The sequence below is a fragment of the Thermobia domestica genome, chromosome 3 (assembly GCF_964235325.1).
Source record: "Thermobia domestica chromosome 3, izTheDome1.hap1.1, whole genome shotgun sequence".
Taxonomy (NCBI): domain Eukaryota; kingdom Metazoa; phylum Arthropoda; class Insecta; order Zygentoma; family Lepismatidae; genus Thermobia; species Thermobia domestica.
Genome location: NC_137456.1, coordinates 272809788 through 272953966, shown reverse-complemented (window position 1 = coordinate 272953966; position 144179 = coordinate 272809788). Strand labels below are relative to the sequence as shown.

The 144179-nt window shown below is 35.7% G+C and overlaps 1 protein-coding gene and 1 long non-coding RNA gene across 13 annotated transcripts; one reads left to right on the top strand and one right to left on the bottom strand.

Moving 5' to 3' along the window:
* Positions 1 to 49076: 49076 nt before the first annotated feature.
* LOC145681047 (uncharacterized) lies at positions 49077 to 119755 on the bottom strand. Of its 11 annotated transcripts, none has more exons than XM_081752376.1 (4): positions 119616 to 119755; positions 84401 to 85292; positions 77358 to 77465; positions 49077 to 51636 (listed from the first exon to the last, which is right to left on the bottom strand). In XM_081752376.1, the coding sequence occupies exons 2-4, from the start codon at positions 85201 to 85203 to the stop codon at positions 50163 to 50165; spliced, it is 2385 nt and encodes a 794-aa protein (XP_081608502.1). In that variant the 5' UTR covers positions 85204 to 85292; positions 119616 to 119755; the 3' UTR covers positions 49077 to 50162. The 11 variants fall into 11 exon arrangements, with proteins under 11 accessions (XP_081608502.1, XP_081608500.1, XP_081608503.1 ...); XM_081752374.1 differs by lacking the exon at positions 119616 to 119755 and adding an exon at positions 119423 to 119598; XM_081752377.1 differs by lacking the exon at positions 119616 to 119755 and adding an exon at positions 108756 to 108991.
* Positions 119756 to 127173: 7418 nt separating this feature from the next.
* Positions 127174 to 141106, top strand: LOC145681049 (uncharacterized). 2 transcript variants are annotated; one of them, XR_014130714.1, is made up of 3 exons: positions 127174 to 127335; positions 136883 to 137025; positions 140474 to 141106. It is a non-coding gene; the product is annotated as an uncharacterized LOC145681049 (long non-coding RNA). The 2 variants fall into 2 exon arrangements; XR_014130715.1 differs by lacking the exon at positions 127174 to 127335 and adding an exon at positions 127352 to 127792.
* Positions 141107 to 144179: the final 3073 nt, after the last annotated feature.

The window sequence follows — 144179 nt, the reverse complement described above, 5'->3', positions numbered from 1 at the left end:
TGATAAAACAAATCGATCGATACCAAATTTGACTATTTCCGGTTAACCACTTCCGGTTTAATGAGCCTAATTTAGTTTCCGGGGTGGGGTATAATCAGCAACGAAACATATACAATCTATATATCAATCGATTCACCTTGATAAAACAAATTGATCGATACCAAATTTAACTACTTGCGGTTAACTACTTCCGGTTTAATGAGCCTAATTTAGTTTCCGGGGTGAGGTATAATCAGCAACGAAACATATACAATCTATATATCAATCGATTCACCTTGATAAAACAAGTCGATCGGTACCAAATTTAACTACTTCCGGTTAACCACTTCCGGTTTACTGAGCCTAATTTAGTTTCCGATGGTGGGGTATAATCAGCAACGAAACATATACAATCTATATATCAATCGATTCAGCTTTACAAAACAAATCGATCGATACCAAATTTAACTACTTCCGGTTAACCACTTCCGGTTTACTGAGCCTAATTTAGTTTCCGGGGGTGGGGTATAATCAGCAACGAAACATATACAATCTATATATCAATCGATTCAGCTCGACAAAACAAATCGATCGATACTAAATTTAACTACTTCCGGTTTACTGAGCCTAATTTAGTTTCCCGGAGTGGGGTATAATCAGCAACGAAACATATACAATCTATATATCAATCGATTCAGCTTGAGAAAACAAATCAATCGATACCAAATTTAACTACTTTTGGTTAACCACTTCCGGTTTACTGAGGGTAATTTAGTTTCCGGGGATGGGGTATAATGAGCAACGAAACATATACAATCTATATATTATTCAATTCAGCTTGACAAAACAAATCGATCGACACCAAATTTAACTACTTCGGGTTAACCACTTCCGGTTTAGTGAGCCTATTAGACTTTTCGGGGTCGGGTTATGGAAATGTCACAATTCAAAGAATTCTTTTAATAAAGTGGATACTTTCAAATATGTACCATAACAGCACAAGATATGCTAGGCATATGTCATTTAGGTGTCTCAGCTACTTTTTAGGTACTCGACAATTGGTAGATATGGTATTCATGTGTTAAGTATGTACTTTAGGTAGCTAAAGTTTTAGGTGCTTGTTACACCTAATTGATATTTGCGACTATGTACCACACATGTATCATTTATATACCTAGCTCAGTTTAGCACTGTGATAATCATTTGTTTTTATATCGTCACTTGGGACATATATCTTTCATGTTCGAGGTACTTACTTTACGTGCATACTTTTTCAGATACTTATGACATAATTGATATCTGCAGCGACACACGAATGACAGTCAGCTCTTTGCATTTGCTCATGCGCAGTAACATGCAATGGTTTCTCGCGCTTTTTGCTCCACTTTCTGTCCTAGTACACAATCGCTTAGAAAAAAGTAGCAACAAATGCATGAAATTTGGGAGATAAATGTAGAACAAAGAAATGACATAACTGATGAATAAAAATTAAGATGAATCTTTCATACCTATGTGAACAGTTAATTATTTACGTAGTTAGGGATAAAGAATTGTATTTTTTAGATGCCAACTGTCGCCGATCATTTGAAAGTGAAAATGGAAGAACCATGAAATAAAGTAAACAGAAGCGCGTCATTTTGTTATAAAATTACATGGCGAGCGGATTTTATCTGATCCCAAATGGTTATCGTCGAATATACAGGGTTACAACAGCACTCTGATTAGCCAAATTAAAAAGACCTGAAAGATTTATCCCTCTACAAGCAACATTTTCCCCATCGACTTCGTATCCATGTCGGAAGAGAACGCGCCTAGTAATCAAATGGTTGTTGGTTCACGCCCACTCTGAGGCACATTTTTTTACTTGGTTAAAGTGTTTTTTAGACTCACCTTAATGTAAACATATTACGCATATAGGCGATTTAACATATTTTGGGTGAATAATTATGTGGTTCATTGATACTTGGGGCATGAGGAACCTTCTTGGAACATACTAGGTAAGTTTCCCAGGCATGTGCTTAGGGGCGGACATAGACTGTGACTATCGCTTGCCATCCACGTGGTTTCTCTCTCACAGGTACATAAGGCACATACTGGGCACATTTCCATGTACCTGAGGGAACATGATAGGCAATGGTTGCTATATAAGTGTGCTGTTAGGATAGGATCAATATTAACAGACCAAAACGATATCTACGAAGAAATAAGATCTCGACTGAAAGAAGGGAATTTGTGTTATTATTCAGATCAGAATCTTTTATCTTCAAGAATTCTGTCGTAGATTTTGAAGCTTAACATCTACAAAACGATAATCATCCCTGTTGTACTGTATGGTTTTGAAACTGGTAGCTTACTCTGAGAGAAGAACACAGACTGAGAGTATTAGAGAATAATATCCCTAGGTGAATATTCGGTCCCAAGAACGACAGGAATGGGAAATGGCGGAAATTTGATAACGAGGAACTGCATAACTTATATTGTTTATCAAACATTATTAAGGTTATGAAATCTAGGTAGCTCAAGTGGGCAGGTCATGTAGCCAGAATGGAAGAAAGTAGGAGTGGTTTGAAAGTTTTAACTGGAAATCCAATTGGAGAAAGACCAATAGGAAGATCCTAGGTGAAGATAGGAGGACAATATTAAGACGGATCTCGCAAAATTGGAGTATAAAGTAGAAACTGGATCCTGTTGCCTAAGGAGAGAAGTGAATGGAGAATTTTTGTGAATGCAGCATTCAACCTTCAGACTCTATAGTCCATAGAGTTAGTTAGTTAGCAGGCCTTTTTGCTTAAGAACAAAACAAAAACATAAAAAAGCATTACATGAACAGAGAACATTAAGAATTTCGATGTTTTTATTTCGGTTATCTACGTGAAGTTAGCCCTTGCTTTCAAGTTTCGATTCGATACCAAAATCTTTTGTTATTGATTGTTTTACAGAAAAACTCGCTTGTTTCGAAAAAATAAAGAGATATTTACAAAATAAAGTTGTGGGGGAAGGATAACTTTACACTGGCCCTGTAGTTTCAAATATCGATTCGAAATCGAAGCCAATCATTTGTGTTTCGTTTGATATTGATTGTTTTGAAGAAAAAAAAGTTTCAAAAAAACAAAAAAACGTAAGGATTACAAAATACAGTTGGGGGAGCAACTTCACACTGGCCCCTCTTACTTTCAAATTTTGATTCGAAAACGAAGTCAAGAGTTTGTTTTTCGTTTGTTATTGATTATTATGAAGTAACAATCGTATGTTTCGAGAAACGTAATGAGATATTTATCCCGTAATCGAGGGGGTTCCGAGGCAACTTTACACTGGCCTCTCCAATACTTTCAAATTTTGCTTTAAAAGTAAAGCCAATCGTTTGTTTTCTGTTTCGTATTAATTGATTTGAAGAAAAAATATAGCTTGTTTCGAAAATAGTAGGAAGATATTTACAAAATAAAGTTGAGATATGGCCAAATTTAGCCAAGTCCCTATACTTACAAATTTCGATTGGAAACCAAAATCAATTGTTTGATGTTTGATTGTTGATTATATTGAAGAAAAAACAGTTTTCGAAAAACATAAAAAGTGTTTACGAAAGAAATGGGTCATGAAACTTCACACTGTAAAAAATCGTTGTGTTATTTCAACGACATGCCTATGTGTTAACACGATTGTGTTAAAATATAACACAAACAAATGGTTAGAACAACTCACTCTCCATTTGAAGTTGTGTGTCAAATGCCGGTAGTTGAAATGACACACAGCCTGTGTGTTAAATTAACACATGTGTAGAATCTTCGGTGTTGTTTTCTGCGTGATTGCCAAATATGTTGGGCATGTAATTATAAAGGCTTATGAATTGAAGCTACAGACAAACACAGTAGAAAGAAATACTTAAACAAATCCAGGTATACTCAAAATTTCAAAATGCAAACCGCGCGATGTGTTTTCAATTGTTTTACGTAATGTTTCTGAAAAACTCTTAACAGCACAAGATGTGCTAGACATGTGCCATTTAGGTATTCTAAATTCATCTCACACATTTGATGCATTATTGTTTCTTTTTCTAAGCGATTGTGTACTAGAAGCAACAAACGCATCGACTTTATTAGATGGCAACTGGCGCCGATCATTTGAAAGTGAATATGGAAGAACTATAAAATAAAGTAAATAGACAGTCATAATTTTGTTATAGAATTAGGTCTACATGGCGAGCAGATTTTATCTTATCCCGAACGGTTATCGTCGAATATACGGGGCTTAAGGGAGCAATCTGATTAGCCAAATTAAAAAGACCTCAACAATTTATCCCTCTACAAGCGACGATTTCTTCATCGTTTTCGTGGCTAAGTCGGAAGAGCACGCGGCTAGTAATTGAAAGGTAGGTGGTTTGTTCCCCCCCCCCCCCGCACTGGAGTACATTTTTTACTTGTTTAAAGTGTTTTTCTTAGACTCAGCATAATGCAAACACATTACGCATATAGGCGATTTAACATATTTTGGGTGAGTAATTTTGTGGTTCATTAACTCTTACGGCACGGCTCAACACCGGTTGTGTCAAAGACGTAACACACCTTGTAGTGTACCACTACAGTTGGTAATTTTTTTTTACAGGACTGTACCTAGTGTAATTTTTTATATTTCATTTTTCGGGAAATTCTTTTGCGTATATATTCTTTTGTGTCTAAATTAACGTGTCAACTCGAATTATCCCATCAGAAAGCTACTTTTGGGAAATAATCTTTTCATTTACACCTAAATTACTTTATATTACATAATTATATTTCGCTTCTCAATATACAACTTAAATCAGCAAAAGAATTGCGGCTCTGACTCGAATATAGTCCCTCATTGGGTATCATTTCTTTTTTTCGAATCTCAGACCAATATCAATTTTTACCAGGTATCTAAACTCCCTCCCCCCAACCTCCCTTCTATAGTCCATCTCTAATTTCAGATCTAGTTATAACTAGTTTTGTCCAAATTTCATTTGCTTTTATTCCACCCGCCCTGAATACCCTATTCTGATTGGAGGATACCTTCCACCTTGCCTGTTTTCGGCGGACTGATTCTGCTTTTTACATTCAACACCTACAGTGATCAGAAGTGCGTTTTTCCCTGCAGTAATTTGTAAGGAGATGGGAGTTTGCTGTTGAATATGTAAGGTAACATATAGATTAATTTAATTTCTAAAGCCACAAGGATCAGATAGACGCAAATATGGACTAGCATTTCAGCAGGAATAGTGCAGGAGTGAAATCTTCAAATTTAGCGACAGGACTCTTTTGGTAGATTCCGCCATATTGCTCTAGACAGGGGAGGATGATATGAACGAATAATTTGAGCCCCTTATTTCCGATAATTAGTAAACTTATTTGGAAGAAATATATACGGCCTGTCTAGATTAGTTTCAGTTTATATCGGTAGTGTAAATTTTTCCTTATTATTATTCAGTATAAGTGTAGTAGAGTAGGTTTTCGAAATGTCACATAAAGCCACGAATATGCAAGTGTAAAACAGTTTCGGGGGGACCTATTTTTCTTCCCAAATTTAAATTCCCTCCAGCGTCATGAATTATTAAGCAGTGGTAGTTAGGACCTTTTTCCCCCCTTCAGGGGGAAAAAGGGGCCCCTCCCATATTCTAAACTACCTGCCCTTCAGGCACTTAATATTTGTAAACATGTAATTTCAGATTTTGCTAGGTCAGTTTTGATCTGGATATACCCTTCCTCTCTTTCCCTACAGTACAATAGAGCCGTTACAGAGTAATCTCAAATGGTAAAAAATGTTGATAGTAAAAATTAGTATATGAAGTGTGCATGTCACTAATGTTTTGGTTAAGTTATGAATTGAGTAGTTGAATGTGTGTAATAATTAGTATTATGTATGATGAATAAGTGGCTATGAATGTGTGATGAGAAACTAAGGACAGTGTATTTTGGTTGTTACGATGAGTTCAATTTATTGAACTCAGTTAAAATATATAGTTCCGTATCATTAATCTAAACGAAAGGCCAATGTTTACATATTCAGTTGTTTGCTCATGTTTACAACGCCATAGCGGTAGAATACCGTAACTAATCATCTGGTTCGTGTGACGTCATCGCACAACTTACAAGTAAACCTTACGTTTGGGTGAATCGAGTTGCTGGCTGAGATACATATGAGAAAGTAGTACTAAATGTGGTCAGTATTTCAGTGAAGTTATAGGTGCGAAGCTCCAGGGGTTTAGAAGATACAGCTACCAGAACATCACATGGAAGTACAGAATAGTCTTCATACAGTTGGAGGTAAAAGCTCTGTAAGACCTCTTGTAAAGACAAAAGGTAAATAACAAATATATGGGTACATATTAGGACCAGGGGGAAGTCATATAGTAAGGGTATACCTGACGGCGGGCATCTTGAAATCCGCCATTTTGAATTAAGGTGAAGTTTTAAAAATAGGAATAGGGTCATGTGATACATGATTTAAGGCGCAAATTTAATCAGAAGAACAATGGTGACATTAATTTTGATTTACGCGCAATTGGTAAAAAGTTATAGGGAAATTAAATATTGTTGAAGCATATGTATTAGTCCTTTACCTCCTCGTTTTCGCAATATGATTCGATTCGCTTTCAATCAGGCTGGATATTTGAATGAAGAACCTGGACGTTGGATCGCTCCTTACGACTACTGCTTTGACAGAATTGTTAACGACAAATGTGTCAAGTGTAACGCGATTGCCTTTGTTAGGTGCTCACTGTGAGCAGAGCATTTGTGCAAGTCATGCACTCTTTTCTGAACTACATATTGATTGTAATAATTGAGGACTTTTCTGGAAGAAAGACCCAAGTTCAATTATGACTCAATTCCACTTTGGTCATTTTTCCTTAAATTAGCAACTTGTTTATGCGATAACATATGCTGGTTAATGATAAAACAACAATGGTTATACCGTTGGATTTATGGTAAAATTTGCTATAAATAAGGTGTCAATGTTATGCGTTTTGTTTAAACCTTTTGTCTGATTCAAAATGGCGGATTTGAACATGGCCGCCATCAAGGCAACTCTTACCATAGACCTGATATTTATCCACCTGCTTTTTATTTAATTATTATCATTAACACAAAATTTACAAGATGGGGTAAAGGACTAATACATATGCTGCAACAATATTTAATTTCCCTATAACTTTGTACCAATTGCGCGTAAATTGAAATTAACGTCACCATTGTTCTTCTGATTAAATTTGCGCCTTAAATCATGTATCACATGATCCTATTCCTATTGTAAAAACTTCACCTTAATTCAAAATGGCGGATTTTAAGATGGCCGCCGTCAGGTATACCCTTACTACATGACTTCCCCCTAGTCCTAATATGTACCCATATATTTGTTATTTACCTTTTGTCTTTACAAGAGGTCTTACAGCGCTTTTACCTCCAACTGTATGAAGACTATTCTGTTCTTCCATGTGATGTTCTGGTAGCTGTATCTCCTAAACCCCTGGAGCTTCGCACCTACAACCTCACTGAAATACTGACCACATTTAGTACTACTTTCTCATATGTGTCTCAGTCAGCAACTCGATTCACCCAAACGTAAGGTTTACTTGTTAGTGAATTAGAATGGTAGGTTTTGGCCCTTTAATTTGAAATTATAAGCATCGAATGTGGTTTCTATTCAAAATAAATACATATTCGTAGAGAACAGTCTTTCCCCCTTTCTGTCATAAAAATTGCAACGTTCGGTTCCAATTATCTGATGAAATATCCAAAAGAATAAAGAACACCTATTTTACTAAATAATATAAATTCACATGTTGTTGCTTTCTGTCAACTTTTCATTATAAAAATCGCTTTTCTTTTTTTTTTTTTTTTTTTTTTTTAGGTTCAGCCGGTCAAAGGGTTACGCCCTTTCTTCGGGAAGAGGATTATAAATATGGGGAATTTGCTTTATTGATAGGGGGGCATTGAGGGTTTGGAGCATTATTTTATTTTATTTCATTCTTATTTGTGGGCATCTTTTGCATTGATGGTTTGGAGCATTACTTTATTTTATTTTATTTCATTAATTATTATTATTATTTTTTTTTTTTTTTTTTTTATTTTTTTAATGAGAGATGAGGTGAAGTGCAGGTAGACGTCACAAACACGAGGGTAATGTTAGTATGGACGAGTGAATGGTTATCTTCTGCCCTGGGGCGTCACAGGGCTGATGAAGACAGATGAAGCCCGCTGCTAGCAACATTGATGAAACACTTGTGCAGAGATGGATAAATGCATGGACTAAGATGAGGTGGATGATAGATGGCAAAGTCGGCCTTTTGAGGGTCATCGTCGTCTAGAGAGTTATGGTATAAAGTGAGAAGATGTTGGAGAGGAGTGGCTTGGTGACATGGGGGCGTATCATGTATGATATCCTGTTGAAAGGTGTCAAGGAATATCGGATTTCCTTCTGCAATGACTTTTATGATATATTTAGTGCGAAGTGCTTCTAAGTGTGGAAGTATTGTTGGAAAGTTGATTCGGCGATAGAGGTCGGCAGTCGGTGCTGGTAGTTTGATACGATAAGCAAGTCGGAGAGCATGTCTTTCGGAGATGGCAAGTCTATTATATAGTTCATCAGGGGCAGAGATCCAGCAGATATGGCCATGTGTGAGAGCAGGACGGAGGAAAACTTTATAGGTCGTAATGACTGTGTCGGTGTGTAAGCCCCAGGTTGTGCCCACTAGCCGTCGGAGGAGGTTTAAGCGGTTCGTTGCCTGTGATCGAATCTTTTGTAGGTGAGGTTTCCAACTGAGTTTAGAATCAAAGATGATCCCAAGGTAGGTAACTTGCGATGATGGGCGGATGAAAGTGCCGTTTACATTAAGGTGAAGAAGTGAAGGATTGCGATGGATGCGTGAGCGACAACGAGGTGGGAGAAAAATAAGAGCTTGAGTTTTGAGAGAGTTGATGGTGAGGCGCCATTTAGAACACCAGGAGGTAAAGGCGTCAATTGCCTGCTGAAGTGTTTTATTTATGTTTTGAACAGTATTAGATGTGGCAAGAAAAGCGGTATCATCTGCATATTGGTATACTGAGACATTTGGTGGGAGAGGGGGCATGTCGGGGCTTTTCTATAACTAGAGAAGAGGCCATTGTTGACCTTGTCAAATCAGAAATAGAATAATCCTTAATATCTATACTCTCAGTAAACGTATTTACAATTTTGTTTAAAATAACGAAGTGAATATAAACTGGAACGAGTGAAGAGGTTCGTAGTTCGAAACAATGTCTCAGTTGGGAGTCTAAGAGTAGGAATTTTAGTAGTTTTATTGCATATTGTGTAATGTAATGTATGAGTGGCTTGGGTAAAAATAAAGAATAAGGTGTCCATAATATAGTGCGTCGGTTGATTAAATGAAATAAATATATGAATAAGTGTAGTAATATAATAATAATATATATGATTATAATGAAAAATGAATAAGTTGAGGAGACACCTAAGTGAAAATGCATTAGCCCAGTGTTCGTTACGTATGTATTAATAATATGAATACAGTTAATGATACCCTATCCTTCTACTATTAACCTCATACGTTTGTTCGATCTAATTGGTGGAATGATTATGTGGAAGTTGAAGTTATGTTTGCTTCGTGATCATGCTACTTTATAGTTTAGTCAATATCCTACTATCTGAGAGTGGAAAGCAACATCATATAAACATCAGTCCCAGATATTCGCGGAATTATTACAAACAAACCTAAAAGTTAGACCACCAAGATTTATAATTTGATCAGTGGCATTTTCCATACCCATTTACTGTTGATGATTTTTTCTTCGTCGCATTGGTTACATCGTTTCTGTACAATGTTCACAGAGTAAATAGACCTAACAGAAATCAAATTTTACTGAAATAACCTCAAAATTATTCACGTTCTCGTACCCAAAGTGTCGAATCCCTTTTCCCTTGGTGTCTATCTTTTCTTTTCTTAGTTTTGAAAACTAGAAAGTTATAGAAATTAATGACACCTTCAAGGCTTAGCGAACCTTGCGAACGGGTACGCCACTGGTGAGATTTTGGCGGGAAAATCGCCAGTACGAAATGAAGTTTATTTATTTATTTTTTATTTTGGCAACTTATAAGTTAGGGACTTCTTAGCTATCCCTCTTACTATAGTTTCACTACTGTTCTGACTTCTTAGTTTCTGAGAAGGTTGGATGAGTTTTTTTCTTAGAAATTTCCAAATTATGATCCATCCTAGCTTTCCGGGAGATCCCGGGGCTTCCCAGAATTCAACCGGATTACAGCGAGTAGTGAAATTCCCTTAAAGCCATTGTCTTTGTGGAAATTTCATTCAGGACACGGACTAGTTGTAGGCTGGGAAGTATATGTTGAGTCTATGTATTTAATTAGACCACCTTTTTCGGCGTACATGAAGATTTTGGGTATGAGTCGTTAAATATTGAAATCCGACCACTCATCTGTGTAGTGGGTAGTACTTTCGTTTTCTTCTACTTTTCTTGCTGTCATTACTTCATCTTGTCTCTCTCGCTTAGCCTTCGAGTTTTTTTATTTTTGAACCTCCCCTTCCCCCCGTTTCTGAAGCTCATAAATATATAATCAACTATACTACTGATTTTGACAAAATGTACTAACTGAGACTTCGAAAGGTATAATTCGTGGAGGTACTCCGTTTTCTAAAACAACATCGAACCGTTTATTGTAATTTTCAATCGATTACAGAAGTGACTGCTGGGAGGGTACATTATCGTTTCTGATTTTCAATAGTTTGATTATTTTCTGCTGATTAGCCAATACTCTAAGTGGTTGCCGATTATAATTTCGTTTCAATTGACTTTATTTTTGCATGTAGTGTACATTTTTGTAGTTTGGGCCCACTAATTTTAACAATCTTTGATTTTTTCTTCTTTGTACATGCATGTGTATATATGTCCATCTTGCCTGTTATGTTACGTGCCTGCATAATTTGTTCTGAATACATACATAATATCTATTAACATTGGAATATTAAATATCATTCTATACGCGGATACTAATGAAAATTTTATTTTGTCGGGATTTCTTGTAAAGTTTGCAACCTATTTGAAAAAAAATTTGTTTTGTCAGGGTCATGTGAGCCAAAGAGAGAAATGTGAATGTTTAGTGAATATTGACATGAATATGAATATGTGTGTATATGAAATATATTTATCGATGATAATATAATTATTGATTTTTAAGTAATAATGAATATAATAAGTAGTTATATGGAATATATTAATGAATATATTTAGTATGGGCTCGGTATCTACCCTTGACGTCTTAGGTTGCCATAGTTTTCGAACACCCGATATTAATGTAGTTTGCTGTGGATCGCCGCGTTATGTAGAATTGATAATCTGTGGTAAACATATTAATATGCATGTGTTTTGACTAATCTCACTGTAAATTGAATCTGCATGTAACTGAAATTCAAATGGCAGGTCGTAGCTAAAATTTTTAAACTTCGATTCGATGATATTATAGTTTTCTTTCCTGTGACTTACGAACTTCGAAATTCTGAAACAGTGTGCCCCAAATCCTCCCGGTACGTCTCAAAAGTGAAACTATTAAATGTTACCAGCGTGTGCGAATCTCCACGAACTTCACGGAATAAATTTGTTTTGGTGCTACAAAATGTTCACATGAATTACCTGATATGTTAAATTAGTATGATGGACCCAGGATTGGTCCGAGGACTTAGCTCATTAAAATAGTTTACCTTGAAAGATATGATCCCTATGTTTGGGGATGAGAAGTTGAACTTCGAAATTTAGTGATCTTAACATTTATATGATAAAAATAAAATTATGAAATGAAAGTTTCGTATAATAGACGTCGAGTGATGCAATAATATATATATATATATATATATATATATATATATATATATATATATATATATAGTTAGTTAGAGACCACGGAAGATAAATATAGACGCTTTGATTAGTGCAAGTGAGTCTCGTTACATAAATTAAAGTTAGTTATTTGAGACAGGACTCAAATGTTGAACCAATTTGGCTTAAAAAGAACCAAACTCATCGAAGATTATTTTTTTTGAACTTTTTTTTTAATTACACAACGTTGTAAAATGGTCAACGAAAGATTTTTTTAAATTTTTCATTCATTTCACGAAAATTTAAGTATGTTGACACCCTATTGTCAATACTTGTAGTATCATTATGTTTTCTTTATTCATTCTTCTTTTGCTTTCAATGTATTTAAATTCATTGATATGTGAGCATATAATGTAGTATTCCAGACTATCCTATCTATGTGAATATTGATGGCAATTTTTTTTCTCTAACCTATGTACTTATTACCCTCCTGTGTTCTGCTAAATTATTTTTTTATAGATGTAATAAACTGTTTTGTGAATCGTAGTTAGGTTAGTTTAATTTAAATATACAAATCCTATACGCTGTCCTGTATGAGTGTGTGTGTGGCTGGACATTAGATTTAGTTTGAATTGAAATATTTGTGTTTACCTATATGTAGACTTGCTGATTAATGGTAGTCAATGGCTGCAATTCATTACTAATACATACTGATGAAAACACTGATTCTATCCGAAATGGCTCTATGAGAGGAGCGAAGAGAACAAGAGAAGCCGGAACTAACCATTGTTCATTAATATTTTTGAACATTGAATCTCCAGAGACCAATTAAATATTTTTTTTCCTGAGACCAGTTTAACAGTACAATCGATCTCAGAATTTAAACCTCGAGTGTTGAATTAACATCGAACAGTTTTGAAATGATAATATAAACTTTCTCATTAATTTTCGGCGCTAGCCTGGGGTGACCCCCAAAAATGTGGTCATCTTGGTGCTAGGTCCGGTGTGTGTGAGATGACATGTGGCTATTTCGACCATCGAATACCAAATCATTACTGAATAATCCTTAAAACCGATTTCAGTTCGACAACTCTTAACTTCCTTTTACCATATCCCCTAAATTAACCAATAACAGATTTCCTCTTTCCTCCATCTTCTTACTCTCCCTCTTTTCCCTTCTTCCTGTCTTCATCGCCTCGTTCTTCTTCTTTTGTTTCTTCTTTTCAAAAATAAAAACTAAAAAAGGGGGTCGTGACTGGGAACTCAAGTTAAAATAAACACGGTCATATATTTATTACATTTTATTTCTCTTCGGAAGTCCGATAATAAGGATTCTTTTATTTAGATGAAATCTAGAATACTCTAAATTAATAAGATAATGATATATCATCTCCACAAGGGGTGAAAGGTTCCCACTCATGACTTGATCTTGGGTTTACATTCTATCCATATACACTACACAATACACATCTACGGCTACTTTTTTTTTCTTTTTCAACCTCCTGCGCCAATACTGCGGCGTATGTGTTGAACTAACACCGTATAGTGGTGATAACGCTGGAACCACTACCCTGTGTTAAAATTGAGTTGAATTAACACAACCATTTTTTACTGTGCACACTGGTAACATCTTCATATTTCGAATCAAAGCAAATGCTATTGGTTATTTGTTATTGGTTATTTTGAAAGGATTTTTTTAGTTTGTTTGGAAAAATAGAACGAGACTTATCTGTTGTTGATTGTTTTGAAGAAAAAAATATCTTTTTCAAAACACAAAAAATACGTTTGAAGATATATTTGGTGGTCAACTTCACACTGGTCTTCAAACTACTTTTCTGCTTTTATATTCTGATTCAAAATTCAACCAAATTGTTTACTTTTCCTTTCTTATTGAGTGGCTTCAAGAGAAAATATTTTATTTCGAAAAAATCTTAAAGGTTATATAAAAATAAAAGTTGGGTGAGCCAATTCACATGGATCTTTCATTTTTTTTTAAATTTCAATAAAAACAATAGGTAAAATAATTCTTAAATGTTGACGTTGTCAAGAACGTGCTCATATTAATGTTTAACAGTTGTACTAAAACATCTGTTTCTTTGAAGGCACACGAATTTCTTAGTTAAGTTTACGAGATCTATATTTATTTAAAAGCATTTCTGACAAAAAGTAAAAATGAGATAAAACACAAAAAGAAATGGCCGAAATAAAGCTAACCGGAAGAAGTTAAAATCTGTATCGATCGATTTGCTTGTTCAAGCTGTATCGATCGATTTGCTTCGTCAAAGTAAATCGATTCATATATAGAGATTGTATATGTTTCGTTGCTGATTATACCCCACCTACGGAAACTAAATTCGGCACAGTAAACCGGAAGTGGTTAACCGGAAGTAGTTAAATTTGGTATCGACCGATTTGTTTTGTGAAGCATCGATTGATATATAGATTGTATGTGTTTCGTTGCTGATTATACCCACCCACGGAAACTAAATTAAGCTCATTAAACCGGAAGTGGTTAACCGGAAGTAGTTAAATTTGGTATCGATAGATTTGTTTTGTCAAGCTGAGTCGATTAATATATAGATTGTATATGTTTCGTTTCTGATTATACCCCACCCCCGAAAACTAAATTAGGCTCAGTAAACCGGAAGTAGTAAAATTTATATCGATCGATTTGTTTTGTCAAGCTGAATCAATTGATATATAGATTGTATATGTTTCGTTGCTGATTATACCCCACCCCGGAAACTAAATTAGTCTCAGTAAACTGGAAGTGGTTAACCGGAGGTAGTTAAATTTGATATCGATCAATTTGTTTTGTCAAGCTGAATCGATTGATATATAGATTGTATATGTTTGGTTGCTGATTATACCCCACCCCCGGAAACTAAATTAGGCTCAGTAAACCGGAAGTTGTTAAATTTGGTATCGATCGATATGTTTTTTCAAGCTGAATCGATTGATATACAGATAGTATGTTTCGTTGCTGATTATACCCCACTCCGTGGAACTAAATTAGGCTCAGTAAACCGGAAGTGGTTAACCGGAAGTAGTTAAATTTGGTATCGATCGACTTGTTTTGTCAAGCTGAATCGATTGATATATAGATTGTATATGTTTCGTTGCTGATTATACCCCACCCCCGGAAACTAAATTAGGCTCAGTAAACCGGAAGTGGTTAACCGGAAGTTGTTAAATTTGGTATCGATCGATTTGTTTTTTCAAGCTGAATCGATTGATATATAGATAGTATGTTTCGTTGCTGATTATACCCCACTTCGGGAAACTAAATTAGGCTCAGTAAACCGGAAATGGTTAACCGGAAGTAGTTAAATTTGGTATCGATCGATTTGTTTTGTCAAGCTGAATCGATTGATATATAGATTGTATATGTTTCGTTGTTGATTATACCCCACTCCGTGGAACTAAATTAGGCTCAGTAAACCGGAAGTGGTTAACCGGAAGTAGTTAAATTTGGTATCGATCGACTTGTTTTGTCAAGCTGAATCGATTGATATATAGATTGTATATGTTTCGTTGCTGATTATACCCCACCCCCGGAAACTAAATTATTCCCACATTGCCTAGAATCCCCCTCTGCCCCAAATGTGAATTAACTGAAAGAGCGCATCACTGCTGCAGTGCAAACTGTTTCTACAAACATCAAACATATTGAAACAGGCCTGGGCGGAATTGGAATAACAAATAGTGTTATGCAGGGTAAGAAAGAGTTCCCACATAGAACATTTGTGGTGTACTATTTTCACTTTTTTATCGCGAACACTTGGAGAGTCTTTTGCATTTAACAGTAAGATTCGAAGCTATTTGGATGATTAATAAAAAAGTTATAAGGAGTTGTAATCGCTCACATCCGCTGTATATAGTGTGTTATTTAAAGAGTGATGTATCTTCAAAAATCCATGATGATGTTACACTGATAATCCACATCTAAGAGGGACTGAAATTTTCTGTTATACTGAACACTGGTCCTGGTAGGGAGTTCTCAAAATGAACTTGCAGATGAACACAGCACTGTCTAATGTGGTTCCATTGCTGCACAGCGCTGCCTTCTCCATTTTACGTAGTGTCGTAGACAAATGCAGTGTATTCTTGAGGAAAGTCAAGACTAGGAATGTTGTTAGCATGGTTGGAAAAATGAATGCCTAAACCACAGAATAAGGTGTGATATGAAGAAACACATAAATTGTTTTCAAAATTCGGTTGTAAGGGCTTTGAAGGTACAGGTTTTCCATCGATGTATAATGAGAAGAAATTTATGTCAAAATGTTTGAAATTAAACATATTTAAAGTTATCGTCTTTGTATAGGCATCATTTTGAATAAACACCGCAATCAGTCGAGTTCTTAATACACCCATTAATAAATTATCTATTGTTTTTTATTGAAGATTCTTTGGAATGACGAATGACTCCATTTGCACTCTTCTGAGAGGATATTTTGCGCATGTTCATTTTAGAAGCCACTTTTATTGTAGAACTTACATCGATGTTTTTAATATGTAAAGCAGCGTCTAAAATATTTATTTTAGCATCAACATAAGAATCACTATCGATGAGACAAAAGTTTGGCTAAGAAGGAACTAATTTGATGGGTAGTTCCACTCCTTGGATTAAAAATTGATCCTGATTAAAAATATCACAATGATGATGTTTAAGCATGTCGAATTTTGCACTGTTTTATGTTAATTCATAGCACTGTTGAAATCCCTTTTTAACCCTAGTTGTTGCATATGTCCACCAGTATTTTGAAACCATAACTCACATTGAAGATGGATATTTTTAGCGGAGTCATCATATTTTAACACTTTTTCGATGTATGATCGATATGATTATGTGATGCAACTGAAATCAATTTGTTATTTAAATGCACTTCACTGAATATAGTTTAAAAAATCATTAATAGGTGCCACAACCTTATCACTTTCTCCAAATGATGACCCCAGTAGCGTAGCTAGAATATTTTTCACGGGGGGCCAACGAAGGGCCCAAGAAAATTTTGAGGGGGCCATCTCCAAAGAATGAAAAACTTGATTCACATAAATTTTATATATATACAGTGAAACCTGTCTTTAGTGGAATTGAGCGGGACTAGCAAAAATTTCCGTTAAAGTCAGGTTTCCGCTTAATGGAGATAGACATTTTCTTAAAGGAATAAAATACAATTCAATTTCATGTCCTTTGATTATGGAAGGTAGTTTAGCAACTCATTCATCAAAAATGTTCCACTATTTACATCACACGATTCACCGCAAAATTCTTTAAAACTGTCTCATGTGTTTTGCGGATGCATTTCATTCAAAACGTCGCGCGGTATACTCCAGGACACAGAAAAAATTCTCTTGTATTCTGAAAGTCCTCTGAATCCTTCTTTGCTTGTCTTCACGACACATGATAGTGATTATGATTCCTGCTCAATTCCTTTTTTTTTTTTTCAGAAACTTGTTTTGTCAGTTTTCTAATTTTCGTCGGTTGTCGGTAGTCGTTACACAAGCGGAACACAAGTACGCCTACAAAGACTGACAGCTGACATGCTCCGTAGGACTAGCCGAAAATTGTGGCGGGTGATTATGATTAGTGGTTACGAAAGGTCAACACTGTCTAGAAAGATTTAACAAAAGAACGAAGAATTTATCTCAGACATTATAATGTATATGTTTGCCCTTTCACAGGATGTCTAAAAATTTTCTAAATGCTGTAGTCCGGAACTCAGAATTTTCCGTTAAAGGTTTATTTTGCTTTCCGTTGTCCGCATAACACAGTTTCCGCTTAATGAAGGGACTTTTACACGTTTTTTATTTCAAAATTCATGGGACCGTGAAATATTTCCGTTTAAGACAGTTTTCCGTTTAATAAGGGTTCCGTTGAAGGCAGGTTTTACTGTTATATATATATATATATATATATATATATATATATATATATATATATATATATAGGTGTGTGTATGTGTGTGTTCAAGATGAGTGTTTCCATCTTCGTTGTTCATGTTCATGATTGTTGTTCGAAAAAACGAAAATATAAGAACTTACTACCTCAAACAACAAGGGCACATTTATACAATTGATTTCCATTCTAATATAAGTAGTTAGAGGCGTTTAAAATATGTATGGCTGATTGATTTAGGGAACATAGTGCCTCGTTGAAATTTGCACTTATATCATGATGCTAGTTATTTTAGGAATTTGCTTAGGCAGAGCTACCAGAGCTTTAGCTGTACTTTCGAATCAAGCTGATATGCATACTGCTATGTTAGGTTTTCACAAACAGACTAGTGGAAACTCCATTAAAGTAAACTGAACTTACTCTATTTATTGTTATGATTTTCCTCACTCTCCAACAAAGAAAAACATTAAATATAACACTTCAAACACTTGTATAAACCATACACGTTCGTTACCTTTCTAAAATGTTTAATAAACATGTATTATTACGTGACAAAGCAAATTAATTTATGTTGTGTTAAACGGCAGAACGAACAGTATTATTTCAGAAAAGGTGGAAGATCATAAATTTAAAAAACAGCGCTTCGTCTATATTGTCTTGTTAAAATAGCTAATTTCACGTGTGTGCTTGACAGCTGTAACATACAGAAGCATTGATCAATACCAGTTTGTAACAGTTTACATTACAAAAAAAAAAAAAAAAAAACATGTAGTTTACTTAGGTAGTTAATAAAACTGCATATGTATACAAAAACAAAAGTACGATCAACCATGTGCATTTTAGCTTAGCGGTAGAACAATGACTTTAGATTCGGAAGATGATGCGATCGATTCTCGTGGGCAAATATTTCGACTCAGGAGTTTACCAAGATCCTTCCGTAGTTCACTAGCGAAATGTTTATGGCCCAATTGACTCATTTCCCTCATTTCTATTCTCTGAGCCTCGGATGTTTCAAAGCCTTAAAGTAAATTCAAATGTTGTTGAAGTAACTTAACGCTACTATCCTGTAGTCGATGCTAAATTAATATTGTTAGTTTTGAGATTGGATATGAATGCACAGCATTAACTAGTAGGCTTATATCCTGTTCAAAATGCACGTTACCACTGGTTTACTATTCTGCATAATTCCTACAATATAATTTTCTCGGAAATGGTTAAGAATATTTTGACGAAGAACATATATAAATCTGCGATAAAATTTGGTATTCAGTGACAACTCACTGAATGGAGTCTTTATAGACCAGTTCCATAAATTCCTGATATCTCTCTGATTACTAAATATCAGATAAGATAACGGGATGACACAACCTGGTCACGGGAGTAACCACCACTTTTACACAAAATAACATTACTGCCGCGACCAACTTGTATCATTTCGGTATCTTACCTGATGGTTAGTGATTGTAACACTGGTTCTGTGATAAACTTTGGAATTTCTCTATGAAATAGCACTTTAGGGATTAAACTAGAGTTGATTTTTTTAAAGGAAAATTTTTCTGAACGATTTATTTACAACTAATCACTGAGTTTTATTACATTTCTCGAGGCTTTAGTTAGTAGTATCGGTCCATCAAGCGCTGACTCCGTTTCCCTGGAGGCTGACTCCGTTTTCCGTATCGCTTGTTAACATTGTACCAGAAGGATTCTACAGAATTGCTAATGGCCAAGAGCATTAGGAATCTAGACGTACTAAAGTCAAGACCAGAAGATAATCGAGCGGGAGAACCAGTATCGGTATCAAATAGTACTTATTCGTAGTATTCAGCATCTAATTTTTCTCAAACGATCGGGATGCGAAGAACAGAGAGAATAATTATTTTACAAGTAATAAAAAACTTGTGCTCTCTTCTTTGATTGTTAATTAAACAAGACGGCTCGATATTAAGATGCTTTGAAAATATAATAATGCCAAATTATTTAATGGATGCTATGCATTTGTTCTATGTCGCCATAATCAATGGGAATTAATTACTTAGTGTACAAATTATAATAAGTAATGTACGAAAACTTCTTTCTTCCAACGCAAGTATAATGTTTTTCTGCAGTGTATGCTATTTGTAAGTAAGCATCTCATATTTTAGTATGACTTTCAACATTGAAGCGAATGAGAATGCCGACGGATTTGATTTTTCTTTCTGGTTCTTTGTCCAAAACAAAGGAGATAACTAGATAAGGGACAGAGGTTAAAGGAATGTTCAAGTGGTGAGGTCAATGCATATGCACCCCACACATTTCAGTGAATTAGATCTTGCTGAACTACAAGCAAAAACGAGTAAAGATATTTTATTCGGAGCGCAGATTATTGCAACATACGGTATTCGGCAACTGGTAATTCTGTTGTCGAGAGACGTTTTGATAGTAGTTTCACTTGTAGCAACGACCCACTCACCGTTTGTCGACCTATAGCAATATCACTGTGTAGGGGGCCCAAGAATTTGAGCAAGGGGGCCTGGCCCCCCTTGGCCCTCTCTAGTGATGGGCAGTGGGAATATTCCCGGTGGGAAGAAATATAAAAATGGGAATATTCCCGGGTTTTTTCCCCGGCCTATAAATTCCCGGGAAGGAATTTATTTTCATTTCTTTACTTTATCTTCCAAATTATAAGAACCATATGGCTAATTACTTTATTTTAATATAATATGATTTACTTCTAGGTTTTAAAGAATTAGGAGGTTAAAAAATTTAAAATTATTTGACTTTACTTTATAGAACTAATAATATGATTTTTTTAAAGTTCTATTTCCATTTGCACTAAAAAGTAAGGTAATTGTTTAGAACTGGGCAGCCGAAACTAGCAAAAAGTAGGATGATTTACGGAAGAAATGAGTTGATAGTGGTCTTCAAGTAGTCAAGAAAGTATCGAACAGATTTTTTTAACGCAGTAGCGGATTTATACAAAACGGAAAGGTAAGTGGAAGTGATTTATGTGAGAAAAGAACGTGAATTGTTGGCAACGAAGATAGAAAACAACGTGTCATGCGGGGCTCTAACCCGTCTTCATTCGCTAACGCTCGCTCTGCAACGCTGTCTGAATTTAATGTTGGTAACGTAATTTAACGTATGAAACTATAAAACAACCGCATCGGAATAGAATATCGCAAAAAAGTAGGTGCTAAAGCTGGACCCCAATGCTAAAGTACAGCCAAAATTAGCAAAGTACTAATTTACAAACGACGAAAAGAAACCATTTTGTAAAGTAATTTAGAATTATGTAGAAATAGAGATGAAGTACTATTAATAAACCCTGAACCACCATTAGTAATGGACGTCGGTCTGTCTCCTCTCTCTGACTCGAATTTCTGAAGAAGTAGTCGGACTTTTTTTTCTTTTTTTTTGCATGTTAATTAACGTATGGAATTTCGAGAAATAGGTAGAATGAAAGGTCGTGTATGGCAATGTTAGGTGCTAAAATATAAAGATAAGTATCTTGCAAATTTTGTGAACATAAATAAGTATGTGCAAATGTTGATAAATTGGTGAGACATGTATTTCTAGCATTTACCCAATCTAATTGGTTTATAACATGTATAAATTTAATGGGCCTTATGCAGAGTCGTTTTGACGCATGATTAATACCATACTAAAGACTTTGACTAACATAAGTTTCTTGCAGTAGTCAGGTCTTTAGTAGGGGGCCGCGGTGGCTCAGTGGTAGAGCGTTCACCTCTGGTGCTTGGGGTCCCGGGTTCGATCCCAGCCCCCGCCAAGTGAACTTTGTGGTGGACAAACACCGTGTGCGTGGGTTTTCTCGGGGTTCTCCCGTTTCCTCCCACTTTCTTCATTCCACCATTTCATTCATTACTCATCATCACCGTCTCCTTTAGCCTAACCGGCATAACCGTGGGACGTAAAACTCAAAGATTTCATTTCATTTCAGGTCTTTAGTAAGACGCTAATCATTCGTCAAAACGACTCTGCATAAGGCGGAATGTGTTTATAATATCAGTTATAGAGTCAAGATGAGCAAATCCACTTACATATAAATTTAAACTGTTACTATGTAATTTTTCACACATATTTAATTGATAGAACATATTGTAAATAAATATACATGTATACGTACTCTCTAAATATAATAAAGTGTTAGAAAAGTAACATAGTACCGTTCAGAATATACATTTTAAAGAATCCTGTGTGGACAACAGTAATAATATGCTGTGATATAAAAATTAATTCAACTTTGTAATCATAATATAGTCATAGTATGCACTTTTCTTTCTAATTTAACATAAATTCCCGGATAAATTCCCATTTTGGGAATCTTCCCGGGAATATTCCCGAAAAATATCTTCCCGGTAATTTATCCATCACTAGCCCTCTCTTAGCTTCGCCACTGGATGACCCATCAGGTTTAACGATTTAAACTTCAATATAAGGGAGAGGTGTTGAAGATCTATGTATTTATCACCTGTCCCTGGTATGAAAAATTCGACAGATTTATTATCACCTAGTGAACTGATTGGTTTATATGTAAGATGATTATCTAATATACTGGTTTGCGTTCGTTTCGAAGGAAATTATCTAGTTCGCTTTTTATACACTCGCAGGATTGATGATGTAAGAAAGCTATTATGATGATTCAATCGAAGATGACGCCTGATAATTTACTCTTCTTATAAGACTTATTTTTCTTTGTTTTCTGTTTACGTTTCCTCTTTTTACTCTTGCACTTCTTCCTCCTGATGATGGGTAATGATGAAGGGTTTAATATGGAATGATGTGTAATTCTTCTTTTCCTTCGTAGATATCCAGATCTGAACATGGATTTCCGTTTATGTTTAACTTTTTCTTGCAAGACGGATCTCGCTTCATTTATTCGTTGATGAAACTATTCGTTAAGGTGTTGATAATAAATGATGAATTTATTAATAACGTTTGTTCCAGGTTTTAGTAATTCCTTTCCTGTTGTTTTACCGCCTTCTTTTAATAATGGCATGAATGAACGAAATAGCCCTCCAAGGAAACTTCCAATTCCACGTCCAATTTTATAAGGTGAACAACATAAACGTTTCCGGTTCCAGAAAGAGCTTGTTTATGATAATATTGTAACTATGGATTATTCATAATTGTTGATGTCGCATAGGTCGAAAATGTAGCTTAACGCATTCAGTTGCAGAAGAAAATGCCAATAAAGAGCCTGAAATATGTTTTATATCTACATTTATGTCTTGAAAATGCATCTTTTCAACAGGTACATAATGTGGAGGATTAAAAATGTCTATACCATTACTTCCCAATGTATGATTCATAGGATTCATATTTATGGTACGTAATAATGGTGCTATTGTCTCCAGGAAATACGGATTAAATTATATCACACTATATATATCACACTATATATATTGTACATGGAAGTCCTAAACGTAAATTTGAAACTCTCTTTTTTTTAACCCTTTCCGGATCCTGGCATTTTGGGCTATTTTTTAGACTTTTAGTCAAGCAGCTACTGCATCGTCACTATTTATCCTAGGATCATGGTTCATACATCATTCTCTTCAGAATAAAGCAGGCCTTCAAATGGTATCACTTTCATGCCCATACCATATACAAAGAGAGGGAAAATTGATGTCAAAGGGAAAATTTTGATGGGAAATTTTTTTGTCCAAATTTGGGCCCCCCTGTGAACGTAGAGACCTCCAAAAAATCTGATGAACAGTACTTGGTAAACTAAATGTGTGTACCAAATTTCAAGTTTCTATCTTGAATAGTAAGGGCGGGAGAAATTTTATCAGGAATTCCCACCATGCCCAAAACGACCGCAAAACACCATGATCTCAGGGAAAAAATTTCCTGAGTCATCCCTAATTAACCTAGGGTCATGTTTCGCCCATCATTCTCTTCAGAACAGAACTGCCTTTCAGACGGTATGACTCACGTGTCTCTATCATGTATGTAAAGGGGGAAAATTCCCAAAAAATGGATTTTTGGGTCTAAAAATCCCTTTCTTCAACTTTTGCCCCTCTGGACCCCCCTGTTTTTACGCAGAAATCGGAAAAAACTTCTGGTAAATACTACTCGGTAGACTGAATGTTTGTGCAAAATTTCAATCTTCTACGTGAAAAAATAGGCCGGCCAGAAAAACTTTCCCCACCATGCCCCACTTTTACCCTATACAGAAGTATATTTGTATAAAAATTCACTGAGACGGCCTTAATTACCCTAGAATAATAATTCGACAGTCTTTCTCTTCAGAATGGAACTGCCTTTCAGACGGTATGACTCACGTGGTCCTATCATGTATGTGAGGCGGGAAAATGACGAAAAACGGGATTTTTGGGGTAAAAATATCCCTTTTTTAACCCTTTGCCCCTCTGGTTCCCCCTGTTTTAACACTGACATCGGAACAAAAAATCTGGTAAATACTACTCGGTGGACTGAATGTTTGTGCAAAATTTCAATCTTCTACGTTCAAAAATAAGCCCGCCAAAAAATATATATACCGACAATGCCCCATTTTTCCCTATATTGAAGTATATTTTTTAAAATTCCCTGAGACATCCCTAATTACCCTAGGATAATAATTCGACCGTCGTTCTCTTCAGAATGGAACTGCCTGGTCCTATCATGTATGTAAGGCGGGAAAATAACGAAAAACAGGATTTTTGGGGTAAAAAATCCCTTTTTTTACACCTTTGCCCCTCTGGTCCCCCCCCTGTTTTAGCACTGACATCGGAACAAAAAATCTGGTAAATACTACTCGGTGGACTGAATGTTTGTGCAAAATTTCAATCTTCTACGTAGAAAAATAAGCCCGCCAAAAAATATTGAACATAGGCTTAGAAAATGAGAAAAGAAATTTTTGACTTATGACGTCATCACCTCCTATGTCTGGACGCAGGACGGTCTGAAACCATACGTAATGTCTTCTACAAGGCCTCTGGACTTGGAAAACAAAAAAAAACCCGGACTTAGAAGTTCAAATAGAAGAGAAATAACGCAATGTACCATGAAAAACGCGTATGGTACAAAATTGTACCATAGGATCCCCAAAGGGTTAATCTGCTTTTGGTTGAAATTCCAACACCACACTAACACTTGATGATAATTCGACGTCCACACTTCTGTTTTTGTGAACACGTCTTATAAAACATGTATTACTTTAACTAATGTAGGAAACGTAAATTTGTGAATCTGTTGTGACTATTAATTAATTTTAACAACTTTGAAATATCAGTATAGTATTTCACAGGAATAGTTACAAACTTCCATTCATCACTGTTCTGCAGGTTTGTAAAAAAATATTATTTAGTTCATTATTTAATATTGAATGAGGATAATGAATCTCAACAATAGCCACTTATTATTTTTCACGTAATTCCATTCCTTGATAAAGTTTAGTTGTGTATGATAAGGTGTAATTAAGAAAGTATTCCATAGAATTAATACTGGAAAGCGCAACACAAAAAATATCTATTAGGTTCCATTGTACTTCTTGATGTTCTTTAGGGACGATGCAGGTACCCAGGAGCTGAAAGAAGGATTCTTTTCCAATAAACAAGGTATTTCTTTTTGTTATCTTTTCTTCTTGTACGTATTATTTTATCTATGTATAAAGTTTCTGATAACGTCACAGGTTGTAATTCCTCTCAATACAAAATAATCCATCAAGTGTTTCCTTATTTAAATCTTCTATTTCATAAACATGTGGATCTCTAGGTATTATTTTCTCCACTTTAAATATTTCCCAAGTCCAATTTTGCATGTATCATTTCTGAAATTTAGTTTAGTTTTACTAAATCGTACTGTATCACCATCATACTGATTATGCCATACTTGTAATAGGCTATTTTGAGAAACGTTTGCAGGTGACATCTTAATGCTTGAATGGTAACCTTGTTGTATGATTTAACAAGAGGTAACACATTTACATAATTATACGTTTCGTACTTTGTGAAATATTTCCACATTTTTCTTTTAAAGTCCTATGAATACTAGATTTACATCTGGATTTTTAATTGTAATATGTTTAATTTTGTTTAATGAAGTACTTTTGTATTCTTTTATTAGTAAACTCACTTCCTCTATTTATTCGGAATGTAATTGATGTTCTGTCTTTGAAAACAACTTTTAATGCTTTTAAGACATCATTTGTACTTTTAGATTTTATTGACAGAGCCCTAGAGTATCGACTGAACACATCTATCACTGTAATAATATAATGATACCCGTCATTAAATTTATGAAGAGACTGAAAATCATTAATATCACTTTCCCACTCATCATCAATATCCATTTCAACACGGCGACAGTAATTGCTTCGTTGAGAACACAGTTTTCTTTCTTCTTGTACGCGCCAAAAATGACTTATCACAAACCAAAACTTCTGTAAATCGTTGAAGGAAACTTACACAATCACTGCATGCCATTTTGAAGCACAAAACTAATAGGGGACATTTCTACATTTATTTTAATCAACCCGCACAATTATATTTCTCCGTGTTGAAAAGGATATTATTCTCTACATAGAAATCTCCTTTAGGACGACGACACAATGGTTTGTGTAATGTATATGTTGATTGTTTTAGTAACCACTTTTTTATACAGCGTATGGTAATTTTGTTCTTTGTAGTTATCCACAATTTCTTTGTAGTTGAAAACGAAGCACAATGTGAAAGGTTGTAATGAATTTCGTTTAACACTTTATGATTTCCATCTTGACCATACTGGACTTTTACACACGTCGTTTTCTTTTTCTTATAGGAGATAATACTTTTTCCTTTCTTTCTTCTACTCCGTCTTCTTTTACAATTGATGATTTCATAGGATTTTCGTTCACGATGATGCATTGTTTTGCTTGATTTCCAACAAGTTATTGTGGATTGTTATTGGAAGATAAATAAGTACAATATTTCTCCTATACAGGCGGATTTGTGTTTCCTTGATCGCGACACATCGCAAATTAAATCTACAATGTGAGATCCTTCTAGTTTATCATCTTCGATGTAAACGGTTCTTTTATTATCTCACGTAATATTATCATCTTGTTTTATTCCATGGTAAGAATTCTGCTTTTTAACGATAAATTTTGGGTACAGACAACAATATTTCTTCTTCTACTTCAGGCTTCTCAGATTTAGTTGACGTAACGAAAGTGTCACAGGTTTTCTTGTTTTCTCATTAAATGTAAATATTTTTGAAGAATATTATTATATTGATTCCAGTTATCTTCATCGCTAAGAGAGGATATATATTAAATGTTTTGCACTTCTTGATCCAAACTGATTCATATTTCTCCAAGGCTGAATTGTATACGATTAAAAACTTCAAGGGGGAACTAAAATCATTTTCTTTACGTGTTCCATTTCACTAACGGAATAGTAAACTTGATAGCGCACAACTTAGAATAGGAGCTTACAGTGCAAGTAGGAATACACGGTGTTGCACATGTGAATGCTTTCTCTTTTTTCGATGGAGTTTCCTTTGTTCACAAGATGTCGAAGCGTACTCTTGTATCTCCTTAATCCCCGAATAACATGTTGGTTTGCAGCAAGTCTTTCACTATATTTGATTTTAACTTGCCAGACTTTTCGTGCACTGTACACCTGCTGCAGGCTTTTTGAAAGAGTTATCCGAGAATGTTGTAATTTGATTTTCACCTGCTAGATTTTACTTGCCTCAGAGGCTTGCTGTAACTTTGTAACAAGTGTGTCAGTTCTAGTTTGTACAAACAGGTGGCACAAACATTTAGTCCTAGAAATCTCCCCGCCAGTCCACCATTTGTAGTAGGTGCGAAGTGTGTGAAGCATTAAAACAAGTGGGTAATTAAGATAATTACTTAAGTGTCCAGTATGTAGAGATAATTTATACTGTATTTTAAACGTGTACGCATTGTTTGACAAAGTTGTGGAGAAAAATATACTGTGTGTATGTTCGTATACAGTAACGTGCCTGCTGCAGGCTTGCTATACAAACTTCTACACACTTACAGTAGACTTGCAATGAAAGTATACACCTGAAGAAGACTTACTACAGTCACTTGCTGAATACCTGTTGTAGATTTGCTATGCAAATATATACTTGCAGAATACTTAATATAAACTTGCTGTAGACTTGCTGGGGACTTGCAGTGCAAGTGGTATCCTTGCAGAGACTTGCTTTCAACCTACACAAACTTGCTGCCAACATGTGCACTTGCAGTGCAAGTGATATTCTTGGAGACTTGCCTCAAATCTGCACTAAATTGCTGTCGACTTGCATCACAAGTCCGCTACAAGTTTGCCAGACTTGAATTGCAAGTCTGCTGCAAGTCATTTGTGCTATATTGGTCTTGGTTTTGTCTTTGTAAGAGGTACATTGCCTTATAATAAATTATAAACCCTCCCAAAGACTACGAATCACTGGGGAGTCTGCATTTACCACTATAGCTTTAAGTAATTTAGAATTTGCTTCGAACAGCGTACAAAGAAGATCCCCGTGTTTTATTACTGGAGACACGTTGATAGAATGAAGAAACACAGTTTAAAACTAGCATTATAAAAGCAGCTTGATCATCATCAACACCAACTTCTTCTACCTCGACGGAACATAAACGTAATTATAAACGTCCTCAGGAAATATATTCGCTTGTAAACGATTTTTATCTGGCGTATCCTGTTTTAAATCGATAAATAAATATCCATGTGGTAACTTTGTTTCGTCGTTAAAGCTGGTTAGAAGAAATTTTGGATTCTCAGGCGTTGATTACTTATATGTTTCATTTGTGATTTATTCTTTGAATTTTTAAATAATAGAAGATAAGAACAATTCAAACTCATATCTCTGCTTCCTTCTCCCTGAAATGTGTTTTGTGTCATAAATGTTAGAATAAAATTTCTATGGTGAAAACCCTTTGTAAAGAAGTAATCTATATTACTGTTGACTGCGCACATATTATCGTCAATAGTAATAAGACGAGGTCCAGTTTTAGGTAAAAAGTCTTTCATTCGAGGTAATCCTTCAATAAATTGCACCTTCATTGAAATATCTGTCCACATTTTGCCACTCACCATAGTAGTAGTAAATATTACGAATCGATGTATTAACCATGCGTGATAAATTAGTAAGTAATCGTATTACAAAGGAAGTTTTCCACATCCACTTGGTCCAGATCAATACTTGAAACTCGATGTTTCCACGTAGTACCCATGTTAAGGAGTATTATATTTCCTTCTCCAACCAAATATTTATTAATGTCCGAATTACATTCCTTTCTTCTTTTATTTAAAGGTGCGTATCGCACAGTATGACACGAATTTGGAATTCTACGTCGTTTTATGTAATTCACCTTATACACCTTTGTTTCAGGCATTCTAACGATAGTATTACCTCTCCTTTTGTATTTTTTTCTCATTTGTATATTGATTTCTACGGTTCGAAATTACTCTTGTTCCATTTATCTCAACATCACCATCTGTTAACTACAATGTATAATCACAACACTCACCTCTTGTGCGAGGCTTCCTTGTTCAATCCCCAGCCAGCAATGTTTGTGGTTGACATCATCGTGCCTGTGGGTCTCTCGGGGTACTCCCGTTTCTTCCCCATTTTCATTCCATCAATTCTTCCATCATTATTTACTTGCTTTATCATCGTTTCCATAAACCTAACGTAATTAATCATGGGACGTCAAATTGAAAATTTCATATCATTTTATTTCATAATCGTTGGATGTTAAACTAAAACATTGACATGTTGTCATGAGTCCAAGAAGAGTGTTTCATTTGCAACACGAGAACCATAGTCATTTATTTACAACCGAAAAACAGAAGTAAGTATATTTAGGATATATACTAATGCTATACTAGTACTATACTAGTAATATATCCTAAGAATATTTGGAATGTTTGAGAGTGACTTACATGATGTTGACACAATGTAAATGCCTCGATATATTTGGAGTGACTTTCGTTGTGTTTATCATGAATTGAAGGGATAATTTGCAAAGGGCGTATCGACCTATTTTCGACAAAAGGAGGGTGTATATTCTGCAAGTTTGAGTATGTCCGTATGTGTCTAGGTGGTTTTTAGGTAATATCTTTGCTCCGTAGCAAACGCCTGTCTCCAAAACTAGTGTGTGAATACGTTGGTTAATTGGATAATGGCGTTTGTTTTCCTGCTCTAATGAAAAATTGAGGAATTGCTAGTTACGCCCTTATCCCAAATTCACCCCTCAATTGAAATAATGCATTATTTCCACTCTTGTCCAATTCCTTTTTTGTTTGTAATTATTTCTGTTTGTGTTCGGTAAGGATCTGAAATGCATATTTCTCCTTTCCCATTTTGTGGCTGCGTATTGAGCCATTTGCCAAAGAAAACTGTCAAGCTATTTAAATTGATATCATTATGTGTGAGATCTGTTGCGTCCTCACGAGGTTGATAGCTTTCCTTACATTCGCTGGTAGCTTTATACATGTCACGGATAATCCTTACCATTATTGTGAATTTCAATACTTTTATTTTTTCTAAATGTCAGGTCTATTTCTTCTAAATTAAAAAAAAATCTGCCTCCAGTCAAGAACATTGTGTACAGTTATGTTGGAATTTGAAATCCCACGAATTTTTCCTGTTTTGTCTATTCAGCTAATTTTGTATGTTCCCAATGGATCCATTATTGTGTTGATCTATTACTGCGTGCCCAGCTTTCTTATTTTTCTTTTTCTGAAATTTTAATGCCACCCATAATTTTAATACCGATTTCCTTAATAATAGTGCACTTTGAATCTTCTAAAACAGTAAATCAAATCGACATTTCAATCTGGTATTTCCCTCTCATCTGATTACTTTTTCAAAACCAAGCCTCCCTGTTATCAGATTCCTATTATTTTCTGCGTTCAACGATAATCTATTTCTTAAAATTGCTACTAGTAAGCTGTCATGATTATCAATGTCAACTCTTCTAAGTGACTGGATAACAATTACTCCATATTGTCTTCTGTCTACTAAATCGTGATCAATTTGATTGGGTGTTTTCCTAGCTTGTATTACTCAAGTATATTTATGAATGTCGTGGTTTGGAAATTCTTTACTTTTCACGATATTATTTTATATATTACAAAGTTCATGAATGGATACGCCGTTGTCATTGTTTCTTTATGATGGATTTCCTGTAATCAGTTTGAAAATAATTTTCCGTGCTACTTTACGATTGAAACTAATAGAATTTTCATATGATATCGCTGGAGTTAGTTGAATACATATTCTACCTCTTTGTAAAATGCAACGAAACTGTCTTACCTGTTTGTCCTTTATTGTTGAGTTTAATTTACATACTTTAGTGCATGGAGTTAGTGTCAGAAACCACCAAAATATTTCACTTCCGGCTACCAGTCTGCAATTTTACACAGTTCTTATATGTATACCAAAGGAAAAGAATCCGCCGGGAGACACTTGATCTGACGTCCGGAACTCATGTAATGACATCATCAAAATAGCGGACAGCTTGATTCAAAAAATAAGCCATATCTCCGTTATTTATAGACCGATTTTCTTCAAACTTGGCTCATTTTAAAGGAAATTAAATTTGCAATAAAACATGTTACTAAAATATTTCCTCTAAAATTAACCGTTTCGGAGTTATTTAAGAATTTAATAAATTAATGAGTATTTATTGAAGAAAAATCCATAATAACTCCGAAACCCTTAGTTTTAGACGAAACACTTAGGTAACGTGTTATATTGTTAATTTCATTACCTTTAAAATGAGCTATTAATGAAGAAAATCGATCCATAAATAACTGAGATATCACATAGAACGTGTTAATTACATTATTAAAATGGCGGTCACGACTTCTTACACACAGCGACAAATTCAGCCAAAGTAATTCATTTCCATATACCAGTCCCAAATTTTATACAGTATTTATATACATAATAAATAATTTTAAAATACCTGGGAGACACTTGATTTAACACGCTGAACTCCTATGTTGACGTCATCAAAATGGCTGCCGGGATTAAAAACATAGGTTTGCTTAAATACAACTATCTCCGTTACCGATCATTTTTTTGAGTCTTCCAATTGTTCCATTTTAAAGAGCATGAAATAAACTACAAAAATGTTATTCGATTTAGTTTATAGGTAAATGGTTTATGAATTACCGTATATATGGCGATGACAACTTGGAAGTGGATGAAAGAACATCGTACATTTTCTTCTAGTATGGCAGAAGATTCTATTTGAAGAAAACGCAAAAATATTTCTTTTGTTTTTGCTAGTGGTGATTTCTGATACCGAATTTTTAGAAAAGAAACAAATATTCTATCACACAATTTACTGGAAGACCACCATGGTGCTAGAATGTTTCCTTTTAGATTAGGTCCGCAGCATTCGACAGGGCAGTTTGATAGACTTTATTTCTACTCTGGAAAAAAATTTGTACATGGATGTTTGCTCTCGATCGTACTTATGCGCGATGGCTGCCAGTGTTTTTGTACAACATAAAGCAACTGCCAGAGATGCATCCAACAATGTTCCGTGAGTTCCAAAACGGAAATATATCTGGCTGCAAAACTAAAAGAAAATTTTCCAGGATGGCACATGATCAGTTACATGAGCAGAACAACAAACTAATTAAAAATTCTTCAATTAACCTATCCCGTCTAAGTCAAGGGGAGGAGCTATTGTAATGGATGGTTGCAGGACCCGAAGTTGTCCGCATGATTGGAGAGTTCGAAAAGGATCGGAACCTGAAATCGTAACATCACTTCCGAGGAGCATCATGAAAATACTCCAAGTTTTCATAAGAAATTCGAAAACCGTGTTTCTGCTCTTGTTGAAGTGTTTGAATCACACGGCAACCCATTCGAAGATGACGAGTTAACTACAGTCAACAGCAGTAGAATCATTCTCCCAGAAGAAAATGCGATGAGCGTCATGTCGGCAAATGCTACAGGGAAATGCCAATTTGATATATTTGTCGAGGATCGGTTGATCCTTAGAAAAGTTTCCATCCATGAAATCATCAAAAGAAACAATGTTCCCTTGATGAGTGCTAAGAAAGTTACAGTTAAGTCTAAAAACAAGCAGAAAATAGTAGACCTGAGAAAAGACAGTACTCTTTTTGCCAAGTTGTACGTTGCTAGTCAATCAAGGGGAATTGACGTCAAAAAGTTCTTTACCCATGAAAATAGCTCATGTCCACCTTTTATATCCGACCGCGGTAAGCTCGGAAAACCAATAAAAAAATCCAACGTGGTGTACTGTATCGTCGAGTCAAGTGGAGTTCGGGTGACCACTGCTCATGAGCCCGAAGTTTCTTCGCTCATAATCGATGCAGTAGCCTTGATCCATATGCTTGTCCCTAAATCCAGCCCGACATTTCAAGAGTACTGCAACCAGATTGTTAAACCATACATTCTAATGAGATTAAGATCTGTGGAAAGAGTTGACCTAGTTTTTGACCGCTACCTAGAAGGAAGCCTAGAAAGTGACGTAAGACAGTCGAGAGGGTTTGGGCTCAGAATAAATGTAAAATCTAATGTTGTCCTCCCCAAATCTTTCAGTAAGTTCCTTGCTCACAGAACTCTTTGAATTTTTAGCTGAAAACCTGGTCAAAATGGATCTCCCCACCGGGAAAAAAAGTCATTTGCACCTACAGAGACACGATAATTGGATCGCAAATGGAGACGACATTTGAAGCTGTATCATCCGAATTCCATGAAGAAGCCGATGCCCGTCTCCTACTTCATGAATGGCATGCCATGGAATACTCGGGTTGTTCTAAGGTCATGGTGAAAACTGTTGATAGTGACGTGGTAGTAATTGCTATATATGCCTTTTCTAGACTCAATACACTGAAAGAATTTTGGATTGAATACGGGAGTGGAAAGCACCTCCAATACCTTCCGATCCACGAGTTGCACAACAAAGTTCCACGAGAAGTTCCAGATCTTTTGCCTTTCTTCCATGCATTTACGGGGGCTGACACTGTGTCAAGTTTTGTAAGTATTGGTAAAACCACTGCATGGAAAACGTGGATGACTTTCCGAGATGTAGACAAAGCTTTTTCGGCATATTCTCAAGTTCTGGACAACATCTCTGAAGATGACGACACGTTTTTACTCATTCAACGCTTTGTAGTTCTTATGTACCATTCATCAAGTTCTGCAGAGACCGTCAATGAGGCCAGGCGGATTCTCTTTACCCAGCAAAACAGACCCATTGAAAATGTTCCACCAACCAGCAACGCTCTGTTGCAACACTTGAAGAGGGCCATCCTATAATGTTCGTTGTGGACAAACTGTCTTCAACGGAACAATCAACGCTTGGATCCTTGTGAGTGGGGATGGAAGAAGACTGCAGATGACTACGAGCCCCTCTGGTCGACAAGCCCAAACTTCACCATGGAAAAACTAAAAGAGTTGATAGCATGCAAGTTCAAACAGATTTGCACGCGCTGTCGATGTGTAAAAATACACGAACTTTGCACTTTACTTTGTAGTTGTGAGGGTCAATGCAGAAATTAAGTTTAATCTTACAAACTTGTCACTTTGTTTAAAGTTTACATTGTTTTCAATAGTTGTGGCTTCCGCGTTAATAATCCATATGGACTGTACATGTTTTCATTGTGAGAAACTGTTGTAAATATCTGTTACTGTTCCTAAAAAAGAAAAAGTATTTTTTTTTTTTTTCATTTTTGCCAATCAGTAAAAAGAGGGCATTGGATCCACTAAAAGATGTAAATAACTATTTTTATTTTCATGTTCACTCTTTTGTGGTATAATTTATAATTCAAGATGAATCACTCTTTAAAAAATTATACAAGCATGCAACATTGCAATGGATGTAATGTATTTACTTGAGTTAACGCCTCTTATAATAACAGAAATGTCATTGCAAAATATATTAAGCCAACAGCAACCATTTTAAAACATTGTTTTTTACCCCCTTCCACGTTGCCATCGTCATAAACCATTTAAAATCGAATAAAAGTTTTGTAGCTTATTTCATGCTCTTTAAAATGGATCAATTGGAAGACTCAATAAAATGATTGGTAACGGAGTTAAGTGTATTTAAGGAAACCTATGATTCTAATCCCGGCGGCCATTTTGATGATGTCAACATAGGAGTTCAGCGTGTTAAATCAAGTGTCTCCCAGGTATTTTAAAATTATTTATTATGTATATAAACACTGTGTAAAATTTGGAACTGGTATATGGAAGTGAATTACTTTGGCTGAACTTGTCGCTATCTGTAAGAAGTCGTGACCGCCATTTTAATAATGTAATTAACACGTTCTATGTGATATCTCAGTTATTTATGGATCGATTTTCTTCATTAATAGCTCATTTTAAAGGTAATGAAATTAACAATATAACACGTTACCTAAGTGTTTCGTCTAAAACTAAGGGTTTCGGAGTTATTATGGATTTTTCTTCAATAAAGACTCATTAATTTATTAAATTCTTAAATAACTCCGAAACGGTTAATTTTAGAGGAAATATTTTAGTAACATGTTTTATTGCAAATTTGATTTCCTTTAAAATGAGCCGAGTTTGAAGAAAATCTCTCTATAAATAACGGAGATATGGCTTATTTTTTGAATCAAGCTGTTCGCCATTTTGATGACGTCATCACACAAGTTCTGGACATTGGATCGAGTGTCTCCCGGCGGTTTTATGTTCTTTGGTATACATATAAGAATTGTGTAAAATTGCAGACTGGTAGCCGGAAGTGAAATATTTTTACGCTAACTCCACGCACTACTTCAGAAGATATGAACGTTGAAGCGAAGTGTTTCTTTATATAATGAGATATTTTAATATGTCGCAAAAAGAAATGAAAACAAAAACTTCTAGTTGTACTCCATTAATGGCAGCTTCATAAACCGTACGTCAGAAGTCTTCTAATTAATGCACGCTTTCGAATGCACGACCAAATCCAAATGACATCTTTCGTAAATTTAGGAGAAATTTATCTAAGAAATATTTATTTATGTGGCTCGCCTATCTGTATTCTAGCTTCACGAACTTTTACAAGAACTATCCCTAGGAATTCTATTTTCCAGCATAACTTATTTACTAGAAAATTTCGTCTTGGGAAGTAACGTAACGGAAGTAACGAGTTACTTATAAGCCGTTATTTCTAAGTAACGTTTGTTAGTAAAACGTTACATTTTTTCAAAGTAACTGTGACGGTAACGCGTTACAAATTTTTAAGTAACGTATATAGTTTGCCTTACTTCCGTTATATTTCGGATGAATAACTACAATATGTGTATATATTTTTTGGGAAACAAATGTTTCTTTCCTATAAGTAAGTTTCTTCAGATTGGAGCAATGAAACATGAACTGTCAGTCACTGACAGTCACCAACACACAGAGAAACAGATCTTAGTGCCACTTGCTGTTTTAGAAAGATGAGTACAGCTTCAGCAAAATCACGTGTACCGACTGATTGCTAGCAGGTGGAAGATTTTGTCAAATTATAGCCTGAAGTAAAAACTGCGAGAATTTTTGAATTTTCTATTTTTTTTCTCCTGTAGCTTGCTCCGTTGTAGACAAATTTCCTTAAGACTTGTTAGATACATACCTTGAATGTTACCAAATTGTTGACATCAATTAGACCGGCCCGCGCGCAGTGTTGCCAACTGGGAAAATTTAAATTTCCCTAAATCTGGGCAAAAAATTCGAAATTTTTGTTTATAGATCCGTACCTTTGCGTCGAAGCGTAAGTCAACTTAAGCTAGGCGAACATTGGTCCTTACTGAACGAAAGCACGTACATATCGTTACAATAGAATAATTAAGGAGCGCACGAAAAATTCGTATTTCGGTTCTACCCCTTGATTTTTCTAGTTTTTTCGTACTTTTCTGTTTACCGAAATCCATTTTTTTTGTAAGTAGAAGCTTTATTTCTTAAATATCGCCTTGATACTTATAGGATATATTAGAGGTGTACCAGTGTTTATTTTAAGATAGCTTGCGTCTGTCTAGTAGAAGTGTCACCAGCCACAGAAAATTTTCATTCCCGATTTCAGGGGGATGTTTTGCAAAAAAAAAAAAAAAAAAAAGTTTGTCTCTATTATTTAGCTCTTGTTTACTACATTGGTATAAACGTACCAGTATCTGAAAGTCTCGTCGGTGCCCTACGCAACTCACCATAAAAAATTTCAATAGGATAATTACAGGAAGTACAGTTGAGATTTACTCTAGACCTTTGTTCTCTAAGTGGAAAGATAACTGGGATTTTCTTTTAGATAGAATGAGATATTTTTTAATGGCATGCTTACTTTATTAGATATCGTCACGATACTTCTAGGATATATTAAGGGGATGCTAAAGTTTATTTTTAGATAGTTTTTCTCTGTGTGTGTGGCTGCAGTATTGCCAACTACAGAAAATTTTAATTAACGATTTTAGGGGAAAATTTTGGAAAACTTCCAATTTTCGTTTCCATTATTTCCCTCTTGTTAGCAAAATCCAAACAAACGTACCACTGTCTGAAACTCCCGTCTTTATCCTACACAATGCACCATAAAGAGTTTCAGTAGGATAATTATGGGAAGTACAGTTGAGTTTTTTAATAAACCATGTTCTGTAAATAGTAAGAAAATGGAGAATTTGACGTAGAATGAGATTTTTTTTTTCTAAATTTCATGTTTACCTTGTTTAATATCGCCATGATACTTGTAGAATATACTAGTGATGCACAAACGTTTTTTTTATATAGTTTGCGTCTGTCTGGTGGCAGTGTTTGAGGCCAAAACAATAATTCCTGATTTTAGGTGAATTCGTAAAATTTCCTTTTTTCCATTATTATTTCAATCTTGCTGACTACTTTGGAACAAACATACAACTATCTGGAAGCCTAGGGAAACTGTAGCCAAGGCATATCTTGGTTTTTACTTCTGAGGGTAAGAAGTGTCAAAATTTGAAATGTATGATGACAGAGATTTTTTTCCTTCTCCCTTTGTATAATTTCCTTTTTACACAAGTGTGCATGCGGGACATAGAGCCCGGTTTCTCCGTGTACACCAAGCATCCTTTTCCTTTGCTCACTAGAGCTCGGTTTCTCCTCTTTACCAGCGTTCGTGCATACAGTGAAACCTCTCAATAACGGACACCAATGGGACATAAATTTTTGGCAGTTACTGAGAGATGTCCGTTACAGAGAGGTTACAGAAATTTACTTTCTCACAACTGTAATTGTATGTAGTAATATACAGAAAATACATTTTGTATGAGCGTAAATACGTACAACTACATTTGAAAATACTGTATTTAGTACATATTTGAGTTACTGGGAGGGATGAAGGAGAAATTCATTTTTGTTAAATAACATTATTGCTGCAGAATGTATTAATATATTCGTATACTGCAAAAGATAATGCGTGTATGGTAATTTTCTTAACTACATGTCATCACATTGTAAGCATTTTTCATTTATTTCAAATTCTCAGAACCTTCTCAAAAGATGCACTAGGAATAAACTAATGGGCTAAATTTTTGTTTGGCGAAAAATACATGTTTTTTTTTCTACAAGGGTAATAAAACTCTTTAGCAGTTGTCCGCTCAAAATCCTCAGTACGGTTGCAGAACGAACACGTATGTGTGTGTGTTTGTGATCGCAGAACCGGGAATAATTTCTGTCCGTTATGAAAGGTTTTATAAATGTTTGAAAAAAAAAGACTGTCCGCGTCCGTAAAAGGGAGGGTTTTGTTCCGTAAGAGTGCATGTTTTTGCCAGGACAAAAAATCTTTCAATATTATAGAGGTGTCCGTCAAGGGAGGTTTCACTGTATATATATGTGTGATGTATATAAAATCGAAAGGGGGCTTTAGTTTTCCCCTATATATTGTCCTTTTTGCTTTGTTTTTCTTTATTATTATTATTATTATTATTATTATTATTATTATTATTATTATTATTATTATTATTCGTTAACTCGTTTTGTTTATGTTGATGTGAACACACGCGTGGTTGTTTCACTATAAGTGTGGTTAATGTTTCTGTTCTTCCGTTATTTATTTGTTTTTCTTTCGTTTTCTTTATTATATTTCGTCTTTGGTGTCTCGGTATTTTTTCTTTTATTATTGTTGTTTCACTTGCTTTATAATTCTGTTTCGTTGATCTTTTGGTCTGCATTAAAGCCTTTTTTGTGGTTTGTTTTCGATCTGTCTTTTGTGGTTCCTGGTTGGGATGTTTGACTGTTCCGGTTGTCTTTTGTCTTTTCCCATCGGTTCTATTTTCGATTTTTTATTCATTCTGTGTTTCCGATTTTCTTGGCTGGATAGATTTCTGTTTATCCCTCGTTTGGTATTTTTCCTTTTTCTATTTACTTTTCTTAGTTTCTCGTTTTCTTTATTCTTTTCCTTTTTTCTTTTCGAGTCCACTCCTTTTGTTTTATTTGGGCTTTTGTTTGTTTGTTAGCTTGTAATGTATTTTTGTCTCTAGGAGACAGCATTGTCTTTTCTCTTGCTAAAATTCGGTAGTTTGTTCGTATTTGGTTTGTTTCCATGGTGAGTTCCCATGCACCTACGATATTTGGCAGGTTTTTATATGTTTCAAGTCTTTCTTATATGCATAGGATTGTTTTTCTGATGGATTTTAGTTATGTTTTCGTATAAAAGTTTCTTAGGTCCTGTTTCTGTCTGAGTTAGCTCTATGTGAGCGTAGCCGTTCGCATGAGCAAGCGAGAACCAGTCCCCCTGTGGCTGTATATTTGGGCCGGTGAAATGTTTTGTCACCAAGTCTAATGTAATAATACACATCAGACTATCCAGCCCTCTACTTTCTAGTGATGAGGCTTGTGGTAACAGAATTTCTCCCTTCTCCCAACATGTCTCGAGGTGTGATGATTTGGTGCGAGTGCTATTCTTTTTTGCTTTTCATGCTTGGTTGTAGAACTTTGATGTCTGCGGTAAATAGCAGGTCTGTGAGATATATTTTTCTAAGCTGTCTTATTCTTTTAGAAAGATTTGTTGTGTCTTTTAGTGCTATTTGGTAGAATTTTGTTTCAGTTTCAGTGTGAGTTTCTCAGGTTCCTCTTCAGGATGATCGTATTTGTTTCGTGTGTTGAGGAGTGGAAAGTCTTTTCTCAGTACTTTTCGTTGGTTGGGGTTTGGAATTTGTTTGGGACGTTGCATATTAATGATTCTTTTCATTTCCTGTTTTGTTTTCTGGTTCTGCTTCTTTTTTCTCTTCTATTTCTTTTTGTCGTTATTTTCGTTGGTGGTTGGTTATGTAAAATTTAATTCTGTTCTGAAGTTTTGGTGGTCCTGAGAAAGACCCTTGTTCTTTTGGTGGTGGTTTTCTTTTGTTCTATTCTTGGGAAGTTCTTCAGGAAGTCGTGAGGTTCTTCTACCGATTCCCTTGGTTTTTCTTGTGGGGTGCTTTTGTTTCCTTCTTTGCATGGTTTGGTTCTTTTCTGTTGTTGTTATTCTGGTTGGAATATTTCTCCTGAGCTACTTGTTTTTCTGTGGACTGCCTCTATTTTGCATCATGTGGGCTGAAGCGGAATTTGCTTTCTTCTAGGGTAAATTCAGCCTTTATTGTAGTGTTGGTTCTAGTTGTCTGTTCTGTACAATGACTCCTCTGTTTATTTCAATTTCAGTTCTTTTTAGTATATTTTGTGTTTGCTTTCGAAATTGATTGGTACTTTGGTGTATTCAACCTAGTCGATATTTGGTTTTTGAAGCCGTATTAGGGGTTTGCCAAGTTGGATCCCCTATTTTTTTTTTTTTTTTTTTTTTTTTTTTTTTTTGGCTTCGTGGTTTGCGCAAGTTGTAATAGACTGGCTTGCGTAGTTGGGCCAAAGGGTTCGGGTTGTTTGCTGGTTTTTGGAGTATTGCTCCTTTACTCTTCTCTTCTTCACTTATTTGGTCTTAGTTCACTTCCTCCGGTCTTTGACTTCTCCTTTGTGTTAAAGGGTATTCTTTGTTTTGGGTGTTCCGAAGTTATACAGTCCTGGAAGGTTCGTATTAAAAAGTACGTTTCCATACAGGTCTTTACGAGGTATAGGAGTTTTTGTGATGAGATTGTGCTTTTGTACTGACAAGTACACTTTTGATTTTTAATTTCTGTTCTTGATGACTGCTTGGTGTGCGTTGCCCCAGTACTCTGTATAAACAAGCGTGCAGGTGGAGCATCGACCCCGGTTCTAAATTGTTCACCTAGCGTTGTTTTCCTTTGGTCAGTGGAGCTTATTTTCTCCATTTTCCACCGTTCATGTGTGATATATGCAACTAGAACCAAACTCAGAGGGGGTTTGTTCCCCCTGAGTATCCTTCGCCTTTTTCTCTCATTTCTTTTATTGTTCTTGTCGTTTAAATGTATATAGTGGATATTATTGCTATTTTTATGGTATTTTTTATTCCTCATATTTTTGGTTGGGACCACAGTTGTTCTAGTTTCTCACAGGCTGTGCTTCCTTCTCTGTTTCTTTTTGGGTGTTTGTTTTTTGTTTTCCTTTGTCCTTGTTTTCGTCTTTTTCTTTCTGTTTTTGTTATCCCGTTTCCATTTTCCCTTTTTCCCCGTCCATATAGTATTTATTACTAGTTTCTTTTGGTTCTGGTTTACGTTCTTTTTTGGTGGTGTTCTTTTGGTTGGTTTGTGTTCTGTCTCAATTTGTGGTTTTCAGTTTGGTTTTAGGTTCTGTTTTCTCTGTTCTATTTTTCCTTTTGTTCTTTCCATATTTTTTTTAATATTTCGTTTCTCTGCTCACATTGGCTATTTGTTTCCAGGGGTCCTCTTTTTGTTTTTATTTCCCCTTTCTTTCTTTTTCTTGCTTCTCTTTTCCTTTTTATTTTCTTCTTTTTGTCTTTTCTTTTGAATTTCTTTCTATTTTCTCTTTCTCCGTTTTCTTGTTTTGGTGTGTTAGTCTCTCTATTCTCTTGTGTGTGTCTCTTCCCGTGTTGTTATTGGTTTTTTAGTGCTTTCTATTTTATTGGTTTGTCATATGTTGCTTTTCTGAAGTGTTGTTTTAGGTTTTTGAATCTCCTCTATAGTATCATTGGGGTTCCTTGGGGCATCTTTTGCCACCAGTCTTCTGTTTTATCTTCCATTTTCACTCTTTCCCAGAATTCTTTGATAATGATTTTTAGTCTTTTCTCATAGTTTGGGTAGTACTGTAGTGGAAATATTAGTCTGTCAGTCCCCCTTTTTATCTCTTTCTTGTTTTAGCAAGTTCTCTATCTTGGTTCTGACCAGTGATTTTTTGTAGCCTCTTGTTATAGAGGTTCTGCATGGTAGTTCTGATCTGTTTTTCAGTCTTTGTTTTCAATGATTCTTGTTAGTTGTAGTCCTTGGCTTGATATTAGTGAGTTTTCAGTGTCGTGGGTGTGCTGAGTTTGCTCTAAAGAATTTTTGTTTGTTTGTGGGTTTGTAGGCCTTGTAGATGTCTAGGTGTCCGCATGGTCTTTTGACTCTTGTTACATCTAGGAAGTTTATTCGAGTTTGGTCTATTTTCATGGTGAATTCTAGTCCTCCTTTGTTCCTTTGTAGATTTCAGTATGTTTTCAGTTGTTTTTTGTTGCCTGGGGAGATTCCCTGGGCCGCAGTGGCTCAGTGGTAGAGCGTTCATCTCTGGTGATTGGGGTCCCGGGTTCGATCCTAGCCCCCGCCAAGTGAGCTTTGGGGTGGACAAACACCGTGTGCGTGGGTTTTCTCGGGGTTCTCACGTTTCCTCCCACTTTCTTCATTCCACCATTTCATTCATCACTCATCATCACAGTCTCCTTTAGCCTAACCGGCATAACCGTGGGACGTTAAACTCAAAGATTTCATTTCATTTTGGTAAGATTTCCATGATGTCGTCTACAAATCTACATTCGTGTAGAGGTTTTATAGGAACCGTTTCTGTCTGGATTAACTCCATGTGAACATAGATTTTCGCATAGGCCACCGACACCGAGGCTCCTGTGCCTGTGCCCTTGAGTTGGAGAAATATTTTGTCACCAAATCTGATATAGTTGTTGTACATCAAAATTTCCAGACCTCTTTTTACTAGAGCAGGGGCTGGTGGCTCCAAGGTTTCTCCTTTGCATTCTTCTTTTAGCCAGTCATATCTTGAAGTGTAATAGTGTGATACGAGTTCTATGCCTCTTTTGCTTTCTATGCTTGGGTATAGGTTTTTTATGTCTGTGGTTTATAGGAGGTTCGTGGGATCCGTTTGTCTGATTCTCTGAAGGAAATCTGTGGTGTATTTTAGCCATTCCGGCAGTGTTGGTAGGAGTTTCATAAGAAAGCCTGTTACATATTTGTCTAGGCTTTTTTGGGGGGCCGTTGCAGGCTGATACAATTGTTCTCCCTGGGAGGAGATTCGTTTCTAGTCTTGTTTGTTTATGTATTTTTGGTGGTAGGTAGAAGCTCGGTAGGTTAGACCCTCTGTTTTTTTTCTTCTTGCATGAAAGTGTTTTAGTGCTCCTGTTTTAACAGTAGGTTCTTAAAGAAGGTTATCTTCTTTTCTATCATTTTGCTTATTGTTTTTTCTGAATGTGGTTTTATCTTCCAATTGGAGGAGTGCTCCTTTTTCATAGTCTCTTGTGTTCATTATTACTAGGCATCCTGATTTCTCAGTGGGTTTTATATCTTTTTGTGATCTGAGTTGTTATAGTGCGTGTCTGTGGCGTAGAGATAAGTTTGATTTCTTTTTTGTAAGTTTCAAAATTTTTTCTTGTAGCTGACCTGTGTGTTCCTGAATGCAGTGTATTGTCATGTCTGGTTCTTTGTGCTTTATCTTTATTAGCAGGGGGAGGGGTTTGGTTTGATTTCTGTTCTGGCTCTTTCTTTTCATATTGATGTCTGGTAGAGTTTCTTTAGTTCTGTGTGAATTTTTTCAGGTCCTTTCTCACAACACATTGTGTTTGTTTAATATGTTTGGCAGAAGGATAGTCCTTTTTCCAGCACTTCAAGTTGATCGGGGTTTAGAGTTTTATTTGAGAGGTTGTGTATGAGTGATTATTTCCTTTTCATATTTTTGTTTCTGGGTCAGCTTTCTACTATTTTTTATTTGGTCATTACTTTTGTTGGGCTCTTTTGTGGTTTCACAGGTGTGTTAGGGTTTCGTTTTTTTGGTTTGACTCTTTTCTGAGATTATTGTGGCTCTACGTAGGACCTTTCGTTTTGGTTGGGGTCTAGCATATTGAGTTCTTCTCTTTCCTGAGACTTTGGTGGTCCTAAGGATCAATGGTTTGTGTTTAGGGTGGCATATTCAATTTAACTCTTTTCTGAGGTTTTGGTGGTCCTGAAAGGGCCTTTTTTTTGCGGTTTTGAATTTTTCTACTTTTGGAAATTTTTCAAGAACTCCATCAGTTCCTCTATTGAGTTCCTTTCTTTGTGGGGTGTTCTGTCTTCCTCCTTGTGCATTTTGGGCCATCACCTTTTGATCGTTTGTCTACTCTTCGCTTTTTTGAGGTTGGATCTTCCTCTTGAGGAAGTCCAGAGCTACTAGTTTTGCTCTCTGTACTACATCGTTTGTTTCATATGGCCTAAAGCAGAATTTGCATTCTTCTAGGACAAACTCCCATTGTTCTACTTTTGCTCCTAGTTGCTTATAGTGTTCTATTACTTGGTTGTTTATTTCACTTTCTGCTTTTGTCAATTATAATAATAATACTGATAATAATAATAACGAAAAACAGAAAGAAAAAGGGGAAAGGAAAAGGAACGATACACAAGGAAAAACCAGAGTCCATTTTTGATATTATATAAACACACAAACGTTGTTAAAAAGGAGAAACTGAGCTCTAGTAAGCAAAGGAAAGGGATACTTGGTGTACACGGAGAAACCTGGCTTTATGTCCCGCATGCACACTTGTATATAAAGAATAGTATATTAAATACAGGATGAGTCGAAAGTCCTTGGACACCTGCATAAGTTTGAAAATCGGCGGGAAAAGTAAAAAAGTGATGATGGGAACAGAGGTTTGATGAGGGGCTGCAGCTTTTGGAGTGTACGTCATTCATGGCCACCATCTTGAAATCCGCCATTTTGGATTCAAGTCAATTGGTTTAAATGGGAAGGGGATGTATGACACATCAAATAACACTAGCTTGAGCTCAGGAATTTAGTGGTGTAATTTGTTTTTTTCTATCTTGTACAGTTTGGAAGTAATTAATGTTCAAAGGTGGGAAATTACTTTGATACTGAATGCTACAACACATGTTCTACGTGTTGTCCATCCCGTGCAATGCACAACTGTAGTCGCGGCAACCACTCTGACTGCAAACTGAGGAGAATGTCTCCTGAAATTTGGTCACATGCTTGGTGGATGCGTTCCTCCAGGTGTCTCAAATCACGGATAGTCTCAGCATACACTATCTGTTAAAGATGTCCCCATAGATAAAAATCAAGGGGCGTTAAGTCAGGGGATTTGGGTGGCCACTCCACGGGACCACGGCGACCAATCCGCTTCCCTGGCAGTTGTTATTCAATCTTCTCGGACACCAAGTCCATAGTGTGGAGGGGCTCCATTGTACAAAAAGTAAGATGGGAAAATGCCGTCAGCGTTGTGTGGCAGGAAACACAAGGTCCTGCAGCAGCATCAGATATTGTGGTGCAGTTAAGGTGTTGTAAATGAAAAATGGCTTAATGATGCGGGTCTCCCATATGCCACACCACACCGTCACCTTCGCTACACTATGTTCTCGACTCGGGTAAACCCAGTTCGGATTTGCGTCACACCAGTATCGACAATTATGTCGATTAACCTCCCCGTTCAAAGTCAAATACGCCTCGTCGCTGAACAGTATGCCCTTGGCAATCGCAGGATCCAGTTCGTGTTGTTCAGTAGCCCACATGCAGAACTCCAATCGGCGATCTGGGTCATCCTCGTTCAGTTTATGTTGCATGTGCAGCTTGTAAGGATGCCACTGATTGGCGTGCAATATCCGGACAACGGAGGATTGGCTTATTGCACATGCTAGGGACACACGACGGGTACTTCGTTTAGGACTTTTCACAAACGACGCAACAACCGTCGGTGCAGTTTCCTCATTGGTGGCAGTCTTTGGTCGCCCACTACGTGCCCTATCTTGAACAAAGCTCGTCTCCCGGAATTTGGTGATCACGTGAGCCACCGTCCTGTGCGATACCGGTTCTTTGTCTGGGTGCCGTCTGTTGTAGTCAGCTGCTATTGTTCGGTAGCTGCGTTCCTCTGATATAATGATGATTTTCATCTTCTGTTCATGTGTCAGACCCATATTAGATCACCTGGAACAAAGATAGAACTGGGTCAGTATCAAGGTAATTTCCCACCTTTGGACATTAATAACTTCCAAACTGTACAAGATAGAGAAAAAAATACACCACTAAATTCCTGAGCTCAAGCTAGTGTTACTTGATGTGTCATACATTCCCCTTCCCATTTAAAAAAATGACTTAAACCCAAATTGGCGCATTTCAAGATGGCGGCCATGAATGAGATACACTGCAAAAGCTGCGGCCTCTCATCAAACCTCTGTTCTCATCATCACTTTTTACTTTTCCCGTTGATTTTCAAACTTATGCAGGTGTCCAATGACTTTTGACTCACCCTATTCAAATCAGAATATAAAAGCTCTGGTAGTTATATTGGTTTAGATGTTTTGAAAGTATTTGTTAGAACGCTACAAAAAAAGGCTATTGAAATATAGGGGATTTATGGTAAAAAGTTGAAATGAATCTATTTACCGAAGAAGTAGAAATTTATAGAAGCTCGAATACTTGTAACATATAAGTGGAACTTCAATGATTTACCACCAGCAGTTGAGAAACAAAGAAAGTGAAAGATGAGATAAGAAAATGTTTGCAAGAGATGATTGATTCTATTCTTTTCACGTTTTTGTTTCTGGATCTGCTTTTTTTTTTCTTTCTTCTTATTTGGTCATTACTTTTGTTGGGCTCTTTTGTGGTTTCGCAGATGTGTTAGGGTTTGGCATGTTTGCTTTGAATCTTTTCTGAGATTTTTGTGGCCCTAAGGACCTTAGGTTTTGGTTGGGGTCTAGCATATTCAGTTCTTCTCTTTCCTGAGGTTTTGGTGGTCCTAAGGACTAATGGTTTGTGTTTAGGGTGGCATATTCAATTTAACTCTTTTCTAAGGTTTTGGTGGTCCTGAAAGGGCCTTTTTTTTTGCGGTTTTGAATTTTTCTACTTTTGGAAATTTTTCAAGAACTCCATCAGTTCCTCTATTGAGTTCCTTTCTTTGTGGGGTGTTCTGTCTTCCTCCTTGTGCATTTTGGGCCATCACCTTTTGATCGTTTGTCTACTCTTCGCTTTTTTGAGGTTGGATCTTCCTCTTGAGGAAGTCCAGAGCTACTAGTTTTGCTCTCTGTACTACATCGTTTGTTTCATATGGCCTAAAGCAGAATTTGCATTCTTCTAGGACAAACTCCCATTGTTCTACTTTTGCTCCTAGTTGCTTATAGTGTTCTATTACTTGGTTGTTTATTTCACTTTCTGCTTTTGTCAATTATAATAATACTAGTAATAATAATAACGAAAAACAAAAAAGGGAAAAGAACGATATACAAGGGAAAACTTAAGTCCATCTTTGATATTATATACATAACATATATACACACACACAAACGTTGTTAAAAAGGAGAAACCGAGCTCTAGTGAGCAAAGGAAAGGGATGCTTGGTGTACACGGTGAAACCTGGCTTTATGTCCCACATGCACACTTCAATATAAAGAATAATATATTCTATATTCAAATCGGAATATAATAGCTTTGGTAGTTATATTGGTTTAGATGCTGTGAAAGTATTTGTTAGAACGTTACAAAAAAGAGGCTATTGAAATATAGGGGATTTACGGTAAAAAGTTGAAATGAATCTATTTACCGAACAAGTAGAAATTTATAGAAGCTCGAATACTTGTAACATATGAATGGAACTTCAGTGATTTACAACCAGCAGTTGAGAAACAAAGAAACATACTGAAGTGAAATTTTCCAAAGATAAAGTTGATATGAAAGATAAACTAGAGGTGAAAGATAAGTTAAGAAAATGTTTGCAAGAGATATTAAAGGCTATTGCAAGATTTGCAAGAGATATATTTATACTACATGTTATGGAGTGTTGCAAAGTAAAGACGATGAAGTACCTCAATAATGGAAAGGCGTTCACAGCAAGTTAATGTCTTAGTCCATTCGGAAGAAGAGATAAAAAATTCCGAAAATTGCATTTAAAAAAAAGTGGCGTGTTTATAACACCTTTACAAATAATTTTTGATTTACTTTGTCTCTCTGATATTACTACATTGATAAGCGTAATTACATTAAGCTCCCGGAGGTACATAATTTTAATGTGTTGAAAATTGTAACAATATTCTCCAGAATGATATGAGATTTCAACTTGCTGGAAAGGGATTTGTTATATTCACGCTCATAGAAATGGGATGTCGTATTTATGTAAGATGTTTATTGGAATAAGGGTATTTTATCCCTTGTACCTTCCATCTTTATTCCAAATCCATCATATCATGATCGTAGTATTAGACAATAAATTACTTTGGAGGTTCTTTGTCTCGTCTGTCTAATTTGCGTTTACTGCTGTAAAGGCCATCAAAATTTCCATGCTTATGATTTCTTCGCTAGTTTGCAACACTGCATGACAAATGTATTGTTGAATCTTTTACATATAAATTTGTAATATGCAATATGTTACGTAGTAATATTTTATATAAGTTTGTGTTTGAAAGGCAACAATGTTGTGTTGTAGAGTATCTTAGAATAAAATGTCTGCTGGCTGATTTCTATGCTACAAAATTTCAGCGACCTTAAAAGTTCAAAATCTCATCAGTTTAAGAATTACAAATGCACACAAACTGTCTATCCTATACTGTATTGCATGTTATGCGAAAGTTTCAGTTCGCTACTTCCTATTTTTTTCGTTATTCGATAAGTCAAAAATTCGAGGTCCCATGTTAAATAGGATTTGAAGGTTACGAATTGAAAGAGGAAGATGTATGACAGAAGCTATACTGTCATACATTTACTTTTACGTAAAATTCGCTCTGAAATATGATTAAATGAAATGAAATGAAATCTTTAGTTTTACGTCCCACGGTTATGCCGGTTAGGCTAAAGGAGACGGTGATAATGAGAAATGAGTGAAATGGTGGAATGAAGAAAGTGGGAGGAAACGGGAGAACCCCGAGAAAACCCACGAGCACGGTGTTTGTCCACCACAAAGTTCACACGGCGCGAGCTGGGATCGAACCAGGGACCCCAAGCACCGGAGGTGAACGCTCTACCACTGAGCCACCGCGCCCCCCTGAAATATGATTAATGATTACGATTGGATATATATATGAATTTGTCCGTATGTTCAGCTGTTACCAATCTAATTCTACTCAAATTTTATAATTGGAAGAGAAAATATAAAACTTTAAAGGTTGAGATTTTCTTTCGGATCTATTCGTTGTTGCAAAATTTAAATTGAATATTCCGTAATCCAATGAGGCGTATTTCTTTTCTTTCAAACTTGATTTTCTCAAATATAGTACAGTGTTTCTTTCAGACATGTTTTTGGGAGCACTCCTATTCCTGAGGCCAAAATAATACGTTTATATTGTAATAATAAATACCAGCAGTGGGAGATGTGCCCCTGCGAATACAAAGTATGGCCCCTGGAACATTTTTTTCTGAAAGAAACGCTGGTACAGTATGGCCTAGTAAGTGCAACTATGGTAATTGAACTGCGGCAGTAAATAGAACACGAATATCAATACTAATAGGTAATACTGTAGGATTATCTACGTCTTTCTACATCCATATATATAACTTAACTTTGTTCAGTTGCATGCAAATGGTGATATTGAAATGTAGATCATAGCAACAGTAATATTTGCGTGACGTAGAAGTATCTTAACATAAATAACCATAAGAAAGGTAGATACAATTATCGTAATGTGTCCTGTAATGATTCGAGTATCAGATTTTTCATTTTCATTGCCATTACATTTTTAGTATTTTTCATTATTTACATTGTAAGAAGTGTGTAGCATCCTACAAAGAGATACACTAATACGTACTTTGTTTCTTCGAAGGAAGCTCAAGTCTTCTTAAGATGGATACACTTTATTAATGGTAAATTTTCTTAAAAAGTCTATATTTCCCGTTACATGAAAAATATTGGTTATTTATAACTACTTAGCATTCTAATTATCAACGATTTACACCTGGTAGAGATGATTAAGGTTTAATGCTAGATATATGACATTAAGAACGAAAAATAACCCTCAATCTACTGTTGTAATCCTCCAAATACATATTATCGTGTAAAATGTTGCCATGTAAATAAGTTAAGCCTACTAGCTTGGCACATTCGGGACGATAACCAAGTCACTGGTAATCGCCTATCATTCAACATTACACAATAAATTCTATTTCTCTCTCAAACTGCAGTGGTCTCTGCGCATTCGTGGTCTTATCAATGTTAAGTTTCAGGATAAAATTTGTAATATCTCAGTACTCTAGTTCTACATGCTTTAACAAAGGTTTCCATCCATGTGAGTGTTAATATGACGTTTTAAAATTGCTTTTTGACGGAACATTCCGCCACAAACCACACATTTGTAAGGTTTCTCACCTGTATGTATTAAAAAATGTAACTGTAGAGAACATTTTGAAGAGAACTGTTTACCACATTCTTGGCAGCGAAAGGATTTCTCATTTGTGTGGGTTAAACTATGGATCTTTATTTGTGACTTCTGTTTGAATCCCTTCCCACACACTTCGCAATAATGACACTTTTTCTCAGTGTGGGTAAGCAGATGCGCCTCTAGGTGATGTTTCCGAATGAATCCTTTTCCACATTTGTGACAAAAATGAGCCTTTGTCCCTGTATGTATTTGCATATGTATGTTCAAACTTGATTTTTGAGTGAAGCTCTTCCAACATATTTCGCACTTCTGAGACTTTTCACCTGAATGAGAAATCATGTGGAAATCCAAACTTATTTTTTGAGAATAACCTTTACCACAAATTTCACAACAAAATGGTTTCTCATCCATATGTAAGTACGAGTGATGTTTCAAGTAAGATTTGCGACTAAATCGCTTTCCACAATTTTCACAGTGATAAGACTTAACTTTCGTATGTGTTTGCATGTGAATTAGTAGTCCTGTTAATTGTTTATACTTTTTGCTACATTGTTCACATTTATGAGGCTTTTCTGCACTATGAGTAAAAACGTGTATTTTCAAACCTGATTTAGACGAGTATCCTTTCCCGCAATGATTGCAATAATAAAGATTTTGCATCTTCTCCGCTTCTAGGTTTGACTTATGACATAACTCTTTACCACAGTTAAGACAGTATTGATATTTGTCCCTAGAATGAATAAAGTTGCAAGTTGTCAAATTTGGGTTAGATCTGAAAGTCTCGCAGCAGCTCTGGCAGTAATATTTCTCATGCATTTGATTGGCAAGGTGATTATTCAAATATAATTTTTTACTGAAACTTCTGTTACACTTTTTGCATACGTAACGTTTCTGCTCTGTATGTGTAAAGGAGTGAGATATCATTTGTGCTTTTGAAGCGAATTTTTTTTCACACTTGGCGCAAGAATAAGGCTTTTCGCCGGTATGTCTAAAGATGTGCGCTCGCAAACTTGATCTTTGAGTGAAACCTTTTCCACACACTTTGCAATTATGAGGCCTTTCACCTGTATGCGTGTTCATATGATTTTCCAAATGTGTTTTGAATATGAAACCTTTTCCGCATTCATTGCAGTAACACGACTTTTCCTTAAAATGGATCCGTAAGTGGTTTCTCAAATTTGACATAGAAGTGAAGCCTTTACTGCAGATGTGACAACGAGGTTTCTTTTTCGTATGTGTAAATAAATGAGCTCTTAAGTCTGATTCGCGACTGAACCTTTGGCCACACTCTTCGCAGTAATGGAAAATCACATGCGAATTGACTGATATGTTACTTCCATCTGTGGATGAATTAGTTATTCTGAAAGAAGGGAAAAGACAATTCATATCATCTGGCTATATCTTACGTGATGCTCTCATCCATTTTTCATCATTTCTACACACATTTTTCTATAACGCAAAAAATTTATAATTCTATAACTGTAACATGTTATTCTATCGCGATTCGAAGTCTTTTAAAAGTTTTGTGTTAAGTAATCTCACAGTACATCTCAGCAGACCGTAATTTAAGGCAGTGGAACATTTTCAAGCACATTTCTATACAACGTATACTATTAGAACCAATAACAGAACCATGTCAGAAAACAAACTGTGGGAATCAAATTTAGTGCTGGTATACAGACCCGAAGCTAAACATGTTTATAGCTCAAGCATGAAATAAGGGACTGTTGAACTGTGAGTCATTGCTCGGACGATATTACAGGGAAGTAACATACAATTTAGGAATTAACACATAACATAAAGTCTGAGAATTAACAAAATCAAACCGAATCATAAGACAATACAACTTCCCACCTCAACATAAATCACATGTTCAGTACATGTTACACTTTCGTTTATATATTATAAGATATATCACTTGAATAACTAACAATAATCATCTTTATAGTTCTCTGAAGTTTAGTGTAGGTAACACTGTACGCAAATATGTTCTCAGAGCACAGAAGATATTTACTGCGAAATAAATTTTATTGAGAGGAATTTACATGAAAATTCTAACAGGACTAAGTGTCTTCTTCATAAATTATTATTGGATAAGTGGCTCTAACTGCAATTATTAGTTGATATTGGGAGAAGAAATGTTTTCGACTCTTGCCGAATATTTAGAGCAAAGCATAGGGTAGTACGCACTGCGGATTTTGTTCTTCACTTTCTCCCGTTCCACCTAATTTTCAATTATAGAATGACTATTGGAAAATGTGATATTCAAACTCGAAATTTCCGAATATGAACTCAGTGGAAAATCATCACTGAGTAGCAATGTTATTGACGTTTAGATAAATCTTCCCCGTCTCATATAGCCTCGATGCCGAGAAGGACCTTAAACTCAAAATCAACTGAAGATAATTTTTTCACTAAAGGAAAATAACGCACGTCGGAACGTCGGAAATTGTCATGACATATTCGGATTTCACAGTGCTATAAACAATCTCAAGAACGTCTGTTGAAATGCAACCACCTAAAATTAAAGATGATACTCTACAACAAAAGGAATAAGTTCCAAAATTTTTAAACTTATAAGACCTCATATATAAAAGAAAATAATGAACTTGTTACACATACTGAAGAATCAATGTGACTGTGTCTGCAAGTGTTCGTGTGTTTTCGGTTTTGACAACTCGAACTCGTTTGTGCAGAGATCAATAAGTAAATTGAAAAGAGGAGCCATTTTTTCAACAAGAACCGTACGCCTAATGTGGTCGTGTTTAAGATAAAACGTGGACTTAGAGCAGAAGAGGATGCATTGAGAGGAAGAAGTGTATGAAGAAATACAGAAGAAAACCTGTGCACAGGACTGTATCTGTAACAAATCACGAGTGAGAGATCGTTTTACAGATATCTATGCAGATAAAATTCAGTACGAACAAGGTAAGATTGTTTCTTTCACCATAACTAGAAAGTTAATGTTGGTATCGCTACACGTATGCTATAATACCGTGGATACTCTGCTAACATTGAACATTGATCAGCTATAAATGAACACATGCACTAACTGAAATATTTACAACATATTCTGGTTATGGGCCCAGTAAGCTTACTTTGGACGGCTTCAATAGAGTGCTGAGTTTATTCTTCACATATACAATGTTAAAAGTTATGTACTTAGCTAAATTTATATGCGAAGTACAAGTTTATATCCAGTACTCGAAGCAAAAGACGGGCTCTGTAAAAGTGATTTTTTCTTTTGTTTGTGGTAAAACTGTACCATACAGGAATACGTGTTGTAGGTAAGACAATCACTATATTTAGTAATTTGTATTGTTTAGTAGTAGGCGCAAAATGGATTTATGAAGAATATAAAGTAATTAACAGGTAAGAAAGACTGGCCCGTATGAAAACGGAAAATCCGGGATCTGTTAGAATATTATGAGGGAACTCTTGACGTAATTGATGGTATATTACGGAAACCAGAAGCGCTAGAAGATGGTGCTTCAGAAGCTCAAAAGAAGAATACAGGGTAAAGGCCAACATTTATCACAAAGCCAATAGTTGTTTTGCGAATTCATTTATGGCCTGATTTTCTTAATTTCATCCACAATTTATGAGATTCCCTCCTCATCACGAGAGGTTTATGAAAAATGAAGTACAACAAAAGTTTAAACTATGAACACTAGAGGACAAAGTAAGTGAACTACAACAAAAACAATTAGATGAAACTATTGAAATAGTCGGAATTCCCGAGACAAAAGAACAAAACAATGAAATGGTAATGAAGGTAGCGAAGGCAGCTGGAATAATAAAAAGTGAAGATATACAAAAACCCTATAGACTGCCCACATCAAGAAGAGATAATCCCAAAATAATTATAGCTGAACGTTCTTCAAAAGTAATTAGGGACAACTGGATTCAGAAGTTTCGAGAAAAAAAGAGTTTATTAGCGTCAGAAGAAAAGTGTTATATATGATTCGGTTCCTGATCAAGGTACAGTAAATCAGCACAACTAATTTGAAAATTTGACAAGACTTAAGGAAAAATATGAAGAAAAAATGCTTCAATCGTGGTAAAATGAATGGATTTCTCACCAACACATTGCAGAAATTCGAAGTTATGTCTCTCAGGCAATTTTTCATGCGTGAACCATCACCCACATGGAAGTTCCCCTCTCCAGCAGCTTTTGCATTATCTCATTTTCTGCTTCTCCAGAGACAAAAGAACTCTAGGTGATCCGATTTGGCTCAGTTAAATATTTCAGGGCATAAAGAGTAGATTCTGTATCTCAACTCCCACAAGGAGTGCTCTTACTAACAGTAGAAACAACAAATATAGAAATGTGTGAATGACAATGAGGACTCTTTGGGACCAGATGATCAGTCAAGATGGAAATGCAAAAAGAAATATAAATTATGAATCATCCCTTTTCTTGGGAGGGGGAATTTGCAACTTCTCTAATTTCAGTGGTATTAAAATAACAAGGATGGTAGTTTTCTTTCCAAATAACAATAACGAATATAAGACCGTAATAGAAAAAAGTAACGAATATAAGACTGTAATAGAAAAAAGTAATAAGTAAAACAGGACTTCTGTAATATACTTGGCCTGCTTTAGTCTAAGGAAACAGTCAATTAATTAGACCTCATTAGGAACAGGAATAATTTTTGAAATTTAAAAGTGTGTAACAAAAAGAACCAGGGAAATAACATTAAAAATATTTACAAATAAACTTTTCCACATACACATGCACGCATAACACGTACAGGTAAAAACACACTCAATGACATTATGCTATCTTGTTTCTCGAAGAACACTAGTTTAGACGAATATATTTGTTCAAAATCAATGAGTATGTTAATCCGTAACTGTGCTGGTGGGGTATAAAAATACCCCATTGCCTCTATTGTTACGCATGTATACTTCTCGCTAACAGATGGCGCCGTCCTCCGCAGTAATTTCACGTTGCAGTGCGCTTGTGCATATGATGTTTTTAAGACGAAGTTGCGACTTTACTGCTGCTAACTGCTGCTAACAATACGTTATTGGGGTGCAATAATACCCCAGGAGCACACTAACGTCAGTTTTTTTCATATAGATTATATTTTTACTTCTTTCTCACTGAAAGTATTTCTTGCTTTTATTTTAACATATCTATTTGTGTTGTTATACTGAAAACATGGCAGACGAATATCGCAACAGTAAATCGTTGGGTGAAGACGAAATCGCTGCTATTCTGCAGAAAGAATTAGTCTGATGTTAAATCAAATGCAGATAGTGAGTTCAATATCGAAAGCGGCCATTCATCTAGTTCAGAACAAAGTGAAGACAGTACGTAGTCGGAGGTTGATAACGACGATATTTTAGATTTCTTCTATGGAAAAAATAAATGTTTTAAATGGAATAAAAGTGCTCCTGTAAAGAAACGTACCAGGTCTTGCAATATCATTTTGCATTTACCTGGAACAAAAGGCTGTGCAAAAAATGTTCCTTCAGAAGATACTGTTGGTTGCTGGGAACTGTTTTGTTTACAAGATATGTTGCGGTGTATTTTGGAAAACCAATGTGAATATCCAAGAAAAACGTGGAAAATTTCGTGATACCAAACCTTCGTACACAAATGCCATTGACATGATAGAGCTTCGATCGTTCATAGGCCTTCTCTACTTATCAGGAATGATGAAATCAGGGCACGAAGATGTGACAGGTTTATTTGCTTCAGATGGAACTGGAAGGGATATTTTTCGTTCTATTATGAGTGTGTCGAGATTTCTTTTCATACTTTCGTCTTTACTCTTTGATTGTGCGGAAACAAGAGAACAACGTAAAGAAGATGATAAACTTGCTACAATAAGAGATGTGTGGAATTCTTTTGTGCGCAACTGTAGGACATATTTTGTTCCCAGTGAAAACGTCACTATTGATGAGATGCTTGTGCCTTTCCGTGGAAAATGCAGTTTCAAAATGTACATTTCCAAGAAACCCGCCAAATACGGAATAAAAATTACAGCACTTTGTGATTCAAAAACTGTTTATATGGTTAACGCATTCGTTTACGTGGGAAAGAATCCTGACAGAAATCAAGATATTAGTGTTCCAACAAAAGCTGTTCTGAACCTGATATCACCAGTCGATGGAATGAACAGAAATATAACTGTGGATAACTGGTTCACTTCGATTGAACTAGCAGATAAATTGAGGGAGAAAAAGCTAACCATGTTAGGAACAATGAAGCAAAATAAACCGCAGATTCCACAGGAGTTCAAACCAAACAACAAACGACCAGTTGAGACAACAATCTTTGGACACTCGAAAGATTATACACTTTGCTCTTACGTTCCTAAAAAAAGGGCAAAACTGTTGTTCTGCTTTCAAGTATGCATTTTGATCAAGCAATTGATGCAGAAACGGGGAAGACTGATATAATTCTCGATTATAATAGAACAAAAGAAGGTGTGGATACCTTGGACGAATTACGCGCAACCTGTTCAACGTCCCGTTGAACCAGAAGATGGCCAATGGTTATATTTCATGCTATTCTGAACATAGCCGCAGTAAACAGTGAAGTAGTTTCTAAAACCAATAGAACTTATTTCGGAAATGAGTTACCTCCCCCTGAAAGAACAAACTTCTTGAGGAAGCTATTTATGGCCCTAGAGAAACCTCAGATTTCCAGAAGAGAAACCAGATATTTACCTAAAGAATTGCAAGAACTTGTAAGAAGTATGAGCGGGGAGAAAGGTAAGAAACCCGAAGATACAACAGCAGAAGAAAATGCAAGTAAAAAGTAAGAAGATGCGCATTTTGTCCGCGTTCACTGCACAGAAAAAAGTGTTTTGTAACAAATGCCACAAAAGTATCTGCAAGGACCATTATCATTATGTTTGCCGCGTAATTGTGTGTAATATTTTCTGTATATATTATATACAATGAAAATGCTGTTATATTAATAAAGTTAATTCTCACTAGGGGTGTTTAGGTACCCCACCAACAGGTAAACGTGACTTTTTTACCAGCACAGTTAAGGGTTAAAAATTGATTATGCTCTAACCCACTGTATTACTATGGCGTGATTGGTACTTCTATATTCAAGCTTTAAAAAACAATTACTCTGTGCAAATTTCATTGAAATTAAAACCAATTATTTAAATTGATAACTGTTCGAATTACAGATTTGCGGTATAGGAAAAAGGCAATACAGAATCTGACACGAATATCTACACGGCATGCTGCAATCTTGCGACACTACAAACGATTTCAAGAAAATAAAACTAAAATTTCTTAATCAGGAATAGAAAGAGAAACTATGTAAGTACAGATGGTGATCAGAAAAATGGAAACACCTGTAGTTGGTAACACGTCAGATATATGGGTTGGCTGTGGTGTCGTGGCGCCCGCAGCGCCGGACCGCTGGTGGTGGTGTGTTAGGTCGGTCTAAATACAACGTCAGGCGCAGTGGAACAGCAGTGCCTAGTGGCTACAGCAGATGGAGGCAGTGTAAAATGGGAGACCTCTCAGATTTTCAAAGAGGGCAAATTGTTGGTGCGTGGTTATATGGAGAGAGTGTGACGGCTGTGGCTACTTTGTTAGATGTGTCGCGTGGGAGATTGTCGAAGGTGATGACGGCCTACACAACACACGGGAAAACCACATCGGGGAAGCGGAACAGTGGGCGGAAGAAAATCATGACTGATAGGTCACGCCGGATATTAAAACACATTGTCACGCAGAACCGTCGTGCCACTGCGGAGCAAGTGACGGAGGAACTCAATCAGCACCTCCCCCACCCTGTTTCGACAATCACAGTCCGCCGAGAATTACACGACACGATCTTACGGGGTCGTGTTGCACGGGCCAAACCGTTCATCAGGGACCATAACGCTTTCGCACGCCGCAAATGGTGCCGCGACCATGCAGCTTGGACCGTTGAGGACTGGAAACGTGTTATATGGTCGGATGAGTCATCCTTCACCCTATTACCAACCAGGGGCCGTGTTTATGTGTGGAGAACGCCCAAAGAAGCTTATGATCTGCAGTGCCTCCGCCCAACTGTGAAACATGGCGGCGGCTCGGTGATGCTGTGGGCCGCCATATCATGGTTTTCATTGGGTCCTGTGGTCACACTTAGCGGACGAATTACTGGCAACGATTATGTCGCTATTTTAGGAGACCACTTGCATCCTATGGTCCGGATGTTGTTCCCGGACAATGACGCCATCTTCCAAGATAATGCACACATCCACACAGCTGGCGTTGTTGCAGCGTGGTTTGAGGAACATCGGGATGAAGTTCAACACCTCCCCTGGCCCGACTAATCCCCAGATCTCAACATAATTGAACATCTGTGGTCCGTCTTGGAAACACGACTCGGGCGACAATTTCCACCTCCATTCTCTCTCACAGAGCTGGCCGATGCCCTGCACGAGGAATGGTGTAAAATTCCACTTGCTACCACTCACGACCTCTATGCCTCCATCCCACGTCGCATCAAGGCTGTTCTGAAGGCGAAAGGTGGCCCGACACCATATTAATTTGGTGAGTTCCAATTTCATTCAGGTGTTTCCGTTTTTCTGATCACCATCTGTAGCTCTCTCATACGAACAAGACAAATAACCTCAAGAATCGTGTGTGTGTATTTTTACAACGCACGAATAACAAATAAAATAAGTTGGAGTTTATAATAATTTTGGGAAACAATGATGTTTGTCTTTGGCACGAATATTATACCTCAATCCATGTAGTGGAAGTGCAAAGATTTAACAAGACCAAGAGAAACAACACTTGTCACGCTCAACGCTGAGGAAAAGCAGCTTTTGCTCCCCGATATAAAGGGAAACGTAATCCTTGTAAAGTTTTTTTTTCTAGAAGTACAATCAGTACAATTATATTCAAATATTGAAAATACTTCACAAAAATTTGGGAAAAAGATGTCTGAACGTTGAGAAAATTAACAGATTTTTTACTAGAATACTCTATAAGCACATAAAGGTCTGTCTGTCATGGAATTTGTGGCTCATAAACGAATGACAGCATTGCAATTCTGCTTTGTTGCTGGATCCAGCACCATATAACTCTTTTTTTTTGTTTCCTGACATTAAAGGCAGTAGAGATCAGGCACTCCAGCTGAAATTTGATCCCTCCCGTTCTTAGAATTCGATATCATTTCCTGGAATTCGGAGGCAAGTTTCGACAAGCCTTTAGTTGTTATGTTCATAGCCTTTTATGGCTACCACAGGATCCGTGGGAAAATGTTGGTTTGTGAGAACCGGCTGTTACTATGCTCATAGTCTTGAATGCTCATAATCTTGTGTGTGTGTATTGGATGCTCATAATCTTGGCCGGCTATCGGATCTTCATCAGAGTCCTTTCAGTTATCACGATCGAAGCTTCCCAATTGATTGATTGATTTTCGTCTTTTCGTTATGTATTGAATAGCTATTTTGCATAGCATAGGTTAGTTATTTTAGACTTTACCCCCAATCCTTTGATATTTAGTGATCGAAGCACTCCAATTTGATTGGTCTTCGTCTTTCCCCGACTCGTTCCTCCTGGGAAACCGAAGAGCATACTTAATGTCTTAAAATATTCAATGCTTTCTCATCGAGAATCGAACCTGATCACTAAATATGCTTTCATTTTGAAAACTCTCTCATCGGAATCGAACGCAAGACCAGTAATTCACGATTTAGCGTTGAATTAATCCTTGCATGAAAAAAAAAAGAACTTCAATTATTGATTTTAGCGTAGCATATGATATACATTGTTCAAAGCCCTTTATTTCGAAGCACCATAATGCTTTCAAGTGTTCAATGCTCCCTTTCTCTCTCTCTATCATCGAGAATCGAACCCGGATCAAAGTGGTATTAAAACATATATAACAAACATAAAAATAAATTAAAAAATACATCATCACATTATTATTATTATTATTATTATTATTATTATTATTATTATTATTATTATTATTATTATTATTATATTGGAGGAGTGAAAGTGAAGCAGAAAACTAACCTTGATTGTAGCTTCGCTAACTTACGATATAAAGACTCTGTACACAAAAATCCACTTTGGTAGGGAGCTGAGATCGAATTTGGTACTTCATGATTTTAGAGTTGAACTAGTCCTTGTATTAAAAAAAAATAAGAAGAATTTCACTTCGTTTCACGACAGAAAGGAACGAATTAAGTTAATGTCTTTAAATATTCAATGCATTCTCACCGAGAATCGAACCTGAATCTTATTATTATTATTATTATTATTATTATATTAAGAGTGAAAAGTGAAACAGATAACAAACCTTCATTGTAGCTTCGTTAACTTACGATATAGACTGTACACAAAAATCTACTTTGGTAGGGAGCTGGGATCGAATTTGGTACTTCATGATTTTAAAGTTGAACTAGTCCTTGCATGAAAAAAAAGAATTTCACGTATATAGCACTTCGTTTTCACGACAGAAAGGATAGAATTGACTTAATGTCTTAAAATATTTAATGTATTCTCACCAAGAATCGAACCCGGACCCCCAAGGGTCGCGGATCTTCGTAAATGTATGGGACGTGTATTAACATTTTCGACTGACTTGCACATCATCGGAACCGATTTCCCCAGAGGAACGAATTAACTTAATGTCTTAAAGTATTGAATCCAAATTGAGGTGAGCACTCTATCACTGAGCCTCAGTGCCCCGCATATAGATTAGATTTTATTTAAGAAAAGCTTTTTCTTCTTTTTTTTCTAGTCGTCTTGTATTGAATGGCTAGATTCCCCCTCAGCCCCCCCAGACCCATCTTGTAATGCTAAGAATAGAAGTTCCGAGATTTCCTGCGAAGAGCTTGAGGATTAAGACCTGGTCTTATTCTTACGGAACGCCTGAAAAATTTTGGTCTGAAACCTTCTCAGGGAATTGAGTTGATAAGACGATTATTGCAGTTCATGATCGTTTTAAAACGTGTTGGAACGTAGGATGAAAAACTTTGTATACTCAAATCAGCAGGGTCGATTGTATTGCATGTGAAAAGTGTTATATAAATATTCACATGATGATGTCTGTTATGACAAGTAATTAAAATCACTTATGTAGAGAAATCAAAGATCAAATTATGCCAAATGAATTTGCTGCGTATGTTGAAGCCGTGGTGAGATATTCCGTTATAACATATTCCCATAGCAGAAAAAACTACGCCCAGGAAATGCCTGTAGGTTATGAACTGAAGGCGTGAACTATTTGCTTTATCTAATTTGGTCTTGGGATTCTCACGAATTCACTTGTAAGTGTTCATGGGAATAAGATTTGTCTCCAGACTGTTCTTTGACCGAAGACCTTTGTTGCTAAGGTGAATATCGCATTGCATGATTCGTGAATATCGCATTTTCAAACCTATACAGCATTTGAGATTACATATATGTTTGTTGTCGTCTTCACATACGAACATACTCACGTGCGACTGAAGATAGTGTAATCTGAATGCGAAAATGCTGAGTTATGTGTAATGAAAAATAAGTTTGTTAATAGATAAGATTTACTAAAGATGCTATTTTAACACACCTATCAAATAATGTGTGTGAATAAGGAAATGAAACTTTGTTTCAGATGTGGAACTAAATAAGGATATTAAATGTAGCAGGGGAGAGGTGGGGAGATTTTATTCACTTGGAAAAGCTCATATGTTTCTTGAAAACAGTTATCATAAGCTTGCCTTATTTTTGACTTCCAATGCTCTCCCATCCGTAAATCGAAACCAGGACCACGTTCACCACATGTCCGTGTTAGCTATTAGATCAGCTGGGGTGCTGAAAAGATGAGCAGACGGTACAGAGGCAAAGCGCTTACATTTGGTATATGGGGTTCCCTAGTTCGACTACCGAATATATTAGCTCATGCTGCCTTAGCATAATTCAGTTGAGTTGATTTTAGTTTAGCGTCCCGTTCAGCAGCGAGGCTATATGAGACGTGGACCTACTGATTAACGTGGAATCCGAACCACATGAGCTCCCGCCGGGAATGCCTTAGCATAATGGGCATAATCGTAGGACATTAAATAAATTTGTTATGGACAATATCGTGTTCGTTGATTCTCATGTGGTGTTTCCGCTTCATCTCATAATATCATTTCATTTACCTTAATCATCCTTCCACCTTAGCCTAAAAGAGATATTCGTGGGGCGTTAAACTGAAAGATTTCATCTTTATCGTTGAACACCATTGTTTTCCCGATCAACATGTGTAACATTCTACATTTAGTCGTGTTTCTGTTCTTATGGCTAGGTTTGGAAATTTACATTTTAATAAAAAATAAACGAAAAATCGTCTTAGACGTTCCTTAAGTAGAATTACTTTGAACAAGAAATCTTAATTCTGTGGCGAGGGTACGTCCATCATGATATAAGTCATTCTCGAGACGAGATAGAATACATCGAGAAGCAAGATCAACGATACTTTTACAAAAATTTATGAGATCCAATGTCGGACAGAACTCTTATAAAAGTCATAGAAAAAGGATTCATTCTGTTTTCACTGTTGTAAATTAAGGCTTTAATCGGAAGATATCCGTTAAATCATGTAATATGGCAACTCGACTTGGAAGTACAAGACATCGCATACAAATTTTGCCTTCATGTATTACTAATCTAGATGCTCAGTATAATAATAAGGGCGTCAACGCATCTCTCTTTGTTTCAGACCAATCTCATAGTTCGTGAAGTAAAATTTATTACTTTTAGATTCATTTAAATATATGTTAATTAGATTAAATAAAATTTTTCGGTATTTCAAATTTTGTTTCCCACATAATCGAGTCGTAGGCCTTTCTCAAGTTAATAAATAATTGATATGCATGGATATAGCATTAGCACTTTTTTAGCTGTAAAATTAGTGTAATAAATTTTTTGTACCCATGATAAGCAAAGTCTCTCATTACACTATTCGTTAACTTACTTAGTTGCAAATTTCATTATTTATGCAATTCAGCTTATTTCGTTTACGATTTACTTTCTATGTGATCAAAGAAATGATCTTTGTTCGTGGGATTTCTTAAGACATCATGTTCTCACACAATGTTAAGGAAAATCGATGAGCTTGAAAATTTTCAATCCTGTGTGAATGTATTAAGTTTTGTCTCACGCAGGAGAGTCCTTTATTATTATTTCCTCGGAGAGATAAGAAAGGTATCCTGCGAATTCTTAAGACAATGAGGACAAGGTGATTTAATGGTCATACATATAGAATACGTCTTCGAGAGTGAACATATTATCCATTAGTTAAAGATGGCATCGTCAATGAGTTTATTAACCAAACTTAATGCAGCGTCGTTAGTATCTTTTACAAAATTACAAGACAGAAATTAATAAAACCTATCGTATTGTAGATTGCAAATTAATTACAACCGTATATGGAAAGAAGGTTTGTGTGACTTTTGAAGCACGACAAAAAGTGATTCTACCAGGACGATTTACTGAAAAAGTAGAAGCAGATAATGGCGCATTATTAATATATTTGCAAAGTGGAAACGTATGTTTAATATACAAAGGGAAAAAAGATTAATTTAACGGGACATAGCATGCACGATATTGAATTCACAGAGTTGAGCGCATCGTAAGTGTATGGACATGTACATGATTATCGACTTCTTCATTCTCTTCCTTTTTCCCTTTCACCTGTGCTCAGACAAACATGTGTGTATATAGTGACATTACTCTGTACTGTTCAGCTATTGGAGTAACATGTCCATGAGTATTTGTTCAACGACAATGGTAACTAAGAAAGAGTGTTTGCTGTTAAGTGTCCAATATGGACTTAGTTCAATGAAAACAAAATTAATTTGTATTGGTTTGGATAGTGATACATTTGAGCCAGTGATCCGTATTGGTAAAGGAATTATTTTTGGAGTGGAGTTAAATTTGTCGGAGTGGGAAAAATTTGTACATTTGATCCCATTTGTTTCGGATTATTTAAATTCGCAAGTTGAAATTACATCTATAAATTCTCTTGGACGAAATAATGAACTGCTGATGCGAAACTTGATGGGTGAGAAAAGTTATAATAGAGAAAAAAGGTACACTTCATGCTCCTCGAAACAGTGTATACTTAAATTCAAGCGAATGGTTTCATTTTTTGGAAATATTACCGTGTATTGAGCATGCTGTAAAAAAAGTAAACTTTGCATTGAGGCGGTACGTGAATATTTTCAATTGTGTACAGTGACTATGCGCAATCATGTAGAATCGCAATGTCTTGCATGTACTGGACTTGAGGTAATTCATACATGTGTGGATGAACAAAATATTATTAGTGAAATGAACAATAGTTTTCCAAATGTATCTCTTACTTTGAAGAAGGACGGCGATATAAACATTGATGTTGAAAGATTAAAATTGGAAATGAAAGTATTATGTAAAAAAAATTATAGAAGCAATCAGGGATGAATTATTTGACAGAATTCAAACATAGTCATGGTGGGGGGAAACTGATACTCAACCTTTGGATGATATCGATGAGATGGATATGTATTGATAAAAAAACAAGAAGAAAAATATTTTTCAGTGTAGTATTTTTAGTGAAAATGATATATATTTTTATGACGTAAATTGAGTGACAAGAGGATATCTAACTGTCTGAAAATAATATGCATTATCAAGTTTACTATACCAATAGTGAAATAAAACACGCAAAGAAAGAAAACATATGTTTCAGTCTAGTGATTTTATTAAAGTGATATATTTTATACATTTCTGATTATGTATCATTCATTAGTTCACTAATATTTTACGTTGTATTAAAAATCGTATTTGAATTCATTCACCCATAAAAAACTAATTGAAGAGAGAAAGAGAGAGAGAAAGCTATTAGGTTTAGATTTAATCTTGTACATTTGTTTGGAAGTTTTACATTTTAATAAAAGTAAAAGAAACGAAAAATCATCTCAGACGTTCCTTAGGTAGAATCACTTCGAGCAGGAAATCTTAATTTTGTGAAAAGTTATGTATCAAATTCATCGTTTGAATATTATTATTATTATTATTATTATTATTATTATTAATTTGGGAGAGTAGATTCGTTAACTTATGATATAAAGATTCTGTAGACAAAAATCTACTTTGGTTTGGGAGTTGAGACCGAATTTGGTACTTCACGAATTAGGGTTGAACTAATCCTTGCATGAAAAAAAAAAAAGAAGAATTTTACTTATATAGTACTAGGATGGCAACTAAGTCCCTGCCGTTTTGATAATAACATGTCTACATGTCTAAAGCACAACTATTTTTAAACTATCACTTACATAAGCGACATGCTTCATAATTCATAAAAATAATTGTACGAACACGATGAATAACATTTATGAAGGTGCTGAAACCTCAAAATACTATTACTTGGGCAAACTAGTATTGCCAACGAATCGATAAACTTTTCGGTACGAAAAGAGATAAGTCGCAAATCGACAAGTACATTTTTCAAATTCGAAATGAAACAGAAACATACGAGACTCATAGGCAATACTAGTTCACTCAAGTTTTAGTTCTCAGACACTGTTCTAATGTTACATGTGGCATATATAAAAACTTTAAATTGATATAGTAATTGCACGAACACGATGTATTTTCAAATTCAAGACAATACAGAAACATCCGAGATTTATGAGCAATACTAATTCACACACATCCGAGACTTATGAGCAATACTAGTTCGCCAAAGTTTTCGATGAGGAAGATGTCCATATTAGACAAAATTTACAGAAAAGTCGGAATATTAAGGAATGGTGTTGATCTGACCTAGAACACACCTTTTCATTACAGTAAACAAAGAACAGGAATGAACATGAAGTGTACCTCAAATGATGTGTACGGGTTCGGGTTCAATCACAGTCCCATGAAGTGAACTTTGTGGTGTACAAACATCGTGTGTGCGTGAGTAGCGTTTACGTTTCTATTCCATAGATTCTTTCTTAACTTCTTATTCAAAGATCCACAATATAGGTTATTTCTTATTTAAATGCTTCTTTCAACATTCCTACTCTATCTTTGTTTTTAAATCACGTTCACATTTTATGTTTTATCTAATAACTACAGAGATATAAAAGTAGAAACAAAATGTACAAATGAAGGGGGGATTGAAAGATTTATTATGAAGATCTAAAGCTGAAACCTCAATATACTATTACTAGGGTAACTAGTATTGCCAACAAAACGAGAGAAACTTCTGGATACAAAAAGAGGCAAGTCTCAAATCGATAAGTACATTTTCAAATTCGAGATGATACAAAAACATCCGAGAATCGTAAGTAACACTGGTTCAGTCAAGTTTAGATCCCAAACACTGTTTTAATGTTACATGATATATATATATAAACTTTAAATTGATAAAGTAGTTATACGAACACGACGAATAACATTTATTAAGGTTCTTTGAATTCTTTGAGTTTTACGTCCCAAAGCTATGCCTGCTTCAGAAACCAGACAAAATCTACGTACACGGTGTTTGTGCATCACAAAGTTCACTTGTCGTGAACAGGATTTTGAACCTAGGACCTTCCACGTACACGGGGTTTGTCCACCACAAAGGCTCTATCCATGGAGCATCGTTATCAGTCCAAACTTTTAATCCACCAGCACAATAGAAGCATATAGTTTGGTCTCTTTTGTTCGTGTAAAAAAATCCAACATCACTTATTTGATCAGGACATTAGTTTTCCGAATGTATCTCTTGCTACTTGCTGAAAGCAATACATATTCGCGTCCAATCACTTAGTGCACGTACTTTCTGTCTAGGAAACTTGAGTTCGACTCTTGACGGATTCCAAGTTAATCTGTAGATTCATGTTTCGTATAGCCTCGAGATATTCTGATTCTTATAGAATAGAATGAAGTTTAATTGTAATATTTACCTGAATATAGTGATTAGCATTGTATTATATATTCCGTAGCTAGTTATTTAGTTACTATTACTGCTAGTATATGTAGGGCTTTATTTCTTGCTCTTTAACATTACGGAAAGAAATCATTTTATAAGTATAGTATTTATATAGTTTAATAGTGGTGGTTTTGATTATTATTTCAGTGCTTATTTAATTGATATTTTCGTAACGTAGATAGTATTAGTATTGGAATTAATTATTTCATTGTTTTCGTGGATGTACGTACCTATATTAAAGGAAACCTGACTTCGACTCTCGATGATAGATAATGTAGTTCGAATTCCACGTTAGGCTGTAGACTTACGTCTTATATAATCAAACCTGGTCCTTCTAGACTGTTTTTCAAAGAATTGATAATGAATGGGGAATTTAATCACCTCTAATGTGGTACCTAATTGCTATAGATAGTGATTATTTAAATTCTTATACGTATTATCATTTGAATTACGCTTTTCTTGTTTGTTTTAAAATACAATTTGAAATAAAGTTCCTCTTACATAACTATTCAGTTCATTTTCCTAACATGTGCAGAGTTATATAAAAATGCATCATGTATTATATCGCAGAATATTACATTGCTACTTCTTTATATAGGATAGGTCAGTGTTTCTTTAGATATATGCTATCTTTTGTTGTTCAGCATTACGTCAGAACATCACGTTAACACTTCTCACTTGTGTTGATGAATGTCTTGGTTTAATATTTATCTTCACACGTATGTAGTTCATTCATTTTAAAAAAAAGTAAACTTGCGATGTTTAAAGATGATGATGATGATGAACGTGTACAATAGATTTCAATCTTTTAATGGAGTCATTCGATTCATTTTTAATGTTAGACTTTCGTTTTGAAAGTAATTAATTTTCTAAGAAACGATTACATATTAGTCTTGTGCAGATCACATTTATGCAAATACTATCTAATGTAACCCACTAACATTTTGAATCAGGTCCAGTTGGGACAAAATTTTCTAAAAGGGAGCATGGACATGCCAATTTTGGTTGCTAATCATGGGACCATGTTCCCCAAATATTAGTAATTTTAAGCATTACCTCATTAGAAATACTGTCTACTGTCTCCTTGGTATTATCACAATGGAAAGTTCGCTGACAGTATTCGTAACTTTTTTGTAAGAGTGATGAGTAATCACAATTTAATTTTTTTAACGGTCACGATGGATCAATGGTTGAGTCCCAATGGTAGATTGGCGGCAGCAGTCAGCCCCAAATGTAGGGAGATGGGCTGTAGAATTTAGGAGAGACCCAATTCAATCATATTACAGTTCATCACCATATTTTAGTTCATTTGTAAGCCTACCGTGATATTTTTTGGGGCGCTCGTCATCCCTGTGGATAAGGGTCTGGGTAGAGTGATCACTTCTGGTGCTTGGGGTTCCTGCCTCAATCCGAGTTCATGTTAATAGGGAATTGTGGTAAACAAAAAAAAAAAAAAACTGTGAGCATTGGTTCTCCTGTTTACTTCTACTTTGTTCATTCCACCATTTCATTTATTATTATCAGCGATCCCATAAGACGTTAAACTAAAAAACAATCTTTGTTCCGGAGGGGAAAGGGTACTTCAGAGAGCAAAGTTCCATTCTGAAAGAAACATTGACTCCATCCTCTTTTCTATTCTCGTTACCTCTCATAATGTTTTTCCTATTTTATTACTTATGAAAAAAGTATGATAGTCAATATTTGCAAAAAAAAAGTCAATATTATTATTTACAAAAATTATTTATTTCTCCGGAGGGTCTTTACATGATGTACAAACCTATTACATTTTAGGTTTGAGGAGTGTGGTGGCTCAGTGGTAGATCCTTTACAACCAGTACTTTGGGGGACCCTGATTCGATTACAGCTCGAGTCGTGTGGACTTTCTGATGGACAAACACTGTGCTTGTGGGGTTTTCTCGGAGTTCTTCCGTTTCCCGTTCATTTCATCATTTCATTCATTTTTCATCATTACCGTCTCCTTTAGCCTAACCGGAATAATCGTGGAACGTAAAACTAAAAATGGGACATGTATAAACATTTTCGAGAATAAAATTAGAACATAACAAATTTCTACAATCAACAACAGCCAAATATTCTCTCACAAAAGTGCAAATGAAGTCATTCGCCATTCCAAAGTATGTTAGTAATCATCCGTACACAAAGAAAACATCGTTAAATCCTCGTGACGCTTTTTATGGAGGACGTGTGAATGCCATACGTTTGTACCATAGAGCACAAGAGTCTGAAGGAGGACATTGTCATTTGGAAGCCGTGTCTCTTTTGGTAGGCTTGATCATTGTTTAATATAGGTACATAACATAGAGGTGATCAAAATTACATATGTTAGTATAAAATCTAGTGCGTAGTTTTCGAGAAAGTTAGAAGGAGATAATAAAGGATGTCCCGTAAAGAATGCAACTTTTGAAATTGCCATCCATTTTTGTTCTACTGTTAGCAGCACGTTCTTTTAAGTCGGGTTGCCATATTACATATCGATATCTTGATTGTGTTTGCACACTATCAAATAAATCAATCATAACTAAATCTATGAGTTTTTCTTTGCAAAACACGTTCATTTCCAATTTTGATCTTTCATCAGCAATGTTCACACAACCGATCTTATCAAAAAACACACTTGGAAAACTGATGTTCATTTCGTTAATAGTAATAATAACAATCATGTTTCATCTTATTTATACATGTCTTATACACTTACGATGAAGATATCAATTTAATAAATTCAAGATCGTACATGTTACGTCCAGATAAATTAATGTAAATTACTTTATATGTTAAACGTACGTTTCCACTTAGCAAATACGATACTAATGCATCAATATCAATAAAAACCAGCGGCCAGGAAAAATATGTATTTCACACTAATATCGTCCGTTTTACAGCATAACGAGCATATTTGTGGGACGTTAGACTGAAAGATTTCATCTCTCTCTCTCTCTCTCTTTCTCTTTTACGATGGGATATGATGTCTCAATGATTGCGAAAACTATCACTTAAGTCAGTATGATGTTCTTATTCCGTGGTAAATACGAAAATTCAAGAGTCCTTGATTCGAATCCACTTCGAACCGTATGGACTTTGTACTGGACAAACACTGTGATCGTGTGTTTTCTCGGGGGCTCTGCCGTTTTCTCCCAATTTCTTCTTCATTCTACCATGTTCAATGTTAAAATAATCATGTTTGATGATCCCAGAGCACATACATTAGACAGACAGATAAACAGTTTTATTTTATTTATGTTAAATAAGTAAAGGGATGACTGTTCGTACGTGAGGACACAGACAATCACTACATTTGTACTGTGGTTTGAACGTCTGAATGATAAAGTGTACTTATCTCTGGTGCTTAGGGTCCCTGGTTCGACCTCCAAGGAAGTAAATTTATTGTGGGCAATACCACACCCTCTTTTTTCGCGGCTCTCTCTTTTCACATTAATTCCAGTACTGTTCTTAAACATGTGTTCTTTTAGCGTAAGGAGCATATTTGTGGGACGTTAAACTGAAATATTTCATCTCTCAAAGATTACGAAAACTATCACTTAACACAGTATGATGTTCTTACTCCGTAGCAAATACGAAAACTCAATTTAGAGGTACGTCCAGAAAGTTTTTGATACCTTCATCCAAGATCCAATATATTTTGAATCAAAAATTTTTTTGTATGTCTTATATCTGGACAACTACATAAAGTGTGGTCAGATTCAGAATATCACTTAACTCACTATGATGACCTTATTCCCTTAAAAAATACGAAAAGTCGATTTAGAAGGGGGTCTTTCAAAAAAATTTTGTGATCCCTGATTCAAGATTCAATAATTATATTTCATTCAAAAATTATCTTGTACGCCTTATGTCTGGAGAACAACATGTAGTGTACGATGTTGTTCATTATAAGCTTACTTGTTCAGACATCGAACTAGGGACCGCATGCAGTGGGTTCCCGAACAATGCTCTACTATACTAAGTATCCATCTGAAAGAATAAGTCGTTGCTTTACCAGGTGATTAAGGCAAATGAATGATTGAATAATTGGTAGAAGGAGAATGTGTGAGTAACACATGAAAACTCACGGACACGATGTTGTTCATTATAAGCTTACTTGTTCGGATGTCGAACTAGGGACTGCATGCACTTTGCCACAGTGCATGACAATTAGTAATAAAGAAAAACTTCTTTTAGTCTTTTCCGCTGGCCTGCATAACATCGTCGTCCTCTGTGAACGAATACAGATTATTATAATCACACTTCTCAGAAACGAGATATCGCAGCCATAACATTGCATTCTTCTTCTTTCACACACACACACACACACACACATACATACATATATTTTCTCTCTCTCTCTCTCTTTCTTCGTGCAGTGTGATAAAACAAGGAAATAACATACAAATCTCTTCGTAGCCTTGCATTGTATGCTTGTCTTTTTTTTTCACACTACAATGCAATCTGAAGATTGACTTCCAGACTATGTAATGCAACGGGAAGCCACATGAAAGAGCTATGTCTATCCGTCTAATTGACTGATTGAAATTTTCATGCTTTAAGGATGCTGATAACTTCTAGATCATCATTTTGTACTTACATTTTCAAAACGAAACAAGACTACAAAAGATTTTTGAGAATACTTCGAGAATCAACACTCAAAACAGTAAGATCAAGAACTGGTTTCTTTGAAAATAATTCACTGTTCCAAAATAAAGTCTGTCATCTCTTTATCAAATTGAAATGATAGAAATTATTTCTGGTTTTAATACTGATTATCATAAATTCGATCCGATCTTTATTTTCCGTGGGGGTCTTTACATGATCTACAAACCTATTACATTTTAGGTTTGACGAGTATGGTGGCTCAGTGATAGAGGATTTACATCCAGTATTTTGGGGTCCCTGATTCGATCACGGTTCACACCGTGTGGACTTTCTGATAAATTCAAAAAATCTACAAACACAATGTTCTTCACCGTAAACGTACGTTGTACTGTGATCGAAAAAAAAGACGTCCGTACGGTTTCTTTTTAGATCAACCATTTTAAATGAAGTTTCTTAACTCCTAAAAGAGAAGCATCGGAATAACAACAACATTAGTATACTAATTTAAAAATCCTACCGTATTGATCGAGCACAAAATACAAATTTTATGTGAAAATAATAAAAGATTTCAATTTCACTATATTATTATTATTATTATTATTATTATTATTATTATTATTATTATTAAATGCACTAGAATTAGTACTACACTGCTCAGTATAAATGAAAAATATTTTCTGCTTCTTTATGAACAGAAGTCCACTTCATTGACACCCATCAACGGTAGAGTTTGTTTTCCGTCAAACTTGACTGTGTTTGTACACTATCAAATAAATCAGTCATAATTGAATCTATGAGTTGTTTTGTTTGTAGTCTGAAAATAAGTGGAATCAAATGTACAAGTTTTTCCCATTCTGTTAAACATTTCACTTAAAATCCAAATACAAGGCCTTTAGCAATACGATTCACTTGTTCAAATGTGCCACTTTTCAGTACAATACAAATTAATTTGGCTTTCATTGAATTAAGACCATATTCAACATTTAATATGACAAGGAGGAGAAACAACCATGTTTCGTCTTGTTTATATATGCCCTATACACTTACGATTATGATATCAGTTCAGTAAATTCAAAATCGTGCATGTTACGTCCACATAAATTAATCTTCATTTCTTTATATATTAAACATATATTTCCATTTTTACAAATATTATGCTAATGCATCATTATCAATAAAATCCCTGAAGGATATACATAATAGCACATATGCAAATTATTTGTATAAATACATATTGTTTTGATAACATTAGAATATGTACATGTATTTTTTTACAGTTTACAAAAAAAAGTATGTAGTGGAACTTTATTCAAATTTTCACTTCAAATTGTATTATATTGAAAGGTAAGTTCCTTGTTGCAACTTTTACTGGCATTTTTATGTATATCGTCATTCAGAGCACTAAGAAATACTTGCATATCACAGCACTTTTCCTGTATTCGTTTAATAAATGCATATCCCTTCTTAAGGTGAAGAAATGGACAATTAGGAAACCATTTCGCATGTTCTATCCATGGAACATCGTTATCAGTCCAATCTTTTAATCCACCAGCACAATAGAAGCATATAGTTTGGTCTCTTTTGTTCCTGTAAAAAAATCCAGCATGACTTAATTGATTCGGACATTGTTTTGATGAAATAGGCCAATGTTCGAATGTTCTTAAACGTAATTCCTTTGTACAATACTGATTATATTGAGGGGCAAAACATTTATATGCACCACTATATAGTAATTCTGGCATTTGTTGAAATGGTATCCTTTCAGATACAGAATTTGGTCGCAGTTCCATTCTTAACCTTCCACTATTCGTATTTTTCTAATCGTCTGCTTAAATGAAATCTTGCTTACGTTTCTATGTTCAATTATGTTCGAAATCTATGGAAGTCAATATTATAAAGTAACTTATGATTTACAAACTATTTTATTTCAGCAGATGATCAACAGAGACTAATGACACTATGCATACAGATATCTGTGCACACATGCATGATGGAGGAAGGGATGACGAAGAGAAAATCATGTCTCATCTTGTTTATACATGTACCATACACTTACGAAAGATCACGATCGTTTGGGATTCGGGTTCGATTCTCGGTGAGAAAGCATTCTTTTTTTTCATACAAGGATTAATTTAACTCTAAATCGTAAAGTACAGGTACTGTGTTCGATTCCTGTGAGAGAGACCTTTCAAAATGAAAGCATATTTAGTGTCCGAGTTCGATTCTCGATGACAAAGCATTCAATACTTTAAGACATTGAGTTAATTCGTTCCTCTGGGGAAATCGGTTCCGATGATGTGCAAGTCAGTCGAAAATGTTCATACATGTCCCATACACTTACGAAGAACCGCGACCCTTGGGGGTCCGGGTTCGATTCTTGGTGAGAATACATTAAATATTTTAAGACATTAAGTCAATTCTATCCTTTCTGTCGTGAAAACGAAGTGCTATATACGTGAAATTCTTTTTTTTTTCTCATGCAAGGACTAGTTCAACTTTAAAATCATGAGTACCAAATTCGATCCCAGCTCCCTACCAAAGTAGATTTTTGTGTACAGTCTTTATATCGTAAGTTAACGAAGCTACAATGAAGGTTAGTTATCTGTTTCACTTTTCACTCTTAAAATAATAATAATAATAATAATAAGATTCAGGTTCGATTCTCGGTGAGAAAGCATTGAATATTTTAAGACATTAAATTAATTCGTTCCTTTCTGTCGTGAAACGAAGTGAAATTCTTTTTTTTTTTATGCAAGGACTAGTTCAACTCTAAAATCATGAAGTACCAAATTCGATCCCAGCTCCCTACCAAAGTGGATTTTTGTGTACAGAACATTTATATCGTAAGTTAGCAAAGCTACAATCAAGGACAGTCGTGAAGTACAGGTCTTGCGTTTTGATTTCGGTAAGAGAGCTTTCAAAATGAAAGCATATTTAGGGGGGTTCAGGTTCGATTCTCGGCGAGAATGCATTGAATATTTTAAGACATTAAGTTAATTCGTTCCTTTGTCGTGAAACGAAGTGAAATTCTTATTATTTTTTTTTAATACAAGGACTAGTTCAACTCTAAAATCATGATGTACCAAATTCGATCTCAGCTCCCTACCAAAGTGGATTTTTGTGTACAGAGTCCTTATGTCGTAAGTTAGCGAAGCTACAATCAAGGTTAGTTTTCTGCTTCACTTTTACTCCTCCAATATAATAATAATAATAATAATAATAATAATAATAATAATAATAATGTGATGATGTATTTTTTAATTTATTTTTATGTTTGTTATTTATGTTTTAATACCACTTTGATCCGGGTTCGATTCTCGATGATAGAGAGAGAGAAAGGGAGCATTGAACACTTGAAAGCATTATGGTGCTTCGAAATGAAGGGCTTCGAACAATGTATATCATATGCTACGCTAAAATCAATACGTGAAGTTCTTTTTTTTTTTTCATGCAAGGATTAATTCAACTCTAAATCGTGAAGTACTGGTCTTGCGTTCGATTCCGATGAGAGAGCTTTCAAAATGAAAGCATATTTAGTGATCAGGTTCGATTCTCGATGAGAAAGCATTGAATATTTTAAGACATTAAGTATGCTCTTCGGTTTCCCAGGAGGAACGAGTCGGGGAAAGACGAAGACCAATCAAATTGGAGTGCTTCGATCACTAAATATCAAAGGATTGGGGGTAAAGGTCTAAAATAACTAACCTATGCTATGCAAAATAGCTATTCAATACATAACGAAAAGACGAAAATCAATCAATCAATTGGGAAGCTTCGATCGTGATAACTTATAGGACTCTCATCAAGATCCGATAGCCCTCCAAGATTATGAGCATCCAAGACTATGAGCATAGCAACACCCGGTTCCCACAACAAACATAACGAAAAGACGAAAATCAATCAATCAACTGGGAAGCTTCGATCGTGATAACTAAAAGGACTCTGATGAAGATCCGATAGCCGGCCAAGATTATGAGCATCCAAGACACACACACACACACACACAAGATTATGAGCATCCAAGACTATGAGCATAGCAACAGCCGGTTCTCACAAACCAACATTTTCCCACGGATCCTGTGGTAGCCGTAAAAGGCTATGAACATAACAACTAAAGGCTTGTCGAAACTTCCCTCCGAATTCCAGGAAATGATATCGAATTCTAAGAACGGGAGGGAGCAAATTTCAGCTGGAGTACCTGATCTCTACTAAGGCTGGCTTCAAAAGAACATCTCCTGTCTTAATTCAAGATGTCAAGTTGTGAACACGTGAATTCAAAAGAAACTACTATTTTTTTAATAATCCGTGCAGATATCGCAAGGAACAGTTTCGAAGTTGATATTACATCAGACAAGAATGCAGTAACTAACAAAAGTACTGAGTTCGGCACTGTATATTTGACTTTTATATAAGATTTGTGTATGTGTTACACCCCAACATTGAAGTAAGTATTAACTGATATGGTATTAAAAGCGGAAGGAAAGCAGGTGTACAAAAAAAAAAAAAAAAACCGCCGAATACAATTCAGCAAATAAAAGGATTTGTTTACATTATTATATGCTTCTTATTATAGAAACATAGACCGTTTGTAAGAGTAAATGCCACATAACTGAGCACAACTCTATCATTTTTTCCACAGATCTGCATTAAAAAAAATGAATTTTCACTAGATTTTCTCCAAATAATAATATGCACGGTATATAGGAAGACGATTATCTAGATGGTAATACCACGAAATGGATATATGATTGGCTCTTAAAGAATAGTAAGATATGGAATAACAAGAAACATGGTAAGTCAAGAACAAACAAGATTATTTACAGACTGTCGAATTCGATGTATCTCAAGTAATCAAGAAAGGAAGAAAAAGAAACCTAAGATGTATAGCGTAAGGTCATACGGGAGTAAATACTATATATTGACGTATTTCTTCGTATAGCTTCAAATGCAATCTATTCGAAATTATATAATTTTCTGTTAAGAATCTGTGTTTGACAAAGAGGACCATGTACAAATAATAATTAAACAGAGCACGACAAAATGTGTGCCAAATATATCTAATGTAATGTATTAGAACACAATATTAACTAAATTGAAACTTCTAGGTGGTACAGTAAACAATGAAATACACCAGGATCTTCGTCATCTAAAAAAAATTCTGGACTTTCATGCAACAGAGACGAAGCAACAAAAGAATTCACTATCTATCTTTATAATCATTCACCAACTTCTCAGTATGAATATGTTCAAAAGACCTTATATTTACTAATTTAATAAACGGTCCATTATAGGCAGGTATACCATGTTCTTACATATTTCAGGGTACAATTTACGAATTAGCATTTATAAAGTTTCTTTCTCGACCCTTGTCCCGTGTATCATTATTAAATATTGTATGCATAAAAGCACACGAAAACATAACATTAGATTGCATTCTATTATTTATTCAAATTGCTTGCAATTAAAATACTACATATTTACCTACAGAAAGAAAATGCAATTAACGTAATATTGGAAATAGATGAATGTCTAAAGATTTACATCACGATTAACCCTAAATATGATAAATGTAACCGTACCTGAATTCCTCAGAATTGTCCCCCAGTTCTCCAGAATTATCATCTTGAACGTCCTTTTCGGTCTTATCAGAACTACGGCTAGACCAGTGATCACTTACATCTTCATCCCTACGACAAAAATCTCAGAATATTAAAAAGTTGATTTTACTATGAGATGGTGAACACTTTACAATGAATTATCTATTTTAGTTGAGTTGATTTTGTTTTACGTTCCGTTCAGCACCGAAGGCTAATGAGACGAGGACCTACTGATTAACGTGGAATCCGAACCACATGAGCTCCCACCGGGAATCGAACCCGGAATTATCTATTTATATACGACTCATTAAACATACAGCTATTAAACTCTCTTTACAAACTGCTATTACAGCATTTTTATTATCTTTTAGACGATAGTCTAAATCACTTAACTCGGAAAATTTAACATTATTATATCCATCTTTTAATTTTTTGCTGATCGTTTATATTTCAAAATATCGATACACATATCTAAAAGCGATTATGTTCCAGGTCCTTAGTTATATATGAGATAATTTGGAATCGCAAAGTTACATAGTCTCGTTTATTAATTCCCTTTGCTGAATCTGGTGAAATGAAATGACATAGAGCTCTGAAATTTTGTAATGCTGTAAACGACTTTCCGAAATGAAAAATGAAACCTTTACATCGAGAAATAAACGAAATACCAGTAATCACATAGTTCAACACCAACATTTCGGATAGAAAAGTCCATGTAATTCAAGCTATACCTTTCAAAGTGTCAAGGACACAAATCACAACACATTGGAGCTAATTGCAGCAGAATAAATTAAGGAACAAAAAATTTCTATATTTCAAAATCATGTAAGCTCTTCTTAATATCAATAACTTGCACAGAGCTTTCGAAATAAGTAACATGGTCTTGAGCAGGATTTCTGCTCTGTGTAATTGCAGTTATCCAGTATTTTGAATTTGCGGCCGGCGATAGTATTAAGTGACTTTTTTCCGTTAGTGTGAATGTGTTCAATACCACACGGGCTTTCCGGAAATATTATATTACTTCAATAATTCCTATGTTTGGCGAATACAAAGATGAATTATGCATAGAGATGTCCAATCCAGATGTTTCTATGCCAAATAGTTGTATTAATACAGACCTTCAAATGTTTCCATATGAAACAATTGTGACAATCTTTAAAACAAGCTGTTTCGGCTGTAAATTTGGACTCATTCTTCTGCTTAATATTTTCTTATTATAAGAAATCGAACTCATAACCTATCACACAATAGTTAGCCAAGTAAATTATTAACTGTACTTTGGTTCATTTTCCTACTAGATATACTTAGAATTGCATTTTTCTAAAACAGATTTCTATAGCATAATACGAGACAGAAAGTAATAACATTATCTCTCTTTCGTAAAACATTATCAAAACAAACATCTTTACAAGCTACAGACTATTTTCTTTTTTTGGCTCGGTGTTCAGACTGACTACTTATTAATACATTCCCTCTTTCTTTTAACTTAACTATCTATTCAAGATTGATGAACAAATGTGTAGACATTAAAATAATACAGTGAATCGACTGTTTAGAGGTAAGTACGATCGAATTGATCTTACATAATCGGGCTATGGCGTACTCAGTATTTCGTTAAGATACATATATATATAACCATGATACGTTGAATGATTATTAGTGCATAATATATTGCATAAGGACAGAGGTAAAACAACAAGTCCCCTTATAATATGCGGCTGTATTCCGGCGGGAACATGTCCTCTTGCCTTTACTCGTACAACTCCAATTCTTTTTCAGTAAAAAAAAGTTCGAATTTGTGAGCTATATAAAATGTACTTAAAAAAGAATTTATCATAGGGCTTCAGAATTAATTTGATTTCTAACAAGCATTTGTGCTAAATGAAAGAAATCTTCAAGGAGGGAGCCTGTCATTGTTACAACTTTAAGCTAACCACGTAGTAAGAGCACAGTGTGTGATCCTTTGCAGGCGCGCGTGCAAGAAATTTCGAAAAGTTTCAAACCTCTGGGGGTTGAAAATTAAATATAATCTTTAATTACATTAAAATTTGTAATGTAAGCATAACTTTAAAGTTAAGACAAGAATTTTGGGGTAGGTACATCCTCAGGACCCACTCCTTCATATATCATTTATCATTTGCATACCATGTAGAAAAGTTACAAGAGAAGATTTTAAGTAAAAGTGAATAAAATCTATAACGTTATAATTAATTTAGGACAAGCTGAGGCAGAGACAAAATATAAAGTAGACGGTAGTCATAGAAGGATAAAACAAACGACCGGCCACACTTTTCTGGGTGGCTGAGATGAACAGTGACACTTCCGATGCCGTTTAAATCCAAATTCAGCCCCCATTATTACTCCTAAAGGGAGAAGATGACATGTAATAGTAAGTGAAAATGACTGATACTAGTGTCAAACTCATTGTTTTGGGGTCCCTAAGTTCACTGGTGACAGTTTTGATGCTCCTTATACCGAAAATGAAACTATTCTTCCCGTATGAAGAACGGGTATTTTGCTAGTCTTTAAGAATAACGAACGGAAGTTCCACATGTTAAATTCTTTAATATATTTGTCGCTGCTTAAATTTACGCACTTATGCGGTGTATGTGTGTATATGTAAAGAAAATCGTTTCTCTTTTTGAGTTCTTCGAAAAGTATACAAATAATAAAGAGGTATTTTTTATCAGAAAACAAAAAAAAAATTAAAAGATATTGCTTTAACTATTTTTCCTGCTAGCGAAATACGTTGTATGTATAGATGCTGCAGACATGTTACAGCAAATAAGATTAGCATCAGGCGAATAAATAGTTTTTAAATTACATTATCCGGGTTTTGCCAATATTTCCGAACAAAAGATTTTTTTCTAATGGGTTCAAAATTTACAAAAATTTACACAGCACAAGGAAGATACGTGTATCCATAAAATAGATATTTGATTTTAACATACTGGTATTAACTAAAATGATTCTGGCCCTGTTATTTTAACACTTCCCTGCCATGAAACGGTAACTTTATAAGATTACTTAAGATAATTTAAATGCGTCTATATTATTTAATCTAACTTCGATTATATTTCAGAATTTTTTGTAACCATAACTTCATTCTATCACGGTGCTAACTTTAAAGGAATGGTGTAAATATATTTATTGCCATTAAATTTCCCTATTCTAATACAAGATACATAACTACTCAATGATCTTAACTGTAAAGCAGAAAATATAAAATAGTGTAGTTTTCATTTTAAAAGCATAATGTGTGAAACATTCGAATATTTCAATTTTTCCCAATCTTTTCGTTTTTTTCAGGTTCGGGAAAAACGGTAAAAAACTGTTCTTTACCCAAAATTTCCTTTTTGTTTTTTCTAGACCTTTGCAACACTAGTCGCACATATTGTGAACATTCATCAGACACCAAGATATGATTCATTACTGAAACTCCTATTTTCCAATCATCAGCAGTCCAATGTTCTTTGCCACGTGCCCATTCGAGGCGCTTTCTTGTAATGATTGGAATAATTTTTGCTTTCTTTCTTGGCCTGAGTGCTTTAATTCCCTTAACACAAAGAACCCTTCGAACATTTTCAGGCGAAATGTCTACACCATACTCAGCCATTTTAATGTTTAAGTCTCTAGAAGTTGCGTTTCTGTTTCTCAGAGCCAATCTTTTTTAGTTTTTTGATACCTCTTAGCAATAGCTTTGGATCTCACCCACTGTTCCAAAGCCTATTTTCCTTTGGAAGAAAATATATATTATTTTAAACTCTGTTAAACTAACTTTTGTGACACACAGAGTTTGACCCTGGTTTAGCAGATACGCAGTAGTGACCAACAGATTCCCTTTTGTTGTATGTATATCTTATGTAAATAAACAATCATCATTATATACTTTCTCTCTTATTCCATTTTGCAATTGTTAAATAAGATTAACAAAAGTTTGTAAGAACTAATAGCGTTATATTAACAAAGGTTCACCAAGTAGTTTATAAAATAATTTCGTCCTTATTTGTAATGGAATTGCAGGGGCTTATCGCCCATCCTTGTTAGGAAGAAGCAGCATATACAGTTTATTGCATTGCAGATAGCATACCCTACAGGGAAATTAAATTATAGGTCACACTCTATCACTGTACTACCACACCAAACTAGTAATATTCCAAGACAAGAACCATTGTCTTGTTCTACAAATAACACTAGACTAGCAAGTGATAACACAATACGTGTACAGAAACCAATACATAGTCATTCAGGGAGTAGCCAGCAAGTTATTCTAGAGGGCCTTGATTTTTACAAACGAAAAACAAATCCAAAGTTTCTTTCAAGATTATGAAAGAATTAATAACGCATAGATATATACGTATTTCAGAGGTGCATATTATTATTATTAATAGTAGTAGTATAGTAATAGTAGTAGTAATGGTAGTAGTAGTAGTAGAAGTAGAAGTAGTAGTATATTTCATATATGCTACATTTCTGAGACTTGATTCTTGAGAGTACGTGAAGTTAAAATCAAAGGTTATGTTACGGACGGCAAATGATGGCTTAACACCAAAAACACATTCCTGGCCGGGACCGGGGGTTAGTCTGTTTTATGTTTACTAAACGTGTTTAATAATTACAGCAAATGAAGGATGTTTATAATAGAATGTGAGTGAATACAGTTTTAAAAGAATTAAACTACATCAACATGTTAAAATAATTAAAAGAACCTAATTAATTAGCCACTTTGTACTCTCGTTTGCTTAACTGGATGAACCGAGGCCTAAAGGAAAAGTTTTCTGCCCAAATCTTATAAGCAGTAGGATATTTTAATATTATAGAAATTGACCCTCCTTTATTTTAGAAGTGTAATTTTCAAGATGCTGAAACATATAGTATTTTATTACTTTTAGCTAAAAGTTCAAATACCGATACCGAGTTTCACGCATCTAGCTTAAACAAATCCTTCCTTAATTTATTTACATATTTTCTGAGTAAGTAATGGGGAATTCGAACATAAAAAAGTGCTCCCTTTGCTCTTTCCTTTTTATGTGTTCAATTTTCAGTTTTTTTTTTTTTTTTAGCAGGAAAGTTTATATGCTAAGTTTCATTTTACTAGCTTTAGAAACTTGCGAGATACACTACTCTTTAAAAAAATCTTGCCCCACCCTTTTTACGATACTTATTTCCAAAAATTCTTTCTTATGTCCTGCTTTCATAAGAAAATTATACTTATAATTAAAATTTAACGACTCTACTTGTAGTAGTATGCCCAAAAAATTACTCATCTTTACTCTTTTATATAAGAGTACAGAAGATAAATACAGTCAAACAAATGGATTTCCATGAACAGTTTCCGATTTCTTATAACTACCTGATTCGTACGTTTCCCACAAGCTGTGATTTTAAATTTACGCTCTGTCAAGGTCCAAGTTTCAAAAATTTATTGTCTTATTGAAGCTTTCGTAATCTGGAAATAAACTTTTTATTTGCTTTTATTATATAAAAATCATGCTCCCCTAAAAAAAATTTGCAGGCTACACCCCTAAATGACTATGTAGTAATTTCTGTAAAAATGGCACAGGACCTAAAATTTAGGTCTAGTGCCTATATTTTTAGGACTTGTGCCGTTTAAGACTTATGAATGTCACCCACTGTATTGCATAATAAATGTCCTTTGCTCAATTTTAAATTTACTGCGTTCTTTATGTATACAGTTGGTATTTAATGTTCACTCGTGAAATGTCTAGTGAGCTTTTGTCCTAATTAAGTAAACTTCGGTAGATTTTTGTCCTACTCTTAATAAAATACGCTCCGCACAGTATATATTGCAATTCTGAATGTTTGCTTGGTTTCAGAAGTCTGGTAAAATATGCTTTTTAAACATTTTTTATTATTTATTTATTTATTTTTGTTTTAGGAATTTGTCTTGGGATTCTCGTATCTCCATTCGAAACAAACGAATTTCTTAACTAATTATGTAATTAATTCTTAGAATGAAATAGGTTGTACTATGTACTTCGTGTATAAGTGCAGAACAGATAGTGATAATAATAATCTTAGTAGTACAAATATAGCTGTTACTGTTGGAATTAGATATGTTCGTAACATTATTGCCAACTAGTTGCTGCATCGTCCCAATTACGTGTGGTGGTGGCGAATTTCAGAACTAAAGCAAGTGAATGAAAAAGGCACAAGTCCTAAACGGCAGAAGTCCTAAAAGGCAGAAGTCCTAAAAGGCACAAGTCCTAAAAATCATATCGCGGCAGAAGTCCTAAACGGCAGAACTCTTAAAAATAATACCGAAGCAGAAGTCCTAAATTGCAGAAGTCCTAAAGTGCAGCAGTCCTAAAATTTAGGTCTAGTGCCCATATTTTTAGGACTTCTGCCTTTTAGGACTTCTGGATGTCACCCTGCGCCAAACTGCATTTGTGCCAAATGTGTTGATAAAGTGTTTTCTTCTATGACTTCCTTTCTGAGGTACTATCCTAGTATGTACCTGACATTTTTTAAGGAAAGTTAAAGCATTTTCAGCCACAACGAATGGTTGTTGAATCCTGGGTATAAAAGGGGATTTTAATTCTACTTAATACAGGGTTTTCATAAGGTCTGGATGGATTTAATTTGCTTATAATTTTCATAAAAATGCTCATAATGAAATCAAATAGAGTGCAAGCGGTAGCGGAAGGATTACATTTTTAGTTGGCAACACTGTTAGATAATATGGAAAACTACCCACTTCTTTGTTACTTTAAAAAATGGTCTAACTGCTCCTTTCTACAAGTCAAACTATAAGCGGATATAAATACACACCGAAACGCGATCAATCCTCACGGATTTATTTTGTTTGTGCGAGAAGGGAATTTCAAAATTTTACTTCAAATATGTAAAATAGAACAATGATGCTTAAAGATACTTTATGTAGAAACACGGTTTGAATGTAGTACACAATTTATTTAAACTCAATTGTCCAATAAAACTGACTGGGTTACCATAGAAAAAACTGAGTTTCTCACAACAATGGAATATTACAAATATAAACGTACCTTAATTCCAGATTATCATCCTCTGGTCTTCGATATTCACTTCCTTGAATGTCCTTTTCCTTCTTATTTCTGCGATGACTAGATCTAGGACTGCTTGATTCTCCAGCTCTGGGAGTACAGTGAACGAGTCCTTTATCTACAAATTTCAAGTTACTGCGAAGTGATTCGCTATTTCTAACCAAATTAGATATCGATAAAGGCTTTACTAAACATATGGCTCTTGAAGTTAGTTTAAAATCTGATTCCGCATATGTTTTATTACATTCTGAAGTAGCTTTAAATTTGGGCTCCAAAGAATCTCTGACCATGGAAAGTTTAGTGTTATTATATCCGGAACTTCTGTTTTCTCCTGAACCAGACGGTTGAACATTCTTTTCTTTCTTGTCCCTAATAAGTCTCGAAAAATGATTACTTGAATCTTCAGCCCTACCACAGGAACCACTCAATTCTGAATCCGCGAGCTTTATTATATTGAGAAATGGTTCGTATTTTGTAGACAAATTAGGTATTGATAAACGTTTGACTAAACATATGGCTCTCGAAGCTAGCTTCCAATCCCATGCTATATCATTTTTATTATGTTCTGAAGCGGTTTCGAATTTAGGTTCCGCAGAAACTAGAATATTATTAGATCCATCTGTTGCAATTTCGGTTGATTCTTTACATTTCAAAAAGCTCACAGAACATGTTGAAATATGATTATGTTTCAGCTGATAATCATTACTACGATATAACTCGAAATCACAATTTTCAGTCGTTTCATTCTCTATTTTCACTTTAACTGCAGTCGATGGAATGTTCATTCTACCAGAAGCCACTCATTTAACGCAAAAACTATTTTGTAGGTTGTTGATTTGTAAAAGCTCTCACCGTTGCAGCAAAGTGAAAAGTTCTGAAATGTGATTAAAAATATTATTACTACATAACACACATGTATCTATTAATATATAAAATGACACATCTATTAATATATATACAAAGACAGAGTGGGAAAGAGATAAAGCGAAACATTAAAATTTGCTTTGCAAATATGTCGGAACTAGAAGATATCTGTTGCAATGTTTTCACAGACGTGAAATCCATAGAAATGCTGATATTTCTAGTCTATTAAAGTAAACTACAAACTAGTCGAATGAGTTTAGTAAGCTACAACTTAATTCATTTAGATGGAATAATGTTTTGGAATGTCATGTTCAAATTTGCAACATTATATGTATTCCATTTTCTCATCATTGATCGACTGCAATTCCACGCAACGCAGGTATCTAGGAACGTTGCAGGATCTCTTTCTCTCTCTCTCTCTCTCTCTCTCTATATATATATATATATATATATATATATATATATATATATATATATATATATATATATATATATATATATATATATATATATATACAAAGTTAGCCTAAAAGAAATAGACAAGTTGTACTATGTATAAAATGTTATGTATTTTTGAACAAAAAGATTTTACGTGTGGTACATGAGTATATACTTGAAGTTTTCGGCTGGCAGTTTTTTTTTTTTTTTTTGTTTCAGTGATGAGTGTGTGGCATAAGCACCTTGGTTTGCCCTCGAACTTGACCTTGAAGTGGCTTGGAGGAAATGAAATGAAATGAAATCTTAGTTTTACGTCTCACGGTTATGCCGGTTAAGCTAAAGGAGACGGTGATGATCAGTAATGAATGAAATGCTGGAATGAAAAAAGTGGGAGGAAACGGGAGAACCCCGAGAAAACCCACGCACACGGTGTTTGTTCACAAAGTTTACTTGTTGGGGGCTGGGATCGGACGCGGGACCCCAAACACCAAAGATGAACGCTCTACCACTGAGCCACCGCGGCCCCTGGCTTGGAGGAATATGTCGAGTCAAATTAAGAAGGCGTTCTGCGTTCTGGAATATGGCAAGAAAAATTCAGTTACTGTAGTGCAACGTCACTTTAGGACAAAGTATGGGAAACAACTACCCACACAGCAGTTTATTTATGATTGGGTGCATAAATTTGAGGAAACAGGTTTTCTCTGTAAGAAGAAATGCACGGGAAGACTTCCAGTTTCAAAGAAACAGCTGAGCGCGTTCGTGCAAGCTATGATCGCAGCCCGAGGAAATAAACGACACTTGCAGGAGTGAACTTGATATCCCTCAAAAGACTGTCTGGAACATTCTACGTAAACGTCTCAAATTCTATCTATATCGATTGCAATTACTGCAGTTTCAGTGAAAGTGACAAATAACAATGTTTAGAGTTTTGTGTGTTCATACAAAATCTTTGTGAAGAGAAAGAGGACTTCCTTCAGCTGCTTACACTTGGGGACGAATCAACCTTTCACATTAATGGTATCGTAAACAAACATAACGTGCTCATATATGAAAGTGAAAACACTCATGATATTGTGGAGCAGATTAGGGACTCCCCGAAGGTTGACGTGTTTTGTGCTGTGTCGCCCTGAAAGATGTATGGACCGTTCTTTTTCCAAGAAGAATGTACCTGAACACGTTGCAACTTTGGTTCATGCCGCAACATGAAGAAGATAATGACAGTCAGGGGCGTCGTTAAGGGGGGGTAAAGGGGGGGAGCCTCCCCCCCCAAAGTTACCAATCGCTTGACAAGTTGGCAAATTAAAATACATAGTTGGCAATTTGAAGAATGCCGTTTTGTTCAATTGACTTATTCGGTTTAACATTTTCTTAGGTAGCCAGTTGCTGTAAAACATTATCAGTTCTTATATAGACTTGGCATAAATTTTGTGTAGTTACCTATCTTGAAATAAATTGATTTATTCGTTTAAAGCTTCTTTACTTGTTGCAAGTGATTACACTTCACTTTTCTTCATTTGATATTCGTAAACATTTTGAAGAATCTTTAATGAAAATCGGAAATTGTACCACTGACAAAAGCAGAATGGAGTTGGCATGCAAAGACAGACAGAAAAGGCGTTTCGGTGGCAAGTAGAGAATTTACGCAAAAGCATTTGATACAAGAGCGTATACAAGGCAACAGGTAGTGACTGAAAGAATTGATATTAATAAAACAAGAACAAGGCAGTGACTGGTTAGTATTAAGCCTACTGTTCGTCCCGTATAAAACGGGACAGTCCCGATTTTGGGCCCGAGAATACCGCGTCCCAATAAATTTAGTCAGGACAGGCAAATGTCCCATATTTTAATTCCATCCCATTTCTCCTATCAATATAAGCTTATTCGAAAAGTAATGAAGTGGCTGGGATAATGTGAATGAACGATAAAGTGTAGCATGTAACAGTTTTGATCAAGTTATCACAATACCCTGTCCGACTTGATAGCGAGCGAAATTTGCAACAATGCTTTTTCCATTGTACCTGGTGGAAACTCGGATACTCTCCAACATAAAAAAAAGAAAAAAAAAGTAAGATGGCTTTGAGTGTTTCTACATGTACAAGCACAGGAAAGATGAGTGACTTTTTCTTCATAGAGACATTAAATAAAGTAACAAGAATTATAATATTTTTGAGATGTTATGGGCACAGAATTGTGCTTGGTCCAGGGCTTAGAAATATGTAAATCTGGTCCTGATAATTATACACGACACAAGGAGAAAAATCAACTTTTCATCAGATTAAACTGACAAACGTAATTTTGGCAAATACTACCATGTAAATAAATATTGCTAAACACGCGAAGAATATTGAATGTAGATTGTATGACTGATTTGAACCGTTTGCATATTGTTTTTCTGTAAAGCATTTATATAAGACATTATCTTAAGTTTTTAAGGCATTTTTTTATTGTAGTTGGATTGTAAACATCTTCAGTCCGTCAAGTTAATTACAGGGAACGACGAGAGAAAAGTAGCTGCAGCTTAGGAAACTTCCGCCTATTATATTGTTGAAAAAAATAAATGTTGGCTAGGCTAAAGGAGATGGTGATGATGAGAAATGAATGAAATGGTGGAATGAAGAAAGTGGGAGGAAACGGGAGAACCCCGAGACGCACACGGTGTTTTTCCACTACAAAGCTCACTGGAAGTGAGCTGGGATCGAACCAAGGATCCCATGCACCAGAAATGAACGCTATACCACTGAGCCACCGCGGCCTATTATACTGTTATTCATAACCAGAGGTACAGTTTATTGGATTTTGTTGGAAAGTTTTTGGGGGGAAAGGGGATCTAAGATCCCGTATTCCCATGAAGAAAACATGGCAGGTTTATTAGTATAAACCTTTTACTATGTATAGTATGTGAATTTGACAAATTTAAGAGTTTTTTTCTAATAGTAAAGTGTCAAAGGGAAGTAGATTTTTATACCAGAGTGAATATACTTTGTATTGTGTAACCGTGTATGCTTTGTGTGTGAATAAACCTTTCGCTTTGAAACAAAAGGTGATCATATTAATATAGAGGACAAGGATAGCGTATTTCAGTTCTGTTTTGCAGTAAGACTTTCTATTTACAGGGCTTTTCGAGTAGGGAGAACTGAACAAAAGTGTGTTTTGGGAATGATATCATCAGTGCCTTGCATAACGGGGGTGATAGCTCCGGGCTCCGAAGAAAGGGGGCGCAAAATTGGGGAGAAAAATGAAAAAAGAGAATGAAAGAAAAAGAGAGACAGGAAAAATTATTTGGAATACAACTAGTATGTACTTAAATCCTCTTTCTGCTTTAGGAAATGGTCCTATAATGTTACTCATGTTAGGAAAATATATGTGCACATATATAAAATGGAAGGAAAAAAGTAATAAAAGGTGTTCAAAATCAAGGAAAAGCAGGGTTTATTTTTGAAAATTTTCTTACGCTTCGCGCCAACCATGGTGGCGCTTCGCGGATGATCTGTCCCCTAACTCATATGTACGAGGACGCCGTCATACTCTCGCCCCGGCTGCTGATTTTCCATGCCACGGCACAGGGGAACACAGTAGGTTTCTGGAAATGTTGTTCGATGGACGAAAGCTACAATTCATGAGTCAAGTCGTTCTGTCTCTTCCGCTATGAACCTAAGTGCATGATTCCAAAAGTCACATTTTGGGGGGCCAAACAATACGTCTGCTGGGTGAAAGCATAGACCGGTGTGTGTTTCACTTCATTTTCATACAAATGTGTTGCCTTTCCTACTTCATTTTTAATCACGTAGTTGGTTCTTTCGGAAAGTAAAACAAAAATTGCAATTCTTCCTTTCTTTATAGTATTTATAAGTCAAAGCATTACGTAATCATTGTATGTTACTTACGTAGCTCATGGGGGAGCAAGCGGGGCACGTGCCCCGGGCTTGTGGTTGGAGGGGCGCCTAAAAGGGAGGTTATATATTAGTATTTTTCTTGCTGGTATTTAATAATTTTCATCAGAGTGCGAAATTATGAAATCGAAGTGGGAGGAGACTGGAGGACAGAAGAGAAAAAAACTCTCCGCATTTCTGGTGAGGACTGACTGGCGCAGACTATCAAAACTAGCCATAAGTTGTCAAATTAACAGTTGTACATCGTGGGAGATGATAGTGATTCTGAGTTGAGGTGTGAAACTTTACTCGAAACCGGGGGCTGTTCGTCCGTCACTCAGATGTGGCACGGAATGGGGCGAATATGAAAATAAGGTTGCTGTGAAGTTTTCCGCAGAGTTGGTAAAAGTGAGACTAAGATTTTCGAAACACTTGATATATATATATATATATATATATATATATATATATATAATCAAGACTTGGCAATTTCAAGTTTCATCCCCCCCCAATCTTGTAATGCTCGCTACGCCGCTGATGACAGTTTAATATTTGTGAAACATGGAGACCCACCACACTGGCATTCCGATGTAAAGGGTTACCTTGACGAAGTTCTTTCTAGGCAGTAGGTTAGCCGCTCAACTCATGAGAACATGGATATGACTTAATGGCCACCACGAAGTCCAGACCTCATACCGTGAGATTACTTTCTGTGGGGTTTAATAAGAGATAAAGTGTATGTCCCCCCCCCTTCCTCAGAGTTTGACGCAACTGAAAGAACGAATCAGAGATGCTGTTGCATTGGTTGACAGTCAGACCTTCATGCGCGTTTGGGAAGAATTGGACTACAAACTAGATGCTTCCCATGTAACTAGAGGATGTTTCCCGTGTAGTTGTACCACAAAAAAGCTTCTAGATGTATCCTACAAGTTATGTAAGTTATGTCACCATGTCATTAAAACTTTACATTTGGGGGACCACTAAAGTTGTCTATTTCTTTTAGGCTAACACCCCATATATTATATATATGTCAAAGAACAATGAGACACAAAAATGCCAGTTGGGGTATATGGCAGGCTACTAGTACGTTTAAAAAATAACTTTATGAAGCGAAGTTTATGAACAGTACGTTAGTTGATTTTCTGTTCTGTGGACATTAAAAAAAGTATACAACACAATACTTTCACTATTTAATCTTTTGTAAGTGTAATACTATATACCAAACTTCGCTCACATGTAGAGCTGACAAGAAAAATTATGAATATATTAACATGCTCAGAATCTATTCGGTGTGAGGGGAAAAGAAAACGATGATATTGCAAACTAACACATCTAAAACCTAATAAAGTTCTGTTAATATTCCTTTTGTCGACGATTGAGAAACCCCAGGCACCAGATAACAATAGCAACTAGAAATACGTGTCTGGAGTTTAGACACCTTAAATCTAAAATATGTAGGCTCATATATCAAATTATTTTTATATTATGATGTCTGTCTCTGACAACTGGAGTCTGAGTCTAAAGAAAAATTTTCGAGCACTGTTCTTGTTCATGATGTTCTTAAGATAGGCTAACCATCTATACTAGTCAGCCTCTGTTTGCTTTAACTTTCTAGAGCTCCAAATCTCCGCAGTGATCACGAAAACATTTTTCTTGAGGAAATATTGTAAAACAGAAAAGATGCTATATAATACGAGTTGTTTTAATATGAAGATATGAATAGTTGTAATAGTGCGATCAAATGCTAATTGTACACTAGATGATAATAATAATATAAAGGATGAAGTTAAACACAAGTTTTCCAAGCCATTACGATGGTTGAGCGCCAAAAGGCCGTAACTGTCGAATTTTCATATTTTGAGTTAGTGCTATGAGGACATGTATAATGGATTGAATTTTTTTGTGCCAAGACGCCTTAATGAAAATCTCTATTCTTGGAACGTTATTCGAAAATGATATAAAGGTATAACTGAGTTATTAGCATTTGGTTCTGTGCCAGAGAGGCACATATCACTTCAACCTCTAAACTAATAAAATTGCAGTTACGCCTTTTTGGCGCTCAACCATCGATTAAGAGCTTTCTGGGGCAGAAAGGACTATATTTGTAGCAGTAATAAAATTGCATGGAGATACACTAACTTTGTAACATGTATGCCTACAAGTTGTCAATTTCTACAACTAAGAGTGGGAAAGATGTATAGGCGACAACATAACTTGAATTTTCAAGACATTAAAAGCCAAATTTGGAAAATAAAGCTGTAATTTTAACAATAATATGTAGACTTCAATATTCTCGATCTGCGCGCGATTTATTTTTAATTTCAATTGATGTAGTAATTCGACTCCTAATTTCTGGGGTCTTATTATAATCCTGCTGATATGTATTAAATTATTTTAAAAAGCAGAACATTACAAATAACTTTTAGTGTAGGAGAACAGGTTTTATAAACAGTTTATTTTAATATACATTAAGTATTTTACTAATTTTGTCACCTTCTTTCGCTATTTCACTAAATTTATTTGCAGTCTACAGTAACAGGCTGCAAAATAAAAGCACTCACTGAAGGTGTCAATACGGCTCAGAAAGAGGAACAGATATGTGAAGTCGCAAGGCAGTTTATTTTTGCTGCCGTGGCGTAAGCAGCACAATTTTGCATTTCATATTTCATTATATTTCGACTTCATAATCATACAGATTTCACGAATTCGTGCCTGTAAATAAGACTTGTCAAGGTATAAAGATACATTTATATATATACATATATACATTGTAACCATATGGTCCAGCTCATCGAATATTAATGAAGAAAATTTTAATTTTTAAGTAAACCTCGTATAAAAGCACTCTTAAAAATCTTTCTCTTAGCAAAAAGACGAACATGCATGTGTGTGTGTGTGTCGCGTCTGCGTCAGAAATCTTGGTGATCCTCTCGTCTCTCTAAATATAGTGCTAAAATTCAGCACACGGAGCAAAATTCGTCTCCAAAAATTCCTGTCTATGAGTTGTAATAGTTATTTTTAGCTTTGACATCACCAGGCTGCATAGTGAGCCTGTCCGCTGCGTAGAAACGCGAGGAGATTGAGAGAAAAATTAAGTTAGTCTGACGGTTGTTTCTGGTGTGACAACAGCATGTAACTATGGAGTCAGCTCCGAAAGAGCAGACGAATAACACTGCACGAACAATGGTACATTTGTTATGTAGTTAATTATTGTGTTTGGTTCATTAAAAATTGTATGGCGTAATGATGAACATACATTAAAAATATGTTGCGTTGATTATGACGAAAATGTTGCCGAGAAAACAAAATTCAAGTTGAAAACATTTATTCGTAATTCTTGCTTATAAAGTCGTCTTGACGGCAAGAAACTACCTGAGCAATGGAGAAACTTCAAGACCACTTGTAAGAAGATATAGTGGAAAGTAACATAATTTCGTCCCTCCAACTTCAAGGACACTCCCCTGAGACCGCCATAGATTGCCTTTCTTCAGCATCAAAGTGAGTGAAAAGTGACAGTGCGAAATTAAAAAACTAACGATGTAGTGAAGCTCAACCGGTAACCCGCGACTACCGCGCCTTCCGCGATTGTAATAAGAAAAATTGGGCCAAGTGTAAAATGTTATCATATTTAATTATTTGAACTAAAGTGCCAAAATGTAACGTAATATGTGTTTGTTTTCAGTTTCAGTGTTGTTTATTAAAGTGAAAAGTGAAACTTTGCATACCCTTTACCAAAATAATTATCATGGTATAAATTTATATTTTCTAGTTTAAAAGATAACCTAATTTACTTTTCTTTCCAGCATGAATAATTAATGCTTACGCAACATAATAATTTTCGCATTATAATATTGTATCGGCATTGAGAATACGATTAAAATCAGCTTTTATGTCAATTACCCAGAATGTTCTGACCCGAACTCCGAAGCGTGTTGTTCAGTGGTTATATGGTCGGCTTTGGTTGAAAGTCCGAACTACTACTGGACTAAAGGAGATGTTCAAAATATAGAGGATCGAATCCCGGACTGTTATAAATGTCTAAGCCCTCCTAGGGAACTGCAGGACACGAACCACATACTGTAATATATATATATATAAATATATACATGGTCGTGAAAAAAATCTGATTACTTTAAAATACCAAGCTACATCCCCGATACAAAAGAAACACAAAATTGGATTTTTTTAAAAAAATTATCGAACAAAATTCATATACATATCCAGGAATTCTTCGCGGAAATAAAAGCAATGGTGCAACAGATAGGTTTTATGTAATTTCTTGTATTTTCCACCGTGTTCCGTCATTCGAATATATTGAGGAAGTTTATTATAAAATATGGCACCCACAAATGTTGTATTGCTTTTGTATAACTTTCAGCGATACTGTTTTCTGGGATTTTACCCTTACGCCTGGTGTATTTATGGCTTCGTGGTGTGTTAGTAATGTTAGTTTTAACAAAAAGCAACATGCGAAATACGTATAGAGAAAATAGGGGTAATGTTTTAAATTCCGTGAATATTGGAGAACACAAGTAATTTATTTTGGCCCCTGTTGTGGTTCTTATTTTATTTTTTTTATTTTAAAAAAAAACGAACAACATATCACTTTCTTGGGAACTTCCCTGAAGACTATGCTATATGTTAGTAAAGACTGAAAATGTCCGAAATATAAGTTACGGAGTGTATCTAAATTTAAAACCTGTTTGACAGAGATTCCTGCATAGAGCATTTTATTGACGTTTTGGGCCAATGAAGATGTGTTTCCTAAAATAGACTGTAATTTACACAAAGTCTCAAAAATTTGGTTGTGTTTGAATACACTATTTGGTTATTTAACAGTATATCAGTATCTACGGAGTGCTTATTTTGAACGTGATTGAAATTTAGGGCTGTATATTTGTCTTTGTTTGTCTTTTAGTTTGTTTTGGTCAAACTAGTTTTCTAAACTACTGGCTGTATCGTCAATTTTATCGCGGATAATATCGTAGCTTGTCTCTGTTATAGTTAGATTTGTGTTAACAGCGTACATAGTTGTATCTGCTAGCGTGCGTCACTTGATAAACTATTTACCTATAACAGAAATAATATGGGTCCTAATATTGATCCCTGAGAAACACCAGTAGAAATAATTTTATATTTGGATTTCAAATTAGCTGATTCTGAGAGAAATTATATTTCCATAGCTTGGGCATGAATTTTCGAATAAGATTTAATTCATGAGTTGACAACTCCTCTTAAACCGTAACTATTAAGTTTATGGATAAGAATGTTACGACGGACAGATTGAAAAGCTTTGTATAAATCCTAAAACATTCCCACGAATTTTTCGCTTTTGCCCAGGTCTTCCGTGACCCTATTGCTATCATTATAAAAAGCAATTTCAGTTCCTTTATGTTATTGAAAACCAAACTGTGTGGGTGAAATTGCATATTTAGATAACAAAAAACTTATAATTTGGTTAAGAATTACTTTTTCAGTGATTTTTTTAGAAAGACAAGGAAATTGATCTATAATTTTAATTTTTTGGTCCCCTTCTTATATAACGGTTTGACCTTGGAGTACTCAATTTTTCAGGAAATATGCCTGTCTGAAGGGAGATATTAATGAGGAGGGACAACGGATCCGAGATGTGAAAGTTGAAATTTTTGATAATGGCCATTGGTATTTTATCCCGACCAAAAGAAAATGAAATATTTAAGTTTATCGTCCGACGCTTATGCCGGTTAGGCTAAAGGAGACTGTGACAATAAGAAATGAGTAAAATGAAGAAAGTGGGAGGAAACGGGAGAACCCCGACAAAACCCGCGAGCACGGTTTTTGTCCACCGGAAAGTCCACATGGCGCGAGCTGAGATCGAACCAGGAACCCCAAGCACCGGAAGTGAACGCTCTACAACTGAGCGACCGCGCCCCCATCAGACCAAAAGACTTTTGATTTCAATTCCATTGTCATATTATGTACCTCTCTTATTCAGATGGGGCGTAATAAGAAGGTACCGATAGGCGTATTACAAATGTTCGGGTGCGATATATCATTAGGAGTGTGCATGTTATAAATAGCTTTGTAATAATCATTGAAGGCGTTTACAATATATGCTGCATTTATAAATTTGTTTTCAGTAACGTCCAATTCAGTAATTTAATTTTTCATTTTGGTGCTGTTTTAGCTCTGTGTTTACTACTTTCACACAGTTGACGGTTTGTTTTCACTATTGTCTATACACTTTGAGTAATGGGATTTCTTGGCAAATTTAGTAACCTTCTATAATTGCTTTTGGTAGTGATATAGTATTCTTGCATTTCTTGAGATAAATTTCCTTGTTTATATGTTATATTTAGAGACTTTAGTATCTTACGTGATGTCTTAATACCGGTTGTTACCCAAGTTTTTTATTATTATTATTATATGAAGAAGTAGATATACATTATTTTGGAAACGCTTCGTTGAAATAAGTTACGAAGATATTGTGAAAACTATTCCATGCATCATTCATGTTGTTGTTAGAAAACCAAATTTTCCTGAAAAATACTTGTGTTACCATCAAAGATAAATAATACTAACAGTTTTACTAATGTATTTACCTATTTACTGGTAGTTACCGCATCTATGGCCTTAAACCCATCAAACGTATGAAGGATAACGTTTATCGGCTTCGCCGAATCAGCAAGCACACTACTCATAGAAAGTATTTTCTAAAATATAAACCTGCATATTTAGTTCAAATAGACTATAAGGATAATCTTTTCATTAATTTCTTTAATTATCTCAAGCTAAGGTTTATTATTATTATTATTATTATTATTATTATTACTATTATTCATTCCGTACATTCAGAAATTTTGTAAAGGTGTCATCTTGAATGTTGTTGTAAACCTTAACATGCAAGCATCTAATTCACTCAAGGAAGGTTCAACATCTTATAAAAATCACATTCAATGTGATCACCTTAATTGTATCAATAATATACTAACAAAAAGCTCAAAAGGCCTGGTGGGTTTTAAGATGAAATTTTTCAGGTGTCCAACCCGCGGATTTTTTTTCAGATAGGTTTATTGGACAAACCCTGGTCTATGTGAGTGTCAGTAAGGTGGTTCCTAGTGTGATCAAGTTCCTATTATGATCATAGTGTCTTTGTCACACATGTGTTTCCGGTACTAAAGCATTTTTTTTTTCTTGATCTTTCTAATGCTGGCACCAGGCATCTCAATACCAAACATATTTTTTAAATCTTTCTTTGTTTGATTCCGTTTGATTTCCACGATTCAGGCTGTTTGCCACTATTAAAATGTTGTTGTCAGTCCTGATATTAATTGCAGACTTTATCTTAACAAGTTAAATCACATTCTGTAGATTCACATTCAATTAAATGTTTTTCCATTCCATTTGTTGATAATGGCAGATACCTATCGATAATTTAAATGCCCTGATTCTAGGAGGACAATTAATTTTTCTGTTTATAGGATCTGTCGTTATTTTTACATGACACCACTATTCCCATGGGGGTTGCCAGTACATTTTCTCATTATCAGTAGGTTTTACCACTCTGACTATTTACACCTGATATGCCTCGTACTCAAGTAGTGCATGCCGCTTTTTGGCCTGTTTTGATTTGATAGTTACACTTATTATTAAGTGCATTTTGAGCAACGGCAACAAATAAATAAATAAAATAACATAAAATAACACTCATTTAGAAAATTAATCCAATAGTATGGCTTCATACGATCCACTTCATCTACGCATCAATAAAAAATCGGTGCAAGTATAGTTTCCGCGCACCACAGTTTGGAAAATTCAATACTTTGCATGAAAAGACACATTTATAACGAAAAAATTTCGAAAGAGAGCATTAAACACAAACTAATCAATTGAATTTTACGTTTATAAGTGCAGGGTTAATAGTGTAATATCATTACAACGGATAAAATAAGCGAATGCATATGAAAAATCACTTAATTAGACGTTACTATCCACAGTCAGAATATTTCTGCACAGCGCACAGACACTATATTTTATGTTCACAAGTGGAGTATTACTAGTATGAAACCATGGCAATTGGTATTGAAACTTGTATCATTGCCTAAGCCCACATCATTTGCACTACCCTCGCTTGCGCGCATATCCAACACCGCTGACTCGCCTGCTCCCTTCGGACGCACCTCCACGCGGCCACAATTTTCGCCTTGCGTTGACTGAGATATAGCATTCGTGCTTTTTGGTGACTATCTAGCACAGGTTGATTTGTTGTTTGCATTGTAAATTGGCTGAACTCCCGGAGGCCCAGGATAAAGCCCACATGGATCTCTTTTCAACGTTGTATTAGACCTTACCCGATCTTACTTTCGTAAATCTTACCTACAATTACCCCTGTTTCATTTCTGGCCTTTATTATTCATTATTAGTCACTAATATTTCCTATTTTTAGCTCGTTTTCTACATCCGTATGCACCAGTTTTGTATTATTACGGAGAATTAGTACCTTCGAAGTGTTAAGTGTTGCAAACTACACACTACTTTCTACAGTCCGCAGCTAAAAAACCTGCAACATGAGCATATAAGTTTATTGTGAAACAACGAAGTCTTTTGCTCCAAAATAAGTGTGCAGGGGAGAACGCCGAGGTATCTCCTGGCGTGATTCGTGCCACTTAGACGTTATGATGATTCTCTGTTCTGTTAGGCGTAGGTTCACAATAAACTTACATGCTCATGTTGATTTTTTTTTTTTTTTTTTTTTTTGCTGCGGACTGTACACATAACTTTATTGATAAAAACGTGATTTACTTAGGTTACGAAACATAGTTGAGCGAGCGTGAGCGACTGGACAGGGTTAGAAATCACACAGAGGTCGTTTTGTAAGACATTCAACCTCATAACTTAATTAATAAATGGTACATATACTAAATATGTAATAACACAAGGGTTTAGAACACTGTGAAAATTATGCTCTACAGCAATCTCACATCATATTGCATCAATCCGCGAACACAAATTTAATACAGTCCACAATTTAACTTTTCTCTCTTATTAATCAACCTACACTGATGACATTTCTAACGTTTGTTACTCTCAAAATCACAACTAGTATGATTCTGTTCATTTCTTCATAAATCTTGTATTTCGGGACCACCATCTGATTCACTTAGCCCTGTAATTTTTATGCTACACGTCCAGAAGCCGCATTTATATGCAAATCATAAAAGAATTTTAATTTTTCGGCAATTACATCCTGTAACTCCAGTGAATTTCGTCTACGCCAAGTGAGATATTCTCATGTCGCCGACTGGAAACATTTTACAGGACAAAAAGAAGGAAATTATGGAAGAATTATAATTTTATAACAATACTTTCTAGTCATGCGCCAAAAGTTATCCACTACGAAAGAGTTAATAGCACTTATGGTGCTGGTGTAGTCGCACCACATTTTGGAAGATTTACAGGAGAAACTGAAGTGGAACAATTATAGTTTTCCAACAATTCTTTCTAGTGGTGCTCCAAAAGTAAACCTGTAAGACAAATTCTACCATATAAATCTCGCGGGCGGCGGTAATTTCGTCACCGGAAACTTCGTCACCGGAAAGTTCGTCACGGTAATTTCGTCACAAAAATATTGCCATATAGGTAATTTCGTCACCGAAAATTTTGTCACGATAATTTCATCACGGGTTTCTTTTAGAGCATAATACAAGTACAAAGAATGAACTCGAAAAAGTTTTTGAAGTTGTTTGCTTTGATCTTCAATTGAAGCAAAACTATGCAGCATAATCAAAATAGATTATTATTACTAAATAAAGAGTTACATATTTTAGATATCGTATTTGAGACAAGAGATAAAAGTTTCCAGTAATTCTATCACAGAAATATTATCATATAGGAAATTTTGTAACGGTTATTTTTTCACCTTTCTTGAACTAAATGGAGGCAAACAAATGACCAAAACAATTTACGTTATCTTAATCAAACTTGGAAAACAAGTCAGTTCGTGTTGAACTCTACAAAATTGAAGTTTCGGGTACTTAACGCAGGTGCATGCACCAGTAGAAGAAAATAATGCCAGCTTCAGCAAATGTTGAAAGCACTGGCAACATGGGAACTAATGGGTTTATATATCACTATTTACAAATATTAAGTCTCGCCAATATCAAAATTTTAGAACAGAAAATAGCAAACAAATATAGGAAGATATGTCAATCCGTTCATTTTCCCGCAAACGGGACGAAAATTTGCATCGTACTTGTACCATTCTCTGAGCCCAAACTCTTGGACCTTCCTCCACGTTAACTGAGTCATGTGAAAAGAGTGATCGTTTTTAGGAGCTATTGAAAGAAGAATATTATATTTCAACTCTGAGTAAACATTGGCAAATTGTTATTGCATATATGTGGAGAAAACAAATTTATTTAAAGGAAGAAAAACGTATAAATATGTCTGGAAGTTTCCTTTAAATAGCCTTATCGAGCTATTGAGAAGTGAAACATGGATGGTGGACTGAAACTTTTCAATGGCTCCTTAAAAAAAGCCCTATATGTTACGGTATTTGAGCAGTACGGTACGCCCTAATGCAGAGTAAGACACAAAATTCATATGAAGAACTGTTTCATGCGGTGATGTATCAATGTAGTGAATTTAGTGAATATGCGGACCCTGTAACTGTGGTTATGGATTTCGAGATAGCGGAAATGCAGGCTGTAAAAGCAACTTTTGGAAACAACTCGTGTCCACCATCCATGTTTCACTTCTCAATATTTGAAATATTTCACTCAGAGTTGAAATATAATATTCTTCTTTCAATAGTTCCTTGAGTAAACATTGGCAAATTGTTATTGGATATATATGTAAAGAAAACACATTTATATAAAGGAAGAAAAACGTATATATTTTTGGAAGTTTCCTTTAAATATAACCTTATGGAGCTATTGAGAAGTGAAACATGGATAATGGAAGGGAACTTTTCAATGGCTCCTAAAAAAGAACAAAAAAAAAAAAACGTATATATTATTTGAGGTGAGACTTCCTTTACTAGGTGAATGCCCTAATACAGAGCAAGACATAAAATTCATATGAAGAACTGTTTCGTGAGGTGGTACATCAGTGAAGTGAATTTAGTGAATATCCGGACCCTGTAACTATGGTTATTGGATTTCGAGATAGCGGAAATGCAGGCTGTAAAAACAACTTTTGGAAATTCAACTCGTGTACAGCATTGCTTTTTTCACCTGACTCAGTCAACATGAAGGAAGGTCGAAAAGCTTGAGCTCACAGAAAAGTAGAAGACCAATGAAAATTTTCGTCTATTTTGCTAGAAAATGAACTGATTGGCATTTCTTCCCATAGAACATGTGCATCGATTAATACAAGAGTCTTTGGAGGAAGAGCGGGAACTTCTGGACTGTTCTGATAGTACTTACGTGTCCGGCACATATCGCCGTGTTAAAGCTCGATCCGGAAATATTCGTTTACACAATGTGCCCCCTCTATATCATCCAGACACCTGGAATGTTCACTAAGCCACCCTGAACAACAATCATAGGACAAATAATATTTGTGAATCGTGGAACCAGAAGTTTCATCAACTGGTAGAAATATCCCACCCAACTACTTGGAGGTTTATTCGTGGAATTCAACAAGATGAAGCAAGAGTTTCAACTATGCTTCATCAAGATGATGTGGGCCAACCATCAAAAAGAAAACTAAAAGAGCGTTTCAGACTTTGCAGAAACGGTTCCAGTCTTTGTGTTTAGCGTACTACGCTGGAACTAAAAGCTTGACAGATTTTTTGCTTGGTGTTTCATTTAATATGATGCACAGTAGAAAATGAACATGTAAAACGCTTATGGTATTATAACGACTTACATTTTCTTTACTATTTTCTGTTTGGAAATTTTGATATTGGCAAAACATAAAATGTGTAAATAGTAATATACAAACTCATTAGGAGCCATTTTGCCTGTGCTTTTAACATTTACTGAAGCTGGGATTATGATCTACTGGTGTTTGTTCTTGCGTCGAGTATCCGAAACTTCGATTTTGCAGAGTACAATACCAACTGAATTGCTTTCCAAGTTTGATTAAGATCAGGTAAGCTTTTTGGTCACATAGTTTGTCTCTACTTAGTTCAAGAAATATGAAAAGATAACTGTGACAAAATTTCCATGCTAATTAATATTTCTGTGATAGAATTACTGAAAATTTTCTCTCTTATCTCAGACATAATATTTAAAATAATATGTAACTATTGTAACTATTTATTTAATAATCTATGCAATTTCAAAAACTTTTTCGAGTTTATTCATTGTGTCAAGTTCTATAAGACACTGGGCATTTTCGGTGACAAAATTACCGGTGGCGAATTTACTACGTCAAAATTTTCGGTGACGAAATTACCTACATGATAATATTTTGGTGACGAAATTACCGTGACGAAAATTCCGGTGGCGAAATTTCCGGTGACGAAATTACCTAAGTTCAAATCTCGCAAGGTATAAATGTCATATAAATCTCGTAAACGTATATAGCAAAACTATATATAATAAAGTCAGAACCAACGAAGAACTCACAGTAGAATACCCTTCTCTTCTGTATCACTGCTACCAGCTATAGTAGTGGACAATGAGGTTACCTGTTCTACACTAATATCTAATAGTTTGTGATACACAAGAGCAAGTGCAAATACTTACCGGGTAATTGAAATAAGTGTTGATATATCATATACTACTACAATCTTTATCACAACAAACACATTATAAGTATACTAATATTTGAACCATTTATTTAAAAAATTTACATAATTTCAATACATAATTCTTATCAAGCACTCCCTTTCTACATATATTCCATAGCAAATGCAGACCTTTAGATTCAGATGATTAGAAAATCAATGTTAACACATAGCTTACACTCAAATAGTGGATTGTCTTCAACGATAGCATTTTTTAGCGTTACACATTTAGGTCTATCTGGATAAAGTTCTATAATTATTAGAATAAATTATATTTTTAATGGTAAACACCAGTACGCCTATATGCAAAAATTTAAATTCAGCGAATTCTTAAGTGAAAAACTAAAATTTTTTAATTAATTCGTGCAGGTTTACTTTTGACGTACCACTCGAAATAATAATTGAAAAGTTAAAATTCTTTCACGAACTTCTTTTGTATTGTCTCCTAAAGATTTACGCTGAACGACATGAAAATATCTCACTTGGCATAAATAAAATTCAAGGGGGCCACCAGAAATAAATTGTTGAAAAATAGCAATTCCTTTTCGATTTGCTTACGAATACGGCTTCCGGATGTATGGCATATGAACTACAGTGCAAAAACACAAACCAACTTCTGCCACTAAAAAGCATGAATACAACCTAACAGAGTCGGGGTGTGGCGAAGCTGGTAGGCTGTAGGCGGAGAACTATCCGAAAGGAGAAAGCACGTCAGCGATACTGGGTATACGCCTAATCGAGGACAGTAAAAGGAAATGTGGTTTGAGAAAGATACGAGTTTCAATAGCAGTTGTGATGGGTTAAGTTCCAAAGTTGTACGTCCGTTCCCAGCAAAATTATGAAAATTCACAAGAAACATACGTATCATTTGATTGTTTGTTTGCTTGATAATATTTAAAGATTTCGAAAAATCCGTTTACTTCTTATATACAAGCGGTTATAAACATGGGACTATTCGGCGAACGGAGGAAACTATTTCGCGCAAGGGAACCGAATAGTTCCAATGTGGGAAAATAACGAGCATTTATATTATAACATGGCAGCTAATATATAGAAACATTGCACGGGATGTGAACTATTTTTTTTTTTAATTTGTGATTTAAAAAAAAAATAAATACGTTGATAACGAGAAAAGTATTTTAAAACTTTGTGAAGACCATGGATTAATGAATCTAATAACAAATTACAGACGATTTCTGCTGGAGATAGAGGAGCTGTACAAACCGAAATACTAAGATAAGTGGGGGAGAAAAAGCTAAATCAATTAGACTTTAATGAAGACTGGAAAACAACGTGCCCTGCGGGCCACTAACCTCCGGCATTAGTGTTTGAATTAAATAGTAATCCTTAGTAATTTATTTAAAAAAAAAAAAAAAAAAAAAAAAAACTAGCTACTAACCGATTTGAGGTACATCATGTCTAAAATTATTGTCGCATGTCTATAAATAGGTTGTTGTAGGAATACAATTTGATAACGAATTCGCTCGGTATTTCTTATAATATTAGTATGTGTATAATCGGCAAAGACATGTATGTGGTAAATTTCATGTCAAAAGAGCAGTATATAAGAAAATAAAGGGAAAAAAAAAACTTTTTTGTCCATTTAGCAACATTTTATTTTAATACTTCCTCTAATTTTCCTATGAAATTTAATACAAATATACATTTCCCGATTATATACAGTATCGGTACTAAAAGTGCCGTCCAAAATCAATATCAAATTATATTCTTACAAGAAGACAGTTATAGATACGCGACAATCATTTCGGACATGAGTGAACCTTTGTTCTAGATCATAACCTAACATTTCTCCCACATCGCGATGTAACGTAAGGAAGCTTAAAATCAGTTAAGACGTAAAAATTGAAAAAAATTAAATTTTAATAGGTTTTATTAGATTTTGGTAGAAAACTATCGGACGTCCAACTTCGGAAAGATGCCTTTGTCTTCATTTCACATTAGTAAAGCTCCAGTAGTAAACATAAAATACAGATCCTGTGCAGAAATACACCGCCGGTGGAAAGTAGCATCTAATAGAGCATACCATATGCCCTCACTTATTTTATCCATCGTAAAGCCTCGTAATAATTTTACACTTGTAACCTTACACTTGTAAACCTAAAATAAAGCTGTATTACTTTGTATAAAATTCTGTCGCTTGCAGAAATTTGTTCTTTATAAATGTTTTCTCCGACAAAGTATTTTATGTATTGTATTTATTTCGTACTTTTCTCATACATTTAGTACTGTATTACAATTCATATGAAGTGGACACGTCATTTATATATAAATACAAAAGTAAAAGAAACAATAATAGTGAAAATTAAACTTCACCTGTAAATCTTCCAAAATGTGGTGCGTCAAAACTACACCAGCAGAAATGAATTTAGCATTCAATAGAAACCTTATGACAATACTAATTAGGGTTACAGTGGCACAAAGAATAATATATAATTCAAGCGTTTACCACTGGTGCGCGGGATCCCTACTACCAGTTCTGGGGGGGGGGAGACGCACCCCTTCTATGTTCCAGCTGCTACGCCTTGAACATGGGGTGTAGTAAGAAAGGTAAGTGCAAGGGTAAACTACGTAGAAGGTTAGCTTAGTTTAGGAAGTCATGTAGCGCAGTTACAGATAATGGGGGCTGCTGTCAGTGATTACAGATCAAGCTTATTAAGAAGAAGAAGCTGAAGGAGTTGATAAATCACTGTGGAATTGTTGATGAATAGAATGGTGCACACCGGCATGGGACCATAACCAAGTAAAGAGTGCAAGGAAGAAAGAAACACTGGTCGGTAGTACTGGGAGTATGTACAGGCATAGATTAGATGCTTCAAGATACCTAGATCTTCCTGGCAGTAGCAGAGTGTATTATCCCGTAGGTCCTGACGATATTTTTGCACTGGAGCAGTGTTGCCAATTCCCTCAGAGCCGTTTTCCCTTCACAAGCTTCAGAATTTCCCTTTTCCGGATAAAATTTCCCTTCATCCAAACCGTTCAAGTACTGTATTTAGTAAACGTATTTTTAATCGTTTTCGCTTCCACCCCTCACCCCAATCTTTTAACCACACACAAGCATATACCTGACAGCCTTCTTTTGAGCTTACGCAGAATTTGAACTTGATTTGTTGTTTAGGTATCTAAGGCGTCGCGATAGAGGAGGGGAAAGGATGTGGAAAGTGTAGGCTAGGACCTATGTTAAAGGTGCAATCTCTGCATTTGCCTGGTGTGACTGAGGAAAAACCCTAGAAATTCCTCGGTCAGGACGGACAACCTAAATAAATCATAAAGAATATAAAATAAATATTATGTATTTTTATACTAGATATCATGATAGATTTTAATATTAATGTAACCTAAGGTACAAAAGAACAGCACTCCCATATTTACTGAAACGAATACGAACAGTGGCAAAGAAAACGGTAGCTGCTACTGTCTTTGGCTGTACACGAGGAATGTTCGTACGGAATTCTTAAGAATTTATAAATATGTGCGCACAGTCACCAGAAAATTTGTAAACTTATACAAACATACATATACTAATGACCCAGTATTCGCCAATATATACATATTTACATTCACGATACGCAGATTTTCTTCTCTTACATCGATTAATCCTCTTCACAATTAATTTTCTGGTTGGGAAAAACATCTGATTGGGAAAACCAAACTGTTATAATAGTTGGAGTGATAATTTAATTGAGAAATATTTCATCTTATTGCATTGCATTTAATTCAACAACGGGAATATTAATTTTGATAAAAGATTTTAAATAAGCATTGTTGTAATATCTCGAATTTAACTGAATATGTTGATCGATGTGTAATGTTGATAAATATTAGCGAATGCAAAGCAAGATAACTTGTGAGAATTTATGTGAAATATGTGCAACGGATTATGTTTGGAACAAATAGGATGTTGATTGAATTTATACTGAATTTTAATGAGATTAATTAGATACGTAAATACATTCAATCCATAAATGATTGAAGAGAGGTTCAAATTTCCCTGCAATATTGAGAGATTACAAGCAATTTCCCTTTTTCCTTTTCTTCAAAATTTACTCAAAATTTCCCTGCGCCAAGGGAAATTTCCCTTCAATTGGCATCACTGCACTGGAGTCTGTGCAGTGTTGAGTCGAAGTCGGGTGAACAACACATGATGAGCATGAGTCCATTTAGGGTGATAGATAAAAGAAAGCGTGGTAGGATTAGGTTCTATTCTCCAGTAATATTTACCTGGTCCACCTCGAGCCTAATGTTGATAGTTCTGCCATTCGCTCTGCTGTTGTTCTCCAAGTCAGTGTTGCCAATTCCTTCAGAGCCGTTTTCCCTTCACATGCTTCAGAATTTCCCTTTCCGAGACAAAATTTCCCTTCATCCAAACCGTTCAAGTACTGTATTTAGTAACCGTATTATTAATCGTTTTCGCTTCCACCCGCTCACCCCAATCTTATAGCCACATACAAGCAGATACCTGACAGCCTTCCTTTGAGCTTACGCAGAATTTGAACTTGATTTGTTGCTAAGGTATGTAAGACGTCGCGAAAGGGGGGGAAAGGATATGGAAATGTATAGGCCAGGACCTACGTTAAAGGTGCAATCTCTGCATTTGAATGGTGTAACTGAGGAAAAACCCTATAAAGACCTCGGTCAGGACGGACAACCTAAATAAATCATAAAAAATATAAAATAAATATTATGTAAATTTAATTTTTATTCTAGATACCATGATAGATTTCAATATTAATGTAACCTAAGGTACAAAGAAAATATTAAGTATACATTTGGCATGTACTTACTTAAGAACAGCACTCCCATATTTACTGAAACGAATACGAACAGTTACAAAGAAAACTCTAGCTGTACTGTCTTTGGCTGTATACGAGGAATACTCGTAAGCACAATACAAAGTTTAGAGATGCGGAATTCTGAAGAATTTATAATTCTGTGCGCACAGTCACCAGAAAATTTGTAAACTTACACAAACACACATACACTAATGACCCAGTATTCGCCCACGTATACATATTTACATTCACGACACGCAGATTTTCTTCTCTTACATCGATTAATCCTCTTCACAATCAATTTTCTGGTTGGGAAAAACATCTTCTGATTGGGAAAACCAAACTGTTATAATAGTTGGAGTGATAATTTAATTGAGAAATATTTCATCTTATTGCATTGCATTTAATTCAACAATGGGAAGACTAATTTTGATAAAAGATTTTAAATAAGCATTGTTGTAATGTTTCGAATTTAACTGAATAACTGTTGATCGATGTGTAATGTTGATAAATATTAACGAATGCAAAGCAAGATAACTTGTGAGAATTTATGTGAAATATGTGCAACGGATTATGTTCGGAACAAATAAGATGTTGAATTTATACTGAATTTTAATGAGATTAATCATTCAATCTATAAATGATTGAAGAGAGGTTCAAATTTCCCTGCAATATTGACAGATTACAAGCAATTTCCCTTTTTCCCTCTTCTCCAAAATTTACTCAAAATTTTCCTGCGCCAAGGGAAATTTCCCTTCAATAGGCATCACTGCTCAAGTGTTGGGATAAATGATGGGGCCGGTAACTTCACTGCAGCGTTGCCAACCGGATGAAAATATATTATCGTACGTAGCAGTTAAAATTATCGTTTTTGTCGTAAAATTATCGTATTTTTTGTTTTCAGTTTCAGTACCAAGCTTTATATTATTAATTATTATTATTATTAACAAGAAACTAACATGAGCATTCACAGCTAGGAAACAAGATCGAAGCTTAATTCTTTACCAGTATATCGGAAAAAAAAAGAATCTGCTTTTCCTTCAACGCTTTATGTGTTTACTAGTGAAAACTTATATACATTAAGTAACTAATAATTACTTCTTCTTGATTGATTTCCTGTGTGCATATTACTGGTCTCCGGTTTGATTACAGGTGAGATTGCATTTCTGCATTATGTTAGTAGTGGTTTGGATCAATTCTACAATATGTTCCATCTCATACAGTTTATATAACTAGCTAACAGTGCAACAAAAATATTTAAATTATTACCCGATTAACTTTAATTTGCTTGCATTATTCAGCGCTGATCGTCTTTGTACTGTCTTTAGTAATTTTGTCAAATCTCGTATATTGCAAAAGTCGTATTGTTTTCCATGTAATGAAAGAATTTTTTTCCGAATTTCAAATCTCCAGAATTATCTTTACTTCTTACCAGGACTTCTTAAATTATCGTATATCTTCCTATTGTCGCACAGCATCTATCGTACATCGTATAGGAATCAAAATTATCGTTCATGTTGGCAACGCTGCTTCACCGGTAAAGGTCCTAATAACGCTCCTTGTTTAGATAATTGCTCTACCTCTTCATTACCTGGTATCATTTTATGAGCTGTTACATCGATGAAAGTTACCTGCAGGCCTTTGCTATGAATTTTACATACCTGTTGTAGAATATTGACCAGAATCCAGTTGGAATGAGCTGGTTGAGGTGTGGGAAGACGACGACGAAGAACACTCTGTCTGTCACTACAAATACAGCTAACAGGTGGTTGGAGACATGACACACGTTGCAATGCGGCTCGAATAGTGAACGCTTCAGCCATGTTGATTGATGTGTGGCCAGGCAATGCCTGATGAAAGCGCCAATTGTAATGCGGTATGAAGACGCCAATGCCCACCTTCGATTGTCCAGCCTTGACCTGTTTAGAAGCATCCGTGTAAATAAGTAAAGCGTCTGCATGGTGTTGGTTAATATAGTCTTCCCATAAATGCGATATTAGAGAGCGGGGAGCGTTATTTAGCCAGTGGGGCGAAAGAGATGGAAATTCTACTTGCGTAGGAGTGATCTGCGTGGTGTATGAGGATTGGTAGGATGGAAGTTTAGGCGTGCGGTAGATAATATTCAGTCATTGTTTTACACGAACATACGCAAAATAGGTCCAAGGGAGCTGGCGATGATAGGGTAGGGTTTTGCTGCAGTTAGTAACATATAGGAGTTTTGTTTTGGGGATGATGGGTGACGTTGTAATTGCCATACGGTTCAAGATGAAAAGTTTAGCTACATGAAAAGCTTGGATATTATATGGAATGATACCTGCTTTTTCCAGGAGTGCCCTGTTGGGTGAGTTTCGAGGTTGTCGAAGTATTGAACGGAGTCCTTGCACTTGTAATCGAACACACAGTTCACTGAGACGCCGAGGTAGTGGAGAAAGAGCTGGGCAGCCATATAGAAGTCTTGATTCGAAGCACTGACGAAATATGCATAACTGTAATCAGATATCCAATCCCGATCTCTTAGTACTAAGTCGGCTGATTAGGTTAAGAACGGGTTGCACTTTGGTGTTAAGTGTATCAAGATGTGCTGTCCAAAGTAGTCGAGAATCCAATGTCACTCCGAGGTAATGCAGATGAGAAACAGGTGAGAGTTGGGCATCTTGGAGTATTAGTGGCGGAGCGATTGTGCGCCTTTTCCGGGTGAAAATGATGTACTGACTCTTACGCCAGTTTACACTACGGCCATGATATCTGCACCAGTGTTGTAGGCTGTCTATGACGTTACGAAGTTGTTTGGCACCATGGATCAATGTAGACGTGCAAACATAAAACAAGAAATCATCGGCGAACTGATTTACTCTTACCAACGCTCGAAGCTGCCTATGAAGCGAGATGGTAAATAGATTAAAAAGAAGCGGGCAAAGTGGAAAACCCTGTGGCAATCCTTGAGATACTATCCTGGGGTCTGTATAACGGTGACCAATACGCACTGATACTTGGCGGTGTATGAGCCAATTAATGGATGAAGCGGAGGTATCCAGCTGGAATCTTAAGTGAAAATAACGCTTGCACGAGCACATCCAAGGGTACACTATCGTAGGCTCGTGCAAGGTCAATATGAACTGCCATAAGATATTCCCTCCGTTGGAATGTACTCCATATGTCGGTAACGAGACTAGTAAGAGCGTCGTGTGTGCTTCGAGATCGGCGTAACCCGTCAAGGGTTTGGGGGAAATATATCGTAATACTCTGCCCACAACATAAGACGTTGTAGGAGAATCTTCTCAAATATTTTAGAGATGCAAGGCAATAGTGTGATTGGTCTGTAGCTGCTAGGTTCCCCAGAGGGCACATTAGGTTTCGGAACTGGCACAACAAGGTGGCATTTCCAGGATTGCGGCACGTCTGAAGTTTGAAGTGCGGGAATTGGTGAAACAAACGGTTCTAGTAAACGGTAGGAATAGGATATTTTGGGGGTGAATAAACATTGATGAAATTTATATCTCCTAAACGTATACCTTGTAATTGCGTATGGGGAGACGGTGGAGGTGGTATCCCATTGAGGAGAGTATAGGGAAATCCACGTCGAATCCCCAGAGCGATACCGCCATATTGATCCAGTCGGTTTTCCTGTAGTAGGCGATAACCTGGGATGCGTAGTCGAAAATGATGAACCGACCAGACCTCTTGGATTAGGAGTATGGTTGGTTGAAAAATAGCACACAGTCAATGTAAAGCCATTTGCTTGCCCTGTACTTGATGAATGTTCCACTGTAACATAGTAATTACACTTGTTTCTGCCATCCTAAGATATGTGAGATTGTGGTAAGCGCAGGTTCTAGGTCACTATCGTTAAGAAGATTGGTACTCGCTAGTTGTTGAAACAACACAATTCCAATGGCTTTGTATTGATTTTTGAGAACAGTAGTAGAAGTTTCCTTAAGTGTACAATCTGGTATTTTAGGTTCAGAATGAAGATGGCGCACTACATCTCGTAACGGTTCTCTGCGAGCACGAGTGGAAGAAGCTGGTGAGGTAGTTGAAGAGGCAGGTAAGGGAGAAGTTCCCGAAGAGAATAGACCTTTGCGCCTCTTGGAGGAAGAAGGTTCTTGCAACGGACCAAGCTGGGCGTCACGATCTGCTGGTATACTGGAAGCAGTCAGGGATCGAGCATGGCGTCTCGGCGATGTAGGTGGTGGGCGCGATGCGCTTGGAATTGTCCCAGTAGAACGAGTAGCTAAACTAAATGTGCTATCGGAACAAGGTGAAGCCTGTACCGTTTGAGCGTAGGTGGCTTGCCTTGGATGTAGCTTTCGTGCTTCATTGTAAGATAACTTCGATTTAATCATAATTTCTTGTAGTTTTTGTTGATGTTGGCGTTCTGGACAAGCCGGATCATCATCCACATGGGAAGCACCACAATGAAGGCAGATCGTAGGGTTAGAGCATTGATCAAAGGTATGGCCCTGACCACACTGGCGACATCTAGCGGCCGATTTGCAAGTTTTGGCGATGTGCCCGTATCGATAGCATTTGCGGCATATTTTCGCTAAGGGTACATAAAGTACAACTTTGAAACGGCAAAAATATAACTTACACTCGATAGGAAGTATTTGGCTGTCAAAAGCGAGGACGACTGTAGGGGTGGGAAGACGAGTCGGCTGTGCCGGCGGATCAGTAGGTATGTTAGGAGCATCTGACCCTTGCACAACTGTAGTGATCAGATTGCGGACCATACGTTCTATTCGCCGTGCATGTACCACAGGAGTTCCAGCACACTGTATATCAGCGAGTAGATCTTCCATCGAAACGTCGACAGGCACTCCTTTAATAGCACCCATGGTAGTAACTGCATAGTTAGGTATATACGCCGTCCAACCTTGTTGTTTGAGAATATCATTGTTAAGCAGAGCATTAGCGTGAGTAGCACTGTCACAGGTTGCCTTTATTAAATTGCGCCCGATGATGTCAAAACTGGTGATTCCTGTCACTTTGGATTTAAAGAGAGCACGTCCTAAAACCATGGGATGAGTTTTCCTCACAGGCTTGGAATGATCTTTCGCAGTGATGTGCACTACATAAGGAGCCAGATGATGAGATTTGTATGTAACGGAAGGCTGAGCAGCCACAGGAGAAGAGGATGGAGCAATGGTAATGGTGACTTCCATAGCTGGACTTGGAGGCTGCTGCAATTCTGACATAGGTAAATCCGGTATCAATGGGTCAGGCTGAAAGCCAGATGTTGAAATCAATGGCTTTCCACCCGATTGGGCGGCCATGTTGAATAATTGCCCCCAAGGAGGCAAATATATAAGCACTAAACGCGACACACAATGAAAATAACACAAACACTAATCACAGCAGAAGTAATAGACGGAAAATCGGTATGATAGGAGAATTCAAACATTAGACGAGGACAGGTACCGAACGCCACCAGGTCTAACTCGTGAATCCGTGGGGTCCCTAGTTCGAACTTGTTTGTTTGTTTGTAGAAGCGTCACAAAAGTGGCGCAAAAGAACATTGCCACTGTGTTGAAAAATACTTATCGACAATTTACAACTAGGTAATTAAACGTGTAAAATGTAACGATTTGATTAGTGGAAAAATTATAAAAAGTAATAAAATGAGTACAAAGGTATATGATATGTACAAAGTAATAAGTATGGTAAAGTAAAAATACGCGAAAAAAAGTAAAGTTACAAGCGGGAAAACGTCAAATCAGGAGAGAAGTATGACACAATAGGGTAAAGGTCAAAATCGGGAGAGAAGTTCGAACAGTTAGAGGGCTGAAGGCCAAGATGGACAGGGTAAAAGGTAGAGAAAAGTGGGAGTGTAAAATGAATGGAAAAAAAGTGTTTTAAAAAGAAGGGAATGTATGAACGTGTAAATGGAAAAACGAGTGTAAGTGTAGTGTATATAGCTAGAAAGGCCCACTCAACTCTCGTCCTCACAGAGCACACAAAACACGACGCACACGCCGTAACGGCCACCACCAAGTAAGTTTCTGCTGGACTAGTAATGGGCAGTCAGTGTTGAAAAGTCGCTACTGTACCGTCAAAATTCCACCACGTTCTGCTACCCTTACTGAAATTCCGCTATCTCCGCTACATTATAAAATTAAACTTAAATGATCAAAAAAAACTGTTAACTGCAAAAAATTCACACATTAATAATAGGCCTAAATTCTAAATGGAAAGCCCTGATTTAGTGCTTCACTAAATTTTATGAATTATAAAAAAATCAGTCTTATTTGAACAAATCATTCACGGTCGATACTTATAATTCTTTCATTATCATCGTCTTTACTAACATATTAATATTGTGTACCACAGGCTGTTAGCCAGCCCAAAACCCTAGCGGTTTGAAGAGAAAGTGTAAACACTCAGTTGGAGTGGTTCACCACAGAGAGACGCTCTCGTTGTTTTATGATCTCACTTCGTATGAAACGCTACGGAAATAAATGTAAATCTCATACATGTTTCTTCTTGTTTTAACAGTTCATTAATTCACCTACAGAAACGTAGCATGTACTTAATTGGTTTCAGTATTAAAATCTATACTTAATACATATGTAGCAGTAATTTGTAGATAAACATATTTTTTTAAAAAAAATAATTAAAAAATAACTTCTGCACCCACAAATTCCCAAACTCTCAAATTTGTTATAATATTTTTCCATCTATTAATCAAGTCTTTGTATATTTTATACATGACATTAAGACAAAACCCTAGTTACATTTTCAAATATAATGAAACTTGTATAAACCGGAACTTCAATAAAGTGGAAATCTGTCTGTAATAGAAACTTTTCAAACTCCCGGTGTGTCTTTATATTGCTGTTCAAATTTGTATAAAACGGAAATCTGTCCAAAAAGGACGAAAATGTCAAACCCATTGCTTTCCGTGCTTTATGAAAGTTTCATTATAAGAATAAATTGATAACATAGATAGTATTTTATTATAAGTAGGAAATATATGCCTACAGGCACGTAGGCAAGGAGAGATCCGGCGGCTCCGGACCCCCCTTCAAGACCAGAAATGACAAAAAGGATGAAACAAAATGAAATGAGAAAAAGATGGACCAGCATTAAAAATAAAAAAAATAAAAACTACAGGAAGCTTTTGATTACTCTTTCTTATGAGGAGATTTGTATTGCAATATATGATGGCGAGGTGGCGAGATATCCTGGAAGAAAGAGGGAATTTGAAATTTCTCGAAAAGTTACAGAATTCTCACAAGTAAACCTTACGTTTGGGTGAATCGAGTTGCTGACTGAGACACATATGAAAAAGTAGTACTAAATGTGGTAAGTATTTCAGTGAAGTTTTAGGTGCGAAGCTCCAGGGGTTTAGGAGATACAGCTACCAGAACATCACATGGAAGTACACAATAGTCTTCATACAGTTGGAGGTAAAAGCCCTGTAAGACCTCTTGTAACGACAAAAGGTGAATAACAAATATATGGGTACATATTAGGACTAGGGGGAAGTCATATAGTAAGGGTATACCTGACGGCGGCCATCTTGAAATCCGCCATTTTGAATTAAAGTTAAGTTTTTAAAATAGGAATAGGGTCATGTGATACATGATTTAAGGCTCAAATTTAATCAGAAGAACAATGGTGACGTTAATTTAATTTACGCGCAATTGTTAAAAAGTTACAGGCAAATTAAATATTGTTGCAGCATATGTATTAGTCCTTTATCCCACCTTGTAAATTTTGTGTTAATGATAATAATTAAATAAAAAGGAGGTGGATAAATATTAGGTCTATGGTAAGAGTTGCCTTGATGGCGGCCATGTTCAAATCCCCCATTTTGAATCAGACAAAAGTTTTAAACAAAACGCATGACAGTGACACCATATTAATAGCAAATTTTACCGTAAATCCAACAGTATAACCATTTTTGCTTTATCATTAACCAGCACAAAAGTAAATGGGAATAGAGTAATGCAATAGATGACTTCGGGCTAGAAGTTAATCAGAACTACAATGGTGGCGTTACAATGTTAGTTGTTTGATGCTGTACTTGCACGCCATTTCGTTGTTTTTCGTGTATCCTGTTCACATCTATTCCTCGCTCGCTCTTGTCATTGGATCGCTCCTTACGATTACTGCTTTGACGGAATTGTTAACGACAAATGTGTGAAGTGTAACTCGATTGCCTTTGTCAGGTGTGCTCACTGTGAGCAGAGCATTTGTGCAAGTCATGCACTCTTTTCTGAACTACATATCGATTGTACTAATTGAGGACTTTTCTGGAAGAAAGACCCAAGTTCAATTATGACTCACTTCCACTTTGGTCATTTTTTCTTAAATTAGCAACTTGTTTATGCGATAACAAATGCTGGTTCATGATAAAGTAAAAATGGTTATACCGTTGGAAATTTGCTATTAATAAGGTGTCAATGTCATGCGTTTTGTTTAAAACTTTTGTCTGATTCAAAATGGGGGATTTGAACATGGCCGCCATCAAGGCAACTCTTACCATAGACCTAATATTTATCCACCTCCTTTTTATTTAATTATTATCATTAACACAAAATTTACAAGGTGGGATAAAGGACTAATACATATGCTGCAACAATATTTAATTTGCCTGTAACTTTTTAACAATTGCGCGTAAATCAAAATTAACGTCACCATTGTTCTTCTGATTAAATTTGAGCCTTAAATCATGTATCACATGACCCTATTCCTATTTTAAAAACTTAACTTTAATTCAAAATGGCGGATTTCAAGATGGCCGCCGTCAGGTATACCCTTACTATATGACTTCCCCCTAGTCCTAATATGTACCCATATATTTGTTATTCACCTTTTGTCGTTACAAGAGGTCTTACAGGGCTTTTACCTCCAACTGTATGAAGACTATTGTGTACTTCCATGTGATGTTCTGGTAGCTGTATCTCCTAAACCCCTGGAGCTTCGCACCTAAAACTTCACTGAAATACTTACCACATTTAGTACTACTTTTTCATATGTGTCTCAGTCAGCAACTCGATTCACCCAAACGTAAGGTTTACTTGTCAGAATTTCTGCTACTAGTCAGGGAGATTTCAAGCTTCCGAAAGCATAGTGCCGTTGTGTAAGAGCGTGGTCATTTTTATCACAATTTTTCGTCATCGCATCCTTGCAGTATCAAACATGTTATTTCAGAAACAATTTTCTGCTGCTCCTTTAACCTGTCATTTGGAACCGACAGTAGTTGACGGAATTATAAAAAACAAAAATTTATGTAAAAAGAAAGTTCTGTTAGCATTTGATTCAACAGAGAAAGGAACGCAGATACTGTAAAATATTTTACAAGACATTATTTGAGTATGTACTTTTTATAGTAGTGAATACTTCATTTTTATAATATTTGAGGTCATAATGAAAGGAATTGTTATATTTGAATAAACAGAGGAAGGACGTCAATATTGTAAAATCTTCCATACGTTCTTTTTTATTATTATTATTATTTTACTCGAGATTTCTTCATAGTTTGTTATTAAAATACTTGCCAATATATCCTCATTTTATTGGCCTAACAAACCAATATATGTTGATAGTAAAGTATTTCAAATTGACCAAGCTCCTGGGCCTTCAGAATTTCATGTCCCGCCCCTTCCCTCCTCCCACCGTTACGAAATCCTGTATAAACAAAACCAATATATGTTCCAGTAAAATAGTTTAGAATGATTGAACCCCTTGTGTGATGTACGCAATATTTCATGTCACGGACCTTTTCTTTCACGAAATCCTGGCTACGTGCCTGAGGCCTACCTATAATTATACTGCAAGATTTCTTCGTTGAACCCTGAGTTAGTAATTAGACACTAGCAATCTTTGAAAACTTCAGTGATGATTTTACGTTTTTTTGACAACGCTAACTCCTTCCGAATTTCCTTTGAGCGAAAAGAGAAACGGCACTAGATATAATATAAAACCAATTTGGGAATTAGTTCCATGGAATGAATGTTCCTTCCTACATGACCTCAACTTTGATTTCATTCAAACTGTCCAAAGTATCATAAAACTATGTCACCTTACATGCTTTTATTAGATGCAATGTTAGCGATCACTACATTTCTGCCTGTAATAACACGCTAAACACTTCTTGAGTTGGGAACATTAGAAATGAATTTCAAGTCTTTTAATTTAGTGAAGACAGCACCGTTATTTTCTTTTGAAGATGTTCTTCATAGTTTGCTTATACAGCAGGTACATTTAGTGAATTTTCACTCGTTACTATGTAACCTGACAAATGATAAACGAGACCTTCTTTTGCAGTACTGCATTTTGGAAGTGGTGGAGAATTTCTTATCCAGTCACATGCATCTGTACTCTTTTCAACCAAAATCAACTTGAAAGTGATATTTTGTAACGCCTTTTTCTTTAGTTATTTTTTTTTCTTCAGTGATTTTTTGCCAATTTTCTCATTTGATTAACAAAAGTCGTGAGAGAAATATTATTTGAAGTTCGCAGTTTGAACTTGAAAAAAGCACGTTTCTTACAGGAATATAGTCAGTGGCGTATTTAGGGGGATGGCTGCCGGGCTTAAGCCCCCCCCCCCGAAATCTTACTTAGTATAGTAAAGTAAATGAAATATCTTGCAGAATTTTCACATTTCCAGGCAAAGCCCTTCCCCAGTTAGCAAAGCCCCTCCCGAAACAAAATCGTAAATACGCCACTGAATATAGTACAAAGATTGCAACATATTCAAATGAAGAAAGTCAAAGATAGAAGAGTAATCATCACATGACAATGATCTTATAATTCCGAAATGTCATTCAAGTGAATCCTGATTACATTTTGATGTTAATATGTAGGAAAATCTATTATTCCACAAATATTCGGCTATTACCAATGTACTTTGAATGGTGACACGAAGATATTCAAGTGTTCTTTCAGATGCGAAAGTGTTGTTGATTAAATACATGTTCTGCAGAGTTTTAGGGTGTGAGCAATTTTAAAAGAGTCCAGAGGAAGGGATTTTAGTGTTCAAAGCATCGGCAAAGTCATTCACGTCATTGAGGAAACTAAGCTCTGGTGAAATCTGAAAACGATTGCAGCGCCACCCTAGCCTTGGGGACAACAGAGGGTTGAAAGTTTATATGGACTAGAGCGGGAGAATCCACACTTTCTCTTCAAAGCGCTATGCCAAAGGTGTACGGGTGGGGGCCGATAAAAATTAGAGGAGGCCCAATCCAATCATATTATACTTTATCACAGTGGTGGCCAGTGGATTGTGGTTTCGGGTGTTATAGTACGAACGATCGGAGACGAAAGATATAAAGTGGACTCATTGACAAATCAGCTTAACTTTAGATGCAAATGCTATGTGACATGTGAAATTAAATAAAATTTTGTTTTTAAAAAATAAAAAATGCAGAACATTTTATCCGATTAATCACCTTATTTAATTAGTAAGTTCATTCTTCTCTCTTTGATTGGAGCAATTCTGCCTAATACATGCTGGTTGAACTCTAGTATTCTTATTGTCAGGTCTTTTTCAATGGAAAGAATAACCAATGGTGATAACCTTTATTGGGACATTTAATTCCTTCAAAGTGTGCATTCTTTTTGATGTAAAAAGACACTTTTCTTCTTTGACGCCATAGGTACAGTTAATATTAATTTTAGAAGGTTTTTAGATTCACTAAATATTTTTTCTAGATTATTGCGAACAATTCATTCGCATAAGAGAGGGCAAACTATACACAGCGAAGCTAGAGAAGCAATAAAGGAAGGTCATAGTGCAGTGCGACGTAGAAGCGAGGGAGAAAATACTAAAGTATCTGTTATCATAGCCTAATTTGCGTGTCCACGTATACAGGGATCTCTGTGCGAAATGTGAGAAACATACGGAAAGAGGGACTGGACGCTGGAGAATCATCACTCACCACTCCAGGTAAAAAATGACCTAAAGCAGAGCAATATAGGTTTCATTGTGATGAATTTGACAGGTGCGTTATAGGTGATATTATACAAGACTTCTATTTGCAGAAGAAAATTGTTTCAAGCGCATCAAAATTGTCAGTCATCAAACAAAAAATGTATTTCTTGTGCATAAGGTGGAATTGAAATATTGCATTCAGCTGTCCCCAGCGGAATTGACTCCTTTATCTTGCAAGTGAACACTAGTGATGTGCAGTGGGAATATTCACGGGTTTTTCCCTGGCCTATAAATTCCCGGGAAGGAATTTATTTCCATTTGTTTACTTTCTCTTCCAAATTATAAGAACTATATAACAAATTACTTTATTTTAATATATTATGATTTACTTCTAGGTTTTAAAGAATTCGGAGGTTAAAAACTTAATACCCGGCGTGACCTGTTACTCACGATTTTCTTCCGCCCACTGTTCCGCTTCCCTGATGTGGTTTTCCCGTGTGTTGTGTAGGCCGTCATCACATTCGACACTGTCCCACGCGACACACCTAACACAGTAGCCACTGCCGTCACACTCACTCCACATAACCGTGCACCAACAATTTGCCCTCTTTGAAAATCTAAGAGGTCTCCCATTTTACACTACCTCCGTCTGCTGCAGCCACTGGACACTGCTGTTCCACTGCGCTTGACGTAGTATGGAGACCGACCTAACACACCACCACCAGCGGTCCGGCGATGCGGGCGCCACGACACCACTGCCAACCCATACATCTGACGTGTTGCCAATTAGAGGTGTTTCCATTTTTCTGATCACCATCTGTAAGTAGGAAGAAAGGTCGTGTATGGCAATGTTACCTGCTAAAATTATAAAGATAAATCAGCATCTTGCAAATTTTGAGTACATAAATGCGTATGCGCAAATCTTGATAAATTGGTGAGACATGTATCTTACGGCAGTTATCCAATCTAATTTGTTTATAACATTTAAAAATTTAATATGTTTATAATATCAGTAGTAGAGTCAAGTATAGAAAATCCACTTACTTATAAATTTAAACTGTTTAGCAGTGTAAAAATATGTGGACTTACTATAACATTTTTTCCATATACTTACTTTCATAGAGCATATTGTAAGTAAATATACGTTTATGCGTATTATCTAAATATAATAAAATATTAATAAAGCAACATATTACCGCTCAAAATATACATTTTAAAGAACCCCCTGGAGACAAGTGTAATAATATACTGTGATAAAAAACGAATTTAACTTCGAAATCTTAATATAGTAATAAAATGCTCTTTTCTTTGTGATTGTACATAAATTCCCGGAAAAATTCCCATTTTGAGAATCTTCCCGGGAATTTACCCATCACTATCGTTATGTAGACGACACGTTATTTCTCTACAAAAACGACTCACAAGTAGAAGTACTCCTTAAAGATTAACAATATTAATTTTAAAATCGAGTTTATAAGATAATTTGAAACAAATGGTATTACTTTTTCTTGGATCTACTAATATGCATAACACACACGTTCCAAACAACAGTCTGTAGTAAATCTACTTCAGGGAAAACATACAACGTGATAGATTAGTTTGCAAAAGGTTGAGTAGCTGAGGTAGAAAAGTTCCTTTTGAGAAAGTAATAAATATGTTACAACATTCAACATATACTAATTAAGTCTTTTCTAGGACTTTCGTACAGTTCTGAATGCATTGAGTGAATAAAAAAAAAGCTTAAGATAATTATAGAACAAATTGATGTATGGATAGTTGCCATTCCCCCGGATAATCCGGGACCGTCACAAAATCAAGATCTGCGTCCCGAAAATATTTCTCGGGACGCTTAAATGTCCCGGATTTAAGCGAAGAACAAAAAAGGAAGGTCAATGTTCCGTTAAGGGAATCCAGTGTCTTTGACACCACTCTTTCTATTGATTTTCGTTTGATAACAAAATATAACGTTATATTAGGTTAGGTTAGCTTAGCTTAAGGTGGTCCAGTGTAGTTTTGGACCCCCTTAACGGAACATGGACCAAAAGGAAATATAGTTTGCTTTTTTAAACAGGATTAGGAATATAATTATTCTATTTCAACTTCCGAGTCTGGCAATTCAAAACTTTTAAAAAAAATACTCGAATACATAAAACACGTATTTAATGAAGTTCACGATTTAACTATTTTGACATTGAACGAAGCATTCGTTTCATTGGCGAGGGACAAAAGGTCTTACTACTCAATCTGATTGTTATCTTTAGTGCTCTGTTTAAATCTGCATCTTGCTTCTGAAATATTTTGATCAATAATCCTGATCGATATTCTTGGTAAGTTTCCGCTGACCATTCAAGAAGAAAAACATATTATTTTAATTAACAAAACTGAACAGATAACGCATTACTTTTAATTAAGCACACTCTAAAAACGAGTAAGGTTTTGAGAACCATAAAAATATAGTTAAAATTGGCATTGTCGTTGGAAATATAATTGTGGTGACATAAAAAATATTAATCTTATTTGCTATGTTACCAGTGTTGGAAATTTTACAAAAAAGAAAGAAAAAAAACTGAATAGAATAGGTGAGTACCTTACCTCAATTTCCGCAAACGTGGTTTCCGTTCGTCGTCGTGGATAAAAAGAAAAACCTTCTCTTACAGGTAATGCTCCCTTTGATCTTCCTATCTTCTAGAAGATTCGACGTGATTTTTACACTGACAGTCAGTCGTGTGCACAGGCTGGAGTCCAATATTATACACGTCCCAACTTCCTGCAGTACTAACTTCCAGTAGTTCTAAAAATCACACCGGAGCACGTAATTGTACTCACTTCACTTACTATTTAAACTCACGATCTGTGTTAGACAGGCACACGATCTGTGTTGACCGCACTCTACGATAGTTGCATACGACTGCTTCTTACAGAGCAGCAACTTCCAGCGCACAGCACTCATACAGAAGACAAACTGTAACTGTGTGTGTGTGCATCTCGCTACTACAACTGCCCTTACGTATTGTCACTAGAGGGCGTAAGGTAATACACGTCACTCACCCTGACGTCACTAAACGAAAACTTGATAAACAAAAGCACATTAAAAAGATCTGTATGTGCAACACTTTCCCTTGTTGACAAGTTTTCGTCAATATTATGATACATGGATAACAATATCAAAGTTACTTACATATATATACAATTAATTACAACTAACTATGTTCTAATTTACAAGGCCTATCTTGTTACAAAGTAATGCTAACCTATTTCTCATGAGAGGCTTTGTCAGCAAATCTGCCAGCTGTTCTTGTGTTGAGATCTGGTTCACCCCTAATTCTTCTTGAGTCACCTTTTCGCGAATAAAGAACTGCTTGGTCTGAATATGTTTGGTCCTCTTGTGGAATTCCGGGTTTTCTGCAAGTCTCACCGCTGCGCTGTCATCGACTTGAATGACGGGCATCTTCTCCAGCTGTGTTATCTCTTGGAACAGCCGTTTTAGCCAGATGACTTCCTTCGCCGCCTCTGTAGCTGCTACTAGTTCAGCTTCTGTGGTTGAGGTCGTTACCATACTTTGACGTTGACTCAACCAACTTATACTTCCTCCAGAATACAGTACAAGAACTCCCGTGGTTGACTTCCCTGTTTTCTCACAGCCAGCAAAGTCAGCATCACTGTAGCATTCAAGAATACCTGTCTTCTTGTTATGCTGATAAACAATTCCTAGCTCAACAGTACCTCTTATGTATCTAAATACACGTTTTAGTCTCACGACATCAGTGTCTGTAGGATGTTCAAGCGTTCTTGAAAGCACACTCACACTGTAAGCAATATCTGGTCTCGTACCTAGCATGAGATACATCAAACAACCCACTGCCTTGCGATAAGGATAGTCTTTGTTTACCTTTTCTTCTTCAGATGTTTTCATTTTAATAATAGGTGTTGTTACTGCTCTACACGCATCAAAATGGAACTTGTGAAGCAGTCTTTTGGTGTACGCTGTCTGATGTATCTTGATATCGCCATTGTCACGCCTCTCTATTTCCAATCCCAGGAAGTAGTGAGCCTCTTCTTGAACAGTTATCTTGAATTCGCTTTTCAGCGTCGCTAGGAATTCATTAACTTTTTCTTTATTACTAAATGCGACCAGGCCGTCATCCACATAAAGAATTAAGAGAATTTTATCCGTATCTCTTTCCCGAATAAAAAGGCATGGATCAGCATCACTTTTCTTAAAACCCTGATTAAGCAAGAAATCACCAAACCGTCTGTTCCAACAACGGGGTGCTTGCTTCAATCCGTACAGACTTCTATTAAGTTTGCACACCTTTTCTGAGCCATCCTGGTACCCTTCTGGTTGCTTTATATATATTTCTTCTTCTAGATTTCCATAGAGAAAAGCTGTGGATACGTCAAATTGAAGTAGATGTAATCCCTCATTCGCTGCTACACTCAACATTGCTCTTATTGTACCAAGTTTTGCCACTGGACTGAAAGTCTGCTTGTAGTCGATGTCTTTCTTCTGACTAAAACCTTTCGCCACTAGTCTCGCTTTGTATTTCTCAATGCTACCATCTGGGTTATTCTTAACCTTGTACACCCATTTACATGGAATTGCCTTTTTTCCTTGCGGTAAATCACATAGTTCCCATGTCTCATTCTCGTGCAACGACTCCATTTCCTTGTCCATTGCCTTCTTCCATTCAAAACTTTCTTTGCTTTGTATGGCTTCGTCATAGGAACTAGGACTGTCTAAATCATTAACTAACTCTTCTACGGCCATCACATAATCGTCGTATTTTGCAGGTTTCTTCAGAGTCGCTCGGTCTCGCAACACAATGCCCTGAACATTAAATTTCTCTTCCGTACTCGACTTGGGAAACTCTAGCGGTCTATCTTCTTTCATTTTTGCCGATTCTTGCTTGACTATAGGTTTTAATATCTCTTCCGATTCTCTACTCTGAACGTCCCTTGTTCGTAGCTGTACTTCTTCCCTAGAAGTTTCTTCAAGTGTACTCTCTTTATTATGACGTCTCTGGAGATAATAACTCTTCTTTCTTCTTTAATCCAGACTCGATATGCTTCATCTCCATTGTAACCAATGAGATATCCTTGCTTGACTTTCCTGTCCATCTTTCTTCTTTTTTGTACCGGAATGTGCACGTAACACTTGCAACCGATCTGTCTCATATGCTTAATCCTTGGTCTCTTCTGCTTCCAGAGTTCATATGGACTGACACCTTTTTGTGAAGATTTTCCGGTCCTGTTAAGAATGTAGATCGCTGTTGACGCCATTTCTGCTCACATCTCTTGCGGAAATTGCACTTCTTGGTTAGAGTAAAGGAATGTTCTTGCCATTTCCACAATGGTTCTATTCTCACGCTCACTTCCCCCATTTTGTTCCGGTGTATAAGGCGCTGTGAACCGTTGATGGATGCCATACTCCTTGAGTATCTTCCGTACTTCAGCATTATCAAACTCTCCTCCGTTGTCGCTAAGAAACTCTCTAATGGTATGTCCTTCTGCCTTGGCACTGGCTAACACCTGTTTCAACGCATACTTCTGATTTTTGATGTAGAAAAACACCAAACCTGTACTTTGAATAATCGTCTCTGAATATAGTTAAGTACTTGTACTTCTGAAACGATTCACTAAAGGGACCACAGACATCTGCTGATAATAACTGTCCCACTGAAGATGAAGGTTTTCTACTACTAAACGGTAGTCTGTGCGCTTTTCCGTAAACACAAGAGTCACAGAGAACATTTTCATCTTTCACAGAAATATTCAGCTCGTTCTTCATTAAATCTTTGATATGTTGCTTGTCCTGATGTCCCCATCTGCTATGGTACAATTGTAAAAGAGCTTTATCAGACATCACAACATTCACTTCTTCACTATTACTTGAGGGTACTGGTTCAAACTGCGCTTTGAACAATGCCCCTTGTACTTTTCTTTTGCCTTGAACGATAGCAACTCCGTCCACTTCTAACAAACACTCTGTGGTAGAGGACGTAAATTTACTATTCCTATTCCCATCCTGTGCGGCCAAAACTGAGAACAGATTTTTCGTAATATTCGGAACGTACCACACATCCGTAAGGATTAAGTCAACTTTTTTGCCTTTCACTTTTGAAAGCACTTTGACGTCACCTTTCCCTAATGCAAGCAACTTCTCTTTACCTGCTGCTGAAATACTACTTGGGTTCTCAAACTTCTGATAATTGAGGAAGAAATCGGGTGTGTGTGTTACATGCTTCGTTGCACCATTGTCAATCCACCAAACGAAAGGTCCACTTTCTTCTGTAGAACATTCTTCGTTCGCAGAATAGACAATTGTCAACTTGGTTTCACTAGATTTCTGATTCTTCTTCTTCTCATTCTTAGGCGGTTTCCCATCTGCATTCCAGTTTTTGCACGTTCGAACCGAATGCCCTCTACGTCTGCAGTAATTACAAATATCGTCTTTCTTCACCTTCTTCTGTAATTGCTTCGGCGGATTCACTACTAATGCTTCTTGCTCTGAAGGCGCACCCTTGTACTTGCCTACTGGTGACCGCTGTACAAAGTTCCTTTCGAACATACACAACTGTGTAGTTAATTCGTCAAACGTACGTTGTACTTCCTTGGTCAGCAACATCCAACTTGATTTGAAAGTTTCAAAAGTACTGGGTAAGATGTGTAACACTTTACAGATCAACAAAAGATCCGGTAATTCAGTATGTCCTTTGTCCTTCAATCCACTGTTAAGTTCCATCCACAAACTGTTCAATTTAGCTATGTGTGTGGAAACATCTTCACTTTCACTCCAAGAAAAGGCGAAAAAGTCCATACAAATCTTGAACAACTGATCTGTGGAACTTGCCTCAAATAGCTTCTTTAAAGCTAACCACATTTCTTCAGCCGTATCTTTGTCCATTATCTTCTGGTAGACTTCGTCCGTTACTGCACTAGTTATCATCGACTTGGCATAACTATTTGCTTTCCGGTAAACGTCAGCCTCTGCTCTATATTTCTTCTTTTGAGCTTCTGAAGCGGAATCTTCTAACGGTTCCGGTTTTCGCAATTTGCCATCGATAACTTCTAGTGTCCCTTCATGGTATTCTAATAAGTCCCTAATTTTTCTTTTCCATACGGGCCACTATTTCTCACACGATAACGGTTTTATATTCTTTAACAAATCCATCTTCGTGTTTAAAGAAAGAAAACAAAACTGACACAGACCAACTAACCTACTAGGTGTATTTGAATACAAACGTCTCGACTTTTACTACTAGTAAACGTAAAATGCAATAAATCTATTTGCACTTCACACCACACTTCACTAGTTGCACTACACTTAGAATATGCATATGTCACTAGCACACCTAAAATAATGCGTAAGCCGTTCGTCGCACTATTCAAGCACTTAAAACCAGACACAGCAGTTTCGGAAAATTTCAGTAAGCACACTGGGCCTTATTAAGCACACTGGGCCCATAACCAGTATGTTGGAAATTTTACAAAAAAGAAAGAAAAAAACTGAATAGAATAGGTGAGTACCTTACCTCAATTTCCGCAAACGTGGTTTCCGTTCGTCGTCGTGGATAAAAAGAAAAACCTTCTCTTACAGGTAATGCTCCCTTTGATCTTCCTATCTTCTAGAAGATTCGACGTGATTTTTACACTGACAGTCAGTCGTGTGCACAGGCTGGAGTCCAATATTATACACGTCCCAACTTCCTGCAGTACTAACTTCCAGTAGTTCTAAAAATCACACCGGAGCACGTAATTATACTCACTTCACTTACTATTTAAACTCACGATCTGTGTTAGACAGGCACACGATCTGTGTTGACCGCACTCTACGATAGTTGCATACGACTGCTTCCTACAAAGCAGCAACTTCCAGCGCACAGCACTCATACAGAAGACAAACTGTAACTGTGTGTGTGTGCATCTCGCTACTACAACTGCCCTTACGTATTGTCACTAGAGGGCGTAAGGTAATACACGTCACTCACCCTGACGTCACTAAACGAAAACTTGATAAACAAAAGCACATAAAAAAGATCTGTATGTGCAACAACCAGAATGATACGAGAAATTTCATATGTGCTGTATGAAAAATATTATATAGTTAACGATTTTATTGTCATAAGGATCATCTTTATAGTTCCATTAAAAGAAAAGTATAGTTGTTTCAGCTATTCCATGTTTACGCATGCGCACAATGACATTAGAATCATCATAAACTTCGTCCGCCATTTGTATTTATTTTTTCGTATAACTGTTTATGAACATAGTTTATTTTTGTTTTCGACTGTTTAAATTTGCTTTGTTCCAGAGCTAATTTCCTGCGAAATAGGAACTCGAAGATATGATACATTTATTTAAAGGTAGGTTTAATATTTTAGAACTTAAACAAAATTATGATAGAGTTTCATGTAATGGAGTAATTCAATTTCTAAAACAGTGAACATATTAAAGTACAGCTTGTCGTACTCTCCTGTTTTAGGGGAACATACTTAGAGTGCCAGGTACACTCTTAGTGCTTTAGAAAGTGTTTCTTAGTGGGGAAGCTGTATTGTGCACCCTATAATGAACGGAGCAGGCATAGGTTGTTACCATTTCCAGCCTCAACATCTGCCTAAGTTACATAATGGAATAAAGGTTCACGGACGCATTTAGAGTTAACTGACAGGAAAATTTGTGGTGAGGGTTGGGCTTTTGAGTAATTGCATATTAGGAGATAAAAGTTGGAAAATGTTACTATAGCAACTCATTATACGATACAAAGTAAATTTCACAGAATAAATATTGGGGAAGATTATAGAATGCTCATCCCCATGGCAGGTTAGTATCCAGTTTGGTTCCTTTCTTTATCAGGGCAAGTCTTTACTTTGGGCAAGGCAGTGACAATAAGCAATGAATCTGAACCGGTTCCCGCAATTATAATTACAGTTTCCAAGAAGGAAAGACGTAAAACAACGTGCCCTGCAGGGCTCTAACACGCCTTCATTCGCTGACGCTCGCTTGGCAATAATATGTACTGCCAGTATATCACTGTCTTGCCCAAAGTAAAGAGTTACCTTTATCAATACTCAATTCACATGGTATTGCTGAGCGAGCGATAGCGAGTGAAGGCAGGTTAAAACTCCTCAGGGCATGTTATCTTCTATTATTATAACTAAATGTAGATATCTGGGCTCTTGCCTAAATGTTGCTGTGAGACGGGTACGGGAAGACTACAGGTTCGAGCTAAGAATCTCACGTTCGAGCGACTCTACGTAGAATCCGGGTTATTCTAGCTATATAGCCCCAGGGAAAGGATTGCTCGAACAAACGGGTTAGCCCTATACCAAATAGGAAATTCATATGTAAATTACAGTGTGAAATATTTTTCATAAAGGAATGAGAGTGCGAATAAAAGTAATTACTATTAGTGTACAGCGTATTGAGTTGAATTTTGAGTGATAGTGTAAGTTTTGTATGTGTAAGTGTGCTCTTCTACTACCTTCGTTTATGCGTATACCCCATTCGCTGACGCACCCTTCGCTACCGTCGGGCCTGCTGCTGCGCTCCTGCTTTGACTCGGTTAGATAACATTCTTGGTTTTTAGTGAGCACCTGGCACAATTTGGTTCATGGTTTATGCACTTTAGTTTTTATGCGATACATCCACACTATTTACAGTCAGACACCGTTAAGTGAGTCTGCAAGTAGTAATGTAGCTACTCATTTAGTGCATTCTCTGCTAAAAGAAACACAAACCTCTAACCTGACCTGAAGATGTAAGAAATGTGTGAAATTTTGGTAGAACTGTCTGCTCGAGTAATGCCCCAAGGAACTCAAAATGTTCCTTCGTGGGTGTGTGTTTAGCGTATGTAACTTTTTTGTGGGTAACTCAGGTTGGAGCTCATATAGTTCGTATCCTACACAGTGTTCGTAGGTTCTCTTAAGAAAATTTCCCTTGGCTGAAACAGAATTTTCCCTTTTCGTGTCAAATTTTCCCTAGTTTGTTAATTGAGTTGATTTTAAGTTTAACGTCCCGTTTAGCAGCGAGGTTATATGAGACGTGGACCTACTAATTAACATGGAACCACATCAGCATGCGCCGGAAATCGATACCAGGTCTCCCACGCCAATGGCGAATACGCTAACCGTTAGCCACGAGGAGCTCTTTCCCTAGTTTGTTGAGTGTTTAATTCCTGTGATGCAGGGTATGTTGTAAGATTAATTTAGTTAAACAATATATTGAAGGAAGTATGGACTACATTTATTTTATTCATTTCCTTTTCGTTTGTAACTTTTTTAAACAAATAAGAAAAAAAAACATCCAGTCAACAATTGACGCAAATTATGCTACTTTGAATACACACTAAACTCTGGCTATTGCATTGGTTTATTTCTGAAGAACAAAGATAAAATGGAACATTTATATTGAGATCCTTCTTGGCTAAACTGTTTTCGTACGTGCCTTTGGCGTGGGAGACCGGGTTCGATTCCCGGCGGGAGCTCATGTGGTTCGGATTCCACGTTAATCGGCAACGTTCTAGATTACTGCTCCCCCTTCCTATTGAGCAATAATAAAGACAGAAAACAACGTACCCTGCGGGGCTCTAACCCGCCTTCACTCGCTGACGCTCGCTCGGCAATACTGTGTAGATTAAATGTATAAACTTTAGTAGAGAAAGAAACCAACCCAGCTACTAACCTACATGGGGGACCAGTAATCTAGAACCTTCCCCGTTAATCAGTAGGTCCCGTCTCATATAGCCTCGTTACGCAAAGGGACGATAAACTCCAGTCAACAACTAAACATTTATATTGTTTAATAAGTCAGTGCGAGAATTTCCCTAGATTTTGACGTTTTATCATAAAATTTCCCTTTTCGCTAAATTTACTTTTGAAATTTTCCTAGATTAGGAAAATTTCACTGAAACTACGAACAATGATTCCACGTTAATCTTCAGGACCCCGTCTCATCACAAGCGTGCAGGAGGGATTAAAGCTCCAGTGGCGGTTCTTGAGGGAAGTCACACCGGAAAGGATTACCATTTTATTACTAGTGTCTAATAGAAGAAAACTTGATACTCAGCATTACTCGAGCAGACGGTTCTACCAAATTTTGACACATTTCTTACATTTTCAGGTCAGAATAAAGTTTTGTATTTCTTTTAACAGAGCATGCACTAAATGAGGAGCTTACTAGATAGTGCATGCAGCAAGGGTGTAGTCATAGGAGTTCCATTGGGGCCAGCCCCCCCAGATGATTTCCTGAGCACCCAAATACCAAACTTTTAAAACATTGCCATTAGATTACTTCGTTTCAGTCATTTAAAAATAACAAAGTTTACCGATTCTTACTGATGGAAAAATATCACCGTTTTAAAAAGCTACTGTAAATACTACCATTAAATAATGGTGCTAAACTGATTTGTAAGTACATTATATTTTTTATATGCTATAACTAGTTGTTTAGAATACATTTTTATCAACTGGAAAATTGGTGAAAAACGATGTTTTTATTCCGTTTCTCAGTTCGGATCTCATTCGCTTTTTTTTTTTTTTTTTTTTTTTTTTTTGCGCAACTTGATGTAAAACAGGAAGCGAGATATAACTGTTAGTAAAATAATTATGGTGTTTTTATTTTAGTCACGAATAATGAATAAATATTTTTGTCAGGAAATTATGTGAAATTAAAAAAAAAAAATCAGTTTATGGGCAAGATTCTAGAACAAAGGTCCTCGTTCTCATTTAGCTGTAATAAAGACAGAAAAGAACGTGCCCCAGCGGGGATCTAACCCGCCTTCACACGCTAACGCTCGTTCGTCAACACTATGTGGATTAAACATCAAACTTTGGTGTACAGAAAGGAATCAATCTAGCTACTAATCCATATAGGGGAACATGCGTTCTAGAACCTTCCCGTCTTCTGTAGATAGATTCTGTGTAAAAAAGCCTAAATTGAAATAGTTATGCACAAAGGTATAACGTTTGGTCCTGGCAGTAGTTCTTGGTTACGCATAATTAAAACTAACTGGTACATAATATTTATGGTGATAAAAGCAAATAAATAAATGAGCAGTGTTTTATTTTTGTGGACGGAAACCAAATTTTCCTGTTTTTTCAGGTTTCAAATCACTACCTGTAACACTTTTTTTTTTTTTTGGCTTTGTACATTGTAGCTGCTCCCCCTTCAAAAGCGATGGGCCCCTCCAAGATAAAACTTCTGCCTATACCCCTGAATGCAGATGACTTGAGGAAGTCTCAGTATAAATATAGTAGGACATGTGACATAAAAATACTTCCGTGAATAAAAGATTTACCAAATTGTGCTAGGTGGCCACTAAAAAGCACGACCTCTATTTAACCGATTCAGGGCAGAAGGGTAGAGGGATATTCGAGCAGTTGGGATGGGTGCATCCGTAGGGAGCAGGCGCGTCAGCGATGGTAGGTATACAAATAAACGAGGATCGTGAACTTACATGTACAAGAGGGGGCGCGGTGGCTCAGTGGTAGAGCGTTCACCTCTGGTGCTTGGGGTCACTGGTTCGATCCCAGCTCGCGCCGTGTGGACTTTGTGGTGGACACACCGTGCTCGTGGGTTTTCTCGGGGTTCTCCCGTTTCCTCCCACTTTCTTCATTCCACCCTATCCACTCATTTCTCATTATCATCGTCTCCTTTAGCCTAACCGGCATAACCGTGGGACATTAAACTTAAAGATTTCTTTTCATTTTTTACATGTACAAGAGGAATTTAAAACTCCAGTGGCCGCTCTTGAGCGAAGTCGCATCGGAAGGAATTGCCATTTTATCACCACCGTCCAATAGATGAAAACTTAATGTACCGTACTAATCTTAGTATAATACATTAACAATGAATTGTCTATCAACTTCCTTAGCTTATGCCAATGAAACGTTTATTTTTAATATTCTGACTTCCCTCGAGAACAACAAATGCTCAATTGTTTCTTTTATTGTAGTTTATTTGAATTTAATGTTATTTATCGATAGAAAGTTCGATTTCTTTACCTCCTACTCAGAAGCCTGGGAAAAAGTTTGTTTCTCTTTATACTAATCACACATCAGTTTAGTTTTATTTGAAATTATTTCGACCCTATGTGGTATCTTTGTACGTAATTTTCTCTCGTCACTCTTCTTTTTTTTTGGGGGGGGGCGGTGGCTCAGTGGTAGGGCATTCACCTCTGGTGCTTGGGGTCCCGGGTTTGATCCCAGCCCCCGCCAAGTGAACTTTGTGGTGGACAAACACCGTGCTCGTGGGTTTTCTCGGGGTTCTCCCGTTTCCTCCCACTTTCTTCATTCCACCATTTCATTCATCTCTCATCATCACCGTCTCCTTTAGCCTAACCGGCATAACCGCGGGACGTAAAACTCAAAGATTTCATTTCATTTTCTTCTTGTTTTTTTCTTTCTTGTTAAAGGACATTCTTAAAATATCAAAAGGGCTACCGTTGATCAGTAGTAGAGCGTTCACTTCTGGTGCATTGAGTCCCTGGTTCGGTCCCAACTCGCACCATGTGAACTTTGTGGTGGAGAAGCACCATGTGTGGGTTTTCTCACTGTTCTCCCGTTTCCTCCCACTATTCTTCCCATCATTCCATTCATTTCTCATCATCATAGTGTCCTTTAGCCTAACTGGCATAACCATGCCATGTAAAGCTTAATGATTTCATTTCATGTGTAATTTAATCGGTGAACTAGTGTTCAGCGGTATAACTCCTAATATTGCATAGTTTTACATTTTCGAATGCTACTACTGTTAAAATAACGTTATGTACATGGCCGTTAATGGCTCTAACATTGAGTAATAAACTTATATTAGAATTTAATAGAGTATCTGAAATTGATAATAAAGTATTTCTTGATTGGAGATGATGCTTTTTTGTCTGTCTTTTTGAATTTCTTGAATCCGTACTACACATGACAAGTTTTGCAGGAACTTGATATTGGTTAGGCAACGAATATTGCACAACTTGCACATGCTGGCCACTATACTGTTGCCGCTGTATCCCTGGCTCTGACAGCTATGCGAAAAAGAAAGCGAGGGTTTATACTACACTGACACCCCCCCCCCCCTACAAGGCCCAATGAGTGACCGAGCTGTAACCGCGTTGACACGGAAAGCAGACGTTGTTGCCACTCTGTCTTCTTCCTTTCGTTTGTGCATAGTTGAGTGAAAAGTACTTTGAGATTGTATTCGATTATTGCAACTTTGAGTTGTTTCCTTTCCTTTTTGGGTGTTTTTGGTGTGCTCTTAAGAATATTGTTGTATTTAATTGGTGACAATGGTTAGTTCTTCAGAACCGAAGCCAAAGAAAATAGGAGTGTATAAAGGACAAAACCGAGAATTTGTATGCAGACTTCGTGAATATTTCGAGAACTAGCGCGATAATGGGGGTCCTCTTCTTCCTGTGACCAGTGTGGTGAACAGAGTTGCTGATGTCTTGCGTGTGGGAACATCCACTGTTTAGAACATAACAAACTAAAAATGTTCCGAAGAACTTAATTCTCCTTCTGCAGTTTTGGTTACTCCAGCCAAAAAAAAAAAAAAAAAAAAAAAAAAAAAAAAACTTTTGGATAGTTTTTTTACACGGAAAGTTTCAAAAAGCCATGAAAATTCAGCATTTCTTAAGCAATTCATTTCGATTAAATTCGCTTGCTTTTTCTGTTTATTCTTAGTGTACCTGTATACGGTTAAACCCACGACAAGTTGGCAACATTGTTTTGTCCACGTGCAGAACTGTCGGAGCCAGAGACGTAGCGGCTCTAGTATACTAAGACACCGGTTCAATAGCCAATAAAGACAACCAGCGGCAGACGGAATAGGATTCGAAAGTAGTGTATGTTGTAAAGGTACTTAGGATTAAAAAGTAGTGTATGTTCTAAAGGTACTTCTTTCGTTTCACAATTTAGTACAGGAAAATGAAGGTCGTACTTGAATAAGGAAAACATATAATAGTCAAAAAAGCTAACATTTCCGTTTTCCTCATAAAATCCGGCTCTATGTGTGATTAGAGTGCAAAATTAAAAAGGTTGTATAATATTTTAAAACCTGTTTAGGCGCAGAACAGAGATTTGAAAGAAAAGATGTGGAAAAATGTTAGATTAGTAATACATAATACAAAATATTTTATTACAAGGCTTCGGATAGTCATGCACTAAAAACCTCAAAATATGCATGCAAATATGTCCTCTTTTCTGTTGATATGCCGAACTGCAATCATCCAGCTTACTTGTCTCTTCAAAACTGCTGGAGTGTTATCATCAATAGATAAAGGTGACCCCTGTTTCAATTGGATTCCATTGCAAGGAATTTGGTCAGTGACATTTCGTAGCAGATTTCTGATCACTCAACAAGATAGAAAATCTGTGCAAAAATAGAATTTCCGTCCTAGCAGGGGCAATTTTGTTAAAAAAAAATCATCGATAAATGAGTTATATTTCCATGTTCACTTACAAATTATGGTCTTCTTTGCAGCAGATACCATTGAATGTGCATTAGAAGAAAAACAGATGCTATAAAATATGCAGTGTCTCGTAAAATACGATAAATATGTATTTGCATAAGAAACATGGAAAATGCATAACTATTCGTAGCCTATTTGTTACCTAGCCCACTGAAATTTAAATATTTTCCTACGAAAAATAATGGTTCTTGAAATAAACATATTTATTTACTCCTTCTTTTTTCTGATAGATTGTGATTGATTTCACACATAAATACAAAGTATTACGTCTCTTAGAGAAGCGGCCAAACCTGAACACAAAAGTGGAGGAAATTTTGTTAAAGAAACCTAGAAGTTTGCCAGAGACACTATATTTAACAACAGTACTGAAAAGAGAAAATCTTAATTCAGGTTAGTGTTGATATTTTTTCCCCATAAGGAGAATGTGTTTGCCTTTGCTTCGTTTTCAGCAAATAAATGTAATATATTGTTGTAATAGCAGAATTGCAGGAATACAAATTGATTTATTTCAGTGTGTATGATACAATAGTGTTAATTACTATTATTAATATTATATTCTGTGCTGCGTCATTTGGGTAAGTCGAAGTGTAGAGAATATAGAATATTCACTGGCTGTACAGAAGATTCCATTCCGGCATTTGTGAGGTGTGACTGAAATATTCCACGTTAATCTTTAGATATCCATATCATCACAGTAATGCAAGAGGGATTTAAAACTCCAGTGGTGGCTCTTGAGGGAAGTCACATCGGAAAGAATTGCCATTTTATCACTACCGTCTAATAGAAGAAAACTTAATGTATCTTACTAATCTTTGTATAATACGCTAACAATGAAATGTCGATCAACTTCCTTAGTTTATACCAATAAAATGTTTATTTTTAACATTGTGACTTTCCTCGAGAACTACCATTGCTCAGTTGTTTCTTTTATTGTGGCTTATTTGAATTTAATGTTATTTATCGATAGGAGGTTCGATTTCTTCATCTCCTACTCAAAAGCCTAGGACAAAGTTTGTTTCTCTTTATACTAAGCTGCAGTCTATCTTGAAGGAAGTCACATCAGTCTAGTTTTATTTGAAATTATTTCCACCCTCTTTGGTATCTTCGTAAATAGCTTTCTGTCGCTGCTGCTTTTCTTGTTTTCTTCTTTCTTGTTATAAGACATTCTTAAAATATCAAAAAGGGACTACGGTTGATCAGTATTAGAGCGTTCATCTGTGGTGCGTGGGGCCCTTGTTCCGATACCAGTACGCGCCTATTGAAAATTGTGGTGGACTAACACTGTGTGAAGAGGTTTTCTCGGGGTTATTCTATTTCCCTCCACTTTCTTCATTCCTCCTCTTCATTCATTTTCATAATCGATGTCTCCTTTAGCCTATACGCAGTTCCATGGAACGTAAAACTCAGATTTCATTTCTTTTGAAATATCAAAATAATTTAAAAAAAAAAAAAACTACACTGCGCCATCAAGAGCAGTATCTCTATCCTTCGTGATTCTGGAACTCAATGAATAATTAACACTTCTGACCAGAGTATATACACTTATTTATTAAAACTTAAATACAATGTAACAGTTTCTATAATATAAATGTCTATGCTCTGAAGATCTCTTTCAGTTAGTGTTTGATGAAGACAACGTTAAGTTAATTTAGTTTTTAATAAATAAGTGTATATACACTGGTCAGAAATGTTTATTATTCCAAGAGCAGTATGTAATTTTTATTTAGAATGTATCTAATAGCGTGGATTAGCAAGTATGTACATTTTTGATATAGAGTTTGCTATTTCCCACCATAGTTTCTCAAGGTAGTACCTTCAGCGGGAGAAGCTCAGTTACAGTAGTTCAAGGTAGCACTTTTCTCATGGTAACTCAACTGCTAAGAAAGTAAATACAAGACCTCAGGACATGTTTTATAGGTCATTGACTTATTATTGATTACAAAACAGGTTACGAGTCAATCCTTTTTAGCTGAGCAGTGTTAAACTGTCATAGTTCTAGTTTAAAATGGAAAATAACTGGGTCTTTTAGGGTCAGAAGAGGATGCTTTGTCTTGGAAATGGAGCAGGCAATCGTGACATTGCTTCAGTGACTTGACCCAGGTGTTTTTTTTTTATGTAGTTACCATGCTTTGTACCTCTGGAATAATTGCCTTGACGAGCATGGTGACATATGTTCAAAATATATATTTACAGTGTCTTACTACTTGTGAATATGCCTTGGAAATAAAGTTTATTTGTGGGAAGTCTTCGCTTTTTTTTTATTAGCATGATAACACATACTACCGAGTAATTTATGGTTTAAAATAGTGACACAGTGGCTGTAAATTTGATTATGTAACGTAACAAGTATTTCCAAGGAGATGCCTTATACTAAAAGAGAACGATAATGAATGTTTCACAGTTAATTTTCTTAAGTTTGAAAGGGATGCTGAATGCTTATTCTTTTCTTCCAGATACAAGAAGCACAGTCCTTTTTACTTTATTGAGAAGACATTTTCCTGTAGTAACATCAACTGCGAAGAAGAAAGACACAGCTGGAACGTGGAGACCCATAAAATACGAAAGCCAACAAAGATTCTCCTTTTTTCACGTAAAGGTAAAAATAATAATATTTACTTTCATATATGAAATTACAAATTTGTATAATTAGCTAGTTTCCAGGCCTTGAAAAGTAAGAAGCGGGAGAATGTATTCTGCTTCATCTGAACAAAAAATTCCAGGTTTAACACAGATAAAGGGAATTTGGATAAGGATGGGATGGTATCATCTAATTTTATCAATAAGAAATAGTATAAGTAATGAGTTAATATTTTTATTTCAATAAATGCACATAGTTATATTACTGGCGTGTACAAACCAATTATTCACTCCTTATTTGATATAAAACTTGGAAAAAACTTTTATTTTTCTGTTCTAAAAAAATGGACCATGTGGTCTTATATTCATAATAACGAGCCACAGAGCCCCGTTGAAGGAATCCTGATAGTGATTCCGAAATATCGGTGAAGTTATTAACACTAGGAGGCGAGTATTTTAATAACTAAAATATAGCATCCTTAACTGTACTTCCTTACTATAACCGGAGGTGGGGGAAATTTACTACTTCCGGTTTTAATATTAATCTACGTAGAGCAAACACTTAGGTATGTCGAGAAGCAGCTTTACACAATCAATTTAGTATTGCAAGAATAAGAACCCATTTTTTATCTTGAAACCGTATTCAAACCGGAAGTTGCAAAGATCAACCACTTCCGGTTTTAACGTTGATCGCTATAGAATTGAAACGGTAATAGATGGCAGGAAGCGGTTTTCTGCAATAAATTTAGCGTCTCAATAGTATTTTCTATTTCTAATATATACGAAGAAAAGGAGAGGTAGAAATCTACAATAATTTTCGATTGTAATATTGAAAAAAAATATTATAGCATACAAACCAAACTCCTTCACGTGGTGTACACGTGGCAGTACTACTTGTTTGTACATACAATATATCCCATCAATAGGTAATTTAAGAAATTATAAGACACTATTCATAAATTGTGTAGTTTGTCACGAATTATAAATAACAGCAAGAACAAATCTAATATTACTAATTACAATTGCACAGTTACTTTTTCAATTGCTAGTTTATATATACGGTGAGTCATTTATAATATTCAACCTTAAAACGGAAAAGCAAAAGAGTGAGAGAAGCGAAACTGTGACGAAGCAACTAGAAGATAAGGGTACACACATATTAAGCATCAACACCCGGAGATCAGTCTTGCTAGTGTAATATAAAGTTAGGTTTTTCAGAAAGCAAATTGCATACTATCTTATTACAAATTGCAAATCTACGCTTAAAGAGAAAACAAACAATACCACAATTGATGTTCAGTGGTGGAAACTAACAACCCTAGTTTCCCAAACATGAAAAGAAAACAGGGGGCGCGGTTGCTCAGTGGTAGAGCGTTCACCTCCGGTGCTTAGGGCCCCTGGTTCGATCCCACCTCGCGCCGTGTGGACTTTGTGGTGGACAAACATCGTACTCATAGGTTTTCTCGGGGTTCTCCCGTTTCCTCCCACTTTCTTCATTCCACCATTTCATTCATTTCTCATCATCACCATCTCCTTTAGCCTAACTGGCATAAACGTGGGACGTAAAACTTTTAAAATTTCATTTTCATGGAAAGAAGAAAAAACTTGGAAGGCTTCTACAATAGAAATGATACGAGGCAAGCTTATCGAATGTACCTTAGTGTCAAACAGTACACTCACAATACTTGACATATTGATACGTACAAAATTGTAACAAATTAAAAATTGAACTTTTTCAAAATGTTCTTCTCGAAAATTATCTCTCGAACGGTTTGAGATATCAAAGAACAATAAAGTTATTATGGTTTTAATGTTTTTCGAAAGCAATGTACGTAATTAAATGTGATAGTTACATATTAAACTTTCCAAAATAAAGCCTTTGAAAAGTCAAATTTTCAGTTTGTTAGAATTTTGTTCCTATCTCTTCGAAATACGTCAAATCTTCATGGTAGTATTTTACCAAAAGGTACATTCGATATGCCTTGCCCAGTCTGTCTTATTTGCGTTAGTACTATTGTAAAAACCTTCAAATTTTGTTACTTTTTCATGTTTGCTATATTGTAGTATTGTTGGTTTGCAACATTGAACAATAAGTTTGGCATTGTTTGTTTTCTCTTTAAATGCAGATTTTAAATTTGTAATAACCTAATGTGGTGTTATTAAAAAAAAAAACTAATTTTATATGGGGTTGACATCACTGTTCACTGGATGTTGATGCCTAATACAGATTAATGTGTCCCCCTCCCCCTACTTGCATCCTACGAAGTTTCGCTCCTCTTCCTCTCTTTTGGTCTTCCCGTTGTAATCATTGGAGTTTATAAATGACGCACCATATATATATATATATATATTGTACAGCGTGTGAATGAACTAGACCACAAACTGTAAAAAGTGATTCCTCACATTATAATTAAAAAAAATGAATCTGCGGTTAAAAGTGCATAGTTTCGGAGTTAAGACTGCCGAAGAAGTGACCAGATTAACTTTAAAGGTCCATAGCTCCATTAGTATGTGCCCTATCCAAATATCCATTTTTGAGAATTCTCCAGTTGTTGCATAACGATTTTTAGATAGGCAGTTTGGGAGTACTCATAAAATTTTAACTAGTCCCAAACTGCTTCTCTAAAAATTGTCGCACAAGTACCGGAGGATTCTGAAACAGATATTCGGATCCAATTGAAATATGCTCCATAGGAGTGGAGCTGCGGAACTTTGAAGTTAATTTTTTCGCGTTTTCGGTAGCTTATAACTCCGAAACTATGCTCTTTCGACCACACTTACTTTCATGTGAGAAGTCACCTGTTCATTAACACTTTATATATATATGGTGTCTCAAAAGTTCCCTGACATAGGGTAACACTGTTATTATCAGAGTTACAACAAAATGTAAGAGTAAAAAACATCTACAAATATGATGTTTTCACTCTAAAGTGAAGGATTTTTTTTTTTTTTTTAATTTGACGAGCCGTTTTGGCTGTACACTCTTTATGCGCCCAATGTTAAACGAAAATGCAACGTTGGCATTAACTTGAACCCACAACATAAGTGAATGAATTTACTGTTTGAAAGGGGGGCTCTCCGTCGACATGTTAGCGTAAAAGACAGTAACTTCATTCACTTATGTTGTGGGTCCAGGTAAATGGCAACGTTGAAGTTTCGTTTAACGTTGGGTGCATAAAGAGTGTACAGCCCAAACGGCTCGTCCCATTTAAAAGATCTTTTCACTGTAGATTGAAAATATCATATTTGGAGATAGTTTTCCCTCTTACGTTTTGTTAAAACTCTGATAAAAACAGTGTTACCCTATGTCAGGGGACTTTCGAGACACCTTACATTATATATAATATATGTGTGTGTGTGTGTGTGAGAGAGAGAGAGAGAGAGTGAGTGAGTTTATAGCTTTAAGATTGGTTTTGACTTCGTTTACAATTTATGGACAATTTCTTATTGAGTATATTTGGTTTCAGGCTATAGATGAGTTGGTGCCTGAGTGGAAGGACATAGAAGATGAGAATATTCTCAAAGGGTAAATGTAAAGGCTACAATTTTTGTAATACATTTTCCTTCAGAATATCCAAGGAAAGGCTGATCATTGGTTGATCCTTCATAAGTTTCTACATTAAAATTTGGAACGTGTGCACCAATTCATAAGTCACAGCTGAAGCAACGGGTTTTGGAACACTTTCAACAAGGTTATGGTGAGAAACATTTGCAGTAAACACCTGTTAGGCTGTTCGTGTTTCTGGAGATGTTTTCTAAGCGACTTAATATTTAGAAAATCACGAAAGCAGTATTTTTCTCCGTCGATATTTGCTACAGGTTACAACTTGTGGAAAAAATGAAAGCGGAGAAGAAGATATTTAGGTGATTTAAAGCTAACTTGCACAAGAATGGTGGTATTGTTGATATAGGGATGGTGTTGTTACTAGTATAACTTGTTAAACAAAAGAAGTATAACTTGTTAATCCTTATTAAAAAGATTACTTTGTTTCAAGACAAGTATATTTTGGATATATAATGTATACGTTACTTATATTAAGTTGTAATTTAATATAAAATATATTGTGTTGGTTATGAGAAAATAAATACAATTAAATGAATTCTGATAAAGTCTGCTTTGTGGGTTCATTAGCCATTACTTACTATTCTAAAAGAACTAGGAATTACGATAAATAAATTATTGTTTTGATGTACACTGAAGGCAAAGTTTCCTCATGACATTTTGTTTAATAGCTTCTGATGGATCGTAGTAATTTTTATTCAAAGTATCTTAACAACTTAATATTTGCGTAATTTTATGTATGATATATGAGACGACTTTTTTTTTAATTTTTGTTACTACGAGATTTCTGTTAACTTCCTCTGGGGGTTCCTGTTTGCTTAATCTGAGTTATCTTACAACATATTATGACAGGAATCCAACCTGGGTCTCTGACTTACCATGCAGAGTGCAAATTCCATCATATTCAAAGAATGAAAAATATGAAATAACTGGTTCGAGACTCAAACCCAGGTCTCCGAGAACAACCAAGTCTCCCGGTCTAGTCGTATACTTTTGTTATCCCTCGAATGTACTTGAATTCGTACCTATAGAAGGATTAGTCTGTTCTAAAGTAAGTTAGTTTTTCCATTATTATCTAAAAGCTCTATTATACTTATCTACAATCACTATAATAATACTCAATAATTTAAAGGGTTTGTTCTTTCAATGTAACGATACAGGAAAGGAAAAAGAATTATATCAGCATGTGGACATTTATATTTATACGAGAATAGATATCCCAGAAGTTTTCCAGTGTACAATCATGTACAAAAGATCTTGAACATCCATTCCCTTTGTAACAACACCCTATATTATTAGTATTGGTATTGCACTAAACGAAGTCTATATTACTATAGTCCGCGTCACCCGAATTGGCGTGTGGCATCAGCCAATACGCTCGCAGTGTGCTGTTACTAAGCCTTCAGGGAGGAATCATTCATAATTGATTTTATTCGTATTTGTGGACAATTAAGAATGATTAGATTCCTCCCTGAAGGCTTAGTAACAGCACACTATGAGCTTATTGGCTGATGCCACACGCCAGTTTGGATGAAGCGGACTATAGGTAGTATGGGTCTTTTAATGGGCTATTAACCAAAAATGAAAAGCATGAGTGCAAAAAAAAAAAAAAAAAATGAAGATAAGAAGGTAAGTGTAACTTGACTATATAGCTTATATTGAAACACTTTCTTTGAATTTCAATTAAGCACGTTTTGTTTAATTTAATCATATACATTTTTACAAGTTCTTATCATCAGTAAGTGTTAAGGTCTCTCACAATGGTATTTTTTCACTTTTTTGGTAAGAAAGAAACACTGATTTTAACAGTTCAGTAAAGAATTTGAATGATTGACGAAGTTCCGCGTTCGTGGCCCTCTGTTCACATTTACAGCAAAATAATTCGTAGGTTAAGAATGAATTCTTTTAAATGCTGAGTCCATATTCTAAACGCTTTCTGAGTTCGAATTACTATAATAGCAGTTGCTTCCACTTTTAAATTTTTAAATTTTCAGTCTGTTGTTCGATTATATTATCGTACAATGATTTTCTTGTTTAAAAATCGCTGTTGCACTTTCAACTTTAATATTTGCTGGTAAGCCATCTAATTTTACATATAGTTTAGGAATGTATATACTATATACGAGGACGCAAACAGGAAGTCACATATTGTGTGACGTCGAAGTTGTACACTTCAAGCGGTTCATTCAAGTTATAAATCCTTAGTTGTGGTTTCTGTTAATGAAATATAATAGTGTTTCTTCTTTCTACCGACTGAAAAATTTACCATTATGTGAATTCGTGAATATAAGTATTCATTAAAGTCACTTCTTTGTTTAACGTCACACGATTATGCTTCCAGGCAAATGAAAACTAGATGGCTTACCAGCAAATGATAGTAGAATATTTGTGAATGTAAATTTAACACCTAAAAATAAGCAATTATTTTGGAAAGCTAGAACAGCTGCAAGAAATACACAGCATAAATACTGTTGGGTAAATGGCAATGGACAAATTTTAATTAGGAAAAACGAAAATAGCCAGGTTATGATTATTAAAACTGAAGAAGATGTACCAGGATTTCCAAATTCTATTCCAGTGTAATCTTGAAATATGTAGGCTATAATTTAAGATGGCAGTAGTTAAAAGTACGTTTGATATATATTACCAGAATGTGAATGGGTTAAAAACTAAAATTAACGAATTTTACCTAAGCTCTACCATGTTTAATTTTGATTGTGTTGCCATTACTGAATCATGGCTAAGACATGAAATATTTAATAATGAGTTGTTTGACGATAAATATTTGGTCTACAGAAAAGATCGTAACCTAGAGCGTAGTAATATGAAAGATGGAGGTGGTGTTCTCTTAGCTGTTCACAATAATTATATCTCTGAAAGAATAACAAAATTTGAATTGCCAGATAATGAGGATTTGTGGGTTAAAATTCAGTTATCAGATTTAACATGTATATATATTTGTGTAGTTTATTTCCCGCCACATAGTTCAGAAGAATTATATTTAAATTTTTTTCGAAATATTGAAAGATTTAATGAACTAACATTATCTCAAAATGTTTTTATTATAGGAGATTTGAATTTGGCGCTTTTAACAATTATTTGGATGGTAACTATTTTTTAAATTTGCCTAATTTGGAGAACAATGTCTTACATAAAGTAAATTTTTTAAATTTCTCACAAATCAATAAAGTAAGAAATCTAAACAATAGAATTTTAGATGTTGTATTTACTAATGTATTACACGTTGAAGTTCTTGAATCTGATATTCATTTTGTTCAACCAGATCGTCATCACCCATGTTTGAATATTAGTATTCCGTTTTATAAAAACTGTAAGACACGAAATGAAATGGAAGACGTAGTCTACAACTTTTGTAAGTGTGATTTCTTGAAACTTTATCAATTATTGAGATGTAAGAAATGGGATTCCTTATATGAGATTAAGGATATTGATAATTGTGTCGAGTTTTTCTATTCTGAATTATATGGAGTTTTAAATGAATGTACACCTAAAAATATCAAGAGGAAACGTTCATATCCAACCTGGTTTACTCCTGAAATAATAAAAATGTTAAGGAAGAAAGAACGTTATAGAAAGAAATTTAAAAAATC

Bases quoted from the DNA above. Each gene is read 5' to 3' on its own strand.
- LOC145681047 (XM_081752376.1), bottom strand. From the start codon at position 85,203: ATGAACATTCCATCGACTGCAGTTAAAGTGAAAATAGAGAATGAAACG. The intron at 77,466-84,400 runs GTACGTTTATAT...TTTTTGTCGTAG, and splicing joins GATGATAATCTGGAATTAAG to GGATGAAGATGTAAGTGATC. The intron at 51,637-77,357 runs GTACGGTTACAT...CCCTTCTTTCAG, and splicing joins GACAATTCTGAGGAATTCAG to AATAACTAATTCATCCACAG.